Here is a 144,179-nt window from a genome sequence, read left to right as displayed (position 1 = left end):
TAGAAGTTAGCAAAGTAACACCAATGGACATTCACAAATTAAAGTAGTTCTTATTTACTTCAGACCATTCTCAACAAGATTTAACACCTACTTTTCAATAAACCAAGTTTGTAACTGAATCTAATTTGGTCTAGTTTGGTGAACAGACTATGGTGTTAGATTGATGTTGAGAGCAAGAGTATGATGCTCTGATTGTTGAAATAATAATTACTTTTGGAAGTAGAGTCCCCATACATGTATATAGTGAACATTGGAATGCATAAAATGCAAAGTGGGATTCATGTCTCAACACACTAAATTTCCTGGTGTTAATTGCTCAAGAGGTCCTGAATCCCTTGATGCATCCATTTTTTTTATACCAGCTAAAGCTCCCATGTGAAACGTGAGTACACTTTAAAGTTAGGCTGCTCTTGTTGTTCTGGATGTGTAAAGTTTTTTATTTTTTATTTTAATTCCATGTTTTAAGAACTAACCCAGCATTCTTAATTGTTCTGGATGCGTGAAGTTGACCCTGTTGCCATCCTACCATCATTTTTTATCTAGATGCCAACACCCACAAGTTCAGCATTTTCTCTATTTTAAGTGGTTGGGAGCCTCCTGTTCCACTCCCTGACTACAGTGCTTCTCAGCTCTCTAATGCTTGTTATAAAAATTAACTTCAAGTAGAGTTTTAACTGCATTAAATTCTGGTTTGCTAGTATTCAATACTTTCTGAATAATTTTTTTTTTTTTTGCTTATTCACTTTGCGACTGTTATTTATGCAGGTAACCTGCCGTTTACTTGGAGTAATTCTCGAGGAAAGTAGTCCAGAGGAGATTCAGGTGGTGTAACTCTCTGTTTAGTGAACTCTGTTCTTGTAAAAGCAATCTGGAAAAGGATTGATGTTGTTTTCCATGCTCATGGCAGAAACAAGCAACCGTTAGGTCCCCTGTGCTGGAAGTACTGTTGGAAATCACGAAGTTTTGTGATCTATATCTCATGGAAACAGTTTTGGATGATGAAAGCGAAGTGCGTGGGTCCTGTTAACTATTTCATTGTGACAGTTACCCTTAATTTTTCTGAGAATGTGTTGTGCCATGTGATGTGCTTAATAGTGCCAGCATGCAAGTATTCAAGTGCTTAACCATATATACTCATTGCGCTCTTACCCTTGTACTTTTCTGCATGGTTTAGCATGTTCAGCATTTTTAAACTTAAATTTACAGTGCTGATACAATAACGTGGGATTAATATTTTCTCAAATCTAGAATATTAAAAAAGAAACATAGTATTTACTAATGTTAGTGGCTAACATTACTTATCAAAAGAAGAAATTGTGGCTGATGCATTTTTTGCTTGCTTCCTGTGTGCTTGGGGTTCATGTTCATGTCGTATGTTTATATTTCAAGGATTCTACAGTGTTATATTGCCATATTCTTTATCTCCTAGGCTGACTTTTGGTCTGCAAATTTGTCCCATCTATGGATATACAAGTATGGTCATGTTGACATACAAGAATCTAAGACCTAATTTTTTTCTTATAAAAAATAATCTAAGAACTAATATTTGGTTAATGTTTTGTAATAAGGTCTCTAAAACTGATATTCTAGTATCGGCATGGTTGGGGTTCTGTTATGCTAGTGGCAGTTAACTTCTAGTGGCTTAAAATAAAGTTCATTCTGCTGACTGCTCTATTCCAGTGTTTTCTTGCTTCTATATTATAGTTTATTATCTCTTATAGGAAAAATTTAGTTTATGATTTAGACATTAAATAATTCCGTTGTCATTTGTGCAATGAACTTTTGTCTACAGCGAAAGGTTCTTCTGGCTTTAGAAGATGCTGGGATTTTCACATCTGGTGGTTTGGTCAAAGACAAGGTAAATAAATGTGGTTTTTCTTAGCATTAATATATGACCATTATCTATTGACAATCTTAGTTTAATGCTGTGGACTTCCTGGGTATGCATTTACTATCCATACATATGTCCATGCTGACTACACACCATGTATCTATGTACCAACGTACCAACGTATGTGCCCAATCTGTCTACCATGATAACAAGAATATGTCTTCAGCCTTCTGTGAAGTAGTGGGACACACCTTACAAATAGAATAACAAACTGCCACTCACTGGACAAGTTTGGCTCCTTTATTTTATTTTGAATGACCTTGGCTGAAAGCAGAATCTAGGAAAATTATGAAGAGAAGGAAACCCGATGCTCCAAGGCTGCTGATTGGTATCGATTGAGATTGATTATACTTGGTGAGAAAACCCTTGGCGTGATCCACTGGGAGAATTACTGTAGAAAAACAACAGTGAGCATAAATTTGGGCACAATCTTGTCTAGAAAGATTAGAACTCTGCTATATGATCTTGCGATTTGGTTTGTCAATTCTATTGGCTAAGATTACCTACAAGAGATTAGATGCGGCAATGATGTATCCTTGTTCTGGTTGTAGGAAGTTAGGAACAAAATTCAAGATCCCTAGCCAGCTAGGGGATTCTGGAATTTTTTTCCCTTTTCTGATCGACGAAAGAACGCTGGATATAAATGAAGAAATTATGCTTTCTGATTAGTATTCACCATTTCAGATTACATGTTTCTTCTTATTTTTACTTTTACTTAAAAAAAATATTTCTTGTTATTGTTATTATATTTCATACTTCTTTTAATGTCGTGATTCATGTGAAATGCATATGCAGGTTCTTTTCTGTAGTACAGAGATTGGCCGGTCATCTTTCGTACGGCAATTGGAACCCGACTGGCACATTGACTCAAATCCTGAAATCATTTTTCAGTTATCTGTATGTTATCTCCACTAGTCATCATTTTATAGTCGTTGATCTGCACTCATGTTCATAATGTGTTGGTGTCAATATACCTAGCCATCGAAATGTCTCTTCTAAATTTTATCGTCTCTGTTACAGAGATTCATCAAATATCAACTTCACATATCTCCTAACAGACCCGAACGGACTGCTCCGAATGTATTCAGCACCCCATCCTTGGAACAGTTCTTTGGATGTGTCTAACTCTGAAAACGGGAAAAAAGATAGTAATATAATTTGGAACTTTTGTTAGGTTGCCTTCTCTCTCTCTCCTATGGATTTTATTCATAACTTGGAGTTTCTGTTCGAATAAGCCCGATGTTCTTTGTATCCTCATACGGCTGGTATTCAGATGAAAACTTGTATTTCCTTCCCAATGTTTTTAAGGGAGAGAAGTCTTCGTTGCTTGTAATTCTTGTAAAAGATTTGGTCTACATCCGAACTTGGTCATCGGAAATTTCATCAAATGGAAGGTCTGTGTATTTTAGTACAAGAAACATAGGAGTTCCGGAGTTATGGTTTTGCAATGTTTTGTTCTTTTCTTTGTTTGTCAATTGTAACTTGGTTAGAGGCGGATTGGCTGGTTTTGGTTGATTTCTTGGGCGCATTGGAGGGGTTTCCGTGCTGGCTTTATTAATCTATTCCGATTAATTCCCCATAATAAATGCTGGCTCTATTTCTTAACCACTGATAAAAATAAAATAAAAAATAAACTCTGAACCACTGAGGGTTCGTATATTTTCAACTTCTCAATTCATCTTATCTAATCATTATAATTTTTTCAAATTTTCATACAAAATAAAATAAATAATTCAACTTTTTCAAATTCTAAAATAAAAATAATATTAAAAAAATATATTCTAACAATATTTTATTTAATTTTTAACTTTTATCTCAATTTATCTCATCTCATGTGCAAAACAAACGAGTCAGCTATAAGATTCTCCAATACCATTGTTATAATGATTCAGTTCTGCTTAGTTGTATCAATGATACAAGTCAAATTCTAGTTCTATTTCTCGAAAAAAAAAAAGATTTGATTGATGGAACTTGGTATGCTATTTATGAGATCGATAAGGATGAGATTGATATTCAAATATTTCTTTTTAGGACATTGATTTGACCCCATAAGTGAGACTACCTCCCCGTGGCATGTTGTCGCCGGAAGCATAATCTCGCATTTCTTCTATAAAATTTCCTATATAAAATTTCCTAATTATTTTTGAGAACTAGAAAGATATTCTTGAACTATAAGGAATTCAGTTCAGATGTAGGATACCTAGTTTTTACAACTCAATCATATACGATAGAATCATCAATAATTTGACATTTTCGAGTTGTGTATGTAACTCACTATAGGCTCGAGAAATAAAGAGAAATGTGTAGGAACGAGATATCTATCAACAAGAAGGAAAAAATGATTGAGTAGGGAAACTTCTGAAGATTTATCAATAGAATAATAATATCACTTCTTTTAAATTAATCATAATTATAGATCTGATGGATTTTAAGTTCATTTTTATAATTAGATTTATTAGGTATTCTCAAAATAAGGATGATATGATACTCTCGTACTATTACAATATGCCATATAGTTAAAATTTATTACATAAGCATCATTTTAATTGACACGACATCTTATGATAGGATGAGAATACCACACGTGATTCAAAAATACCTAATAGTTACTCTAACAAGATTGCGAGTGAAAAACAAAATTTATCTAGTATATAACTTTTATCAATTTATCATTAAAATATTTATTACACTACTAAAATAAAAGGAATGATAATAAGCTTACATTTTTCTTATAACTATTTTACAATTTTATTGCAAATAGTGTAGAGTTATATAAAAGAGTCGTGCTAGCATGCTACCCAGCTTTGACTGTTAGGCATGCCCGCTAACATAAAATTATTTTTTTATTTTTATCTTTTTTTTTTACATTTTTTTAATATATTTAAATATTTTTAAAAAATAAAAAAAATATCAATATATTAAAAATCATTTTCTTAATTATTAAGTAAAAAAATTTTAAAAATAAATAAATACATAAATGATCAAGATGAAAGACAAACTTAAGGGATATATTAACGTTTTTCTATATAAAATTGAGATTTTCTTCAAGGATGCTACTGCATACACCGAGAGAGTGTACTGAGAGAGTGCACCGATCGATGCATTTCTTCTTTTATTTGTTTTAATTATTAAAAAAAACAAAGAAAATGCACCTATCTGTACGCTCTGTCGGTACAATCCCCCTGTTTGTTTAGCATTATTCTTTCTTTATTAAAATAAATTTATATTAATATAAAAAATTATTTTTAATAAAGTGACGTAATTATATTAGTTGGTTAAAAAATATTTTATAAAAGAGTTGAGATTTGACCTGCAATAAATTAATCGTAGGAAAAATGATCATAGAGGATCATTTAACCCGTAATATAGTTGAGATTTAATGATTTTATATTACATATTATATTAGAATCATGGAGGACTATACAAGACATTTCACAATATATATTTTAAAATGAAGGTAATTTTGTAAAATTTTGTTATTTATATAAGATATTTTATAAAAATACTTCTCAGTTTAAAAATAATTGTGAAAAATATTATAAAAAACTTTAATAAACAGCAAACTATTATCATCAAAAACTAGATGTGAAACACGAACCACACCTCGAGCAATAGGAATGCCATAAATAATATGTTGACTTTCAGCATTGCTAACCAAACAACTGAGAACTTCAAAACATAGCAGAAAAAGTAAGGACTCAACAGGTCACCTTGTCGCTATCCTCCTCTATATGGATAAAATCTCTCTTAAGGCTCCCCATTCACCAAACTAGAGTAATAGAGAGGGAAAATACACTTCATTATAAGAGATATCCAGTTTCCATTGAATCCTAACTTCTCCATCACCATATGTTAAAAACCTCATTCAACTTGATTATATGCTTTGCTCATATCTGTTAGAAATATTAGATCAGAATACACAGCGGAAGCGATATTACTTCATAGAAAATATCTCAGATCTAGTGCGGTTGTTCCACGGATTCTCCAGTGTCGTTGTTCATCTACGATCTTCACATCGATAGTAGAGTGTGCTACGTGGTAATACCAGAGCAACACACACGTTCCACAGCCTAGATGTCGTAACTAGAGAGAACCATTTGAGAGATAGTTTGTTTGTCCAAGTGTATACTCTAAAGAGAGGGAGAGACTATGTAAATAGCCTCTCTAGTGTAACCTCCTGGCTGGCCATTGAGGGCCAGCCATCAAGCCTCATGAAGTGGCTTAAGAGCCACTTCATAACCCCCAAGAGGAGGTGAAGGGGTGCCCACTATGGGTGCCCCTTTCTTACATCTCTCACTCACACATAGTGGGCAAGACTCCAGGTCTGCATCCCTCAATACGTTCTCAATCTTGTTCATACTGACAAATAGGTCGTGCGACCATCGAGCACAGCTGTAAAAGAAAAATGGGAGCACTATACCAAATCTCTCCTAGAGAAGACCAGCATAGCAACATCCCTAAAAGTGTCTTGTTATGTCCCGACTCATTTGGTCACATCAGACTAAGCATCTCTAATCCCTCTCGAGTCCAAATGACTCAGAGCAATGCTCAATCTCCATAAAACATGATGTACTCACAACTATATTGCAACTCCCAAGAAGCAACATAACTTGCCGGCAATGAGTACACACCATTATCGATGTGTTACCAAATAGTCTTCCCTTCGCGCTCATGTCATTTAGTTTCAGTCTAGTCACTTTCCCAGCAATGCCTCTTTAAACCGCATCATTCATGGCCATAGATAACATGCCAAAGCAGCAGACACTAAAACATTAACCTCGTGACATAGTCAAAGGTCTCCTAAGGGCATAAATAAATTAAGGTCATCAATTATGACCTACAGGACTCACACGGTGAGGAAGTAGGGAACCATTCACTCACCTCTACTGTTGGTCGTAAAAGCACATGTAGTATGAAATACATGCTACGGTGGAGTTCTCTTTCCAAAGAAAGAGCGTATATCTATTCTCAATTCAACGTACAGATATTAGTCTAGTCGCTATCTCAGTGCCTAACCCGAGTTCCTCCATTTGCTCGCTATCCAAAGTGCCAAAGAGGATCTCGCATCTGGCTTAACCACAGGCTACATGGTATGTGGGTAACCATGCACGGTCCTTAGACCTCATCTTTGTGTCTTCCAACTTATCCTTCTCCGGACAAGTACCGAGTAACACATTGTCCCATATTTGCTCGCTACCTCTTTGTAGCGCCAAAGGCGATCGCTCGTGTAAGTAAGCCGATCTAAGCCTGTCAATATACATTTTTCACCATAACTCCTAAGTTTATGGTGAATGTGTGTGCATACCAAAGAATGCTTCCAATCACGCCACATGATCATAGAACACATCAGTATCATGTGCATGACGAGCAATATCGTGAGGTACAGAGAAATCACATGGTCAACAACAAATTATTAAACCACAACTCTCAAGTGGTATTTAATGACCATTTCTCTTCATGCGCATTCTAATGTATAGTAATTTTCCAAAACATACTCCTACCAAGAGACTCAACTTTTACATGTAAAAGTCCTTTGCACATTCATGAAGTCAGCGATGACTCATCGCGAATCTCATTTAGGTCAAACTCACAATATAAGCCGTAGATTCTAGTCAGCAAGTCTAACTGCGATTTTTAAGAATCTACAAAGTGACCACAAATGTTATTCAGCAAACTTAATTTGCGACTTCAATGTTTCATTTAAATCTTTTGCACTCAACAAAAGCATGTGAGATAACCATTATTTATTTTTCATTAAGGGTAAAGCGATTATGGCCTTTGCCTTCAAAGACAATTATAATAGTCTAATCATTACTTTTAATGACAATTGCATCACAAACTCACTTAACAAAGTAAGCCATATTTACCCCCTAACAAAAACTTAACCTCTAACTCCCATGAGCAAACCATAATGGAAACACCAAATAGTATAGGCAAAACTAGATTCTTTAATATTTTCCATCTCATTAATTGTCTATAGATTTTGAATAAGAGCTCATAGAAATTATTTTCCTCAAAAACAGTCTCACAAGACATGAAATCTGAGCTTCTTTTCACAAACTCATGTTCATCACCTCATAGTATGGAAAACCTCTTATTAGGCGACAATTAATTATCTAAGATAACTAGTTCGCAATATCTCTTATGATGACATTTTTCTAATATTGTCAACAGCGTTCAAAGAATCCCATTTTATTCAATAGGTCGTTTAATAACAAAAAAAGACTAGGTACATTGGATATCTTTGAATAGATGGTTTGTTGAGGCCGCATGTAAACAGCACCAGCAGCATTCATTCGCTTTCTGTACCAAAATAGTACTAGCAACAATCATGCGCTCAAGGTACTTCATGCCTAAACATCACAAAAGCCAACCATCTAATTCTCCTATGAGAATCAGCTATTTAACACCTTCAAGAAAAGTTTCAATAAATATGCGATCAATAGCTATCTAAATGCAACTCAATTAGTGCCAAGAGATGGATCTATACATCTATTAACTTTATTTTTCCTTTGTCAATTAGATCAACAACCCCAGGTTGGATCATATAAGAGAAGCGAATCTAAGATTCTATGTTAGGATTCCTACTATGTGAATTCAATACCTTTAGCGGAGCCATATTACAAATATTATCTTCTAGTCTCTAAACGACGAAAGAATATTGATATAAAGGTGCCACGCTATTTATGAGGATCCTTATATTCTATAACTTTTGGGAGTCACTATTACTAATGGTACACCTTAACTCAAACTCAAATGTATACTCCCACTAGTTATTGAATTACTCCCACTATTTTCAGCGATTTTATATAAAAAGAATTTTGAAAAGAATAAGGTTAAGGTAATGTGGAATGAAATGTGATGAAAACGTTCTTTCCAAAAATAAGTGTTACAAAAATCCACAATTCCCCACCCTCGCCGAAAATACGAATAATTTTCTTGACTCAACCAAAAAAAATGATCAAGCTTAGATCCTCTCGACTTTTAATAGAATTCACGTTTGCACAAAATAGTCACTCAGCCTTTCTCAAAAGCGAATGAACTCGATCTAAGGACGACAAATCAGAATTAAGGCTGCAACCCATATTACATCAACCCAAGTGTGATGTAACAACTGCTTTGCGCCATAATTCATTTATAACACCATTCTCAGCAAGTCAATAAACTGCGAGATAATTGTTTTCATTATATAACTTATATGATTGCGATTTCGAAAATTTTTTAACTAAAAAATATATTTTCATAAAAAAATTTAGATCGCATTTCTATGATGAAACAACATATTTATTATCAAAGTCCTTAGTGTGCATGTTTAGGAACTTTCACATAGAAAAATGTTCATATTGCCTTTTCTCTTTGACTCTACTAAACCAAGGAGAGGGATCTCATTAGCGAGAAAATTTTCAATTTCTCAAGTTTCACACCCATCATCCTATGCCTCTATGGCATATTTTAGTATGTCATTTCCCCACTCGAGAAATAATACCACTGAGTCAATGAGTGACCATCCAACTTCCAAACCTCTAAGAATTCTCATTAACACCACTACTTTCAATAAGTCTTAAATCAAATTCGGTATAGACTTCACAAATATCGCATTAAAAGCGCTAATAAAAACATCGTTTTGTGCAACAAATGCAGTGTGTGACGTTTTAGCTGCTAACTAGCGATATATTCTTATTTCTTGCATACTCAATATTTTTCATATTCTTCAATCCACTATAGGAGAGAAAAAAAGAAAAAATTTTACGAGAAATTATCTTAACCTAAAACCTATCTTGCATCAATGCAACCACGAGCAAAATTTTTAGTTTCGGTTTAGATAAGTCATACTTAATTATTCAGACTTTTGCCACAGTTACCATACAAACTTCCAAGGTGCTTGGTATTATTCTCATGGGGTGCTCCAAAGTTTATATATCTGCAAGAACCTATCTGTTCTCGCTAGGGAGAAATAAAACTTGAGCAAGATTACCAGTGCTAATACCACATAAAGGTGCACTAATAAAATCTTTAAAAAAATGAATGTGCCAATCAAGAATGTCCTCAACATGCTTGCACACTCAGATTTTAATATACTTACTCGCCAGACATACTAGCAAGTTTTAGAGAGTATGTTCTTATCTATGAGTAATCTAAATTGCCTTAAGATTATAATGCTCAACCTCAAAAAATAGGAGCAATTAATCTTTGCGTTACTAAAACAACATGCAATTTTTTCTATTACTCACAAGATTCTTAAAGGTAAAATAGTGATTTAGCTCTATATGATAGTTGATCCCATCAACTTCTATAAAAAATGTATTGCATGCGTCCCACGCGCACTTCCAATTTTATTCTAGACATTTTAGAGGTTTTACAATAATGATGGTATAAGACTATCTGACTCTCAAAATAATTTTCATTCATTTCCAACTACTGCTCATGGAGGAGATTAATGCGACGATTAAGTCGTATAAATAATCTCTAGGCTTTCTTCATGGCTATTTCAAATTTACTAAACTATGCGCATCTAATTGCTCACACATTTAAGAAATTTGTCGCGTTAATCTAAGTTAGAACAAAAATAATTAATACATGTAGCAAGATCGAAAATTTGCTAAGCTTCCTAATAATCTTTTGCGCCTCAATGTCTAATTATCAATTTCTAACTTAATTTTCGTGCAAATTTATATTGTATAGGAGATTAATTCCAAATCAATCTCAACCATACTCCCACTAGGATAAGTAATCTACCGAGTTAGTCTCATGTAAAAATAATTTATTCTTAGATCGAAGAAATCAATTTAAACCAATCATAAGTATGGACTAATTAAACTCGGGCTACTTAATCCTCTAGTTTATCACATTTTTTAAAAATTGAAGACTAATTCTTAAAAAAAGAGTCTAACAATACAAGTGATAAAATAAGCTCATACAATTACATGTAATCACAATACATGTACAAAAATTATCACATCATATTTAATTCAAATAATTATTATTCACCAAAAAATAATAATCTAGGCAATTTATAACTTAAAATAAAATGCCTATAAATGTGATAAAACATGACATCATAATATTATCGCATGCATGTATTCAATAAGCACATGCAAAAAAAATATTTCAGAAAAAAATAAATATTTTATGCTATAATTACATGCTGAACTACTAAATAAAATCAACACAATTTACCAATAATAAGTTTTAGCCTAATGGTTGAGCTTATAACCCTTGTGTGAGGTCTTGGGTTCAAAACACAAATCCAAATATTTTGTCAAAAACAAAAACTTGTGCCACTGGGTCGCACCCTCTTGGGCGCCCAGTTGCAGAGCAAGTCTGGCCTGCTGAGCTCACGGCCCAAATCGTTTGTTGCCTTGTTTTAAAGAAAACAGACTGGTGCATTTTAAAAACAACAACATAATATGGACCGAATTTAAAACAAATTTGTTTATAGCCAAAAACCATTTCAGCCCATGCAAATAAAATATAACAACAGCCGAGTGTTTTTAAAACAAGCCAAGCCCAAGCCTGCATACACGATTTTATAAACTGAGAAACCAAAAAAACAGCCCACCCGTTTTTTTCAGCCCAGACCAAAGTCCATCACAATGGAACTTCACTATTCATTTTCTTCCTCATATGTGAGCTACGGTTACAATACAATGTAACATAAAAAAAAAAAAAAATGAAACAGCAGCTTGTAACCGCCGCCGGTTGCAGTGGGTGTCCATTAATGGCGACTTTGAAGCTCCTGGCAGAGGCACCACTCCATAGCAGCGTATCTGAGGTGCTGCTTCTGCACAGCGCCACTGCGCAGCATGCTGTCTTCAGCCGCCGCAAGCAGCGCTGGGGAGACAACCCAGCTGGTGCGCGCAATGCCTTGTGCGGTGCAACATCCATCTGGTGCCCTGAAGCATGTCTCGCAGCACTGCACAGCACCAAAAAAAATGGAGTTTTCGTGCTCCTCTATGTGTAGCTCTGCATGGAGCAGAACTCACCGCGCCCTAGTGGGCGGCTTTGCTCAGCAGGATCGACCAGCCTTGTCACGGCAGCTTCTTGTGGTGCAACCACTCTTGTAGCACTGCACCTAGGCATGCACTTCGGTGGACGGCGTGCATCTGCTCTTGGTATGCAGTGCACAATCGCGCCGCTCCGCTTGGTCTGCGGCATCGGCACCTGGTGCCACCGTATCTCGGGTGCACGCCATGGCCCTCAGGCGCGCGCAGCACCAAGACACTCAGGCACCTCATGAGGTGCTCACTGTTGCCTTCTAGATGCAACACAGAGGTGCACCCATCACCTGTGATGGTAGCAGCACTGAGGTGCTTCATACGACACCCGTGCGGCAGCACCCAAACGGTGCGCTCTAGTGTCTTTTGCGGAGCTTATAGCACCGGGGTGCACAATACCCTCCAGTGTAACCCCCTGGCAGGCCAGCCATCAAGCCTCATGAAGTGGCTTAAGAGCCACTTCATAACCTCCAAAAGGAGGTGAATGAATGGGTGCTCACTATGGGTGCCCCTTTCTTACAATATCCAAATTAACAGCCATATAGGACTCTTTACCATTTAATTAACAATGGTATGGAAAACCTCATAGGCAACAATGATATTATCAGAGGAATAAAAACACTCTGTGTTGAGGAAATGATACAATGCACAATTTTTTTTTTTTTTTAAGTCTATTAGCCAAGATCTTAGATAAGATCTTATACAAGATATTATACAAACTAATAGGCCTAAAATCTGGACATTTTACATCTTTCTTCTTTGGAATCAATACAATGAATGTATGGTTGATAGAACCAAGAGTATATGTTCATTCAAACACTTCAGCAAAATAGAAATTACCTCAGGGCCCACAATATCCCAGTGGTGCTGGTGCTTATCTGTCCGGTCTAGGTGATTTCAAAGGATGCATTTGAAATAAAGCTTGGGTGACCTCCTCTGCTGTAAAAGGCTTGTCTAAATCATGATTCATAGCAACTGTAACTTTGGGCACAAGCACACTAGAACACTTGTTGCTAGCATTAGGATTTGAACTTTTGAAAAGATTCTATGAAAAACTTCCTTAACACAATGTAAGTCATGCTGAATAGAACCATATTCATCTTTCACCTAAATGATCAAATTTCATTTCCTCCTTTGGTTAGCATACAAATGGAAAAACTTAGTATTGTGATCCCCACCTTTAAGCTAATCTTGCTTTGCCCATTATTTCCATTTGAAATCAGCCTTTTTCTCACTCAATGTTAATTTCCTTTTGAATATGTGTTATTAGAGTAGGTGGTTTAGTGGCTTCCTTTAACAATAATGAGGACAACTCTTTTTGCAAAACATTCAACCCAGAACTCTCCAACATTGTTAGCTCTATCCCAAGTTCTAAGTGCTTCTTGACACAAATGTTGTCTCTGAATAATGACTTCCAGAAACCAGGGTTGTCCCATTCCAAGAAGAAGAAATCACAACTCTACAAACTTAACTTCCAGTTAGTTTCATATCGTCCCATTTTACTCTCATAATTCAAACTAGAATTTATGTCAGAAAAAGTAAAAAATAAAGGATTATGATCAGATGTAGAACTCAGAAGAACATGTATTGGTCGTTGCCCAATCATGGATATCCATGTTTGATTCGCCACTTCGTGATCTAAACATTCAGAAATAAAACCCTCCCCTCGATTTGTTAAGCCGTGACGTTCAGATAGAGGTCTCAAGCCAAACCCCAAATATCTAGGAGGAGGATAGACATACGACGCAAAAGTGGGCGTGAAGCATGTGGCGCAAAAGTGGGCGGGAAGCGTGTGATGCAAAAGTGGGCGTGAAGAAATGCAACGCAAAAGTGGGGGTGAAGACGTAGTGCAACGCAAAAAATGAGTGTGAAGACGTAGTGCATGGGAATGGCATGCATGGACTGGGTCATAGCAGTTGGAGAAATTTATGCTTGAGGTTATCCTTCTATTGCATTTTATTTCAATTAGTATGTGGAGTCAATTTCTGTTATTTCATCTGTTAGGCATCGGTTACTGGTGATAGTAGCCTTAGGTTGTTACTCAGTTTTTTGTATTCTCTGTTTTCAGTATTATGAACATGGTTTGCTATTTAAGCAACCGTGGGTTATCAATGAAAGCTAGTAAAAATTATTCTAGAAAACTATGGTACATTCTCACCCAAAGAGAATACTTTTGTGAGTGTTCAGATTACCATTACGCAGGACCTATTATTGGCCTCAAAGCCATGTTAATGGGAACCAACAAGGAGCATATTTGAACAAATGGAGTCGGGGCTCGGTGCAGTTCAGGAGGGACTACATCAAATGGAGTTTGGTATGAATGATAAACTTCACCATTTGGAGGATACTCTCAATCATCTCTCAAATGTTTTGCTCTCTAATCTTGAGTCCTCAAGCCATGGCAATCATCATCGAGAAAACCAAGATGGAGATCGGCAAGTCGTCTCGTCAAAATCAGCCAAGCTAGAATTTTCACGATTCTTTGGAGACAATCCAACAGAGTGGTTCAATTGGGTGGAACAGTTCTTTGAATACCAGGGCATTGCCAAAACCCAGAAAGTTCCCATGGCTACTTACCACCTTGAAGGGGAGGCCAACCAATGGTAGCAGTGGATTCGCAAGACATTACGGGAAGAAGGACATTTGACTTCATGGGAAATTTGAAAAGGAATTATGGGCTCGCTTCGGACCATCAGAGTGTGAAGACTTTGATGAAGCTCTTTCAAGGATAAGGTAGCTGAGGATACTAAAAGACTATCAGCGCGAGTTTGAGAAGCTCGGCAACAAGATGCGTGGATGGATGCAGAAGGCCTTGGTGCGGACATTCATGGGCAGCTTGAAGGCTGGGATTGCTAGTGGGATTCGGATGTTTAAATCACAATCCCTCAAAGAGGCCATTAACTTGGCACGAATGAGAGATGAACAGCTCGCACGACAGCGGAGGTTCATGCGACCACCACCTACAAGAGCTCTTCTAGCTCTTCCACAAACCACTCGTGTAGCTCCTGCTACCCCTGTGGCTCCAATCAAGTGTTTATCATGGGAGGAAATGCAAAGAAGAATAGCTCAAGGCCTCTATTTCAACTGTAATGAATGTTTCACAGTAGGACATAACATAGATGCTAACAACCCACAATTGTTACTCTTGGAAGGATATGCAGGAGTTGGCAACATGATATTGGAGGAAGTCATTGATCACCATACATTGGACGAAGACCAAGGTGGAGAAACGGGAGAGGTGCAGGAACCAAAAATTGAGCCCGAAATCACTTTACATGCATTAATGGGATGGACTGCTCCAAGAACCATGCGCATGACGGCTAAGCTGGCCTCTCACAAAGTTGCGGTATTGATCGACAGTGGGTCAACGCATAACTCCATCAGCGATAGATTGGCGAATATACTGAGATTACCAGTAGTGCCAACAAAAATATTTACCTTATGGGTGGCTAATGGAGAGCGATTGGAGTGTCAAGGGTGATTTGATAAAGTACTGGTAAATTTACAAGGCACTGAGTTTTACCTCACCCTCTTCTCTCTACCCTTAACAGGACTTGATTTAGTACTTGGCATTTAATGGTTGGAAATGCTGGGTTCTGTGGTTTGTAATTGGAAGCAATTAACCATGGAATTTATTTGGGCGAATCAAGACAGACGGCTGCAAGGAATGGGAGAGCAAACCATTCAAGAAGCTACCTTAAAAGAAATTCCCAAAAAATGTCGACAGGGTGATGCGCTGCTTGCAGTATGTTTTTTGACAGCCACGGAAACCACATCACCAAGTGCGGCATACGACAGGAAGCAGCAAGATATGAGAGGATTATTAAAGGAGTACGGGGACGTGTTCCAGGAGCCTTCATGCGTACCACCAATGTGTGAAGTGGATCATTGCATTACACTCAATGAGGGCATCGAGCCAATTAATGTACGCCCATATCGAGCCTCAACACATTTTAGATAATTGTTGGGTCAAACGGGGCAAGAAATTTGAAGAAGAACACTTGCTTCAATGGAAACATTTACCGGCAGAAGAGGCCACGTGGGAGACGCACTAGTCATTGCTTGATCAATTTCTAGATGTGGACCTTGAGGGCAAGAGTCCATCCGGTGGGGGAAGTATTGTTAAGCCGCGAAGTTCAGATAGTGGTCTCAAGCCAAACCCCAAATATCTGGGAGGAGGTTAAACGTGTGACGCAAAAGTGGGAGTAAAGTGTGCGACGCAAAAGTGGGCATGAAGACGTAGTGCAACGCAAAAAATGGGTGTGAAGACGTAGTGCATGGGGATGGCGTGCATGGAGGGTCATAGCAGTTGGAGAAATTTATGCTTAAGGTTATTTTTCTGTTGCATTTTATTTCAGTTAGTACGTGGAGTCAATTTATGTTATTTCATATGTTAGGTGTCGGTTACTAGTGATAGTGGCCTGAGGTTGTTCCTCTATTTTTGACATTCTCTGCTTTTAGTATTATGAACATGGTTTGCTATTTAAGCAGTTGTGGGTTATCAATGAAAGCTAGCAAAAATTATTCCAGAAAACTGTGGTACATTCGCACCCGAAGAGAAAAATTATTCAAAGCTAATGAAACAACAAGCAAGGGAAGATTTTCCTTTCCAACATGAGCTCCTTTTTTCTATGTCCTTTTTGCGACAGCATGGTCACTACTCGATTGAAAACATGCTTTAGCCGATTGAATCCCTTTACTCCTATCGCCTTCAGCATTTCTCATAGCCGCACCATCAACTATTTCATCAGAGGAAGCAATAACATTCGACTCTAAAGCATCCCCTTTACTCCTCCCATCACCTTCAGTAAATCCCATCATCAATCATCCTTGGTTGCCTCAGAGGAAGCAAGTAAATTTGGCTCTAACGTATCCCTATGAGTAATTGCATGACTACACAGTTTGAGTTTATTAGATACGGCAGTAGGACTTACACAAAAAATGCTTCCCCCCTCTTTCATCGTAACCGTCTCCTGCTATGGAACCTCTAATGGCTAAGGAATTGGAGAGGAAACTAGACTGACTCTACCAAGGGCCGATACACCAGCAATTGAGGGAGCACGAATTGAAGAACCATATTGATCCTTGGAGGAGATACCATGCAGTGTTGTTTTGGCAGATACGTGACAGCAGAGCATCCATGATCACTGATGAGGAAGAAATCACGAATGAAGTAATTAGGAAAGTCTGTTGTTAATACTTTTTAATGTATACGTTACACTGGATAGCTGTCCATACGTTAGTTGTTTTATTGCAATTAGTAGATACCTTGTATAGCTACACTTTGTATCTATTATAAAAGGAAATACAATGATACCTCTAATCTCCTCCTGTGAGATAGATTTTCTCAGAAAGTCTTCATGGTATCAGAGCTAACGGGGAGATAGAGAGAATTCTTGTTTCCTTGCAGCTATGGCTTCCAGTTCAGACTCTTCCATAAACAATACCATTATTGAATACCCTTACCCTATGACTCAAAATATAGCCAATTTTGTGTCACTTCGTCTTTCATCAACAAACTTCCTTCTATGGAAGACACAAATGCTAAATATCCTTGAAAGCTATGACTTGCGAGGTTTTGTGACTGGGGAAACACAAGCACCACCACAATTGATTGCCAATGGTAATTCAGAACAGCAAAATCCAGCATTAGTGAAATGGCGCAAGATAGATCGTCTTGTGAAGGGATGGCTCACAGCTACCCTCTCTGAAGAAGTTCTTGGAATTGTAGTTGGTCTAACAACTGCTGCCGAGGTCTGGCATGCTCTGGTACATGTCTTTGCACGTGCTTCTTCAGATCGGAGTCTTGCTCTTAAGCAAAGACTTACATCTGTCATTCGAGGAACAAATACCTTGAGTGTTTATCTGCGACGCTTCAAAACAATTTGTGATGAACTTGCTGCCATCGGAAAACCAGTTTCTGATCATAAAAAATCATGGTTGCTTCTCAATGGTCTCGAGAAGGAATATAAGGTGTTCACAGCAACAATGCTTTGACCTCCAGTTCCATCCTATCTTGAAGTTGTGACACTTCTAGAAAGCTACACAAAGCGTTACAAGTTGGACATATCTTCATCTGCTCCAATGGTTTTCTATGGACAAAAAGGCAACAAAAACAAACGAAGTCAAGGGAATTCAATTTCATTCAACTCCAAGGGCCGTAGCTTTCATCAAGGCAATCAAGGACAACAAAGAGGATATCAAGGCCAAAATTCTGCTTCCAAGTCTTCCAACGATCAATCTCGAGGATCAAGTTCCAACTACCCTCAACATCAAAATCAGACTGCACACAAGGATGATACAGTTATCTGTCAAATTTGCAACAAGAGGAACCATACAGCTATAAAATGCAGAAATCGTTTTAATCATTCTTTTACAGTTGACAGTCTTCCTCAAGGTTTTGCAACTCTCAAGATGGATGAATCACAAGAAACAACATAGTAAGAACCAACGTAGCATCCCGACACAGGTGCCACTGATCATATGACAAATGATGCAGGTAATCTTCATTCCATTAAAAACTATTTTGGTTCTGAGGGTGTTATGGTTGGAAGTGGATAAGTATTACCTATTACACATATAGGTGAAGCCATAGTTGGAACTCGTTCATCCAAAATCAACCTCAATGATGTTCTTGTGATTCTAGAACTCAAAAAAGACTTATTATCAATCAGTAAATTAACTGATGATTTACCTCTCACAATTGAGTTTGTTGGTTCTGGCTTTATGGTTAAGGATAGGATCACAAGGAGACTGAGAGCAACGGGGAAGAAGAAGAAGAATGGCCAATATTTTTTTGATGAAGACCACTCAGAACCTGCTGCTGCTGCATATTTCTCAAATAGATTTCGAAAAAAAAATAAACAATGTTGGCATTTGCGTTTAGGACATCCTAATGCAAATGTTTAGATTATCTTTGTCAGCAAAATTTCATTGTTTCTGATTCCAAGTCCAAAGAAAATGAAATTTGTACTAGCTGCCAAATAGGTAAAGCCACAAAATTACCTTTTCTACCTAGAGATAGCAGCATTAATGTTCCTTTCTATAAGGTGCACTGTGATCTTTGGGGGCCTGCTCCTACGCTGTCAAGAGAAAAGTTTCGATTTGATGCTGTGTTTGTTGATGAATACACTAGCTTTACTTGGTTGTTTCCTCTCAAACAGAAATCAGATTGGTTTGATTGCTTTCTTCAATTTCATCAATATGTTACATGCCAATACGATATGAAAATCTGTGCACTTCAAATAGATGAAGGTGGAGAATTCTCAAGTAATATTTTGACAAATCATTTAATAAAACATGGCATTCATCACCAATCTTCATGTCCCAAAACCCCAGAACAGAATGGGAAAGCTGAGAGAAAACATCGCAACATCACTGAGTTGGGCCTCTCCATGATGTTTCATGCCAACTTTCCTCAACCTTTTTTGCTTGATTGCTTCTCCACATCAGTCTTTTTACTCAATAGACTGCCAACTCAGAGTCTACATATGGATTCTCCCTATTATCGATTGCACAAACAACATCCTGATTACAGTGTGCTTCGAGTTCTTGGTTCAAGATGCTTCCCATATCTTGGTGCTTATAGACTGGATCCAAAGTCTCTAGCCTGTGTTTTCATTGGATATAGCACTAAGCACAAAATCTACAAGTGCCTTTATCCACCAACAGGTAAAATATATATCTCGAGACATGTGATTTTTGATGAATCTATGCTTCCTTTTTGCAAACCAGATCTGTTGTATGGCTCCACATCTACTAAGGGAGAATTCTCATCATTTGAAACAACTTCAACAATCCCATCTTCAGCATTTGCTCCTCCTCCAGTAAATCAAACCCTACTGCCTGCTCCTACCAGTGAGCCTCTTAATCAATGATGACAGCAGCCCATCCATGATCCTGTTATTCAGGAAATTTCTACACCAGAATCATCATCAGGTATTGCAATTCCACCAGCACCACATACTATGGTTACAAGGTCTAAAGCTAGAATCAGAAAACGAAATCCCAAATATGCAAATCTACATACACTTTCACTTTCACCAATACCAGACATTCCAAAGTCAATTATCTCAGCCAAAAAGCATCCTGGATGGACAACAACTATGCAAGAAAAGCTTACTGCTCTTGCTGAAAATAATACTTCGACTCTTGAACTAAGACATCGAGACATGAATAATGTGGTAGGTTTCAAATGGGTCTATAAAGCAAAATTGAAAGATGATGGTTCTTTGGAAAGGCTTAAAGCTCGGCTTGTGGCAAAAGGCTTCACTCAAATTGATGGGGTTGATTTTTCTAACATTTTCTCCTGTTATTCGAACAGCCACTATTAGAACAGTTCTTACAATAGCTGTTGTCAAAAGCTGGCCACTAAGACAACTTGATGTTAAAAATGTTTTCCTTCATGGAAAGCTGGATACTCATGTTTATATGCAACAACCTCCTGGTTATGTCAACCAAGATCATCCTACATATGTGTGCAAGTTAAATAGAGCTTTGTATGGGCTTAAACAATCATCGAGAGCTTGGTTTGATAGACTAAGTGATTTTCTAATTCAACTTGGTTTCTATTCAAGTAAAGCTGACCAAGCTTATTTATTTGTCATTCAAATAAGGGTGTACTCATCCTATTACTCTATGTTGATGATATGGTCGTACCAGGTGAAGACTTGGCTCAAATTGACTGGTTCATTCAACAGCTCAGTCAACAGTTCTCAATCAAAGACCTTGGCGAACTTCACCATTTTCTTGGCATTTAAGTGCATGGTATTAGATCAGATATGTTTCTCAGTTAGCATCGATATGCTCTAGAACTTTTAACAAAATTTGATATGATTGATTGCAAACCAATTGCAACTCCAATGCCTTCCAACGGACGACAGCTTGACTCCTGTACTGAAACATTTCATGATCCCATAAAGTATCAAAGCATTGTAGGAGGATTGCAGTACCTTTCCTTTACAAGACCAGACATGTCTTATTGTGTCAACTTTGCTTGTCAATTCATGCAATCACCTACAATAGCTCATTTCAAGCTTGTCAAACGTACATTGAGATATCTAAAGGGCACAATTAACTTTGGAATTTATATACATGCAAACAGCCCACTTGATCTCTATGGATTTTCTGACGCAAATTGGGCAGGCTGCCCATTAACAAAGAGATCAACTTCAAGATTCTGCACTTTTCTTGGAGGGAATTGCATATCTTGAAGTGCCAAGAAACAGAAAACAGTTGCGAGGTCGAGTGCTGAAGCAGAGTATCGATCAATGGCCTCCACTGCAGCAGAATTATCTTGGCTTTCCAATCTTCTACGAGACTTAGGAATTTTCTTTCCAAATGCCAGTTCACTACGCTGTGATAACCTCAGTGCTTTGTATATGACAGTCAATCCCATTTTACATGCTCGAACCAAACATATAGAGCTTGATTATCATTATGTTCGAGGAAGAGTTGCACTTGGTTCACTTCAAACACGGTTTGTCTCATCTGCAAATCAACTTGCTGATATCTTTACAAAACCACTTCCCAAGAAACAATTTCAAGATCTACACATCAAACTTGGCCTTCTAGCTGATCCTTAGCCATGTTTGAGGAGGAGTGACAGCAGAGCATCCATGATCACTGATGAGGAGGAAATCACGCATAGAGTAATTTAGGAAAGCATGTTGTTAATACTTTTTAATGTATATGTTACACTGGATAGCTGTCCATACGTTAGCTGTTTTATTGCAATTAGTAGATACCTTGTATAGCTACACTTTGTATCTATTATAAAGGAAATACAATGACACCTCTAATCTCATCCCGTGAGATAGAGTTTCTCAGAAAGTCTTCAATACGATCACTCTATTTCAGCAATAACACAAACGAGGCTACAAGGAAGATCATTCTTGATATTGCTGGGATTCACGAGTCTAACAGCTTTGAACATTATTTGGGAGTTCCAACTCTAATTGGTAGATCCCGGGTGAAGGCATTCAGATTTATTACTGATCGAGTTTGGTATAGAATTAGTAATTGGAAACACAAGTTCCTCTCCCAAGCAGGCAAGGAAGTTTTGTGGAAAGCAAGTATTGAAGTCATCCCAACCTATACCATGAGCACTTTCCTATTACCAAAAACTCTATGTTCACAGTTTAACAAAATCATGCAGAGGTTTTATTGGGCCATCAAGAGAGTGTTTCTAAAATTCATTGGATGAGTTGGAAGAATATGGTATCTTCTAAAACTTCGGGTGGATTGGGATATAGAAACTTGGGTTGTTTTAATAAAGCTCTATTGGCAAAACAATTATGGAGGCTTTTGAAGAATCCTCTCTCTCTTTCAGCTATGATTTTACGGGCAAAGTACTTTTTAGAATGAACTATTTTTTCCGCTGGTTTATCTCATAGATGTTCGTATCTATGGAGGAGTTTGTTATCAGCCAAGGATCTTTTTCTAGATGATTTGGTTTGGAGGGTTGGAAATGGGAAAAGTAAAGGTATTTAGAGGGACAAATGGTTGCCTAAAAAACATGCTTTTATGGTTCAGTCTCCTTCTCAGAAGCTTGCTGCCAGTGCCACAATGGCAACCCCCACACTAGAGATTGGGATTTTCAGTTGGTGCATGACATCTTTATAGTGGATGAGGCTGAGTTGATAATGAATATATACCCTAAGTCCTTTGCCGTCAGAAGATAAAAACATTTGGAGATGCACTTCTTCAGGTTACTTCATTGTGAAGAGTGCTTATGATATGGAAAAGGAAAGAGCTATGCGAAATATGTCCGGTTCTTCATCTTCTCAGACTATATATGGAAGCATTCTGGAGTAATATTTGGTCTTCTACTATATCTAACAATGTCAAAACTTTTATTTGGAAGGCATGTAACAACCTATTACCTAAAGGTTTGAATCTTTATAAACGAAAGGTGTAGGAGATCCCAAACTGTCCTGTTTGTCATTTAGAAGCCGAAACTACAGAACATATGTTGTGGTAGTGTTCTTCTGCACATGATAGGATGTGTGGGGTAGCTGCTGTATGGCCCTTGAAAATCCTCTTTGAAACACCTAAACTTTTAGCAGTTATGTATACACTTTCAGCAAGACTTTCTGAACAAGATATGACATTGATGATGTCATGTACAACATCAACTTGCAGAATTCCAGGATGTGCAACGCCAACATTGTGCTGTCCGGGCTCAATTAACACCACCTCTTAAATGGCAAATGCCATCTAGAAGCTTTGTTAAAGATAATTGGAATATAGCTATTTCAAAGGTGAGTGGTAAGATTGGTGCAGGATTGGTGGTTAGGGATGAAATGGGTGAATGTTTGGCTTGTAAGCAATCTTCTCGATTTTTTTGTTTTTATCCAGAGGATGCTGAAGCTTGGGGAGCCTTTTTCTGGCGATATGTTTTTGCAAGGATCTGGGATTTACACGTGTGGTTTTTGAAGGAGATGCTTCCCAAATTGTTGCTGTGGTTAACAATGAAATGGAGGATTTGAGTAGCTGTGGTCACATAATCTCAGAATTAGACGGTAGCTTGGTCTTTCACACATGTAAGAAGGAATGCTAATCAGGTGGCTCATCAATTGGCAAAGCGATCTATAATTTTATCTGATGATGAAATTGATTTTGAGGACTGTCCTCAATCTATTTATCCCTTTGAGGACTGTCCTCAGTCTATTTATCCTTTTACGTTATATAAGTTTTATTTCAAAAAAAAAAAAATTGTGAAAAGTAACGTGTGTTTATATTTTTTAAATATAATTTAAATTTTAAATTGATATAAAAGAAAGTAAAAAGAAAAAAAGGGTAGTGCTACTATGTCATCTAAGTTTGCCTACTCGGTGTGCCTTTATTGTAAATTATTTTTTTTTTAAACTTTTTATTTCAAACATTTTTTAAATCTGTTTAAAAAAAATCGGTACATTAATATATTAATAGCCAATTTCTAAACTATTAAATAAAAAAGTATTCAAAAATAAAATAAAATATATTAGCCATCAAATTGAAAGACAAACTAAGAAATATAGTATCATTTAAAAAAAAAAAAAAAAAAAAGACCACGGCGCCGTCACACATGCCATTTGAGAACTCGGTGCTCTTCTACTCTGCTTGAAGGCCGCGCAGCTCAGAGGCAAACAGTCTTTGCTGTGTCGTTTCAAATGGAGACAATCTGCTCAATAGACGCTGCGCTTGCCAGTGAAATCTCTCATCTTCTCACATCTCCTTCGCCTCCCCAAGTTCAGGCAACCTCTCTCTCTCCGTCTCTCTCAACAACTTCAACAGAAGAAAAGCTTAATTTGATTCATAAAACCTTGCTCTTTTACTGTTCCATGGTTTGTGTCCGGAGATAAGTGCAACTGATTTAAAAGAAACCGAGGGATGCTGAATAAAATAATCAGTTAGTGTTCCTCTGTCACTGTTGTTGTTACATCTGTTATTATTTTAATTAAATATCTGTTCTTCAGGAGTATTTCGATAACCTTATATCGACGAGAAAATGCCATGGTATCAAAGTGAAACCAAATGGAGAATTTGGAAAGGGTAAATCTTTATGTGTTTTTACTTCACTTGCACTTAGACAGTTAGCCTATGTAATGTGGCCGTTTGAATCAGTAATATACATGCTTGCACGTCTTGTAATTGAATTTGAAGTAGACGAGCATCTGGTCTGTCATTAGTTCAATTTCCATTACCAACTAGTTAAGGTGTATTATCGGTGAATTTGATGCTCTCGAGTTGTGAATAAAGACCCTATAAGGCTTCTGTCTATTATCAACACAATAAACGGTTGTTGTCTGATTCTGACAAAATATAAATTACCCTCTAACTCACAGTGCTCAATAATGAAGGTCTGTTCCTAAAGTTTATTGAGCTTTGCTCCTTAGAGACGACTAGAAAGTTGAAACTAGTGAGCTTTGTGAATGCATATTAGCCCAACAGTGCTTTTCATTCTGGAATGTTGGATATATCTTTTTTCCTTATAAATTTTATAAAAACGGAATCATTAACACAATGCAACAATAAAATGTCTTGGGAAGTTTCCTCAGCAAACTTTGAACAGCTTGCTTCCAATCTTTATCCTTCTTGTTGTAATGGCTATTTTTATCACATCGTCTGATGTACTGAAGGTGTCTATGCTGACTTGGACTTCAAGGAAGGGGAACTCGTTTTTAAAGACCAAATGCTTGTGGGTGCTCAACATTGTTCAAACAAGGTTGCGTATATTGAGTGCTCATTTACTAATTTTCGTCCATTTTTTGTCCCCTTAAGGTTAGCTCATCTTGTGTATTCCGTTTTGCATTGCAGATTGACTGTTTAGTGTGTAGCTTCTGTTTTTGTTTTATTGGATCGATAGAACTTCAAATTGGAAGGAGACTTTATTTGCAAGGTCTAGGTGTTTCTATGAATCATGGATCTGATATGGAGACCTTTAAACACATATCAAAAGATTGCAGCAAAACTGATTCCAACAATGGAGAATATGATTCCCTTTTGGAAAACCATGACAACTTGGGAAATTGTGCTTCTAGCAGTTCCAAACAGATATTCACTATCCCCAAAGATGTTGTAGAATCATTAATGAATGGTGAATTGATGTTGCCTTACTCCAAACAGTTCTCCTTGCCTCCACCTGTTCCATGTGCTGGTGGGTGTGGAGAAGCTTATTACTGCAGGTAACAGAATCCTTGCATGATGAAAAGTCTTTTCTTGGTGATCCATTTTTCTTTTACCACCAGCTGTTAAATAGGTTGTGTTTTAGCCATAACTACTTTAGATATAAGCACAAATGAATACCCGAAGAGCTTCTAATAATTTTATGAGAACTTCTCTTTTTCTGAAATCGAACTTGTTAGTTTTTTTTGTTTTTTACAAGTAAATCGCACTTGTTAGCTTTATAGTGATTCCTTGATGCTTAATTTTCCATTTATCAAAATCAACATTCGCCACACTTATTTTTTTCATTTATGTATTTATGCTATAAAAAAGACTATAAGAAAGATATGGGGCAGCACTTTTCAAGCACAGGAATCGAGTTTTTATATCATTTTCAAAACAGACCAGAAAAAGAAAATTTGGTACATGATAGGTGCCATGCTGTTACATGCACAACTTGCATGTTTGTTGAGGTATACAACATGGCAAAAGGGCACAAGGAGGGACATTCATGTTTCATAACTGGAGTACTGGTGCAAAGCTAAACAGTGAATAAACCTGATTTTACCTGTTGAAAAGGTAAATAAATGAATAAACCTGGTTTTGACCATATGAAACTATTCTGAGATTGCAGGTTTCCTATCTAAGTTTCCTTGGAACACGTGCTATTGTTCATTCTTCTCTGTAGCTGTCAAGTATGGATTAATAAATTTTGTTTTTCTTGTCAATATTTGTAGCAAATCATGTACAGAGGCCGATTGGGAACTGTCTCATTCCTTACTTTGCACTGGGGAGAGGTCAGAATCATCATGTCGGGAAGCACTTATAAAATTTATACAGCATGCTAACGGTAGGGCTCTAACATCCTTATTCATAAAAAAAAAAAAGGGCTCTAACATCCTAGGTTATACCGATGAATTATACAATTTTTTTTTATAGGTAAAAGTAAAGTTTTATTGATGTAAGAGGCAACGCCCAAGTACATTGGTAGTATACAACGAACATGCCTAATTACGCCTAAGCACTAGTGAGAGATACAAGCAAATCATGAAGATTGTCCTTATTACAAATAATGGCCGAAGCCCAAGAGAGTAAAGTGTTGTAAAAAAAATCGCTTCAGCTCATCCAAAGAATGCTCTATGTCTTCAAAGAATCTCTGGTTTCTCTCCAACCACAAATACCACATAATGCAATGAGGGATCATTCTCCACACAGCAGCGATGTGGGCATTTTCCCTAATTCTTGTCTAGCATCTTAGATTATCTCTAACTCTTCTAGGCATAACCCATGCCACCCTAGTCCGGTCAAAGATCTCATTCCATAAACACCGGGCCACCTCACAATGTAACAAAAAATTATCCACTGATTCTCCCATCTTTCTTGCACATAAAGCACTAATCTAAAATGATGAGACCACATTTTCTCAAATTATCCGAGGTGAGAATCCACCCAAGAGATGCAGTCTGTACAAAGAAAGCAATCCTAGGAGGTTCCTTGCACTTCCAAACAGCCTTCCAAGGAAAATTATGATCACCGAGAAGGAGCCTTGTAGAAGCGCACCGAGAATTTTTTATTTTCACTCAGATTCCAAATCATCCTATCCTCTATCTCATTGCCAATTGACATTGCATACAAGTCAAAGAAATCAGCAAACATATCCAACTCCCAATCTTGAGCCACTCTCGAGAAACTTACATTCCAATGGACATTGCCATTAGATAATACCAATAAATCAGCCACAACAGCCTCTTTGTCACAAGAAATTTGGTAGAGCATGGGAAACACTTGTGGTCTTGCATTAGAGCCCCTTCACCGCACTAGACATCATGCCAAAAATAAACGATATTACCTCTTCCAATTGCGAATCTGAAAAACTTGGAAAATCTTCCCCCTTCAGCTCTAATGTTTTTCCACAATCCCACACCATGTGTCCCCCTAACTCAATTAGAACACCAACCCCCCAAACACTCCCATACTTAGAATCTATGACTTCTCTCCATAAGCCCTCCCCTTCCCTATGACATCTCCACAACCATTTCCCCAAAAGTGCTTTATTGAAAACCCTCACATTATGCACCCCCAACCCACCGCAAGTTATCAGTGAGCAAACATTATCCCAACCAGCAAGATGGAACTTAGTGTCCTCCCCAATGCCTCCCCAAAGAAAGTTACGAAAAGTTTTCTCGATACGAGAGGCCACACTTATAGGTAGCGGAAATAGGGATAGAAAATAAGTAGGGAGGTTAGATAAAGCGCTCTTGATGAGAGTTAATCTTTTACCCTTGGACAAATATATCCATTTCTACCTGGCCAATCTTTTTGCAATTTTTTCTAACACCCCATCCCAAATGGATTTTGTCTTGAAAGCAACCCCGATAGAAGATCAAGGTATTTCAAGGGTAGGGAAGCAATCTTATAGCCCAAGATATTCGTCAAACCCTGAATATTGTTCACACCACCCACATGAACCATTTCAGACTTCGAGAGATTTACCTCCGGGCCTAAAACCGCTTCAAAGCAAAGTAATACAACCGTGCTGCATATGATCACGGTTCGGCTTACGAAAAAGTAGCGTGTCATCAGCAAATAGAAGGTGAGATGGATTAACACCTCCCACAGAAAATCCATCAAGGAAGCCTCCATTAACAGCCGCTCTCAAAATACAACTCAATGCTTCCATAATAATGACAAACAACAAAGGGGAGAGGTTATCTCCTTGTCTTAATCCTCTAGAGCTGTTAAAGAATCATTCTGGTGCTCCAATCACCAAAACCGAATAACAAACTGTAGTTATACAATGCCTAATCCAAGAAATCCATATATCCTCAAAACCACACCTCCCAAGTAAACAACACAGAAAATTTCAATTAACATGGTCATAAGCCTTCTCCATGTCTAGCTTGCACAAGAGCCCGGGTTTACCCTCCTTGATTTTACAATCTAGACAATCAATACCGAATCCAAAATTTGCCTCCTCCTCACAAACGCATTTTGAGATTTTGATATAATACTACTCATAACAGTACTCATTCGATTGGCAAGAACCTTTGAGATAATCTTATACGCCACATTAATGAGACAAATAGGCCAAAAATCTTTCACCTCCATTGCCCCAACTTTCTTAGGGATAAGAGCAATAAAAGACGCATTAATGATTTTTTCAAATTTACCAAAGGTGTATAGCTCTTGAAAAACCTGCATAATATCCTCCCCCACCACATCCCAACAATCATGATAAAAGGCCATCAAGAACCCATCTGGACCTGGGGCTTTATCCTTAGCCATCCCATGAATCACCCGAAAAACCTCCTCTACTTCAAAAGGTTTTTGCAACCACATAGAGTTTAACTAATCAATAGTCCCAAAGGCATACCATCAAGTTTGGGTCTCCAAGGGGATTTTTTCAGCAAGAATGTATTTGTAAAAATTGAAAATGTGGTTCTTAATAGCATCATAATCAAAGCAAACCTGGCCCTCAACCCGAAGCACCTTGATAGCATTATTCCTACGATGAGAATTAGCCACCCGGTGGAAAAATTTAGTGCACCAGTCCCTTTCCTTCAATCAAAGTGCACGTGACTTTTGTCTCCACTAAATTTTCTCAATAAGTAGCACCTTCTCCAGCTCTGAAGTGATAACTAATTTCCTGCAAGAGTTCTCGGAAAGAGGAGCGCTCACCTCCCTTTCCTCCAAATCTTTTAATTCCTCCATAATGGGCCGCTTTTTACTATTAATGTGCCCAAAGATTTCAACATTCCACCTCTTCAAATCCCTCTTCAATGCTTTCAATTTCCCAGCCAATATAAAGCTTGGTGAACCCTCTAAAGAATACGAAGAGCACCACAACCTGACTTTCTCCACAAAACCCTCAACTTTCAGCCACATAATTTCAAACTTAAAGTATCTTTTACCCTCGTGAATGCCTCCAATTTGAAAGCCCTAGTCAGTGATGAATCCCCAGTAAGACTGGAGTATTGAATTCCTCCTCCCTTCTGTCTAGTTTGATCGAAAGCCAGCACTAGAAGCAATGACAACGAAAGCGAGGGTGATAGTCAGTAAAGAAGAGCTACTCGAGTAAAAGAAGAGAGGAAATGAGTGAAAAGTAATGATAGGGATAGGAAGATGACTATCTAAAGCCAATAGTCCAGTAGCTCCTTGTATGTACTGGTCCGAGCAAACTCAATCCAATCTCCTGTAGCAAAGTATGTTGGAAAGTTTCCAAAATTTGCCTAGTCAACTCTGCTGTATTCTAGGAGATATTGGGTGTAAATGTGTGAATATTCTAGGAGATTTAGTTTCCTTAGAAGTTAGCATTTAATTTATTCTTTCCTACTTTATTCTTTCTTTTTTCTCTTCAGCTGTAATCTATATATACTGCCTTGTACCTATATTTCGAATTTTAATGAGAATAACTCCTACAAATTACTCTCTCATTCTAGATGGTATCAGAGAGCAAGGTTCCTTTTATGATTCATCTAAAAACCCTATTCCCTTTGGCGGCTCAAATCAGCCCCTAATATCTTGTTTTTTCTTCCTTCTTCTTTGCCTTTCTCTTCTATTGCTGTCAAGCCTTTTACCATGGCTGATACTTCAAACGAGGCCAAATCCAAAAGCAAACTAGAACCAAAACCTACCCATTCTGAACCCTACTCTGTCCAAATCACAAACATACGACTAAATGAGGCAAACTTCCTACGCTGGTCACAATCAATCAGGATGTATATTCGAGGGAGAGGGAAGATAGGGTACTTGACTGGTGAAACCAAGGAGCCCGAGAAAACAGACCCATCCTATGTTGTATGGGATGCAGAAAATTCCATGGTGATGGCATGGCTTGTGAATGCTATGGATGAAGAAATTAGTGCCAACTACATGTGCTATTCGACTACAAAGGAGCTCTAGGACAATGTTAGTCAGATGTATTCTGACCTTGGAAATTACTCTCAGATATATGAATTGCAGCAGAAAATCAGCAATACTCACCAAGGAGAAGGCAGTGTGACCAGGTATTTCAATGTTCTTAAGGGACTTTGGCAAGATTTAGACTTATTCAATGATTATGAATGGAAAATGTTAGTCAGATGTATTCTGACCTTGGAAATTACTCTCAGATATATGAATTGCAGCAGAAAATCAGCAATACTCACCAAGGAGAAGGCAGTGTGACCAGGTATTTCAATGTTCTTAAGGGACTTTGGCAGGATTTAGACTTATTCAATGTAGACCTATCTCTTCTGGTGGTTTGGGCATTAGAAATTTGAGAATCTTTAATCGGGCATTACTTGAGAAATGGTTGTGGAGATACCATAAAGAACCTGAGGCTTTATGGAAACTGGTGATCGAGAGTAAATATGGAGAATTATGGGGGGATGGTGTACTAATGAAGTGAGTGGGCATATGGTGTGGGTTTGTGGAAGCATATAAGAAGAGGATGGGGGGTCTTTTCCAGGCACATAAGATTTTGTCTTGGAAATGGGACTAGGATCAAATTTTGGTATGACAGTTGGAGTGGCAATGGGGTTTTAAAGGATCTATTTCCTATTCTTTTTAGGGTGGCAAGTGATAATGATGTCTCTGTGGCGGAAGTTATGGTAATAGTGGAGGAACAAATTCAATGGAACATTAATTTTAGCCTGGCGGCACATGATTGGGAAGTTGATAATTTTGCAACCCTTTTCAGCTTCTTATATTCTCTCAAACGCAGCAACCATCAAGCTGATAGGTTGTGGTGGATACACACGGGAAAAGGTGTATTCTCGGTTCGCTCGTGTTATAAATCTTTATCACAAGAACATCCAACCCAATTCCCTTGGAAAAGGATTTGGAGACACAAGGCGCCCCTCAAAGCAGCGTTTTTTGTGTGGACCGCTTCTTTGGGTAAGATCCTCACAACAGATAATTTGAGAAGACGAGGGGTGATCATCGCTGATTGGTGCTGCATGTGCAAGAACGATGGTGAATCGGTGGATCATCTTCTACTTCATTGTGATATAGCTCGAGGGATTTGGAATGAAGTATTCAGAAGATTAGGCCTGGGGTGGGTTATGCCCGAGTCTGTAGTGGAGATGTTGGCTAGTTGGACAGATTTACGAGGTAACAAACAGATCAAGGCTATATGGAAGATGTTGCCTATTTGTGTCATGTGGTGTTTATGGCAGGAGCGTAACGAACGGACTTTTGAAGACAAAGAGAGATCAATAGAGGAACTAAAAGCTTTCTTGTTTAGAACTCTTTGTACTTGGGCCAATTCCGTTAACTTTAATGGCCAAGATTTCCATGCTCTCCTTATTTCCAATGTTCCTACTTAGCTAGGACATTCTTTGTACTGAACATGGCTTTTGCCTATTCTTTTATTAATATACTTACAATTATCAAAAAAAAATGAATGGAAAAATTCTGATGATTGCAATCATAATAAGAAAATGGTAGAGAATGCCAGAATTTTTAAATTCTTGGCTGGACTTAATGATGAATTTGATGAAGTTAGGGGAAGTATTCTAGGGTGACAGCCATTACCTCCACTTGGAGAGGTATTTTCTGAGGTGCGAAGAGAAGATTGTCGTCGGAATGTCATGATGAAAAAAAAGGAGGATGAAACTATGGAGAACTCTACTTTAGTTGCTGCCAACCCTGCTCCTTATTGTACTACTAGCACAGATCTGTCCACTGCCAATATTTCTGCACAGCAGTCCTATTCTAACCAAAGGAGGTTTGAAGATAAGCCTCGGGTATGGTGTGATTATTGCAATAAACCACACCACACTAAAGAGACTTGCTGGAAACTCCATGGGAAGCCTGCAAACTGGAAGAGCAGCAAATCTGGAACCTCTGGCAGCAACTATATAGCCCTTAGAGTCAATGAAGCAAAGGCTAATTTCCTAAGTGTTGAGCAGGTGGATCATCTTCTTCAATTGCTGAAATCCACTCCTACATCCGGTCCTCCTACTGGTTCCTTGGCCCAAATAGGTGATACCCCTAGTACCTACTCTTGTGGCTTAACTCTTGCACCATGGATTATTGATTCTGGTGCATCCGACCATATGACTAGTACTTCACAATTTTTTCAATCTTATTACCCTTGTCCTGGTAATAAAAAAGTCAGAATTGCAGATGGAAGTTTCTCATCCATTGCAGGAACAGGTTCTGTCCAAATCTCTGACAAAATTGAACTAAAATATGTCCTTCATGTTCCTAAACTTGCTTGTAATTTGTTGTCTGTTAGTAAACTCTCACGGGATTCTAACTGCAGTGTCATATTCTTTGATTCCCATTGTGAATTTCAAGACCAACTCTCGGGGAGGATGATTGGCAGTGCTAGGATGATTGATGGACTCTATTATTTTGATGAGACCCTATTCAACATTAAACAAGCTCAGGGTTTGAGTAGTAGTAGTACTAGTTCAATGCCTGTACGAGAACAAATTATACTTTGGCACCTTAGACTTGGACATCCTAGTTTTCTCTATCTAAAACATTTGTTTCCCAGCTTATTTAAAATTGTTGATTGCAACTCTCTTCATTATGATACTTGTCATTTATCTAAGAGTCATTGGAACACTTATCAATCAAAAGGTTATTGTGCTTCAAAACCTTTTTATTTAATTCATAGTGATGTTTGGGGTCCCTCCAAAATCACTACTGCATCTAGAAAAAAATAGTTTGTGACATTTATTGACGATCATACACGGTTGTGTTGGGTGTATTTGATGAGTGATAAATCTAAAGTTGAAAAATTATTCAAGGATTTTTATCATATGGTTGAAAATCAGTTCCAAACACAAATCAGTATTTTTAAAAGTGATAATGGTATTGAATACTTTAACAAAAGCTAATGAACTTTTTTGTCAGCAAAAGGTGTTCAACATCAATCTACTTGTCGTGACACCCCACAACAAAATGGTATTGCGGAGAGGAAAAATCGTCATTTATTAGAGGTTGCACGTGCCCTCATGTTTTCTATGCATGTTCCTAAATATTTATGGGGTGATGCTATTTTGACTGCTTGTTATCTCATTAGTAGGATGCCTACTCGTGTTTTAAAATACATCACTCCTTTAGCCTGCCTAAAGGACCTTTTCCCTACTTATCGAGTAACATCAGATTTACAACTAAAAATTTTTGGGTGCACTGTTTTTGTTCATATACCAACCCATCTTCGGTCCAAACTTGACCCTAGGGTAAAAAAATGTGTTTTCCTCGGATATGCTCCTAATAAGAGAGGGTACAAATGTTTTAACCCTATTACAAAGAAAACTCACATCAGTATGGATGTCTTTTTCCTTGAAAAACAGCATTACTTTAGCCATAACTATCTTCAGGGGGAGAAAGAGAAAAGTGAAGATGAGTTCTGGCAAACTTCTAATCTTTTTCCTAATGTTTTCATTGACATTGACATGAACATCCATACTCCTTTAAAAGGTCAGGAAATAGAAAATTTATCTAGTGAAAATAATGGAATTCCTAGTCTACCTGTACAAGGCATAAATGATTCACAATCAGTGGGAGAAATACTACCAGATATTACCTCATCTAAACTTCATGTTTATACTAGAAGAAGAGATCGTCAAAATAATAAGAATCCTTCTTCCAATCCGGAGCAAAGCCAATCATCATCACCTTTACAAGTTGGTCCTTCCAATACACCAGGTAACTCTTCCACTCCTGCTCTTTTTAAAGACAATTCTGCTGATCTAGACTTACTTATAGCCCTTAGGAAAGGAGTTAGAACCTGCACCACACATCCTATTGCCAAACATCTATCCTATCATAGACTTTCTGACACTCATAAGGCCTTTACATCCAATATTTCTCACTTGTTTATTCCAAGAACCATTCAGGAAGCCTTGGATCACCCTGAATGGAGATTGGCTGTTAAAGAAGAGATGAATGCACTAATTGCTAATGGCACTTGGGAAATTGGTGAGCTACCAAAGGGGAAGAAGATTGTGGGCTGTAAATGGGTATTTACAGTCAAATTCAGGGCTGATGGTAGTATAGAGAGGTACAAAGCAAGACTTGTGGCAAAGGGGTTCACTCAAACATTTGGAATTGACTACCAGGAAACTTTTGCTCCTGTAGCCAAGATGAACTCAATCCGTGTGTTACTATCCCTAGCAGTCCATTCAAACTGGCCCTTATATCAATTAGATGTGAAGAATGCCTTCTTAAATGGAGACCTGGAGGAGGAAATTTTTATGGATCTACCACCAGGATTTGAAGGCAAAGAAGGCAAGGGGAAGGTGTGCAGATTAAGGAAGTCTTTATATGGACTTAAGCAATCTCCTTGAGCTTGGTTTGAACGCTTTGGGAAGGTAATAAAGAGTCACGGCTACTGCCAAGGTCAAGCTGACCACACTATGTTCTATGGACACACTGATGGAGGCAAAGTAGTTGTACTTATTGTCTATGTTGATGATATTATTCTAACAGGGGATGACAGTAATGAAATTTACAGATTAAAGAAGATTCTTGCTAAGGAGTTTGAAATCAAAGACTTAGGTAACTTGAAATATTTTCTTGGCATGGAGTTTGCAAGGTCAAAGAAAGGTATATTTGTTTCCCAACGAAAATATGTTCTTGATTTACTTGGAGAAATAGGTTTTCTAGGTTGTAAAGCTGCAAAAACACCTATAGAGCCTAATCTAAGACTCCAACCAGCTAAACCTGAAGAAGTAATCAATAGAGAACAATACCAAAGATTGGTAGGGAAACTCTTGTATCTCTCTCACACACGCCTGACATAGCTTTTGCAACAAGTGTGGTAAGCCAGTTTATGCACTCACCAAGACCTGAACATTTTGATGTTGTATACAAAATCCTAAGGTACCTAAGGGGGACTCCAGGTAAAGGCTTATTGTTTGGAGGTCATGGGAGTTTACAAGTTGAAATATACACTGATGCAGATTGGGCTGGAACTGTCACTGATAGAAGATCAACTTCTGGCTATTGTACATTTGTTGGAGGAAATTTAGTAACATGGCGCAGCAAGAACAAAATGTGGTGGCAAGGAGTAGTGCAGAGGCTGAGTTTAGGGTTGTTGCTCATGGAATTTGTGAAGCACTATGGATTAAAAGATTTCTAGAAGAGTTGAAAGTTACTAGTTCATTACCAATGAAACTGTATTGTGATAATAAAGCTGCAATAGCTATTGCTCACAACCCAGTTTTTCATGAGAAAACAAAACATGTGGAGGTGGACAAGCATTTCATCAAGGAAAAAATAGATAGTCGGGTAATCTATTTGCCCTATATTTCTACAGCTGAGCAAGTCGCAGATATACTTACAAAAGGACTGCCTAAGAAACAGTTTGAAAACTTAATTGGCAAGCTGGCTATGGAAGACATCTTCAAACCGGCTTGATGGGGAGTGTTGGAAAGTTTCCAAAATCTGCCTAGTCAACTCTGCTGTATTCTAGGAGATATTGGGTGTAAATGTGTGAATATTCTAGGAGATTTAGTTTCTTTAGAAGTTAGCATTTAATTTATTCTTTCCTACTTTATTCTTTCCTTTTTCTCTTCAGCTATAATCTATATATACTGCCTTGTACCTATATTTCGAATTTTAATGAGAATAACTCCTACAAATTACTCTCTCATTCTAGAGAGTAATGTGCCTCCCATGAAAGAGACACCAAAAATCTGTCCAAATGAGACCAAAACTAATTATTAGAGGAAGTGTGCACGCCACGAACAAGGGTAAATCCACCAGATCCATATCGAAGATAAATTCAGAAAACTCATTCATTGTCTGGCTATACCGGACTTCTCCTGATCTTTCACTAGGGAACTAAGTGATATTAAAGTCACCACCAATACACCACGGTTCCACAAACCGCCCAAACCCGCAAACTCCTCCCATAAAACCTTCCTATGTGTGTCCACATTTGGCCTATGCACACCTGTGAAAGTCCAACAAAAACCTTCCTCCACATTTTTAAACGAACATACTACCATATAATTTCCAGCACACTCCTCAATAGACTCAACCACCCTCGAGTGCCACATAATAAGGATACCCCCGGATGCTCCTTCAGAAGCAAGGTGCACCCATCTCACAAATGGATTGCCCCAAATACTATTGATGATGCTACGACCCATAAATTCCATCTTGGTTTCCTGCAAACAAACAATATCGAACTTCCAATGGTGTAAAAGATTCATCACCCGCAAATGCTTATTGGGATCATTAAGACCTCAAATGTTCCAAGAAAGAATTCTAGGATTTATGGGGAGAACCAACCTTTCCCTTGGATCTTCCTTTGCTAGTACTCCCCTCTCGTCCGTCATAATTGATTGAACAAGTGAAATGATTCAGCTCCCTCTTTTGCCTAGAAGCAAATTTAGGGGATTGAAAACGACCGCCTCAATAGCCATAAGTAATGCCTTGAATTGCTCCTCGAACCTATCACAAGAAATCCCCACACAATCCTAAATATCCTTCACTTTCTAAGTCACCCAATCCATTAGTGAGCCTCCCTTTGTAAGCAAGGGAGATGAGGTGCATAACGGCTCTGGATCCACCTCGGCCTCCTTATACACCAACTAATGAGTATAATTCACGTCCTTTGACTCAGACAAGAAATAAAGAGGCATTGACTTCTCCTCACCAATTTCCATACCACTCTCTACCCAACTACCGCCCCTTGAACTAGCTGCCCGAAGACTTTCGCCAGAGAGAAAACCACTTGAGCCTCTTCCCTGCTATCCATCGGCCCTGTCTGTGTATGCTATGCCAAATATCCCACTTCTACAGGTGAGAAAATGTTGAGATCCATCTCTAGATCAGCTGTCAACAACTCCACGACCACCTTTTTAGCTACCAACTACCGTCGATGATTCCTAGGCCACTTGCGATCCCGATGGGTTGATTGGCTTGTGAACTATGGTCCTTGGCACCTCGACTCCTCCGTCACTGTCGATGAACTTGGTACCACCGTTGCCTTCTCGCAAGTCCGATGGACCTTGGCACCTTCTCCGGCAAGGTTGATTGACTAACGCCAGTAGAAGGCCTAGCCTTTCCACCCTCCTTAACTCTCCACACAGGCTAGGTTTCAGCCCTAAGCTTTTCTTTCTTTTGCCCTACTTCCTGAAGCCCAACTGAACGGCCTATTTGATTTGGACCTAGCCCAGCCTCTTTTAGGCCTGGTTTGGATATCAAAGTCCTCCCAACTCATCCTATCTCATCTCATTTCATCACATCTCATCTCAATATCCAAACACCATAGGCACAAATACAAACACTTTTCAATTTCAAATCTTCAACTTTTTCATCTAATCATTACCTAATTATTACAACTTTCTCAAACTTCCAAAGAAAATACAAAAAACAATTCAACTTTTTCAAATCCCAAAAACTATTTCACTACTATTCACAGATCATCTCATCTCACTATCCAAACGAGGCCTTAATTGCCCTATCGGACGGCCCATTTGCTTAGAGCCTAGCCCAAACTCCTTTAATTGCCCGCCTGTTACAACAAACTTCTTTAATTGCCCTCAAACCTCATAGCTCAGGCCCATCTTATAGTCCTCCTCAACGCACCGTAGTAGTGCATCAACCTTTTCTTGCATAGCCGATAACTGCATTTTCACGTCCAGCAAGATACTGTGCACATCCTCCTTTGCCAGACCCATGACAAGCCTGCCTCCTCCACCTATCCACTGTGCACTTGCTGTCCCAGAGGGTAGGTGGAGCCTTTCCACCCTTGTCGGCACCATCTGCTGCACCAGAGCCGTGTGTCGGCACCGTCTGCTGCACCAAAACCTCCCTATATGAATAACTCTATGGGTGGTTCACCGCCACCAATGGCCTCCACACTACCCCTCTCCTCTACCTTGAAACTCTTGCCCTCCCTCCATAACGGCCTCCCACAGTGCATCGGCCATTCTCTTCCAGCCCTTAACTCCCAACTCTTCAGGTATGAAAATGAAACTTCGTTGGCCACCACCACCATACTCCAATAGAGCAATGTAACGGTTATGAACATTTGAACACCTATGCGCGATGAAGCTTATGGTACCCTCCCTTGATGCTGTGTAAAAAACCTTATTTTCTCCCATCACACAATCCTCCAATGTTTTGGCAAAACAGTAGGAATTCCCAACCTCATCTCCTTCACCACCCTCCTACTCCTCTCAGTAATGAACAAGAACTTCCCATCCTTCAACAAGGCAAATGCCTTTGATTCTATCACCATAATCCCCCCAATCTCACTTAAAAACACTCAACTCAGCAGTAATATAACCATTGCAACCCAAATAACCTCATCAGTAACAAGTTGTACGGAGAGAAAAACCAATCCTTAGGGAGTGAATTTGATAATTATACACTTTTCAGTATTTATTTTGTTTCTGCTCTCTCTAAAAGATTTATCTTCTTTTTTCCCCAGAAACAAACGATATTTTTCTCGTTGCTGCAAAGGTATATTAGTAATTTTATCAAGTATTGCCTTTGATCTTCCTGGTTATCTTCCCGAATCGTATTTTTGTATGAGCATTGCGTAGAATTAACCTAGCTACTTCATCTGTGCGTGCCACTTCCCAAGAAGTCGGAATATAACCTTATATCTCAGATCTTATTCTCAGGTTATCTCTTCCACCATACTAAGGTATAGGAAACTGAAAGCAACTCGTCTCAAAGAAAACGATAAGTGTGCCACACCTAATGTTTCGGACCATTCTGATATATCTTTACTGTTGGAGGCATGGAAGCCAATTTCAATGGGACACAAGAGAAGGTAGTTGTGAATCATGTTTCCTTTCTAATATTTTACCCTGAAAGAAAGATATTTAGGACAACACAGTGCATGTAGACATCAGTGAAGAATGTATTTAAATATCAGAGAATTATAATCCCCCTTCGAGATTCATGATGTTTGCCCTAGGAATTTGTAGTTTCTATAGTATATACAATATACCATTGGATGCATGGCTCCTATTGCATGTTAGTTCAATATTACTTTCATCTTTGTGTGGAACTGAACCTTTTTTTTCTTTGTGTGGACCTGAGAGGCTCCAGGACATGAATTAAGAGTTGTATAATAAGATTGTGGTAGAGTATCTCAATTCCACTTGCAGACTCTTGCTTTCTAATCACTCACATTAAATCAGATTACATAAAGAGATTGAAGTATTCTTTTGAGGAAAAAAACTTACACATTGTCAAGGAGTTTTTTGAAAGTAACTTTGGATATTTATTGAGGTAACAGATGTAGAACTTTCTTGCTCTGCAATCATTATAGGATTTGCTTGATCTTTTTGTGATATCCAATTCACAACAAAGATGCTTGTAATGCTTGGCAAAAAGTTAGATGTCTTATGAATATTTATATTTGATTTGTTACAGCATAGCCTGATGTTTTGGTCAGAGATCTTATTGTTCTAAACATTAATTTCTGTTTTCTTTGGCATGGCCCTTTTGGTATCTCTCCTTTTTTCTATTGTTAAGACTGCATAGGAAGATACTTTGTTATTTGAAGTATATTGCTAGAATCACTCAGATCTGTGTATAGGTGGTGGGACTGCGTTGCATTGCCAGATGATGTTGATTCTTCTGATGAATCTGCTTTCAGGATGCAGATAAGAGAGCTGGCATTCACGGTAAAACTTACTCGCATAACTTGGTGTATGTTACGTGTGAACATTCTCAATTTATGTTTAAGTGATTTGGTTGCATCCATAGACAGTAATCACCTAGGGCATCAAATGGAGTGACAATAAAGGAAAACAATAACTCAATATATTGAATCAGCACAACCTTCAATAATTTGAATTTCAAAAAACAAACAAATAAATAAATAATAAAGGAGTAATCTTGAAAATACCTGTAGTTGCACAATCAGTCTATCCATAACTAGATCACATATCTCAATTGGTCCTCGTGTATAGGTTTTCATGACATACCTTCAGGTCAGAACGACTCAAAATATCCTCTACGAAGCTCTTCCAAAAATGCTCCTGTCTTTGGATAACTACCCTGCATGTCAGAAACTTTGTTACTCGATCAGAATCTGCCCACCAAGGTCATAAAGTCCCTTAGTTCAATATCTTTCTCTCCCACCTCAATATATGTGCATTTCTAGGTCCTACCCTAGATGCCTCTGAAGATCCAGTATATTGGACCATTTTAATTTGAGTTTGGTTGAGGAAGTAGCTTTCTAGATCAGATGGATAGGGAACTTTGAGTCTAGAATTGTTCAGGTCGCTTGGGCGTTTGGATTCACAAAATTTTCAGAAGCTTCTTCATTTATTTTTGCCTTTCAATCTAAAGATCTAAAGTTTAGAAAAAAAATTCAATCTCTCTTAAAGAAAAGAAAATCATCTAATCATTTACCTTAGCTTTTATGACAAATGAAAAAACAAACACAAAAACCTAAAGAAGTTTGCAAAACCCAATACAAAGCACATCAAAACAAATTTTCATCCAAAATACTTTTCAATTCTCTCTCTCCGTTTTGACAAAACCAAATACAAAAGACGTCTCAAAAAGTTTTTCAAAAATTCTTAAAAATTAGAGAACTTTTCATGCACCAAACGATTTAAACTTTGGATTAAATCATACTAACCACTGGTTCATAAATACTTAGAGCACTTGTGATCTGAAAATATTAATAGTTATCTTACTTTAGAAGTGGCATTGCATAGCATCATTCCTATGAAATGGAATCTTTATGACTAAGTCCTATCACTTTGTCCAAAAGGTAAACTTTATTGAGAACACAAGCTTAATGCACTGATTAGGCTTTGTTTCATGAACACACCATATAATAGTGGGGAACTCTTTCCAGTGGAGTTCCAAATAGTAAATGCTCATCTTTGATTAGAAATTATAATGCAGACCTATTATGCTGCTATGTTGAATCCTAAATATTCAAATTGTATCTTGTATCCTTTCAGTCACTGCAACTTCTCAAGGCAGCCATATTTGACAAGGAATGTGAGCCATGTATCCTTTTAAATGTAGAGTCTATATACTTTTGCTTTTCATTGTACCTATGCTTATCTATCAATGTTCAGCCAGCTCCCTTTTAGATAACAAGGCAGAAAACCCTGACCCAACATTCATTATTTGTGACACTCACAAGTTGAAGGCCTTAACTCTACCAAGTGTTTTCCCTGGAGACCTATGGGCACATTATTGGCATGTTTGAGCTGAATAATCTGTAAGAGTCATGCTCTCTCAAGGCTGTTTCTCTCATTATTCCAGCCACTTACATGCAGTGCTTCGAAATGATGCAGCGTGCCACTGTGTGACACTATTTAAATTAATTTATGTTTCAGTGATTTGGTTGTAGCATCCCCAGTGGAAGATTACTTTTTATACATCGATGATCTTCCTTATACTGAAAAGGTTAGAATTATGACCTTGTAGCTACTTTTTGTTCTTTATTTCTCTTTTTAATGAAACATAAAATTGTAATGTCATTACCTTATCACTGATGACAGCAAGAAGCAGAGCAAGTTACACAACCATTTCTTGATGCTCTTGGAGATGACTATTCAGTTTGTTGCCAGGGTAAGATGATATTAAATGCAGAATCTGTCAATATGTTCAAACAAGTTCGTTACTTTCTCTTGCTTGTTATCCTTCTTATTTTTATTTTCCGTTTTATCATTTGTTTGTAACTTTGTATTCTTATTCTCTAAGAACCATAGCAAGATAATATGCTTCTGCAAAAGGTGTTGAACTAATCTATTCTGGCTTCTAAATGTTATTTGGCAGATTGCTTCAGAATTGGTTTTTCATTAACTCCCAGATTTTGATCATAGTATCATATTTACTTCAACATTAAGCAATTAGAAAAATTATAGGCTTTGATATGTCCTCTGAAAAAAGTGTCTTACACAGACAGGAACAGAACAATGCATTGAACTGCATTCCTTGTCAAAATTAAAAATCCATTAGCATTACATGGAATTGATACCTACTTTACTGCATTGGGTTTTCTGCAATCTATATAAGCTTATAGTTGAGGTTTATGATTCCCCTAAGATGATGTTTTCTATCCTATAGGAATTTTTATATCTAAGTCAAATAAGATTAGTTAAAGCTACTCAGATATTGTAATATCGTGGTGCTTGTAAATATCTGCATCTTACATAGAATTTTTTTTTCTTTGTTTTTTTTTAGGGAACCGGGGGGGGGGGTTGGTTTAAATGTGCTGACTAACATAATTTTATTTACCTTAGGCACCGGCTTTTTTCCTTTGCAAAGTTGTATGAACCATTCCTGTTGTCCTAATGCGAAAGCATTTAAACGAGAAGAGGTATGTAAACCAGAGGTTACTTTTTTGTAGCTTATGAGAGTTCGCAAATTTTGGTGCTTTTTTTCTTTCAATTTTCTGGTTGTAGCTTTTGGAGATATGCCTGTTTTAGATATAAATTTATACAGAAAAATGAAGTTTGTTTTGTCTCTAAGTTCTAACTGTCCAGCTAACATGCTGTCATGTGGGGGCCAATGAATTAACATCTTAAACTTCCGAGAATTCTTTATTTTATTCATTGGTTATTAGCATCCATGTTCTGTCTGTCTCTTTTCTCCTAGAATTGTTCAATCTGATCCTGTATACAATGGTAGTACACACCTCAGCAACCTCCAAACAACCTGTATTTTTTTGGTATTACTCTTGTTTTTTATGCTGAATTTCATCTAGGTCAGATGTTGCAGGATTATGATCCAGGCAGGTTCAGGTTAAGCTCCCAGGATTAGCACGAACATTTGTGTTTAGACAAGTCTATCACAGGCACAAATGCCTAACAAAAAAAAGGAAGACCTTCTCCAACCTATTTAAGACCAGCAAAGATATATGGCCATCATGTTAATGTTTTTTCTATGTATTTTCTAAAATTCATATTTTATTTCACCTAGCTGGTTTCTGACAAGTTGAATTAGTGGAAGGCATCTTTAATTATGTTGGGACCTAGTCAGCTATAAATACTTCAATAGCACAAGTTAGACTTGATTGAGCAACATGTTAACAGCCCTCCCTTCCTTTTTTAACCATCAAGGTGGGAGCAATCTAGTTTATAGACAACACATGCTTAAATCATGCCATAGCATCTCCGTTTATGTGACACTCATGGGCTGGGCATTAGTATGTGTAGAATTAAGAAACCACCTAGGAGTATGTGTGATTATTGCATGTTTACAGTTATAGACTTGGGGTATACCTTTTTTTTATCGGTAAAATAAGATTTGGGGTCTTTTATTTTAAGCATTCATGTGGTAGATGGAGTCATGAGTTGTTTCGTTGATCAAGAAATGTTAAAGTCCACTGTGTAAGAATAGTCATGCTAGAAATTGACTTCATGCGCAAATGTACATTGGTAGCATATGAACAAATCAAACACGGTTCAGCAAAGTCCATGGTAGTTTATACTTGGCAAGAAAGTTCAGTTTCCCTTCATGATTTTGTGCCTCTGTCATTCATGTTTGTTCTCCATTGCAGGATAGAGATGGTCAAGCAACATTAATTGCACTTGGTCCCATCAGCAAAGGAGAAGAGGTAATTCATTTAAGCAACCTGGGCTGTTTTAGTTTTCACTCCTGCAATCAATTTAAAGTTACCTGAAATGGAAACCCCCATCTGTATATTTTTGTGCAAGAACTATTTAACATTTTGGAGCATTTTCAGGTTACCATTTCATATGTAGATGAGGACCTTCCATTTGAAGAGAGGCAGGCATTGCTTGCTGACTATGGTTTCAAATGCAAGTGCCCCAAGTGTTTACAAGAAGAGACATGATCAAGCATTGCCAAATTTCAATCCTAGGATTCAGTCTTGACACTTGTACTGGAAACAATATTAATGACACTGCATTAAGCTGTCAAGAAGATTATTCTCTGATAATACATATGAAACCATATTTTTGTCAAGAAGATTAGGGTAGTTCATAGGTTTTTTGTGGCATCTTAACTTGTTTCTTCACTAATTTTGTCTTCTTTTATAAGGTGCAACTTTGGAATTGAAAAATAGCTTGGAGACAATACAGTGAGACTATATTTTTGTTATGACTAATGCTACATACAGTTATGGAATGCGCAAGCGCCGTGCAGTCGCTTTGAAAAAGAGTGGGGTCTACTATTTAAAAATTAATTGTTTTTCATATGAGTCTCATATTTATTCATTTTTTTCAAAGTGATTGCGTGATGTTTGCGCACTCACGACTGCAAGTATCATTTCTCTTTTGTTATCTTGCTTTTTTGTATTGTTAGTTGTTTCGAAAACTGGTTTATATTTTGTTGCTGCTCATGTTTAGTTTATATTGGCATATTTATTTTTATTTTTTAAAGAATAGGGACAATACCTCTAATTTTATTAATAACCCTCACTTTTGGAGGAGGAATTCCTTTTACAAGAAAAACTTGGGGGTTACAAAAATTTCAAAACCAAGCTTTAAGAAAAACTCTTATCTATATATTATGCTAAATACAATCAAAATCTACACTTAAAGAACTAAGTTAAAATCCACAACCATCTAATTACATTGCCTAAATTGAGGTAATCTAAAAACCTCCATTCTATACCCCAAAACCAATGATGGCAATTGAATGGTCAAATAATAAGTGGTCGAAACACCTATTGCAACTTTTTTCAAGTTGATCATCAACAAAATTACCCATTTCATATGAATGTTGAATAGAAAAAGATAAAACTTGTTGGGAAGTAAGAATGTCCTAATGTTATAAAACTGCCATGGTTGGAGAATGTAACACACGCTGCCGCTGATGGTGGAGACAAAAGTGGACGGCACATGGGAGAGGAGGAGAAGAGAGGAATCGGTGGAACCCTAGCTTGAAGACAATTTACCTAAGTGAACTGAAGTGATCAATTGGGGAACCAAAGCAGTTCGACCTTCTGGAAGGAAGAAGTACAAGTCGCGGGCTGGGCTTGAGAGGCTTGAGTTGGTCTCCAATTATTTACTTTGGTCTTATGTTTAATTTATTTGTTGGGTCTGGGTGTAATGGGTCGTAGCCCATACTCTTTTATTTAGTCCATGTCTTTAGTCTTTATTTCCATGCGGTCTGAGTTAGTCTGTAAAGCCCAATAGGGCTCAGTAATTTCCCTTTAATTCCGAGTACCTGAAACCTATTGAGATATCAGAAAGTTTAATAAAATAAATCCTATTTTATCACCTATTTTCTCTGGAGGCGCCTACCCTTGAATGAGGCATTTCATATGGTTACTGTTCCATTTCTTACACTATTTTCAATAGTGTTATAAGGGGTATCTAGAGACACTTTCCCGATTCTCAAACATTACAAGAAAATGGCTGAAGGCACAAGAATAAACCAGTTACAAGATGGTTTAAATGCTGTGAAAAAAATAAATGAAGTGCTGAAAATTGAAGTAACGACTATCAAGAGGCAGCTTGATGCTGTTGTACAGTAGCTCACAGCCTTGAACTCAGAACTTCAGAAACATAACAGCGATAGAGCATCATCTTCAAACGTTCACAACAGAGAGGATGGTGGTCCACAACAAAGAGAGATCCATACCCACCCCATCAGGCTTGATTTTCCTGTCTTCTATGGTGAAGAGCCTGTAGGTTGGATTTATAAGATTAATCAACCTTTTAGTTTTCATAATACAATGCCCCAACACCGTTTAAGGCTGGCATCCTTCCACGTGGAGGGTAAAGCCCTAACTTGGTTCCAAGATTTAGAAGAATCTGTACACCTTATTGACTGGGACTCTTTCATTAAACCCATTTTAGTAAGATTTGGCCCTAATGCTTATGATGATCCTATGGAGACACTCACTAAGCTAAGACAAAGTAGCACTGTTGAAGAATATAAGGCCAGTTTTGAGACCCTATCTAATCGGCTTAAGGGATTGTCCGATACTTACAAACTGAGCTGCTTCCTAAGTGGCCTTCAGGATGGCATCCATTTACCGATCCGAATGTTTAACCCTCAAAACTTAACCTCAGCCTATAGTTTGGCCAAGATACAAGAGGAAACCATTAACTTAACCAGAAAAAACTAGAGATTTAGCCCAAGCTACTCCCCTAACCTAGGTATACTTAAAAAACCCAACCTGCCACCCTTCCACCAATCCAAACAGCCAATAGAAACCAACAAAAACTTTTCCAAACCATCCCTTCCCAAACAGAGAATTAGCCAGCAACAAATGAAGGAGAGGAGGGAAAAAGGGTTTTGTTATTATTACGATTCCAAGTGGAACCTGGACCATAAGTGTGAGAGGCCCAAATTGTACATGCTAGAAGATGTGATGCTGGAAGGTGATATTGAAGTGTTGTGTGATGATGAATAGTGTGCTAATACAACAAAACCTACAATAACCGAATTAATAGTAACTCAGGGAGGTCCTGAAATTTCACTCCATGCACTGACAGGTTCTCACAACCCGAGAACCATGCAGCTGAAAGGTAAAATTGGTGCTCAATGGGTGACCATTTTGGTGGACACAGGATCTACTCATAGTTTCTTAGATCCATCAATTATAAAAAGGACCCAACTTCCACTAAATCTCAAGGAAAAGGTAGAAGTGAGAGTTACAAATGGGCAGCTGATTCCCAGTGAGGGGAAATGCAATGGTGTGAGGGTCCTAATCCAAGGCACTGTCTTCAAAGTGGATGTGCATGTCCTTGTACTAGCTGGATGCGACATGGTGATGGGAATTAATTGGCTGAGGGAATTGGGATCCATCTTGTGGAAGTTTCAGAAGCTTGTGATGAAGTTTCATTTTCAAGGGAGAGCGATTTCAATTTAAGGGCTGGCATTAGCAAGAATGATTGAAAATGGGTCTTTAAAAAAATTGAATGGGTTTGAAAAGAAGGGAGTGTTCTTGCAAGTGATTGAAGAGGTAGTGGGCACAAAAAATGTAACTCTAGAAGAAGTTCTAGATTCCTTACAACCACTGTTAAAACAGTTTAAGGATGTATTTTTTGAACCTAAAGGCCTTCCCCCATCACGAAATCACGACCATGCCATAAATTTAATTCCCAGGGCAAAACTCATTTCTTTAAGTCCTTATCGCTATCACTATTTTCAAAAAGAAGAGATTGAGAAAATGGTACGAGATTTGCTGTCCACTAGGGTTATTAAGCCTAGCCACAACCCCTACTCATCCTCGGTGTTGCTGGTTAGGAAGGCCGACGGCACTTGGAGGCTTTATGTGGACTATCGGGGCCTTAATAATGTGACCATCAAGGATAGATACCCTATCCTTGTAGTTAAGGAGCTTATAGATGAATTACAAGGGGCCACGATTTTTCAAAGCTGGACTTGAGGTCAGGTTACCATCAAATCCGAGTTAAACCTGAGGATGTGCCAAAAACAGCGTTTAGGACACATGAATGGCACTAAGAATTTTTAGTTATGCCCTTTGGGCCGACTAATGCCCCATCTACCTTCCAAAGCTTAATGAAAGAGGTATTTCTCGCCCATTTGAGAAAATTTATACTTATTTTTTTTTATGATATACTTGTATACAGCAAAACTGTCAAGGAACATGAGGAGCACCTCCGAACCACTCTTAGGCTGCTAAAGCAACACCAGTTATATGCCAAGCAATTAAAGTGCCACTTTGGTTACAAGGAAATAGCCTATTTAGGCCATTTAATCTCTGCTGAAGATGTCCAGACAGATCCCTCTAAGCTACAAGATATGAAAGAGTGGCTCTTACCTAAGTCCCTTAAGGCTCTAAGGGGATTTTTGGGATTAACAGGGTATTACCGTAGATTTATATAAGGATATGGTGGGATTGCTTCTCCCCTTACTTAGATGTTGAAGAAGATGGTTTTACATGGAGCAAGAAAGCTAAGCTAGCCTTTCAAAGGCTTAAGGAGGTTGTTACACAGCCCCCCATGTTGGCCCTTTCAGATTTTTCAAGGCCATTCACTATTAAATGCGATGCCTTGGGAAATACCATTGGGGTCTTTCTTATGTAGCAAGGCAAACTCCTAGCATTTTTCAGTCAAACTTTGAAGGGGAGACAGCACTTATGATGTTGACCTATGAGAAGTAGTTGTTCGCCCTAGTCTTCGCTGTGATTAAATGGAGGTCTTACTTGCTTGGGCAGGCGTTTGTGGTGCGTACTGACCAACAAAGCCTCAAACACCTTTTAGAACAAAAGGTGGGAACACCAATGCAACAACGGTGGATTACGAAGTTGCTTGGGTACAATTTTGTTGTGGAGTACAAGAAGGGATCGAAAAATAAGGTTGCCGATGCGTTGTCAAGGAAATCTATGGAGGAAAATGGGGAATTAATGCTGATCACGTATCCCAATGTACAGTGGATCGAAGAATTAAAGGTTGCCAGTGAGTCTAATGCACAAGTACAAAGCCTCATTAAACTCTACAATGAAGAAAGCTAAGTGCTAAATATGCAACGAGGGAAGGACTCCTGCTGTACAAGAACAAGTTATACATTCCCCAAAATGCAGATTTCAAAAACAAGCTGTTAAGAGTTGTCACACAGCAGCCCGTGGGGAGGCCATTCAGGGTATGATAAGACAATGCACTAAATAAGGAGGGATTTCTATTGGGAGGGTTTGAAAAGAGATGTCAAGGCCTTCATCAGAAACTGTGATATATGCCAGCGAGTCAAGGTTGACAATACCCTTCCAAGTGGACTATTACAGCCACTACCCATACTGACAAAGTCATGGACACACATCACCATAGATTTTGTGGAAGGGCCGCCTAGTTCACAAGGGTTCAATGCATTGTGGGTCGTGGTCAACTAGTTGACCAAATACAGTCACTTCATTCCCTTGAAACACCCCTATACAACTAAAGATGTTGCTAAATTATTTTTTAAGCATGTCTTTAAATTGCATGGGCTACCACAGTCAATTGTATCTGAAGTATGCTAGAGTCGTGTTGAAGTATATTGGTTGTGGATTTGTAGTGTTTTTGTTGAGTTTTATTTGTATTTTTTTAGTTGGAATTGCTTGATGGTAACGGATTTTGGTTGGAGTTGTGCTGGAGCTTTTTCTATGATTGTGGTTGTTTCAAACTTTCAATGCTTTATTAGCTTTTCAATCAACTATTTTAGCATTTTGGAGTTTTATTGGCTGTTTAGTTATTTGTAATTCGTTAAAGCTAAATATTAATAGTTATAAATACGTATGTTAAAAAACCCCTGCAAAAAACAAAAAACTATCTTGTATGCCAAAAATCTGATATGCATCCTTCAGGATGATTAGAAGGCCCAAGATTGATTGAAGTGGTTAAAAGGCGTAAAGAAAGTCGTGGCCCAATGAAGGCCCAAATCCAACATCCGCTTTTACAAAGTCGGAGATGGAGTGGGACTCCAAAAATTTCAGTGCACAGCCCAAAGCCCATGATGCTGCATGCCAAGGTAGCAGAAGAGTAATACTACATATACTTATAATTTTACTTATAATATTTATTTTGTTAATTTTCTTTTAAAATTAATATTTTGAATTAATATTCATTTTGTTAGTTTTCTTTTGAAATTAATATTTTAAAATTTAAAATTTATAATTTATAATTTTCAACGTATCAATAGACAAGTGGGAAGTAAGTTTTTTTGTAAGTATATTTAGCATTTTCCATTAGCGAAATATTACGTCCAGAGAGTCCAGCTTTGTACATAAATGCTCCACACTCCATGCTTCTACTAATAACACACGACCAACGACCATGTATGAAAAGGGCTATGTATACTAATATAACCATCAAAACTCTTACTGCTATTAAAAATTTTAAATAATGTCAACATTCTCAATCTCTTCTTCGAGCGCATCCACATCTACATTCTCATTGTCACCCTCATACTACATGCCAAAGCCAAAGCCAAATCAAACCTCTCATATCAGATGTCAATTAAAGAAACAAAAAGAGGAAAAAGGAGTAAAGTCTAAATATGAAATTAAGATAATATAATGTCTGAGAAAGTTTGCAATGATCAAATGACAAACCAGCAAATAACCATTCCGACGGATTGGAGGTGGTGGGGGAAGTTGAAATGGAAGCACACCCATGATCTCATTTGCAGGTCCTTTCCCAATTCCTGTAGCTGCAGGTTCATTTACCTCAAGTCTGTCCAATTCAATCTCAACCTCTTCGTCTTCTACATGAGCAGCCATGCTGGTCGATGGTACAAGCGCTGAATCCAAAGCCTTCATCTGCATTGTTAATTATACCAAGGATTACAATGCAAGAACAATAATGACGGTAAATTAACACACACAAACATGCACAGAGGATTAACCCCAAAATAGGTATGGGGTGACGAGAGAAATCCATACACTTAGGTTTGGATTAAAAAAATCATAAGATTATAGAAACTTTTCATTGATTTATTTTTCTTTGCAAAAAAGGACGAGAGGGGGATGATGACACCCGCTACCCACGACCCCAGCAGAGTAATCCTGTAAAAATCTATTTGTAAGCCTATGTAATGGCAGACTAAACACACCACTGATTTGGAAGTCTGGCACATAAGCTAGCATAAAACCACAGTGAGTGGTTTGTTAATACATCGGCTTATTTGTAAAGGTCGATTTTCAAAAAGAGAGATCAAACTTGATATTCACACCCATGCAATATCTGGAGGTAAAAGTCCAAAACTTAGACACTGCTCATCACTCTTTTTTTTTTTTTGCCGGTGGCTTCACCAATCAAAGGTCCCGCATGAAGATGAAAGAGATGTACCTTATCTGCATTGAGGATGCTTGTAAGAACAGTCTTTCCTCGCTTATTCTTGCCTTCCTTTGCTAGGCTCTTAGCACTGTCAGTTCCATTATGCAATGCCTCAACTTCATTACTTTCATTTGACTGGACAGGTTGCAGATTCCACCTAGAAAGCTTCTTGAATCTGATTGTGTCGTCCAGATGTCCTAATCTTGTTGAATCAGCTGGTTCGACACGTGAGGCTCAATACGAAAAGATAATGGTACAATGATCAGTAATCACCATTGAAAAGTTTCAGGCTGGAAAAAAATAGTAGAGAGATTTTAAAACACTTTGGACATATATGTAGGGGAAAAAAACTGGACAACTTGGTCACCATTTAATATGAGAAGTCAATATAAAATGTTTTGTTATGTAGTTTCCACGAAATATTTTACGTCATTTTCCTCCGTTTAGGGAAGTAGACACTAGTATGATAAGTTGAAAATTGTCGACAGATATCAAGTATTGGATGGACATGAGATGTCAGATATGCTAACTCTACAACTTAACAAAGGATTAACAAAAGGGCAAGCATCAACCAGGCTAATGAGCTTCAGCATGCCAAGTTCCTGATCTTTGGAAAGATAAGTGCTACCACAGGCAGTGTGATATCTTAAGTTCTATCTTGAAAATCAATCCATTTCAATGGGAAACAAAATTCTCTAGTAATACCAATGAGATACTAGAGAGATATGACGTATTGGCATCATATGTTGTGGCATTTCCAACCAGTTTCTGAAATTCCTGTCAAACTTTAGAAAAAAACTATTATCATCACATACTATTGTTCATGAAACTTCTATTTGCACAAGAATAATAGGGAGCTTTCCCTCTTAATACTTATAAAAAAACATAATCGGGAGTTTCCTATAACTGAGAGGATGCTTCTCTCACTTATGGCTTCTGGAGAGCACTTGTTGAATCACACTTCACCATTTTGACCAACGCCAAGAACACCTCCAAAATACTCCATATTTCTTTTAAGCCAAGAAAGTGCTGAACAAATACACATACACAAGGTCAATCTACATTTTGCAAAAGTAGTCCAAAATTCTAATATCACCGAACACTAAAACCAAGGCCTGAAAACTAAAAGTTTCACAGCAATAAAGTAGCACAGGAAAACATCATCCGCATAGAGTAAATTAAATCCTGTGAATTTTAATTACTCCACAAACTATATGCGTGAAAAAAATATTAATTAAAATACACCTTGTTTTGCTCCTTCAGAAGGATCCCAATTAACACAGCCTTTTCTTGCCGGAAGAAGCATCATTCTGCAAATCATTGTGTGGATTGGTTACAGGAAAACCATTAGTTTCTCCATCACTCACGATATTTATGGAATCCTCTTCGTTGGCACCATTTCTAGTAATATCTGACCCAAGCTGATCTCCCAACTTTTGAAGTCGCACTTGTGACCTACAAATTAAAAAAAAAAAAAATCAATTAAATTACAGGACTATAAAACTACAATGCTTCTTAAGATCACAGAATAAGACAAACTTTAAATGCTTTAATGCACCAAACAGATAAGAACCGAGGAAATTGCAAATTTTTTTTTATAAGAAAGAACCGAGGAAATAACATAAAACATATACTTGCCTCTTCAGTTCATCTTGTATCCGTGAATGACGATTATGTACCTTCACAAACTTCTTCATTCTTGAGGTGATCCTGAATTTTTAATAGCAGCCCCACCCAAAAAACATTACAAAAATAGAGAGAGAGAGAGAGAGAGTATGAGAGGGATTGTGAATTGGAAAGGAACAAAGTCATTGCATCTGAGATTACCTTTTACATTCCTCTTTCTCTTTGTATAATTGAGCCTCAAGCTCCTGAATTCTAGAAGACAGACTATCTGCTTCCTGGACCCCCTCTTCTAGATAGACCTTTAAACAACATACATTGTATGTCAAACACCACACCCCCATTGTGAATTAAATAAACAAAATATAACACTAGTATAATTTTTATTTTTGACAACTGAAATAAAATTTTATCGAATCAAGTAAACAGGCATTGCCCAACCATACCAAGAGTATATGAAAGAGAACACCTAGTTCCAAGTTAGGAGCCAGAAAATGATACAAAAAAGTCAAAAAGGTTAGACCCATTGAGTACAATAACAGAAACCCAAAGAAATAAGGTGTGAGAAAAGAAGCTTCTAAGCTCATCTAAATAGCGCTCCCAATCATCAAAGCACTGGCCATTCTTAGGAAGAGGGACACATGTCTGTATGTCCACAGCCTGCCATGAATGGATGTGGGGTCAAATCTTGTCACTTCCTCAGCCCAGACAATTTTAACCAGAGGGCAACGTATAGATTCTTCCAATCTAAAACATAATATCCATAAATATATCATTCGTCCTTCTTTATATCAGTGGTCTTCCTTCACAAGTAACTGAATATGAACAGCTCTAGAACATCAGAAGTTGTAATAGACTATGACAACTAGATTTCAGTGACCAAATTAACTTCCAATGAAAAGAAATGAAATAACAAATCATCGCACACATATGGTGTAACATCATCACACAATAAACACGGGCATTTGTACAAGTTGTCCATGTGTCTGCGTGCGCTGTGTGTGCACATGCGCGTGCGCTGTGTGTGCACACGTGTGTGCGTGTCTGTGTACAGTTGACCAATAAGTAACCGCAACAAGGATGAAACTGACCCCTAGCTGAATTTTGTGATGTTCAAGCATGTTAATATCCGACTGCATTTTCTTTAACTGCACATAATTCCCACAAAACAGAAAAGAAAATTGTTAGTTGAGTAAGAAGATTCTAAACAAATTCAGGATGAAGCTATTAGAAGAAATTTTCAAACCTGATCCTTGAGATCATCCCTGGAATCAGTGGATGCAATTTTTCCTTCTTTAACTCTATCTTCAGTTCGCTCAAAGATTCTCAAACTTCCAGAAAAATCACCTTTGCCATTGAAGTGTTGTTTTTTCATACGTTTTCTAGAACAAGTATTTTGAAATCATATACATGCGCTTTACATGAAAAAGAAAGGATAGTAAAATGAAAATTCCGTAGTATCTTATCAAGAATCAATATGGTTCACTCCAAAATAATAGAGCACATCGGTTCAATCCGAAAGATACCCACATGGTCCAATCTGAAAGCATTTATATGTATATGCTTTGAGCCCAATATAATAGTCCAAGTTGGGTTTCAAGATGAATTGATATTCGATTGCTTATGTCAGCATTGAAGCCAATACCTATATAATTCTTGATTTTTTTTTTTTAAGAGAATATAATTCTTGAAATTTTTGGTCATGTGCTTTTGGGTATATATTGATTCAACTGTGTACTTTAACTTGATTATGGCTATCAAATATTAGATGTGTATATTGAGCAAAGCACAAGAGAATTATATAAAATGTTATGTTTAAATCTTATATAATATTAGCATAATACTCTATTAAATTGAGCTAATATGCTAAATACATCACCATCTTGCTTTTTAAACCTTTTTATTACATTTATAGATTTTTTTTGTTATTATACATCATCTTTACAAATGTGTGCATTACTTCAATCAAGAAGGCCCTTTTGCTTTGTGCATTTGCGCTAGACAGCATTTGTGGTTAAAGTGTGGTTAGTGGTTTCACCAACACTTATGTGCAAGAGAATAGGAATCCGTGTTTATGTTAGCATTGTATATCTATTCATCTTCTCTTTTTTTTTTTATAACTAAAATAAAATTTATTAAACCACCAAGTGTCAATTACAAAGATAGAAAAGCCCTAATTATGTAGGGACATTAGAAACTAAGAAGTCATGAAGGTCCATACCATTAAAATCCACAGCAATGGCCCAAATACAAAGAGTCTTAAAAAATAACTGTTTTAACTCCACCAAGGATCTCTCTCTGTCTTCAAAAGTCCTCCCATTGCGCTCTTGCCATAAACACCACATAATACAGATGGGGATTATCTTCCAGACCGCTCTAATCTGTCTAACACCTCGAATTGAGGTCCAGCAAGCCAATACATCCAAAACAGTTTCCGGCATAACTCATGCTAAGTCCATTCTTTTAAACACCTCATCCCAAAGATTCTTGACTACCTCGCAGTGTAGAAGTAAATGATTCACCGACTCACCCCTACTTTTACACATATAACATCAATCGGCAATGATTATCCTTCTTTTTCTCAGATTATCCGTGGTGAGAATCTTGCCCAAAGATGCTGTCCACACAAAGAAAGAAGCTTTGGAGGGAGTCTTATGACGCCATAGCCTTCTCCATGGAAACTGTATCTCAGGAATTATTGTGAGAACCTTATAGAAGGAACGAACAGTGAAAACTCCTTTCCTTTTAGGACTCCACCACAAATCATCTTCATGCTGGATATTAGGGTGGCAAGAGTACAAGAGACGATAGAAATCTACTAAACTCCCCATCTCCCAATCCTGTGCCGCTCAATTGAAGTTGATGTTCCAGTAGATGCTCCTACCTGAGACTTCCATAATCTCCGCCACTGTGGCCTCTTTGGCACTTGCAATCAAGAAAAGAGTAGGAAATAGGTCTTGTAGCACACTGTTACTACACCAAGCATCCTTTCAAAATCTGATCTTGGAACCTGTCCCCAATTGCAATTTAGTGTGTCGATGGAAAACCTCTCATCCTCTTCTAATATGTTTCCATAGCCCCATTCCATAGGCCCCTCTAACTTCTCTAGTACACCAACCCTCTCCTGAATCACCATATTTGTTCTCGATCACAGTCTTCCATAAAGCATCTTGTTCCTTGGTATATCGCCACAATCATTTGCCAAGTAACGCCCTATTGAATAATCTCAAGTTTCTAATCCCCAAACCACCATTAGATATAGGACGGCACACCATCTCCCACTTGACTAAATGGAATTTAAATTCATCTCTTAGCCCCCCAACAGAAAATCCCTTTGAAGCTTCTCAAGTCGACCCGCCACACTTGTCGATAAAGGAAATAACGATAAAAAGTAGGTGGGTAGATTAGAAAGTGTACTTTTAATTAACGTAATCCGGCCCCCTTTCAACAAGTACATTCTCTTCCACCCTGCCAATCTCCTTTCTACTTTTTCAATTACAAGATCCCAAATCGAGCGTGCCCTCGGTGCTATACCCAGTGGTAATCCCAGATAAGTCATAGGAAGAGACGCCATCTTACAACCCAGTATGCTAGCCAACTCCCTTATATTCTGAACTTCTCCTATCGGCACCAACTCGAATTTATCATAATTCACTTTTAAACCAGACACTGCTTCAAAACAGAGCAACAATGCCTTCACAGCCCTCAACTGGCCTTGCTCAGGCTTGCACAAAATAAGCATATCGTCTACAAACAGCAAATGAGAAATAGTAGTAATAATCCTACTTGGCAAACCAATTTGAAAACCACTAACAAACCCATTAGTCACTAAAGCCGAGGTCATTCTGCTTAGAGCCTCCATGACAATTACGAAAGTAAAGGAGATAACGGATCCCCTTGTCTCAAACCACGAGAGCTCAGGAAGAAACCCTTTGGACTGCCATTGATCAACACAGAGAAACATACCGTGGAAATACACCAACTGATCCAAGACCTCCACCTTTCTCCAAAACCACACCTTCCCAGTAAATATAGAAAAAAATCCCAATTAACATGATCATACGCCTTTTCCATATCTAGCTTACACATAATCCCTGGGTTGCCAGCCTTCAATCTACTGTCCAAGCATTCATTGACAATTAAAGCCGCATCAAGGATCTGTCTACCCTTAACAAAAGCATTTTGAGGTTTAGTAACGATCTTTTCCAATACCCCACTTAGTCGATTGGCAAGCACTTTTGCAATAATCTTATACACACCATTCACTAAACTAATGGGCCTAAAATCTGAGATCTCAATGGCCCCTACTTTTTTAGGGATTAATGCAAGAAAAGTGGTATTGAGACTTTTTTCAAATTTTCCTACCATGAAGAACTCCTGAAATACCTTCAATAGATCATCTTTAATCACCACCCAACATTCTTGGAAAAATCCCATAGAAAAACCATCCGGACCGGGAGCCTTATCTTTTGCCATCTTTCTTACTACATCATAGACCTCTTCCTATTCAAAAGCCCTCTCCATTCTAACAACATCCCCTGGCTCAATAGTGTCAAAAATCAGTCCATCCACAGTAGGCCTCCACTCCACCTGCTCGGAGAGAAGCTTTTCAAAGAACTCGATCACGTGGTCTTGAATAACCTCTTCTTCTCTGCACTCGACCCCCTCAATTTTCAGCACTTCAATATTATTATTTCTTCTATGAGAGTTTGCAATTCTATGGAAGAACTTCGTGCTCCGATCCCCTTCCTTTAACCAAAGAGCTCTTGATTTTTGGCGCCATGATATTTCTTTCTGCAGTATTATCCTCTCAAGATCTGCGACCAGCAAAGATTTCTATACTTGTTCTTCCTCAGTAAGTGGCCTCCCTACTTGTAGTCTTTCTAAATCATGTATTTCCATCCACTTAGTGTTTTTGTTCTCCTCTACATTGCCAAAAGACTGTAAATTCCACTCCTTTAAGTCTCTTTTTAAGACTTTTAGTTTATTCGCAAAAATGAAACTGGGTGTACCTTCAAAGTGATACGAAATCCACCATTGTTTAACTCTTTCTACAAAACCTTCTGACTTCAACCACATGTTCTCGAACTTAAAATAACTTCTACCCCTACGAAGACCTCCACAATCCAGCAAAATAAGCCAATAATCTGAGACTAGGTGTCCCAAACGCTTTTGCCATACATCCGGAAAATGACTCTCCCACTCAGGGGAAATTAAGAAACGATCCAAGCGGGATCAAGTTTGATTGTTGGACCATGTGGCTGGACCCCCCGCAAGCGGAAGGTCTATCAAGTTCAAGTCAAAAATACACTGAGAACTCCAAACTTGCTGGCCTCAGTCTTCTACTTCCAAAACTTTCACTCTGGAAACGAACCACATTGAAATCCCCCCCAATACACCAAGGGAGCTCCCACCAGCTATGTACCCCTGCAAGCTCATTCCACGATAAACTTATTTCGGCATCTAAGTTAGGCCCATACACACCTACAAATGCCCACAAGAAACAATCTGACACACATTTAAAAGAACATGCGACCATATACCTCCCTATATAATCCTCCACTTTCTCCACCACCCGTCTATCCCACATCACCACAACTCCTCCCGATGCCCCTGAAGATGCCAAGTATATCCAGTCTACATAAATACTGCTCCATAAACTCCGAATAGTCTTCCTACTGATCATCTTCAGCTTCGTCTCCTGCAGACATACAATGTCTGCTTTCCATTCCCGGAGTAGATTCCGAATCCGAAGACGCTTCGTTAACTCGTTTAGACCTCAGACATTCCAAGATATAATATTGGGTTTCATTGGGGAACAATCAGCCTCTTCCCTTTTGCCCTATTCCTGCTAGAGCTACCCTCCGAGTTCATCGACCACATTAATCTTTTTAATTCCCGACTTTTCTTTGATTCCCCCTTCTTTTTTTGGTGATGTCCAGCTTCCATAATAGTTAGCAACGCTATGAACTGCTTTTCATACCCATCACAATCAATTCCCACAACATGTTGAATTTCTTTTACTTTATAAATTACCCAATCTGAGGCTTGATATGGGAAATAGTAGTTTAATGGGATGGGATTCCCCATTTTATTGTTCTGGAAGTTCTGGAACTCACTCCCCACCGAAAAATCCTCCAACCCGCAAGCTTCAGTGATGAAGAGTTCGTCTTCCACAGAATGCATCAGATCATCCGAATCCTCCTCTACCTCAGCCAACTCAAACTCCTCCAAAGGTTTCGGAGACACTATCTGGGTCTCCTTTGGCAGAGAACGCTACGCTTCAAAACCCACAAGTTGCGCACAGAGTTGGGTCTCCTTTGGCAGAGAGCACTGCGCTTTGAAACCCACGAGTTGAGCACAGAGTATCGACGGCACCTCGTCGGCAACCTCCACAGCCTCTGTCGGTGTGGTCTATGTGCTCGCCTCCTGACCACTCCCCGTCGGCACACTGTCCGGCACGAATCCGAGACTTAGAAGCTCGGATGGAATTATCGGGCTAGGGCACGGGTTCTCAAGACCCTTGGGCGATACGGGTTTGAGGACCTCAAGCTGAGACAACCCGGGTCCTTGTCCGCACCTTTGGGCCTTGGGCTGGGACGGCCCAGCCCCACACGAGTTCCCCATGGGCCGAGATGGCCTCCCCACCTTTTTCCAAACCCAGCCCTTACCCCTTTTCATTTTCTGTTGAGCCCCTTTCTTACTCGGCCCACTACCCATGACTTGCATTTTAGCTTTTAAATCAACCGCATGATCAGATTCCTTAAACAGACTGACAAAAGCCATTATCGCAGCCATGTCTCTCTGCAAGGAACGCAATTGCCCTTGCATTTCCAGCAACTTCCTACGCACCTCCCACTTTTCCTGACACGCCACAGAGCCCCTGCCATGGAGTTGGTTTGACGCACCATCACAACCCACACTCATCCTTCCAACTTTCGGTATCGACGAGGAGAGGACCTCCTTATACGACGGTGCATGGTGCCTCGGAGCCCCTCTTCCATTGCCTGGCTGACCTCCACCATGCAAACCAGCCACTTTGGTGCCCTCTTTCTCCTGTTCTAATAGCACCTCCCTCATCTTCCTCCAACCCCAACCATTTTCTCCTTCCGGTATACATAAAACATTCCTCCTCCCCCTCTGGTTATATTCTGAAATTTCAAGATATCTCCCTCTCCTATTTGCACATCGTTGAGCAATAATACTACTAAAGCCATCTCGCGTTGCCGAATACACCTCCTTCTTTCCCTTGCCTAGACTCTCGTCTAACACCTCCCCAAGCCACTGAGTAGCAGAATGTCCCAACATCACCGTATGCTCTGTTTTCTATCTTCTCTCAGTAACTCTCAAACCACCACCACCAAGTTTTGACAAAATAAAGCACTTGGACTCAATCCACACTTCTATAGAACGACCCATCACAAATATCACAACTTCAGAAAGTATTCAACGTAACATTGACGCTGAAGAAAATGTTACAGGAAGACAAACAAGAAGAAAAATGCATGTGTACAGAGAGAAAATATTTAGGAAAGAGAATATATCACCAAACAGCATCCAGAAAGTCACTATTATTCATCTTCTCTTAGTGGAGTCTTCTCCAAATTGTGGGTTGGTTTGGCTTGTGTAATGCCAAGAAGAATGGTGGAACCTTGCTACACTTGGAGAGGGTTAGATTGCAGTCAACAAATTGCAGTGTTGTGGAAAATGTTTCCTACTTGCTTCATATGGTGTATTTGATAAGAACTTTCAAGACCACGAATGGACATTTAAGTTTTCATATATTTTTTTTAAGGAAATAAATACATCTATTACCCCTGGGAATAACTGTTCCTCGCAATTTTTTTTCAGAATGATGATTCCTCATTTTGTAGAATGGCTTTCCCTATGAAACAGCTATTCCTCAACAAAAACCCAAACCAAACTATGGAAGAGCCAAGAATAGATATTCCATTCTAGGGGTCTATTCCACAAACCAAACATACCTTAAAAGGCCATCTTCAATTTAGTCTCTAATAGTCTTTCAAATGTCCGGACATCTCTTCTCACCAAATAAACCACATAGGGCATGTAGGACCACATCAAAATCAATTTGATGCCAGCTGACCCAACACACACACAACACACACACACACAGATATATATGTTTTTGAGGAGTTCACAGTAACTCACCTCATCCGTTCAATTGATATGGTAGAGCTATACTCTGCAAATTCAATTTCAGCCAGAGTAAGTTTAACAAGCTGAAGGTAAAAGATAAAACTAAAAATATATTTATAACTTAATAGTAAATTCATAACCAAAAGCGGCAATGATTACACAAAAAAAAAAAACTGTAGAGCTCTACCGTCTCTTTTATGATAATAAAACAAATAAAAAATGAAAACCATCTCTGACATGTAGACAAATGCTAAATAATGAGAAATCTTTTTATAGGTAATAACAAATATTAAAACTCTAGAAAATGAGGAAAGTGAGTTTGAAAAACATTATGTCTGACCACAAAGGGTTTGTCGGCCTCTTGCATCTCTCACTGGCGTATACCTTCGTGGTGGAGAGTGCGTCCTGTCAAGCTTATTCCTTAAGTCACTACCATGATATTCCCGTCGAGCTGCAATAACATAGAAAAGAGTTTTCAAACAGCAAACTAAGTCAATATGAATTAATTTCTAACTGAAAAGCAGGTAGAAGACAATGAGTTCATAATGAGGCTAAGCTTACCACCTGAAACACCATGAGAAACATAATAATGAACATTACAAGCGTCTTTGTGCCAGTCTCAAAATGAATAGATGTAATAAAAACCATTTTGAGCTTATAACATTGAGAAAATCTTCACATCACTATATGAAATCTGATAAAGGAGAACTGATATCTCCATCTTCTTCTTGAGCTATAAGATACATAATACAAGCAGATACTAAGCTGTCCATTACAAGGAACATCATGAGAAACACACTAATGAACAGTATAATTGCCTCCATGACAGTCCCAAAAGAGCCAAAGAAATCCATGTTTAAATCCAATGAGAACACACATCATTGAAATATCCTTCACACTTCAGCGTAGAATCCAATAAAGATGAGGTGGCATCCTTGTCTTTGTCACAACTAAGATTATAACACAATATGAAGAGTAGAGACTTCTTCAAACTGCCATTTGATGATACAATAATAATCTATCAAAGAGGAGTAGAATTAGGATTCTGATATTATCTCCAACTAACTTGCATTTTTGCTTCTCAAGGAATCCCATCACAGTGTCATTCAAGCAGAACTAACAGATCAACAAGGTCCAATAAGCTTGTTGAAAAAGTAGTATCATAAGTTGCTGCAATTGCATTTGAACCTTTAACCAAACCTCCCTTTGTGGTTAACATGGAAGAAGATATATCATGGTCTGTTAAGAAAACTTTGATGGTCTGTAGATGCATTATGGCAATGATAAAGCTCTCCAAGTAAACACCACAATCGGCTTTAAGATAAAACAACCAACCAACATAATCCGTTCTGAAGAAGAAAGCCACTAACCCTGTCAATTGCCATTAACATTCCATCTTTCATGAAACGCCCCAAACTACAATTAGTACCAAGTGTCGCTCAACAAGACATTTTGATATATTATTGTCACATAACGTCACTTGCATGGCGTAAGCCCTCTTGCTCCGGCTTATACATAGGCAATTGGTAAATATAGGTATCAACATACAAATGCCCATAAAAATTTGGACAGGAAAGCAAAAAACTATATTGATAGGGAATACAACCCAACTTTTACATATGACTGTACCTGTATATACATACACACATAATCTATTCATATATATAACGTGTACACAATAAGTGCAAATACTATTGGAATGCTGGCTTAAAGTTCATAAGCAACTATTCCACAAACCAGGGTTTCTCAGTTGTGCATTCTTCTAACATGTGTTCCACTCAATAATATATTATATTATAAACCAATTACTATACCTTTCTGTATAAAAATAAAAAATAAAAAATAAAAAAATTGATTGGCACTCTATGGGGATGCATAACGGTAATACCATATTTGAGTTGCAGTGCAATAGCAAGTTCTTTTTTCATATATCAAGGAATATATATATTCCAGTATAGGAACCAGAGAATCCCCGGAGCTCCGAGTCGCCGTGCGCAAACGAGCAACTCTGGCGCGTGCAGCGGCCCTTCTGGTACAAAACGCACAGCTTCGTCTTGAATAGTTTCCTCTCGACCATGGCGGAAAAATGTAGATACTCTCTCTAAAGCCCGAAATCAGAGAATCACTTTGCGAGAGAAGCGAGAATGAAAACAAAGTATTAAACCAATGAGAGGTTTACTAATTAAGAAAAGTCCCTGGCGCGGCCATGGATAAGAATGAAATGAGAATTCCTGCAAGGGAAGGTAGCCCTACACTGTCAGAGCCTAGCCGGGTACCTAACGAGGAATCTAGGTGATGAGATAAGCTTTGAATCGCCGACAGAAGGCAACAAGACCCAAAGACAGCAGACTTCGGTGAGTTCAGTCCTTCGTTTAGCTTTACTGGGCCGAACCCCAACCAACCTTAAATTCTTTTTTTTTTTCTTAATTTAGTAAGGTCCGTTTGACAGTTAAGACTGATTAGATTAAAATATTATTTTAAAATTTAAAAAAATTAAATTATTTATTATATTTTATATAAATATTTAAAAAAAATTATAATAATAAAATAAAATAAAATAAAATTATTTCAACGTCGGATTAATCCTAAAATCATGTTTTGCTTCTCATTTATTATTTCTTAAAATTTAGACAAAAATTTCGAAAGAATCTGTACACCCATCCGTGAAGAGTGATAATCACTTATAATTTTTTTTATAATTTTTTTATATAATTATATTTTAAATTGCAATTGCTCTGATACTAAAAACGTAAATCTCAGGTAATAAATAATTAGTAATAATATTAATAAGAATAAGATTAATTAGAATAAGAATAATAGGCGATAAAACCGGCCATATGCATAATAGCAGGCAGTATAACCGACCATATGTATGAGGAAGTAAATAATATAGAAAATATATACAAAATAAACTTCTTCATTAAAACATAATACTTACAAGGAGGTTAATTTTCAAATGAATAGGAAGCAAAAGACATGAAGTGAGAAAGAAATGAAGATTTACAAAATAAGGAGGACATAAATGAAGTGGTTTGAGAAAGAGAGGAAGAGGTGTGGTTTGAGCGAGAGAGAAAGAGGTTTCAGATGGAAAATTCTGAATGTCCTTCTTCCTTCACAAACCCCTTTATATAGATACTAAAACAATATAACAAAGTAATTCTAATTATACATGAACAGTATCAGCCGATACTAAAAATAAACTAACACAATACAGGACACGTGAACTGATATGTATAAAGTCATTTGTTGTCTTTCTGAACAATAATCTAACATGAAAATAATTTTCTGGAATCACATAATCTGGGGATCATAATTTACTAATTTAAGATCAAACGGATCTTGAGATTCCATATAGGGTGAGTAATTTTGAGAATGAGAGGCGGCTGAGTTACCCTGAGAATGAGAGACTTGTTGAGAAGGAGAGGTCTGATGGGCTGGTGATAATGCTGGTTGGTGTAATAGAGATAATCTGGCGAGATGTTGTTCTTATTCTTCATCGTCACTATCTGAAACTTGTGACATTGTTTTAACTAATTTTTTCAAATCCTTCTTGTTGATAATGGATGCTAATTGCGCTTAAAATCTGCTTCATTAGACTAGAATTTCTGGAGTCTTGGTAACGTTTGAAAACATTTTTAGGATATGATCATAATTGTATTTTTCCACCATTTGACAGAAACTTGGCGAGCTAGAAACATAATGGTTTTGAGAGAAGGATGATGTTTGATAACATATTCTCATTTCATAATCCAATTTAATTTTGTTTTAAGGAAGAAAAGAAAGAGTGGTGAACAATGGTTTAATGCTGGTAGACTGTCATCTTGTGAAGTAAAAATTCGAAGACTTTCTTGGAGGGGAAGAGGAATGAGAAGAGATTCGGGTTCATAACATTCCCACCATAGTAAAAACCATTTTGGAAGTGTTTTGATCTCTTGTAATTTGTCAAAATGAAGGAACCACGAATGACGAAAATTTTTATTTTGTTTTATGAATATTTTTGTCTATGCTTGCCGATAATCATAATAAGGCGGATCATAATGATGAGAAAACTTTCTTGTTAAATAAGGATTTTTTTCCCATTGTTCTAAATTAAGAACCTGTTTAATGGTAATTTTGTGAAAAGCAATAATAGGAGATGCAGATGGAGAATGTTGAGTTTGAAAAGAACAAGAAATTTTAGAGATAATAATTGAGTCGGTATCTACTAATATGAATTCATAAAAATGCTGGGTTTTCTTAATATTTTGCGGAACATAATGCCAGTCTGGTAAAAGAAAAACATCAAGTAATTTTTTGGGGTCAAACAGGTGTTGAATTTCATATTCGATTGGGAAGACTGGGTGCAAATGGGATTTGATAATAATGAGAGATGAAAAAGGATGAGATAGTAATAAAGGATTAATAATTTGGGAAGGAGAAGAGGAAGAAGAGGAAACAATTTTGGAATAAGTTGGTAATTTTGGAGAATCTAATGGTGAGAATGAATTATAGAATGGTCTAATGTTTTGTGGTAATGACTACAATACCGTATATGGCCTTGGAGTTGCAGAAGAACAAAATGAAAGATAGGAAAGAGATGGTGGTCGTAAGTATGAAGATTTGGACTTTACTTTTAACTTTGAAGTTGACATGATTTTTCCTGTAAGAATTATCGAGATAGAAAATCAGAAAAATAATTAGATTCTCCTTTAATATGTTCAATATCAAAATAAAAAATACTTAATATAGTTTGTCATCTGGCAAATATTTATTTAGCAACTAGGTTTTTCATATCTTTAATCAAAACTTCCTCGGCTGATTTACAATCTATTCTAAGTAAAAACTTTTGGTTCAACAAATTATCTTGAAATTTAGAAATACATAATACAATAGTTAAAATTTCTTTTTTAATAGTATTGTAATTCTTTTGGGCAGGACTCCAACATTCTGAATGTAATCGAACAATCTGTTCCAGATTAGTTAATAATTTTTGTTTCATAATTTCACCATATCCAAGATTAGAGACATTTGTTTCAACGATTTTAAAAGTATGAGGAGATGGGAGTCCTAAGCATAGTAATCTCTTAACATGAGCCCTAATTTGTTTTATAATATTTGTATGTTTTTCTATCCAAGGAAATGGATTTTTTTTAATCTTTTAAATAATGGTTTACATAATAGCCTGAAAGATTGATAAAAGTCTGCAACATAATTTAAGCTTCCTAAAAATCTTTGTAATTGTTGCTTATCTTTTATTTCATTTAGAAATTTATCAGCAAATTTTATTGCTCTGTTAATTGGTGTAATAGTTCGTTGATAAATTTCATGTACAAGAAATCTAATTTTATTTTGAAATAATTTTATTTTAGGTGATGAAACGACTAATCCATTTTGTTTGATGATTTGAACGAAAGTATTTAAATGTTTCCAATATTGTTCAATAGATGAAAAAAATATTAATACATCATCTATATAAACTATCGAAAAATGAGTAAAATGGGTAAATATCTCATTCATAATATTTTGAAATTCATTATGAACATTTTTTAATCCAAAGAGCATAATGTTCCATTCAAAATATCCAAATGGAACTATGAATGTTGTTTTATAACGGTCTTTTTTAGTAATTTGGATTTGTTAAAATCCACTTTTCATATCAAAATTTGAAAATACTGTAACATGATATAGTCGAGATAATAAATCTTTTTTATTATGAATTGAGTATCTAATCCATTGTAATACTTTATTTAAAGTTTTATAATTGATGACTAGACGAGAAATTGCTCTTTCTAATTCTATCTATCTTTTAACATTAAAGGCAGCACAACTCCATGGTGATTTACTTTTCCTTATTAATCCTTTTGTTCTTAAATCATTAATTTCATTTTTGCAGTATTCTAATAATTCATTATTCATTTGAATAGGTATAGTCTTAGTTGGAATATCTTTATCAAATAATCCTTTTCCATAGAGTAATTCAACTATATGTTGTTTTCTGTTCCATAAGGCATTAGGCAAGTTGGATCATACTTCATTTTCAATTATAATTTTAAAATTATCAATTTTTTGGGATATAACGGGTCTTTTAATTGTTTTTGAATTCTTTTATATTTTAATTCTTGTTTTAAAACTTATGTGGTTTTTTTTTCTTCTAATTCTATTTTTTGTTAAAAAATTAATTTCTCTAGTTAATAAAATTTCCTTTAAATAGTTAATTTCTTTTGATACTAGGGGAAATAAGAATTTAAATTGAATTTCTTGTTCAAGTATTTTAGTAAAATTTCCTTATTCTGTTACAGAGAAATTATAAAGTAGGGCAAGGAATGGATTTCTCAATATTACTTTAGTATTAATATTTTTTACTAAAATAAATATTGTTTTAAAACAAATTTCATTATTACAAATATGTGCATTAGCTAATTTATAATTTATGTTTAGTTTTGTTCTCTTAGCTTAAGATAATGTTTTTTTTGTTTTTTTTAAATATTTAGAAGGTATTAAACCTTATTGTATACTATTTAATTCTGCTCCTGTATCTAATATGGCAATTCTAGTGAAAAACAATTATTGATTAATTGAAACTGTTATTTTAGCATACAATTTTTGAAATTTTATCTTATCAATGGTATTAATGAAATTATATGTTTCATCTTTTATAACTAATGTTGAACACTCTCCTTGTTTTTTATTATGTTCTTTATCATAAAAGTTATTTCCGTTTTTCTCTATTTTTAATAATATAATTTCTTATAATAATTGTTCATTTGAAATTTCTAATTTAAGATTTAATGTTTTCAAATTTATAATCTCTTATTTTATCTCATTAATTTCTTGTTGTATATTTTATATCGTAATTTTTTGTTTATCTGTTTTAAACCTTCTTATTATTTCTGAAAAATTATAAGGCGTTGAGAGTGACGTTACGATAGTGTTTTGATTATTAAAAGTATCTTTTAACTTTTTTAAATAATCTTTTCTTTCATGGGGTTACTAATTCTGTATATTAATTCTAATATAATATTTTCTTGTTTTGAAAGTATATTAATGGTTTTATCACAAATACAATTATCCTTATCTAGACAATTGTAAATCTGTACTTCATCTTCTTCAAATTCATTATTAGAAGATTTCTCTGAAAAACTTTATTCTTTTAATTGATAGATTTATTCTTCTTTTGAAGAATTATCTTCCTCTTCACTTGAATGTATTATAAAAATGTCTAATAATTTTTCTTTTAATCCTTCAGATATATCTAGTTCAGTAACCTGTTGTTTGACTTTACAATTTGATTTATAATGTCTAATTTTTTTGCATTTATAACAAACAATTTATTTTTTTTCTTTTTATTAGTCTTTTTAGGGCTTTTTAGTGGTTTATTATATGTTTGTTTATATTTTATCTTTTTATAGGATTTTATGTATTTTCATTTTTTGTTAGAATAATTTTTATAAATTGTTTTTCCTTTTTTGTGTCTTTTTTAAGGGGCTAATAATGGAGTATAACCAAATTATTCACAAAAGGTACCTAACACTTTTTTAGCGAATTTTTTTTTTCTCCATTTACTTTTTTAATCTAAAATCATTGCATATAGTTAAATAGTTCTATTAATTTTACTTATTATATCACCATATGTGAGATTATGAAAGTCAATAGTACCATCTGATTTTGATAATGATTCTCGTACCTTTTGGGCGAAATAATATAAAAGTCCGACTATGAATTTTTCCTTCTAGTATGGCTGTTGGTAGTCATTTCTGATCATAACTTTAGTTAGAAATACATATTTATACCAACGAAAATCAGACAATTAAGGGCATTTTAAATTAATTAATAAATCACTAATTCTTTCTTTGAATTGAATAGGATCACCAACAAAGTGTGTAGTTAATGCATATATTAAAGTATTTACAACATCTTCTAAACGTAAATCGTTTTCTGTTTTAATCATTTGTATGTTTTCATCAAATTTATAAGCAGTTAATATTTGTGACCTTTATTCATATGAAAGGTAGTGATCTCACCAGCCTTTTAATTGGACAGTAAACCCTGTGACAATAATATGTTCTACTTGATGATCAGTTTTTTTTTTATTTTTATAGACGTTAGCAACCATAATCATTTCTTGGAAATCATTTAATATTTTATACTCAGATAATCCATCTATATTTTATTCATATAATACATCTGGTGTGAATGTAAATCTTACTATATGTTCTCTCTCTTCAAATTGTATATCCGGTGGAAGTAGGTATCGGATACCAATTATGAGTAATGGAAACATGGTATTCAGAATCTCTAACTGAAAAGCTATTAACATGATCTCTACTAATCTTATTTATTTGTAAATCTAGATTTTTAAATTGGTTTTCAATATTACTAATTTCAAAGTCAGATAATGCATGTGAGTGTCTATCTTGCTTAATACATTAATATGATGTTGTTTTGAGGTAGATGCAGTATTACTAATAGTTTATTTTTCTAATTTACTAGAAATTTATTCCAATAAATCATTTTTGTTTTTAGAAAAAATAGTTTTTAAATGAGATGAAATTTCATGGGGAACAAATAAATGAGTTTCTTTTACTTTTTTAATAGTGAGCTTTATAGGAGATATTTGGGTTTTAATTCTTTTTAATTGTTTATTCATGATTTTTAGATATAAATTGGTATAATTATTTTGTTGGATTATATTATCAAAACTTTTATCAGTATTTGTAATATTATGTTTTTTTATTGGTGAAGTCAAAATTTGAGTATTTCTCTGATTTAACTTGATGACTTTAAAATGGGATATTCTTCATAAATAATTTGATTATTTTCTCTTTTAATCCATTGATTAGTAGTCTTGTTTATAATAGACAATTGATTTGATTTATATATCTCAAACCATGTAAAGAAAGATATATTAATCTGTATTTTCTCTAAATACTCGTAATATTTTTTTTGAATATAATCTCTTTCTATTTTTGTAAAAGTTGAGAAAAATACTAATATTTTGTGACTATTTTCTTCTTTCATATAATATTGTTTGAGATATTATTTGTTAATTTTAAATTTTTCTTTATTCAGAGTATATATTTGAGCATAATCTCCAACTACTTGTGAATATGTTGGAGAATAAGGTTATTTTTTCAAGATTATGAGAGATTGATGCTTTATCAGAATGACTAATAGTATATACTGGTGTATCAATAATATTTTCGGGAATAATTCCTCGAATCTGTTTGTCAAGATTCTGGGTTCTAGTGTCAAAAGATCTGGTGTCAAAATCTTGAGATTTATTCCGAGAGATTGATGTAAGAGCAGATCCGGATGTATGATAACTAGAGGGTGCTGAAAAAGAATAATGTAAAAAATATATTCTAAAGGGTTGAAAAGCTATTTGGATTATTCCGTCCGCTTTTTGTTCTATATATTCAAGATCGTCATTAAAATGATTTTCTATTTTAGGTAATGAAGTAATATTCTCTAATTTTTATTTATTAAGAAGAGTAATTTGATTCCAATTGATTTGTTTATAGATTTGTACATTAGAGTTTTGTGTACTAGATTGTAATAATAATATATATAATTTTGGATTGGAAATAAGTGTTTGTGGCTTTAATGTTGTTTTTATTAATTTATAATGGATCCTATAAACTACTGTTAAAGGATGTGATCATTTCATCATCTGATAACCGTTTGTTTTAATATTGAATGTGAAAGCATGTAAAATATTAGCATCGAATAATGAAAGATAATAATTGGGATAACAATTAAAATAAACTGATCTTTCGAACATACTTGATTCTACCATTCCAAGTAAAGAATCAAAAAAATTATAATGTCTTCCGTCTCTTAAATAGAGTAATATTGAGGTGTTTAATCCACTTCTAGTGAGTAATTTTATAGCTACACTAGTCCAATATGTATGAAAGAATATTTCTGATTTTTGTGATATTTAATTGCTTCTTTTGTTAATAGTTGTAACGGTTCATAATTATTATTTAAACTAATAGTTTTTTTATTGTTTTAATTATATAATTTGTAAGAAATGATAATTTAGAAGAAAAAGTAGAATGTTTGTATATTTGATTTCTTGGAATATTTGGAATTGTCCAATCTTGTAGATTTCTTCGTATATCTATTATACTATAATCTTCCTAGTTGATGTTATCAGGTTCTATGGGGATACTAGTAGTGGACTCATTAGATTTGAATAAAGAATTCATTGAGACATGTTTTTAAATAAATATTTTCTATATCTAAAAAGAAATATGTAAATTAAGAAATTGAAGGAACACTACTGGGACTACCCTTAAAGCTTTCCAGCATGAATGGGCTGACCATCGGTTTTTCATGACTTGCCAATGCAAGCTTCCTAATATACTTTATTTTCTTTTGTTATGGGTTATTTTTGTAAAAATCTGTATCAGTTATATCTTTATTATTATTTTATTTATTATTTATTTTTTTTATAAAGCAAGAATCTTTAAATGATTTCTTATACTTTTAATTTCGTTTCTTAAAAAGTTGTAGTCAGTTTCATAATATTTTATTGCCACTTGTGTATTTTGATATACATGATATTTAGTTATCATTAGTGTATAATCTTTGTAGGTCTCTCACTTCTCCTCCATCTTTGTATCTAGCAACTAATTTTTTTTTTATTTTTTTATACATAATGATTAAGTAAAAGTATTTTTAAATGAATATATAATTTTTTTTAAAAAAATAATCTAAATAATTTAAAAAATTAATGAAGGTAAAAGTAAAATTAATATAAACTAATCGGTAGAAGATTTCGGTCTGTGGACAGTGGAAGTAGTTGATTGTGAATTGATGTTTGTACAATGCACTAGCGGTAGTAACCTCAAATATTAAAATAATTTAATGTATAAGAGTAAAATTATTATTTATTTATATTTATTATTTATTATAAAATTTAAATTATATTAAAAATTTAAATTAATTAGATAAATTTTTTTTCTTAAAAATATTCAGTAAAATTTTATTATTTATTTAATGATAAAAAATTAGTATTTTATAAATTAAAGTTGATTTTACGTGTATGATATAATATTATTATCTTAAAAATATTCGGTAAAACTTTATATTTTATTTAATGATGAAAAATTAGTATTTTATAAATTAAAGTTAATTTTAAGTGTATGATAGAATATTTATATTTTAATTATCTATTTTATGTTAGTTTAAATCAATATTTAAACTTCTACCGTTAGATTAAATCTGAAAATTGAAGATGAATGGTTAGAATTTAAAACCAAAAAACCAATATTTTCTCCCACTTTTCCTTTATCTCTCTCATTCCCCCCGCACGTTTGCCTAGTTTATGTATGATATGTTATTTATATTTAAATTATTTAAATTTTAAATTAGTTTAAATCAGTGTTTTAATAAGAGAAATTATTTATATATAAATTTTAACAAGAGAAATTATTTATTATAATGATAAATATTACAGTCTTATAACTGTATCTCTAAATTTTAACAAGAGAAATTATTTATATAATTTTAAAATGTGTAAAATCTGCACAATATCTTTAAAAAATTTGATATATTTGAGATCCATTTTAAAGAATCTACTTTTTACATAATAGTGATAAATATTTTAATGATTTTATTTTATTTTTATATATAATAGTGATAAATATTATAGTAATTTTATTTTTTATTTATATATAATAGTGATAAATATTATAATAATTTTCTTTTGTGATAAATATTATAGTAATTTTTTTTCCTCACTTTATTTCTCTCTCATTTGGCCCGATTCTTTCCCCACGCCCCATCCTCCTTTAGCCCACCCCGGTGTCGCCGTGCGCCAACAAGCCTCACCGCCACCACCGGCGAGTCCCCTTCACACTTGCGACCAACCCAACTATCACAGATCTCCCCCATGCGCAACTCTCTCTCTTTCCTACGGTACCCCAATCGAAATGGATTTTACCCATTTCTGTCCAGTTTCGCCGCCGTACGTGGCCACTCAGACCATCGCACCTCCACCACCTCAAACCGGCGACCACCTCTGGTAGACCCAACGACCACAAACCTCAATTCCCTCTCCGTCGCACACTGGCATTCACACGCACAAACCAATTTAGTACTGTTCACGGTTACTATTTATTACTGTTCACGTTATAGGTACTTTTAAGTATCAATTCTGCTAGGGGCAGTCGACATTTGCAAACGGCGCACATTCAACGCTTAGAATAATAAATTTTAATTGTCACGTCAATAAAAAAAAATAACAACTCAATACAAGAAAAAGTAGAAGCAAGAGAAAATTAGCCAATGGAGAGCCGCACTCCAAGGGTGTGAACCACCGAGGTCGTCCGATCTGATTATCAATTCCTTTGACTGCTCAAAGTACTCTTTCAAGCTCCTACGCTCCACCCCCGAATCCTCGGACGTCGCTGCTGCAGAGGCTACCACCTCAAGTTCATCTTTACCCATATCCAGCCTTCTCTTGTCTGAGAAATCACTTCTCGCTGAAGTAGAAGGCGTTTGTTCGATGGAAACAACAAGTCTCCAAGAAGAAGTCGAAGATGCTGCCAGCATCTATAATGGTAGAAACCCTGTACTGGAAAGCACTAACTCTCAGCGGCACACCTACAACAATTATGGCTGCCAACCTCAGGAAGTATAAACTTGGGTTTTTAGAATCCGTCAACATGAGAGTGAACTTGTACGCCGGAGATGCTGCCAAAGAAGATTCTCCAAGGGACAAGAAACCCACTCCGGTAGATGCAGTAAAAGCTTCAGGGAGACAGTAGGAGAAGGCATAGTCATATTTTGAAGACACTTGACCGGAGAGCTGGTCACGGGCTAAGCCCACTATACCATCGGTTCTTCCAAACAATCCCTGGTTGTCTTGTCCACAACCATAAACGAAAAGGGGCAATGTCTGAGATGGAGCTAAACAACGTTGTTTTCTTTTTCCACGTTAGCGGCGTTTGCATCCCGCTTGCATCCCGCGTTTGCATCCAGCGTTTTTCTTTAAGTATAAAGAAGATACACGCCACACATCTTATTGTGAGATAAAAATTTTATCACTCTACCTAAATATATTCATCTTAAATAACAATTATATAAAAAATTAAGAAATGATGCTCTTACCACTCTTTTACATTTATTTTATAACTCTATGTGAAATTGAGGATGGTTTTGTAAATTTGGATTTTTTAATGAAATAACACAATTATATTGATAGATTATAAAATGAATTAGAAAGTAGTTGTAAAAAAATTATAAATGTATCATTATTTAAATATTTATAAAAAATTTTATGTACAGTCACTTTTACGCACTCATTAACGCATTCCATTAATGTGATTGTTATATCATTTTTTTTCTTAATATAAAATAAATATTTTAATTAATTAAATCAACAAAGTGCCTAAGAAATATACAAAAATAATTATACAGCAGAATTCAAAAATTATATTTCTATCATTTTCTGTAATAATATCACATAGTCCTAGGCTTTGTCCCTTCCTCGGATCTCTCTCCCAACAGTACTTATTCGAGGCTCCACTCTTCCCCCTAGTAAAAGGCACCGTTATTTAAACCCATGCGCCCCTTTTTTTCTAATTTTTCTAAATTTAAACCCATTTGCTCCTGATTTTATGATTCGTCCGACTCACCTGGTTTCTGTACCAAACTCGGTCGGGTCGCTCCGCTTATTCGGCTTCGCCTCTGGCAGTGCTAGACTCTCTGTCCGTCGTGCCCAAAACGCCCACACTCTCGCAAGCCTCGTACACTTCTCAGCCTCGCGACAATCCAAAATTACCTTCTCTGCCTCATCCCTCGACCGTCGGAAACCACCCCACTCGTCCCATCCAGCGATGGACCCCCACGCCGCGTCCGCCAACGCCAAAGGCGAGGACTTTGTCCACATCGAGAACCCTGGCGCCAATGAGAACTTGAGTGAAAGCATCGTTAATATCGAGGAGGAGCCGCCATCGGGAGACGACGACGATTCGACGAGTTACGAGGATGAGTCCTTGGATCAGACGAAGGCAGTGCTTCCCGAGGAGCTCTCGAGAAGCGTGGTGTCCCTCACGTGCGATTCCGTCGCCAAGGGTGGTGTCTGCGACGTGTACTTGGTTGGCACCGCTCACGTGTCTCAGGTAATTCCTTTCTTGCTTATTACTTGGCTGGATTTTGTCTCTGTGTTACGGGTCCTTCAATTCGCAATACAGAGCCACAGAACACAAGCAACAAGAACAACACGCAGAGACTCAGAAACACAGAACAAGAATTGAGAAAGAAACCCAAGAATCCAAATCTTGATTATTGGAAGAGGCTTTCGAGGAACCTTCCAACCTCCAGAAAAGAAAACTTCTATTATCAACATGTCTGAACAAGTGTCCTCTAGGACCTCTTCAATCGTTTCAGCTTTTATACTTTCTAAGCTGCAAAGTAAAACACAGTCGTTTTATTACACAAAACGCATACAAACGCATCGTATAAACCTCTTCCCGCACAGGCTCCTACTAAGCTCGAAACGCATCGCTTCATTTGGGCTACCTTACTTGCTGTATAGGGGTGTGCAAGAGGAAAGAAATGTCGAAACTTGGGTGAGTCTATCCACTACTGTAATGATCACTGTAAAACCACTAGAAGGAGTAGAACTTCAATAAAATCCATGGAAATATTTAAACCATGGAGAGGTTGGAATAGGCAGTGGCTGCAAAAGTCCAGCTGGATGGACAGTTTCATCCTTACATGTCTGACACACCTCACATTCTCTGACTAATTTCTTTTTGTCTTTGTGCATCCCTTCCCAATAAAAGTCCATCTTGGCTCTGTGCAGTGTTTTGTAATAACCCACAAGCCCAGCTTGTGGACTATCATGTACATGATGAACACCATACTCTTGAATGGTGAATTCTGAACCACTACAAGCTTTCTCTTTCTCAATAACAAACCCTGCTGTAATGCATAATGTTTTGGACCCTCCAGGCCCTCTTAAAGCTTAGAATAAATGTTACTGATTGTAGGAGAAAGTTGATAACTTTGCTTCAACTCTTCAATTCAAACAGGAGTTGGAAAAGTGATTAAGGCCAAAGTAGCTGCTTCTGCCTCTTTATTTTACTTCCCTCTTTTATAATCAATAGTGAAATAATACCCCATTAATTTGGACAACCACTTTTGTTGAGCTTCTGTGCCAACCCTCTACCCTAACAAATACTTAAGGGCCTGTGATTAGTCTTCACTTTAAAAACTCCTCCTAGCTAATAAGGTCTCCATTTACTCACTGCAGAAACAAAAGCTAGTAACTCTTTCTCATAACTAGATAACAACAATGCTTTCCCCTTGAAAGCCTTGTTGTAGAAGGCAATAGGCTGGCCCTCTTGCATGATAACAACCCCCAATCCCACGCCAGAAGCATTATACTCAACTGTGAAGCTCTTGGAGAAGTCAGGTAATCTGAGAACAGGAGGTGTAGTAATAACATTCTTAAGTTGTTGGGAAGGCCCGAGATGCTTCTGCAGTCCAATTAAAAGAATTTTTCTTTAGCAACACTATCAATGGAGCAACAATTATTCCATAATTTCTTATGAACTTCCTGTAATAGCCTGTGAGGCCTAAGAAACCTCTCAGTGCTTCGAAGAAAGTGGGAATGGGCCACTTTATCATGGAAACAATCTTAGAAGGACCAGCCTCGACACCACAATCAGAAATGACTTGACCCAAATAATCAACTTCTTCCATTGCAAATTTACATTTTGACATCTTTACATACGAGTTGTGCTCTGCTTTAATACCCCCAAAACTGATTTGAGATGTCCCAAATGCTCCACCAAATTTCATATGTAAATCAGCATGTCAACCCCTGAAAAGTAGCTGGGGCATTAGTAAGGCCAAAAGGCATTACTAAGAACTCATAGTGGCTCTCATGAGTTCTAAAAACTGTTTTCTCATTGTTCCCTTTCTTGACTTGAATCTGGTGATAACCCGACCTCAAATCCAGCTTGGAAAAAACCTTGGCCCCAAATAATTTATCAAGCAATTCACCAATGACTGGTATGAGAAGCTTGTCCCTGATGGTTACTTGATTTAATGCACAGTAATCTACGCATATTCTCCATGAACCATTTGATTTTTTTATAAGAAGCACTAGTGAAGAGAAAGGACTTTGACTGGGCCTCACTACAGATTTTAACAAATCTTGGACAATATTCTCTATTTCAGTCTTCTGGTAGTGTGGGTATCTATAAGGCCTCACTAAGACTGGGGCAGTTCCATCCTTTAGTGGAATATGATGATCAAAAGATCTTCTTGGAGGCAACCCAACATGTTTTGCAAACACCTCCTTAAACTCCTCAATCAATTCTGCTACTTCTTTTACCTGACTTCCAGGTTTTTGCTCTTGTTCCCCAACCACCAATTGTAAAAACCATCCCTGTTGTCTTACCAAAGAAGACTTCAAACTGCTTTCCCCATTTTGCACCTTCAAACTATCAAACCTTAGTCCATGCAAAGAGACTCCTAGTTAATGGGACCCAAGGTTTTTAATCATTGAACCCCCAACACAATGTCACTGCCACCTAAGGTTAGAACATGAAAATGAATTCTGAACCAATCAATTCTTCACATTTGCCCTTACTCAACAATCTATCACCATTGGCCACTCTTACTTGTAAATTTAAATCATCCTGAACCTTTAACTTTGCTTCCTGCACCACTATTGTATCTAGGAAGTTATGTGTACTCCTTGAATCCACTAAAATTTCAACTGCACAACTCCCTATCCTTCCAAGTAATCTCATAGCATTATTATTTGAGCACTCTAAGATTGCATAAATGGTTATTTCTAGCCCTTCATCCTCAGCTACTGTCTCTTCCCCCATCACATGAATCTCTTCACTGAACTCCTCAATTTCTACCTTCTTATTAACAGGGTCATATACTTGCAACAAGTAGACTTTTGGATTCTTACTCGTGCAGGATTCCATTTTTCATCATAATCGTAGCATGGGTCTTTCTTTCTTTTTTCATCCATTTGGGAAGAGAAAATTTTCTTGGTAGAGTAGGTTTCTGCATCCTACTCCCTTCCACAGCTGAGCCAGTGTTTACTGCACTGCTCCTCCATGGCCTCTTAGGCCTCGTTTGTTTTCGCAAATGTGATGAAATGAGTTGAGATTAAAGATAAAAATTGAATAAAATATTGTTATAATATATTTTTTTAATATTATTTTTATTTTGAGATTTGAAAAAGTTGAATTGTTTATTTTATTTTGTGTGGAAATTTGAAAAAGTTATAATGATAAGATGAGATGAGTTGAGAGGAGTTGTAAAAAACAAATGATGCCTTAGCAGCTGATAGGTATTCTTCTTGGGTTTTTGCCGATTCAAAAGCTGCATTGAAGTTAATAGGATAGAGCATTCTTACTAGTAATCGAATCTCATCCTTTAGGCCACCTTAAAAAGCAGCTCAATTTATGCCTCTTGGACAATCCTTTAAGCCTATTGGACAAAGCCTCAAATTGAGCTTTATACAATACAACCATAGATGAGGATTGCTTGAGGTGTGTCAAAGCCTCCATTGGGTCATCATAAGCTGTTGGCCCAAATCTTACTTGCAATACCTTCGCAAAGGAATCCCACCAATTAAAAACACCACAATCTATGGCATCTTGATACCATGAGAGCCTCACCCTCCATAAGATATGATGACTTAAGAAGCTTCTGACTTGAAGGTGTCTGATGAAAATCAAAGTATCGGGTGGCTTTGAAAATCCACCATCTGGGTTATTCCCATCGAAATGGGGAAAATCTATCCTCATGCCACGACGTATAGAGACCCTTTCTTCATTCATACCCAATATAACATCATGAAAACGATCCCCAGGTGAGGCTACTTGTCTTGACGATTTTCTACCAGAGTTTTGATCATATCAGTGAGCATGTCTAACCTGTTAGTAATGCCATGTATAGCATTTTGGTGTTCATCCAATTGTCTTTGCAGAGCCTCCTGATGTAATTTCACCGTAGCAGAACGTGTGCCTTCTGCCATTGTAGGATTGCCTTCAAACTGATACCAATTGTTACGGGTACCCTTCAATTCACAACACAAAGCCGTAGAACACAAGTAAGAAGAACAACATGCAGAAACTCAAAAAACACAGAACAAGAAATTAGAAAGAAACCCAAGAATCCAAATCTTGATTCTTGGAAGAGGCTTTCAAGGAACGTCCAACCTCCAGAGAAGAAAACTTCAATTATCAACAAGTCTAAACGAGAGTCCTCTACAATTGTTTCAGCTTTTGTACTTTCTAAGCTACAAGGTAAAACACAGTCATTTTATTGCATTGTAAAAATGCATCGTATAAATCTCTTCCCGCGCAGCTCCTACTACGCTTGAAACGCACCGTTTCATTTAATCCCCAAAATGCCCCGTTTCAACTTTCATTCTGTTAATACCGTTTCTTGCCACAAAACGCACAGCTTCATTTAACCCTCCCAAAATGCAGTGCATCACTTAAAATATCACCCCCAACGCACCGTTTTGCTTGTTTCAGTTAAAAACCATTGCCCATCTCGACACCATGACAACAAAACTTGAAATCCCTTACACTCTGTTTAGCAGGCAAGAGAATTCTTAATTGGTTAATGTTTGGCTGTCAAGAAAATTCTAGATGCCATCTTACATTGGATTAAACTTCCAATGATTGGATCAACATATCTATGAAATTTCATTAACTTTTTACATTGCTTTCTTTTCCATTAAGATTGCTTTTGTTAAGAGTTTGATTGTCTACAGTGATGTATGAGAGTGATGTATAATCAAACGTGTGTGGGTGGGTGGGTGTGTGTGTAATGTTATGTTTATTCATTCATACGTATTCATTTAAAGTGTCCGAGAAGAAATAACATCCTCTAGGTTTATGCGTGCGAATGATACAAAAACGTTGTAAGCTAAAGACGAAGCTATGGATAAGGGGTCTCTTCCTTTAAATGTACTCAAAAGGACTAGATTGTGTATTAGTGAAACAGATAATTACAATTATCTTGTACTGACCTTACCCTACTGTGGAAGAGTCAAAAGGTTATTTTACATTCAATTGTAGTAGAAATTTGCTTGTAAAAATTACTGAGGGGTGGGTTATCCATGGCGCTGTTCTTATGAATATAAAGAATCAATAGATATGCTGAGTTTTCCATGTGCGTTGCAGGAATCATGCAGAGAAGTACAAGCTGTAATCAGTTTTTTCCATGTGCGTTGCAGGAATCATGCAGAGAAGTACAAGCTGTAATCAGTTTTTTGAAACCACAGGTTCTCTCTCTATCAGAACTCGTTAAAATCATTTGATTGATGGATGGTTCATTTTGCAGGTCGACTTCCTGCATTAGTATTGTTTTGTAGACGTAAACATCTGGAATATTTGATTTGAAGTTTGTGTACATTAACAAATATGTGTTTCTTGACTACAGGTTGTTTTCTTAGAACTATGCTCAAGCCGTGTTGCAGTGCTTGCCCCTCAGAATATAAAGGTCAGTGTATTGGATGCTCTGTAGATTTCTGGTGTGGTTTTTAAATTTTTTTTCCTAATTATAGATTTGACCTGCACTCACTCTCTATCTCTCACCCTGCCCCTTCCCTCCCCCCTCCCCCCCCCATGTGCCAATCCACTGCTAAGCTCTGAGTAATGGTCTTTATATTGCTTTTGTAGTTCTTTTTTCAGCACACTCTAGTGTGGTGTGTTTGTTGTTTTTATACGGACACACGTGTGCACATTCTAACGCATGTGTGCTTGCTAGGAAATTATCGTATTTGGGCTCTTTGCCTTTGTTATTGGGTTGCGTAATTATTAAATCATTAAATTTTTCGACTATTTTTGTTTGGCTTGAGGCTACTTGCTTATTAAAAAAAAAAAACTCAAGAGACAACCCCGTATTTCTCTGATGGCTGGTTATAATTTGTTGAACACGCTTTTTTGGCTATCCAGTTTCTTCAATTTTAGCGTCCAAGATTCTACATGTTTGTATGCTCATTGTTAGTTCTACAGGTACCGACCATGGGAGAAATGTTAGACATGTGGAAGAAAAAGCATAACATCTTTGGAATACTTTACAGCTGGTTTCTTGCCAAGGCATGCTTCTATTTCTTAATTTGCATCTCGATCATCACAACAATAATAAAAGAGAATGCATCTCAGTCACACCGTGTTCTGCTCGCTTGCATCTCAGTCACAGTGTTCTACTCACTTCCTCATTTTTTTTTTATAAGTAATCAAAGATATATTAATAAAGATAGGCGAAGCCTAAGTACATAAGATGGTATACAAGAGATAAGACCTATCTAGGTCGAAGTAAGGGAAACTAGAAAGTCATGAAAAGTCAGGCTATTAAAATCTAAAGTAATGGCCCATAGAAATAAAGTACTGAAAAAAAACCGTTCTAAGTTCCTCTGGAGACCGCTCTTTGTTTTCAAAAGTCCGATTGTTGCGCTCTCATATACACCACATGATACAGATCAGGATCATATTCCACACCGCCTTGATTTGTTGAACTCCTCTCGGAAGTGTCCAGCTGGCCAATAGAGCTACTACCGTTGCAGGCTTAACAATGGCTAACTCTATCCAGCTACATACTTCAACCCATAAAGCTCTAGTAGTCTCGTAATGTAGCAAAAGGTGATTCATTGTCTCGCCAGATCTCTTGCACAACAACACTAGTCTAGAATAACTAAACGGGCGCTTCTTCAGATTGTCGGTAGTTAGAATCTTTCCCAACGCTGCTGTCCAAGTAAAGAAGATCACTTTCGGAGGCGCCTTATTTCTCTAGATTCTCCTCTATGGGAACGGGGTGTTGGCGACTTGGGAAAGGGACTTATAAAAGGATCAAACTGAGAAAATGCATTCACCCGTAGGAGTCCACCACAACCTATCGACTTGCTATCCATTCGGCTTCACAGAATATAGAAAGCTGAAAAAGCCTCAAAGGTGTCCACCACAACCTATCGACTTGCTATCCATTCGGCTTCACAAAATATAGAAAGCTGAAAAAGCCTCAAAGGTGTCCACTTCCCAGTCTTACGCCGCTCTACTAAATGTGACGTTCCACTGCACTTGGTCCCCTGTTAGAAGTATAAGGCCTTCTATTGAAGCTTCTTGGTTGCATGCCAACTGAAAAATAGTTGGAAATGTATCCTCTAGGACCTCATTCCCACGCCATATGTCATTCCAAAACTTAATGCGAGAACCCCTCCCGAACACCAATTTAGAATGGCTACTAAAGTCCCCCCACCCCTTCCTGATGTGTTTCTAAACTCCCACACCTCTAGCCCCGTACACCTCTTCAGTACACCATCCCCCCCACATGCTTCCATATTTACAGTCAATCACCAGCTTCCATAAGGCTTTTGTCTCGTTATTATACCTCCATAACCACTTTCCAAGTAGGGCCCGATTGAAAGTTCTCAGATTTTTTATACCCAAACCATCAGACGAGAGTGTTGTACACACTTTATCCCAGCTGACCAGGTGAAATTTGAATTCATTCCCTAGCCCACCTCATAAGAAATCATGGTACAGTTTATCAATTCGAGCTGCTACCCTGGTAGGCAACTGAAACAAAGGTAGAAAGTATGTAGGTAAGTTAGAAAGTGTACTCTTGATAAGAGTCAAACGGCCACCTTTCGACAAGTACAATCTTTTCCACCCTGCCAATTTCCTTCCTATCTTCTCTATGACTGAATCCCATATGGATGAGGCCCTTGCTGCTGCCCCCAATGACAATCCTAGATAGGTAATAGGAAGAGAGGCTATCTTGCATCCAAGAATACTAGCTAGCTGCCTAGTATTACTCACGTTCCCCACTGGCACTAACTTTTACTTGTCAAAATTTACTTTCAAGCCTGACGCTACTTCAAAGCATAGTAACAAAGCCTTCAATGCCCTCAACTAGTTTTGATCTGCCTCACAGAATATGAGTGTATCATCTGCAAAAAGTAAATGAGACAAAGTAATAATACCCCTATTGGGATCACCAATCGGAAATCCAGTCACAAATCCGTGCGTAACCGCCGCCGATGTGATCCTACTCAAGCCTCCATAATGATTTCCTTGTTTTAGACCTCGAGAGCTACTGAAGAAGCTGGTAGGACAACCATTAATCAATACTGAGTATTTGGCTGTGGAAATGCACCACCTAATCCAATTACGCCACCTAGGCCCAAAGCCACATCTCCCCAACAAATATAGGAAGAAATCCCAATTGACATAGTCATATGCCTTTTCCATATCTAATTTACAAATAATATCTGTGGAGCCAGTCTTTAATCTGCTATCCAGGCCTCGTTCGCTATAAGGATTGAATCCAAAATTTGTCACCCCTTAACAAATGCATTTTTTGGTTTCGAAATAATCTTGCCTAAAACCGCCTCCAGTCTATTAGCAAGATCATTGGATATAATTTTATACACTCCATTCACAAGGCTAATGGGTCGAACATCCTTAACCTCCACCACTTAAACTTTCCAACCAAGGATACTTCTTGAAACACATTCATAATGTCCACTTTTACCACCTCCCAGCAAGATTGGAAAAAACCCAATAGTGTAAAAAACAAGACCATCCAGCTTTGGTCTCCATTCCACACGCTCTGTTAACAGTTGATCATAGAAGTCCACCACATGGTCACGAATTACGGGGGCCTCCTTACATTCCATACCATTAATGTTCAGCATATCAATGGTATTGGTTCTTTTATAAGAGTTAGCAACTCTATGGAAAAACTCAGTACTCCGGTCCCTTTCTTTCAGCCACAAAGCTCTCGACTTCTGGTGCTAAGAAATTTTCTCGAAGGATGGTGTTCTTTCTAATTCTGCAACCAATTATGACTTGCGCAGTAGCTCATCTGGTAAAAGGGCTCTAGCCTCCAATATCTGTTCAAACTGTTGTAACTCCTCCACCATGGATTTTTTTCGCTCCCCAATATCTCCAAAGGATTGTGAATTCCAAAGTTTAAGGTCATTTTTCAAAACTTTTAGCTTACAAGTTAGGATTTATGAGGGATTACCATGGAACTGATAAGAAGACCACCATTGCCTAACCCTATCCACAAAACCTTCACTTTTCAACCGCATGTTTTCAAACTTAAAGTATCGATGCCTGCTTCGAACACCACCACAATCCAACAGTATAGGAAAATGGTCCGAGCAAAAAGACATGACAGCCTTTTTTGGCACACTTCCGGATAGTGCACCTCCCATTCCGGTGAAATTAGGAATTTGTCTAGCCATGACCGTGTCTGATTATTCGACCAAGTGAATGAATCCCCTAGTAGAGAAATATCCAACATGGTTAAATCAAAGATGCAATTTGAGAACTCTGTCATTGTTGGGCGCAGCCAACTCTCTTCCGATCGTTCTCTAGGAAATCTGATTACATTAAAATCTCCTCCTATACACCAAGGAAGCTCCCACTAGCTATGTAACCCAGCGAGTTTCTCCCATAAGAAACATCTATCATTGTCTACATTTGGACCGTATAAACCTGCTAAAGCCCACACAAAGTTATCTGTCACGCTATTAAAAGAGCATGCCACTGTATACTCCCCCACAAACTCCTCCATTTTCTCAACAACTCTTTTATCCCACTATGATTCCACCCGAAGCTCCATTCAAAGCTAGATAAGCCCAATCCGCTTAAGTGCAACTCCAAATGCTTCAAATTAAACTTCGAGAAACACTTTTCAATTTAGTTTCTTGTAAACATACTATATCCACCCTCCATTCTCGCAACAAGTTTTTTATGCGAAGCCGCTTCTTCGCCTCATTTAACCCGCAGACGTTCCAAGACACAATTTTTGGCTTCATAAAGGATAAGCAAGCCCTTTCCCTTTGGATTTTTCACGGCTTGAGCTTCCTTCATAATTCAAAGACCAAGTTAGGCGCTTGAATTCCCGCTGTTTTTTCGACCCTGATTTTTTAGATTGTGTATGATCCTCCCCAATTGCAGTAAGTAAAGCCATAAACTGCTTTTCATAGCCCCCACATTCCATGCCTATCCAGTGATGCAAATCCTTCACCTTTTGAAACACCCAATCCGAAACATTCGACTCATCTAGTAGCACACAGTTTAACGGTATCGGTTCCCCATCACTGGAAGCCCACTGTAGGTTAGGAGTCACCCTTTATTCCTCCCCAAATAAATTCTTGCCCTCCCATGCAACTACAACATTACTAATAGGAGATTGAGTCTTAGGGACCATCATTACCTCACTTTGAGAAAGCCAATCATCAATCACCTCTGCCCTTGCCCCCTCAGCCCCAGGATGAGCTTCAAAACTAAGACTTCCTGCCACTATACTATCTAGATGAACCTTGGGATGGCCATGGGCCTCCGTCTGGGGAGGAGACTCTCCCACCATGCAAATCGGCACCTTCTGGCTGGCTGAAGCCACATTAGCGTCGCACAATGGCAAAGACTCCTCCACTATCGGCAGTTTTTAGCTTACCATAATCCCCCCCATCTCAAGCATCTCTTCATAGGAAGAGACCTTACAGCTCTGAGCCTCAGCTACAGGCAAAAGCATCATCGGCGTTTTTGTAGCCGTCGCTTTACCGGCAATTGTCGGGGAGTCCTAAAACGGACCTCGAGACCTATCGAGCGCTTTCCCGAGACCGGAATCCGGCACCGTAGCCACCATCAAAGGTGTCACTGCCTTTGTCGGGGCCACCTGGCTCTTCGCCAGCGATGGTGGCTGAGGCCCACTCTTCGACGAGCCTGAGGCAGACGATACACGTCTCCTCCAAACAGGCCTCTTTAGTTTCGGTTGAAACCAAGGCCCAACTTCCCTGTTTCTTCCTAAGGCCTGCACATTAATTCTGGGCCCATTCAGCTGGCCCATAAGCCCTACCATAGCCCTTTTCCCTAGGCCCGCTCCCACTCCCACCTCTACCTCTCTTTCAACGCACCGTTTTATGTCATTTAAGTTTGCCTTCAAATCTTCTATTTGTTTCTGCATCTCTATCACGACCTGTAGAAGGCTTTCCTTATTAAGATCGACAATATCTCTGTTAGCCCCCTCCAAGCTCTGACCCACTACCTCAACTGAGGCCACTCCGTCTCCAAATTGCAGTAGCACCTCTCCTCTCCATCTTACAAGTTGATGGGAAGGGTTTGAAACCCTTGAAGATTTTTTACAGCATCTAGATACGATGTCGGGGGATGAGCTTCCGACGTCATAACCATCATAGGGCCAACTGCGAAGCTGATCTCCCTCAACACCTCCACTAGTTTTCTCCACCCCCTCCCATCCCTCCCTTCAGGAATGAGGATACTGTTTCTCCGCCCCCCCATTCTAAACTCCACCAACGACATGAATGCCCCTTGAGAGTTAACGCACCTTTGAGCTATGAGGCCCATGTCCTCATCTCTATGAGCTGAATAAAACTCTCTCCTTCCCGTCTTCAAGCAGTCTTCCAGAGCTTTGGTGAACCACCGTGCTGTGGCTAACTCCAGATGAAGACTTCTCACCAACTTCCACCCCGTCTCTGTGATAGTCACCCATTGCCTTCTCTAGCAACCTCAAAAATCCTATGATCGATAGCAACAGCATTCGGCATGCTTGAATGCGATCTCAAACTTGCAATGAATCACTCACTCAACCTCCCATGAACAGCATCACCAGCCAGAAACGAAAAAAAACAGAAAGTGTACAGAGAGAAAGAGTCAAGACTTAAATGCTCCATACTTCCTCATTAAACATTTCATAATTTCTTAAATAGGATGTTTTACATTCTATGCTCTAAACTGTTTTCATTTTTTTCCCAGTAGATTGCTAGTAAGCTCGAGGTTTTTCCTGGTTCAGAGTTTCGTGTGGCGTATGAAGAAGCAATGAAATATGGGGGCAGGGTGATTCTGGGGGACCTTCCGGTGCAGGTAAGGTATTTTTGCTTTGAGTGTTTGTTAGTGGAATTGGTCCATGGATCATCTTTCTGCTTCAGCCCACCCTATTACCACACCTGCCGCTATTCTTTTCTGTTTTCTTCTTCCTCTCTCTTTCTCTTGTTTTGGTGTTTATCATATCAACCCTAAGGTCCAAAACCCACGTAAACCCAACCCATTCTACCCCTCACTACTGAATTCCTGTTCTACCGTGGTACATTTCACCCTTAAGGTGAATATTTATATATTCCTTACAACTGTTTCCATGGATGAATACCTGATTTTGTTTCTGAGTATGTTGCTAGTCATATTTTATTTCCAAGAATGTAACAATTCTCTTTGTGAAAAAGAAACACGTCATAAAATCCCTGAAAGCTAGGGCATGAGATTTAATCCTTTTAAAAGAATCTGGTGCGCTTTCTGGTTATTACATGCTTTGCTTTCTGTTTGAGTAGCTTGTTGCAGGCCCGCCCAAGGGCCATATCAAGCATCTCTCTCTCTCCATAAATGTCTAGTCAAGAAATTTATTATGAAGTCGAAAATTGTCGGTGGATTACTTCTATTCTTGCTTTTGCAAAATTTATGGCACTTCTATAATTTTATTTTCAAATGAACATTGAAGTCATTTACAACTTGTACACTCCCCAGTTTTTTTGTAAGTTCTTCAATGATCTGCCGTTAGCTACCTAAATCTTTTATTCATCCTCTTTGGAATCAACCTTATTGTGTGGATGAGTTTGCTTGTGCGTTGAGTGTTATTTATTTATTTATTTTTTGGCTTTGGGGATTAGTTTCTTTGCATATATGCTGGCTGTTTTGAAATTATTATTATTATTTTTTTGTAATTAATAAGAATTTTATTATCACGAATAGGCATAGCCCAAGTACACATAAAGTATACCAAACAAAATATCTACTACACTCTAGAATTGAAATCAAAATTTGAATTGATTATTTATTTTATTGATTCTTTTGCGACAGGTATTTGAATATTCAGCAGTAAGACTTGTCTATCTTTAATCTAATGCACTTTCATGTCAAAGCTTGATGGGGAACTCCCACCCTCCTTTTTTTTATCAAGTTAAGGACTAATTTTGTATGACTGAAACTGGCTGAAGCAGATTACAGTACGAAGGACTTGGGCAAAAATGCCATTGTGGCATAAGATAAAACTACTCTACTCCTTGTTTTTTCAAGCAGTATTTTTACCAAGCTCTGAAGATCTAAATAGAATGGTGAGCTCTCCTATCTTCATTTTTTATTGACATTAGTAGTTTTCGTATATTCATATTTATCGTAATTCGCAGAAGTAGCAAATGATATCTACCCATATGCATCTAGAAAAGGGGCATTCATTTTATGTTTCTAAGTTTAGTTAATTGTTATTTGTTTTTTCTTATCTTCAGTTAAAGGAAATGGATGATGTTGACATGCTGACTCTTGTTATTCAAGAAATGAGCAAGGAGTTCCCCACTTTAATGGAGACCCTTGTACATGAGCGAGATAAGTTAGTATCTTTTACCTTCATTTAGGCTATAAAAAATAGTCGTTTATGTCAAAAGATGATATCATGATATAAATTGCTTTGTCCTAGTTAAACATTACAAGTGAGATGGAATAAAGAATTTAAATCTATGGTGAAATAATTTTGAGATATCGTAAAGGTTTAGCTTTTAAAATAGTCTCTGACGTCTGCTTTCTGGAAATATTAGTCCCTATATACTCTATTTTTGAAATCTTTACTCATTGTGCTTTAAACTTTGATCAAATCAGTTGTTTCATTGGTAATACGTTTAAGAAAAATTCTTCTCATTAGCCACTACTCACCACCCCACACCCTATGAAAAATACTCCCATATCCTATGAAAAACACTTCCACACCCTATGAAAAAGCTATAGGTGTGGAGTGTGAGAGTGAATAGTAGTTGATGTATAGTAAATCCCAATATATTAATACTTTGTTGAAATGTCATGTCAGCACCAATCACTAGATGTCATGTACCTTTAAGAAAATTAAAAAAATATATGAGAAAAAAACATAGATAGCCTGGCTTGATCTAGGTGTGACTACTTGGATGCATCTAGGCACTGCCTAGGACACTTGGGTGCCAATCTAGGCGTCAACCAGAGTTGCACTAGACAACCCAAGCGTTCCTGGGTCTGTCTAGGTTTTTATTTTTCATATTTATTTTTTAAATGACACGCGGCACTCAGTGATTGGTGCTAATACGACATTTTAACAGATTATTAATGGATTACTAATGGAAGGACTGATTTAGTGTGAATGAGTCTAGTTCGAGCGAGTAGTGGGTGGTCAAGCCTCATTTATTTAATTTTTATTCAAACACAAGTTGACCTCGAGCTTTTCATTGAGTTGGATTTTATGTTCGTGAACAAATCATTTAATATTCGAGTGAGCTCGAGCTTGTTCATGAGCTGCTCCATTTAGATAAATAGATTATTTATATTTTTTTTTTGTTACTTTATCTACAGTTTTTTTTTTTTTTTGGATAAGTAACTTTATCTACATATTTTGACAAACAAACTTTAACTTTTTGCTAATATCTTTATGATGTTTATATATATGTATATAAATAATTATATTCATGAAGTTCAGGTAACGCTTTTAGTATTAGGAACATGATCTCCTCTTATCTTTTTCAATCTTTAAAATATTCTCATTATAAATGTAGAGATAAGACTATGCAAAATAATAGATACAAAGTTATTCAAGTTTACACGAGCTTATACAAGTAAAGTCGAGTTATTCAAGTTTAATACTCTTAATTACTTTTTTTCCAGTGATGGTCCATTTAAGGCATTGGTAATGGGTGGCTTCGATATGCCTGATACTTCAGAATTTTTATTTTTTATTCTATAATTTTCTGCATGAAGTGGCTGCTTTCAAGATTGGAACCACACACTTGTGCTTGTAGCCCAGTACTTTAATTCTTTCATAATAAAGAAAAGGTTGTAGTCTCCCAACTTTTTGTTTTGAGAGATTCTCTTTAATGAAAAGAATTGGGCCTCATTTGGTAACACAGATGAGATGAGATAAGAAATTTGTGAATAATAGTGAGATAATTTGTGAGTAGTAGTGAAATGGTTTGAGTTAAGATTTTTATGAGATTTTGGGAAATGAGAGAAAAAGTTGAATGAGAAAAGTATAAAGTTAAAAGAGGGTTAGAATATAATTTTTTTAATATAATTTTTTTTTTGGAATTTGAAAAAGGTGAATTGTTTTTGTTTTATTTGAAAGTTTGGAAAATTTGTATGAAAATTTGAAATTGAAAAATGTTTGTATTTGAATGGTGTTTGGATGTTAAAATGAGATGAGATGAGAGATGGTTTCAAAGGTTTGTGAAACCAAACCAGAGTCTTGCTACCTCGGACATATTCTCAATTTATTCATATATTAATGAAACTGTGATTAGTGGTTTCAGTTTAACCGATCATACAAAACTCTAGGTTGTGAACATTTGAGACTTTCCACTCAAAAGTAGCAAAAACCATGTTATACATGAAGAAATTCATGGTTCTGCATTTGTTTTTTTATGGTAATTAATATTTAACAATTTCTCTAAGGGCAACTTCTTTTTTCTTTTGGGGGCAAACGTTATGTGTTTCAAGGTACATGTCGTCCAGATTACTAAGAATTGCTAGTCAGAACAGCTTAGTCGTAGCAGTTGTTGGGAAGGGACATCTGCAAGGAATAAAAAAGAATTGGAAGCAGCCTATTGGGGTTGGTCTTTTTTCCCCCCAAGAATTTCTTTCTTATGATATGCCCTTTAAAACCAGTCCATTAGCGTTTCATATCGGTATTCTATAGAGAGGCCAGTTATTTTGGCATGCCATGTCTTATTTTAAATGGGAAATAGTGCTTCGTTGTATTGAAGTAGCTTTTCCATTATCTAACCTCAAAGCTTTGAGAGTCTATCCAATTTTTTCTTGCAGGTGAAGGATCTTTTGACAATGCCACCACAAAAACCAGCTATTTCAACTCTGAATATCCTCACATCTCTTGGTGTTGCAGTTGCTGGGGTCGCCATTTTGTCTGGCATCTATCTTGCTAACAAGAAATAGCTCCACCGGAGTGTGTTACTTGGCGACGTGGTTGGAAGTGGGAAATTACCGGGGCGAGGTGTGGAAGGCTAGTTTGTAGCTAACGATTCTTAATTACTGAGAAATCACAATGAACACAACTACATAATCAAAGTTCTCTGTACTTCGTTGAGCTGATCTCACTTTCTTCATGTGAAACTTTGGCAAAGGAAAGTCGTGTCGATGGGAAGGCGAGGAAATTCTTAAAATCTCTGAAATTCATTCTATGCAACATGACGAATAAGAAACATAATATTCATATACCTCAACGAGGGATCTCTGTACAGATGTAATTGATTCAAGGTGCTTGGTTTTGGTTGCTTATTCAGGTTTTGTTCTCTAGAAATCTTTAGTGCTTTTACATACCAAATGGTTTTAGTTCGTCTTCTTACTAATTTGTTATTTTTCCATCAATAAGAAGCATTAAATCAAATTGAATATTATTTCGGGCTTACAGTAGTTATCTTCTTTTGATGAACAATACAAAGGATGAAAAGGCATGGAAAGCAACCATTGATCAAATGTTTTGATGAACACAATCCAAATATTTCAGTACAATGTAAAATATGCATGGAAATGACAGATTATATAGAAGAGAAGTAAGTCACTAATCCAACCTCCTTTCCTGGGTTTTCCATAATTGCCAAAATTAGGCAGTGGGAAGGACCTTATTTACGATATCCCGACTGAGAGCAGCAATCTGGGAATCAAGGGCCTTCAGGGTCTCTTCCTTCTGCAGCTCCAAACTGACCAAAGCCTCCTGCAATTCCGCCTCCACTTTCTTCCTGCCCTCGGCCAGCTTCTGCTCCACCTCTGCCTGCGTCTCCTTCTTCATCTTGTTGAGGGCTGCCGATATCTCGGCCCTGGCGGCCTTCATGACGGCCGCGGCTTGCTCCTCCAGCTGCTTCACCTCTCCCGATGTGTCCTTCACGCTGTTCAGCTTCTCTCTAATGGCTGCGTCTCTGTCATCCATGAATTTTCCCAGAGGAGAGAAGTAGAGCTTGTCGAGGGCGAACTGTAGGAACAAGAACTCGGCCACGATGATGGGGAGGGTGAGGTTGAAGTCGAAGAGAGCGGCCTTTTCAATCTCGACGGCAAGGGAGGGAGGGGCAAGGGCGAGGGAGGTGGCGGCCACGAGGGAGAGGGATTTGAGAGTGGAGGAGGAGAGGGTGAAGAATTTGGAGGGCTTGATTGTGAGGTTGGGAAGTGGGAGTTGGGGAATGGAGAGTTTGGGTTTGGTGGTGGAAGAGGAGAGAGAGGCAGAGGCTATGACGAAGGGTTTGGAGGAGGACATGAGCATGTTGGCCATGGCTGCTGCTTGCTGACAGTGGTAGTGAATGTCTGTCAATGGAGTTTTGCTGTGTTTGGAGGATGTGTGTGAGAATCAGATATTGGTTGTGAGAGATTGAGACTGGGAACGGCTATATCTCATTCTTCGCCACACAAAAAGCAGATAAATAGAGTTTAGTTTTTCCTATGGCCCCAAAACAATTAAAAGACATCCGATAATAATAATAAAAAAAAACAAACAAACTCATCAATGAATGGAATGTTTTTCCTGATGTATTGATTTATTTAAATTCTTTGTATTTGATTAAAGAAAAATAAATAAAAGTTCTCTAATTGATTTTTCCTAAACTAAAATTGAAAATTGAAAAAAATTTAAAGAATCCGTATATGTAACAATCAGAACGTGGCCTCTGGCCAAGTTTCCAAAATGGAAGTCTTGGATTTGAAACTCTCCCTCCTCAAAAGTCTATATATATATATATATATATATATATATATATATATATATATATATATATATAAATCAAAGACATTAAAATCTGAGTGAGATTTTATACAATCATATTTTAAAGAATATTTTTATAAATAATATTATTTTTATAAATAATATTATTATAACCAAAGTCCATCAAATCGTGGATATTCTTACAATTAATAAAGGAAAAAAAACAGTAAAATAAGAGTGATTGGGAAGGGAAAGTGCTGAGACAGGCAAGGGGTTTGTTAATCAGATTCCGGGAACAACAACCAGATTAGAAACTCTATTCTACAAAATGCACTTTATTTGGAGAAAAAAAAGCCACATTGACAACAAAGCAGCGAGCATGAAACAGAGAGAGAGAGTGACAAAAACATCGCTATGGTTTTGGACCTAAGAAAATCCTACGAAATGCAGAGCATGTACTTATAGGAAGTGCCAAGTGTATGCATAAATTAGGGTTTGAGACAGTAGTTGCGTTTTGGATTTTGGTATGGGGGCTGGACCTGCTCCAAATTAGAGCGTTTCAAGCCCACAAACCCAACCCATTCAAGCCCATTGGCCCAGCTAAACATTTTTTCACACTGCCGTTGGTAAAATTTCTAAATGCTAGTGTACCTTGTCGTGTTGGGAAAGATTTCTTCTTCTTCTTTATTTTTTTTAATTAAATTGCAAACAAATTTCATTACATCAAAATCAATGAATACGCACACAATGAAAAAATCTTCAAACTAGATTTGGTGTAAAGTTTGATTTTACACCCTCCAATAGCAATAGCAATAGCAATAGCAATAGCAAGTGGACAGGTAAGAGATTTATGCTGAACGTGGTAGTACTTATTTGAGAAAATCGTCCTCCCGCTGTCTCCCTAGTCCCTATAAGATAATAACACTGCACTGTTTCAATGGAATAATTTTCCTCACTTTCATTGATGTGTAAATCAGAGTTATATACACAGCTTTACAATTCTATTTTAAGAAATACATAGCAGTTAAGGCTACAGATATGCAGTGCATGATTTTAGGAATAACAGCATTATTTACAACGTGATTTCAGACTAAGAATATCCTAAGAATCTCCTGTGTTGACTTGTCCATGATTTGTGCAATCTTCCTTAATACGCCCCCGCAAGATTGAGCTTCCATCGGCAAGACCAATCTTGTGACATAGAAATTCTGTACGTTGCTTTGATAAAGCCTTTGTCAATAAATCAGCCAGTTGATCATGGGTATGAACATGGTGAACCCTTAGTGTGCCACGTTGAACTAAGTCACGCACAAAATGAAGATCAATTTGAAGATGTTTGATACGTGAATGCTGAACAACATTGAAGCTAAGATGGGTGGCTCCAAGGTTGTCACATAGGAGTAGAGGTGATCCTTTAAGTGGAAAGCCAAGTTCAGTAAAAAGGCCAAGAAGCCACATGGTCTCGGAGGCTGCATTGGCGAGGGCTCGGTATTCAGCTTCTGTCGTGGATCGTGCAACCGCTTTTTGTTTCTTGGAACTCCATGAGATAGGATTAGATCCGAGGAATGTAATATAGCTGAAGTGGAGGTCCTATCATCAAGATTGCCAGCCCAGTCCGCGTCTGAGTAGGTTGTTAAAGCAGGTACAGCAGCTCTATTAAGTTGTATCCCATGAAAAATTGTTTGCTTTAAATAACGTAGGATCCTTTTAGTTGCTGTCCAGTGAGTGCTGGTTGGTCTATGCATGAACTGAGAGAGCTTGTTGACAGCAAACGAAATATCTGGGCGTGTCAAAGATAGGTACTGAAAGTTGCCAATGACCCTACGAAATTCTGAACTGTCCACAGGAGCTGTTCCATCAACAAGTTGAAGGGGAATACTAGTGGAAAGAGGAGTGGAGACATCCTTTGCTCCAAGCATGTTGGTGGTTGTTAAAAGATCACGAACATATTTATGTTGTGATAAATATAGACCCTGCCGAGTAGGTATAACTTCAACTCCTAGAAAGAAGTGAAGTGTACCCATATCTTTAAGAGAGAATCTGTCACCAAGTTGCTTAATTGTGGAGTCCACAAATGTAGAACTATTTCCTGTGATGACAAAATCATCAACATAGACCAAGAAATAGCAAGTGATGCTGTCTTTTGTGTAGATGAACAAAGAGGTATCAGCTTTTGAGTTTTGGAACCCGAGCTCAAGAAGAGAATTTTTCAAGGCAGTGTAACAAGCCCTAGGGGCTTGTTTGAGCCCATAGATGAACTTCCGTAATCTGCACACATAATCAGCCTTGGACAGATCCTTAAAACCAGGGGGTTGCATCATATAGACAGTTTCAGTTAAGTCCCCATGTAGAAACGCATTATTAACATCTAATTGCCTCAACTCCCACCCATTCATAACAGCAATGGCCAAAACAGAGCGAATAGTCGCAGGTTTGACTACGGGGCTAAATGTTTCTTTGTAATCAAGCCCGGGGCGTTGATTGTAGCCCTTTGCCACAAAACGAGCCTTGAATTTATCAACAGATCCATCAGATTTTCGTTTCACTCGAAACACCCATTTACAACCCACAGGCTGACAGTTTGGAGGAGGAGGGACTAAATCCCAAGTGCCATGCTTCATAACTGCGGTGAGCTCATTGGACATAGCAGTACGCCACTGAGGGTGAGAAGTGGCTTGACTCACACACGTTGGTTCAATGGTCTGTGGGAGGGGATGTTTGGTTACGGCATGGATTTGTTTAGGTTTAAAAATTTTATTCATGGACCGGGTTGTCATTGGGTGTAGACGCTGACCTAGGTTTTGATTGGTGGGAAAATTTGGGTTTGTCGGGGATTGGGTGGTTTCGGTCTGACCTAAATTGGGAAAAACAGGGGAGTTTGAAGGGATATACAATGGTAAAGTACAAAGAGAGGCATGCTCATGTATAGACAAAGCATTTGAAGAATCATGCCCTAGATGATGAGATGAGGATGCAGAGTGAGGAAGATCACCGAGATTACCTGAGGATGCTGCGGCGACGGCAAGAACCCCTTCCGGAGGCACTGGTGTGGACGTTGCTTGCTGATGCGATGATGGCAGACCTGGAGGTGTCGGGGCATGGGGAAAGAGCTGAACGTGAGGTTGGGTATGCGGTGAGAGGTACGGGTTTGGGCATCTGGGCGTGTTGGAGGAGTCGACTGAAGGTGCTTTTTGATTTTCATCAAATAACACGTGTTGGGAGATGTACAGTTTATTGCTGTTGAGATCCAAACATTTGTATGCGTTCTGTGTTTGTGAATATCCGAGAAAGACACACGAGATTGATTTTGGCTGCATTTTATGGGTGTTATAGGGCCGGGTAAAAGGATAGCACAGACACCCAAATTGTCTCAACTTGAGATAATTGGGTTTTTGACCAAAAGAACTTCATACGGTGATTTATTTTGAAGAAGAGATGTGGGTTGTCGATTAATCAAATATGAGGCTGTTTGAAATGCATGTGGCCAATATGTGAGAGATAAAGATGCATCATGAAGTAAGGTAAGGCCAGTTTCAACAAGATGTCTATGCCTTCGTTCAGAAACACCATTTTGTTGTGGTGTGTATGGTGCAGTGGTGTAGTGACTAATGCCATGAAGTGACAAAAAAGATTTGAGAGCAAGAAATTCACCACCATTATCAGAGTATAAACTTTTGATTTTGGTTTGGAAGCGTGTTTCAACAAAATTTTTGAAATGCGGAAAAATACTAGACACACCAGATTTGGTAGCCATAGGATAGAACCACATATATTTAGTGTAGTGATCAACAAAAAGAAGATAGTAACGGAATCCATCAATTCCAGTGTAATGAGCAGGGCCCCAAACATCAGTGTAAATGAGTTCAAGAGGAGCATGACTGTGAAGACTAGTGGATCGAAAAGGTTGTTGATGTGCTTTATTGATAGAACAAGAACTACATAATGAAGACAATTTATTTGTTGTAACAGGAAGTGAAAACTTAGTAACAAGATTTTGAACGATTTTGAGGGAGGGATGTCCAAGACGCTTGTGCCATCCATCAATCGACGTCCGTTCATGCACATTAGCAACCATTTTTTGAGACGTAGCCACAAGTGATTCCGGAAGGATGTAAACGCCGTTTTCACATGCACCTCTTATTAGGGTCTCTCCCGTGATCTTGTCCTTCACAAAAAAATGAAAAGGGTGAAACTCAATAAAAACATTATTGTGTTTGGTGAGATGATGGACAAAAATTAAATTTTTGCGAAGATGTGGAACACAAAGAGTATCATGTAAAATAAAAGTTCGATTAGGTGATTGTAAGGCCAAGGAACCAGTGTGTGAGATTGCCAAACCTGAACCATCACCAAGTATAACTTCATCAGTGCCGTCATATTCAGAATGAATAGATAAATTAGCAAGATCACCAGTGATATTATGGGAGGCTGCTGAATCAATGAGCCATTTTTTTTCTTTTGGCAGTGAAGTCGCAGTACAGTTTACAGTGGCATCGGTAGACTGTAATTGAGGACACGACTTGGCTTTGTGTCCAAATTGGTCACAGAGTTGGCACTTAGGCTGATAACGCCTATTGGGATTGTTGGGCTTACCAGACCCATTGTGGAAGCGGCGTCCATCACGGGATCCATTCTGCATGTGAGTTGGATTCTGGCCTTGGGTCCGTTGAGGCCCATTAGGCTTATAAAAGCCTTTTGCTGAAGCGCCCCCTTGCGAGTCGGACTTCATCCTGTTCGTGTAGTTGGCAGCAACTACAAGCTGCTAGGTTGCAGCCTCCAGACGCTGCAGATAACTCTCATGTCCCACCAAGAGATCGTGCAGTTCTTCAAACGCCAATGGAGTCTCCCTTGTCTGGATTGGCGCTGCGATCTCCCGAAACTCAGGCCCGAGTCCATTCAAGACATAAAGGGTGAGATCATCATCCGAAATCGAGTGATCGATGATGGTGATCTCATTGGCTAGGGCCTTCACAGCGTGTAAATAGTCTGTAATCGACCGATTCCCACGTTGAATCAAGGTGAGTTCCTCCTTGAGTTGCATAGCCCTAGTTCTAGACCGGCTAGCATACATTGTGGTGAGTTTCTTCCAAGCCTCATGAGAGGTTTTGGCAGTAGAAATAAGGGGAGTAATTGTGGGAGATGTAGAGGCTAAAATTGCACTGAGAATGAGCTTATCCTGTCGAACCCAATGGGTTTTGTGTAAGGAGACAGTGGATCCGTGTGCAGGGGAGGGGCAAATGGAGGTGCCATTGACATAGTCAAGGAGATCGTAGCCAATGAGAAGGGCTTCGAATTGGGCACGCCATTGAGGAAACGTGGAGGGTGTTAATTTTTCATTGATTTGTGCAGTGATATTGAGGGCAATAAGAGGTGTCTCAGTGGATGAGATGGGTTGAGAGTTGGGATTAATGGGTGGAGTTTGATTTGTGGAGGAAGACATGGTGGAGATTGGGATCGGTTGCTCGTTAGAGAGAGGCTCTTCTGATACCATATAAGATAATAACACTGCACTGTTTCAATGGAATAATTTTCCTCACTTTCATTGATGTGTAAATCAGAGTTATATACACAGCTTTACAATTCTATTTTAAGAAATACATAGCAGTTAAGGCTACAGATATGCAGTGCATGATTTTAGGAATAACAGCATTATTTACAACGTGATTTCAGACTAAGAATATCCTAAGAATCTCCTGTGTTGACTTGTCCATGATTTGTGCAATCTTCCTTAATAGTCCCTTCAGTCACTCTTCCTCTCTCTCATCTCATTTCAAGCCCCTCGCCTCAAAATCGAAACCCTTTTGTTGCCCCAAGCCCATCCCTTTCATCGTCGCGAAGCTCTCTCTCTCTCTCTCTCTCTCTCTCAATAGGTCGACAAATCTTCGTCACGAACTCGAGTCCACCTCTTCTTCCTTAATAATGCCTTTCCCGAGAGTGATCTTGTTGAGCTAGCTTCTCTGTATACTTCATTTGCCAAAAGGGAACTGCATCAAGGTGACCTTTCCAGATAGTTAAGAGATTTGTTTCATTGCTGCTCCATTTTTGCACAAGAATAGACGACTATGCCCACACGTCAATAGCTACTACACAACTCCATAAAACATGGCAAATGGATTCCTACTCTCTTTCACATATGAGGCATAAATGATTTTCAATTATTCTCTTATGTGTTAGGTTTTACCTTGTCGAAAGACAGACATTAATAACTTTCCATATAAATGTTTTCACCACACCTTGGACATTAAGATTCTATAGTATTTTCCATCCCTTATTGTCACTTGTCTGTCTTGATGATTCACCACTATCATTTCTTTTTTTTTTTTTCATCTCTAGATGGCATTCACTCCTCACACTAAAAACATCAGATTTGGTGCCCCAGATTAGCTTATCTATGCTCCCACTTTGACTAATTGGGATTTTACATATCATATATGCTTCCTCTTTGTTGAAAGATCCCTTTATTATTTCTTTATTCCAGCTTCTTCTATCTACATCAATAAGTTCCTTCACTCTTGAACCTTTATCAAAATTCTTCACTTGAGACTGAATATAGAAAGCTAATGGCTTTGGAAACCATCTCTCTCATATTTTGATTTCCTGTTCATTCTCAACCCTTCAAATCAATCCTGCTTTCAACAAATTCCAAGCACTCCATATATTTCTCCAGATCATAGATGGACCCTGACCCCATCTTGCTCCAATTTCTCCAATGTATTTTGTACTCATTATGTTTGTGCTCGCACCAAAACCTAGTCATTATAGATGAAATTTCTGTACGAAGCCTCTTTGGTAATTTAAAAACACTCATATGACAGGTGGAGATTGCTTAAGTGACAACCTTTAGGAGAATTTCCTTCCCTGTTTGGGATAGAAATTGATTCTTCTAATTATTTATCTTTTGCCATACTCTGTCCTTAATAGTTTTAAAGGTATTATATTATACTTTGCTTTCCCCACCATTGTAGGCAATCCCAAATAATTTTCATAGCAGCTACTATCTCTTGCTCCTACTGCCCTTAGTATCTCTTTTTTCTGTTTTTCCTTTGTATTTGAGCTGAAAAATATCGATGTTATTTACTTGTTTTAGATATTGCCCTGATGCCTGTTCATACATATCTAATAATTTACTCAGTCTTCTCCATTCATCCAAGCTAGACCTTCCAAATATAATACTGTTATCTGCAAAAAGTAGATGTGTAGGTTTTGTTCCTCATCTAGGCACTTGCATATCCTTTATCTCCCCTTTGTTCTCAACTTTATTTATCAAAGTGCCAAGACCTTCAGCACACGGTAGAAATACCCAACCAATTATCATTATTCAAAATGAGATAGATATAGTATGTGGATCTCATCACAACATTAAATTTTGGAGTTAACATTTAAGGGCAATATTTAATGTACTGGAGCCCACATACTATTTCTATCTTTCTTCGAGCTTTATAAAGTTGATTAGTTCAGACAATTATAGAAAAAATTGAGACTTCTAAGAGAATGTATAGGAAATAAGGTAAGATGGAGAATTTGTAAATAGTAATAAAATAGGTTGAGTTATGATATTTTATTAAGTTTTGAAAAGTGAGAGAGAAAAAATTAAATAAAAATATTATAAAATAAAAATATTATTAAAATATAATTTTTTTAATATTATATTTATTTTGAGATTTGAAAAAATTATCTTTTTTTTTTACGTTTTATTTAAAAATTTTAAAAAATTATAATAATTAAATGAATAAGTTAAATATTTAAAATTAAAAAATAATTATATTTAAGTGATATTTATAAATAAAATAAAATAATATGGAATGATAAAACCTTTTCCAAACAACTCCCAATTTTCTGACCCACATATTTTTTATAATTTCAAAATAGATAGACATGACATGTGGACTCATTGCATTAAATGCTTCTAATAAAAAATTTGGATCCAAATATTACATGCAGTAGAGTATATATACCGTGTCAATTCTTCTCTTAAATGATAGAAAATGTTCAATGAAAAAATTGCAAGAAATCCTAATTCTTGTAAAAAGCCCGATCCTAGATCTTGAGCATGTGATTGGCTCGTTTGGTTACACATATAAAATAAAATTAGATGAAAGTTAAATAAAATATTCATTAACGTTGTATTTCGCACACTTTTGATTTAGGTTTCAACAGCTTAGGTCTTCCGAGCTGGATCTCGATCGGTGCTGTATGGAGCCTCCAGTAGTGGTTTGATGTGGCTGTACGGTGTCGGTGCGTTCATCCATGACAACGAATAGTATTTAAATGTGGATAAAATAAGAAGAGATAAACACGCAGATTTACGTCATTCAGCACTAGGCTTACGTCCACGAGGCTTAGAGAGGGGAGATTCTACTATAATAAACTCATTTATAGTTTCTCATAGTCCCTCATTTCTCAATGCACAATTGAAGCTGTAGCTCTATTGGTTGGAGAAGAAGTCCTTTCTGAAACTCTCAGGTTGAAGAAGAACCCAAAAGTTGAAAGAAAATTAAGCGTCCCCCCAAAAAAAGTCCCAGTCCCTTTTATTTGACACTCTGCTTGTGTGTCCCTCAACAGTGATGAGGGATGTCTGTTTTTGCGTGTCTGACACCCTTTTATTGGCTTTAAATCACTTTCCTATTTTTTTCTTCTGACATCTTACACCTTGTCTTCCCTTACTTTATGTCAAATCCCTAATTTTTCTCTCCTGATATTACTTTCTCATCTCCGATACTGCACTTCTCATGCCTTTATCCCATTTCTTTCACTCATTCTCTCATTTCTCCTAGTGGGTTGCCCCTAATGGGCTGAGTCCAGGAAATTCCATGAGTTCGAGAAAAAATTCCCTCACAGTTATCCCGCCAATTCCTATTGAACCTGCCTGATGAGAATTATTTAGCCTGTTTTCCATTCGTCTTGCCTCATTTTGCTGGATCGTCAGTTTTTTTGCTTGCCAGTCTTTTGGTGGGGTTCTACCCCGCGAACCTTCCTCTTGTCGCTTTGTCCTACTGATTTATTTTAACCTTCTTTTTCTTTTATATTTCCCTTAGCTATTTCCTTTAGTTGCATTTCTTTTCACTCCTATATCCTTTAGCTCCTATTTCCTTAGTCATCTTTCCTTTCGCTACTATTTCTTTTAGTTGCCTTTTCCTTCGCTCCCATTTCCTTAGCTGGCTTTCGATTTCGCTCATATTTCCTTTTGTTATCTCTCATTTCACTCCTATTCCTTTTAACTCCATTTCTTTCGCTTCTATTGGTTTACCCCATCGGGCCTTTTTTATTCCCCTTTGCTTTCCTCTTCATTTGCTTCTTCCTGCATTCTCAGAATGTTAGTTTCTGTTTGTAAATATTCATTTGATGGAGATTCTGTTGATGAAAATTTCGTTGTTGAGGAATCTGTTGCTGATGGTGATTTCATTGATGTAGAGTACATTGGTGGAAATTCTATCTTCGAGTGGTCAGGGGCCGATCCGCACTCCTCCGTGAGAGGGATAAGGCAATCTTTTAGATCTACCTTTCCCTTTTTGCCTCGCTGGAAGGTAAAATGTTGATGGCAATGTAGATTCTGTTAGTGGAGATTTCGTTGATGACGTCCATGTTTTTCTCTTCATTATTCGGGTGGCCCATAGACTCGGCCCGCTCTCGTTCGGGGAAAGGTCGGAATGCCTTGTGCCAAACCGCCTATTTCTCCCGCGAGGAGGTAATTTGGATAGCGATGTGGCTAGTCCGTTCTTTCACCCTGATGGGGGTCGGGGTAAGTATTCAAGCAGCCTTAGGATTGAACCCACTCTCCTTCGCGGGAGGAACAAGATGGCTGCTGGCTCATCTCATCCTTTTGTTCCCTGCGGTAGGTGAGTTATTCGAACAGTTTGTTCTGGACTCGCTTCCGCTCGTTGACCCTGCATGAAATGGTAAGTTTGGATTAGGTTGACGCTGATCCCACATTTCGTCGTAGCTGGGGTCTGGGTAAGTTATTCGAGTTAGGGGTGGGCAGTGGGGCCTCGCCCCCGCTACCCCGCCCCCGCTACCCCGCCCCTCATCTAGGGGCCGTAGCAGGGGTGGGTGACGGGGAGGGCCTAACCCCGCCGCGCATTTCCCCTGCCCAGCCCCCGTCCCCATTTATATATATATATATATTATATACATATATATAAACATAAATATCTATTTATATTTTACAAATTATATATATATAAATATATATTACAATTTATTAGACTTGTTTACAAAATATACATTGACAAATTTAAAAACTACATAGTTTAAAAAGTAATACAATACAATTTACATAAAATATGCACTAACAAATTTAAAAATTACATAGTTTTTAAATTATAGTCATATTTATAAAATTTAAATTTATAATTTAGATCTAAAAATGTATTTTTAATTATTTTTGCACTTATAAATAATTTTTAAATAAAATAAATATAGTATTTTTTTTAAGTGAAAAGAGGCGGGGCAAATTGGGAATCCGCCCTGCACCTCACCCACTGGGGCGGAGTACCTCGCCCCTGCATCCCGGGGCCGGCGTGCGGGGAAGGGGAAGGGGTGCCCCCGCCCCGTAGGGGGCAGGTAGCACCCCTAATTCGAGTAGCCGCGAGACTGATCCTGCTCTCCACTGTGGGAGGGATAAGACAACCTTAAGTTCTACCTTTGCTCATGGTATCTCGCAAGGAGGTAAGTCGTTCGGACAATTTACTACTGAAGCCACTCCCCCCCGTTGACACTGACAAGGAAGGTAAGCATTTTCATTCGGGTAGCTGAGGACTTACCCGCACTCCTCCGCATAAAGGATAAGAAAACCTTTAGGCCTACCTTCCTTTATATTGCATGGTCGAGGGGCCACTAAGGTCAACTGCAGTGGTCGAGGTCCACCCCTCAGACGGCAGAGGATGCTGGCAGTCCAAATGGTAACTATCGGCAGGACCAAGGGGCTAACGATGGTCTACAGTAAGCTCGCTACATGCTTGGATTACATGGCCAAAGGCCATTGCTGCCCGCCATGCGTTGGGGCGAGCTGGAGGTGCTCAAGCTGGGACATAATTTTTCGGCAAAACACATGGCAGTGGGGGGCAGTTGCCCGCTGCCTACTAGAGCCACAGGAAGTGGGGTTGCCTTTGGGGCGCACAGGGGAGCATGCACCCGTTGCCCACTACGCATGGTGTTCCTCGTAGGGGAACTTCGTGGCTGAGGTAAAAACTCTGGTGACCCTCACGGTGGTTGTCAGTCTCCGCAATTGGGCCCATGGACAGTGGGTCATAGGCTCCTTAGGTGTACGGGGGCATACATCCGCGCACCGACGTGAGGAAGACCTTCATGGCTAGAGGTCGGCGCGATGGAGATAGAGACTGCCGACGGGTTAGTAGGTCTCGCGGCGGGATGCCGTGAGGCTCTTGGGTGCAAGCAGGTCAATAGGTCTTAGTAAGTCTCACGTGCACCCCTTGCATACTGTGCATGGACTGTGCACTTAAGTGCACAGTGCCTGCACTTTGTGTATGTATATGCACCCAGTGTACTCTTAAGCTCAAGTGGCCAAAGAGTTTGGGACCCCAGCCCTACACGCAGGATATATCTAAAAAATATTTAAATGCAATGTATTTTTAATCACCTTTTTCCTGCAGTGGTGCTTTTCATAAAAATAAAAGTGGAAAGGTTGAAGATACTTATCTGGAAAATTTTCATCTGCTCTTTCAAATATGAGTTCCTTGTTTTCTTTGCGAAGCATTTGCACTTTGTCAGTCAACTTCGTCACCCATTCTTCCATGGTTTTCAGCTTGCCTCCATGGCTTTCTCTATATCACTTCTGAGCTGTCCGGAACAAGTTGTCGCAAGCATACGAAATACACGTAAGATCTATAACGATACTACAGACGGCGTCACTGTTAACGTCGTGATTCGCACGTCTTTGCGCTAGGTTCCAGCAACTTAGGTCTTTTGAGCTGGGCTTCAATCGGTGCTGTGTGGAGCCCTCGACAGTGGTCTGGTGCGGCTGTACGGTGTTAGTGTGTTCATCCGTAGCGATGAACAGTACTTAAATGCAGAGAAAATAAGAAGAGATGAACACGCAGATTTACATAGTTCAGCACTAAACCTACATCTACGGGGGCCTAGAGAGGGGAGCTTCCACTATAATAAACTTATTTGCAGTTTCTCATTGCATCTTATTTCTCAATGTATAATGGAAGTTGTAGTTCTATTGGCTGGAGAAGAATTTCTCTTTGGAGTTCTCATGTTGCATAAGAAGTCGAAGAAGAACCCAAAAGTCGAAAGAAAATTAAGCGTCCCCTAAAAAAAAGTCTCAATCTCTAATATCTGACCCTCTACTTACATGTCACTCGGTAGTGGTGAGAGATGTCTATTTTTGCGTGTCTGACCCCCTCTCCTTGGCTTTAAGTCACTTATCTACTTTTCTCTCCTGACACTTGATACTTTTCATTTTCTTGCTTTATGTTAATTACTCATTTTTCTCTCCTAATATTACTTTTTCATCTATGATGATGTGCTTCCAATACCTTTGTCCCTCTCTTTCACTCATTTTGTCATTTCTCCTCTAGTTGGTTCCCCCCAAATGGATTGAGTTCAGAAAATTCTATGGGTTGGGTGAAAAATTCTCTCATAATATTGTTTGAAATACAAATTTTTAATATAATTTTTATTTTTAGATTTGAAAAAAATTAAATTATTTTTTATATTTTATTTAAAAGTTTAAAAAAATTATAATGATAATATGAGATGAAAAAATTTATGAAAAGAAACCATAATTGAATCTTATGTTCTAATTTTAAAAGTAGAGAGTTGGGACAATATTTTTTTAGACTTCATTACATTAATATTAAAGAAAAATAAAAAGGGAAAAACTTATAGACGGATGAATTTAAAACCTTATTTTTACACTGGCCAATCGCATCATCCAAGAGAAGGGACGCTGCAGCTCAAAGCGCTCGATCCCTCTAATCTATTTCCTGTACTGATGAGCCTCCAACCGGACTACAACCCAATCGGCATGTCATTTCAAATAAGCAAATGATGTAATTTTTAAAGGGCAGTGCTAAAGCTCCTGCTAGGGCTCCCGCGGGGGCTGTAGCAAGTATTTATTATTTATTTGTATTTTTTTAAGTTATTTTTTATATAAATTTTTTAATATTTTTTAATATTTTTAAAGTATAAAATAAATTTAAAATATTATTAAAAATATATTTTTAATCAAAAAATAAAAATAAAATTATTAAAAAATACTTCATTAATCACGAAGTAAAATAAAAATTATAAAAATATAATTTTTATTTTACTTCGTGATTAAGAAAATATTGTTTAATAATATTATGAATTTTTTTTTTTATAAATGATGATGCTAAAGCCACCGCTGGAGCTTCCATTGGCTCTAATATAGTATTTTTTCATGTATTTTTTTAAATTATTTTTATATAGATGTTTTTAATACTTTTAAATATTTTAAAAAATTAAAATAAATTTAAAACATCATTAAAAAATACTTTCTTAATCAAAAAGTAAAAAAATAAATTATTAAAAAATACTTTCTTAATCACGAAATAAAATAAAAAATATTTTAATATTTTACTTCATAATTAAGAAAGTATTTTTTAATAATTTAATAATTTTTTTATTTTTTTAAAATATTTAAAATTATTAAAAAAATCTATATAAAACAAAAAATAAAAACATATAAAAAAATATAGAGCCCCCAACGAGCCCCACCAAGAGCTCTAGCTTTATTCATTTTTAAATATTATATCATGTACTGGTTTTTCTCTTTCCATTTTGAACCTGGCAAAAACCCATGCTTTGAAGTTTTGAATTTGAACCTGGCAAAAACCCATGCTTTGAACCTGGCAAAAACCCATGCTTTAAGGTTTTGAATTTGAACTTATGGCAGCGTGAAAAGATCACTTCGAATTCTGTAACTTTGCAGCTAAACTTTTCTTCTTTCTATTTTTTTATAGCATTTTTTTTATCAACTCCTAGAGAGAAGGTACCGTTGAGAAGACAAAAAAAAAAAAGAGAGAGAGAGAAATAAGTTTTGAATTTTCCGGGTAACGTTACCTCTTGGATTTGACATGATTACAGATTCTTTCTTTCTTTTTTTCTGGATTGTCTCAATGTAAACAATACTTCTGAAATTGAAAAACGAGATTCTTGTTTTCATTCTTTTTCTATTGTTTTTGGGTTTATTGGTCTATTGTCACTTGGTTGAGCGGCTCCATTTTATCTAGTATTTTGCAGAAAATGAAAGACAGCAAACTGATTTTAATGGCAGAGTTTGATCAGCTTGGTTCCGTTTTTGAGAAAATGAAGGAGCGCAAGCTGATTTAATGGTTTGATCTTAATGTTTGAGTTTGAAAAAGTTGCGTTTCAAGATCGCTGACAAAGACAAGGGAGAGAAGAAGATTTTCAATAAAATTGTGTGTAACATACGGATCCTCAAATTATGACATAAAATAGTTTTAATCTATTTAGTTTTTATCATAAATACTTTAATTCGGATTACTATTATTATTTTAGAGAATAAATATAGTTAAATTATTAGTTTAAATTTTTACTAAGTTTTGAATATTCCAAATCTATTGATCGAGTTTAAATTTTTATTAAAGTCACTTCTTTAAAAGTCAGTATTTATATATCACGTATGTCGTGATATTTGCAAGCACGTCATTCATCATGTTTGATTCTGCATATTATAGTGATGAATGTATTTTACATCTCACGTTGCATAAAACACATGAGGTTTTTTTTATACTCAAGTAGAAGATAAGATCAGAACAGTTAATAAGATGATCATTTAGATGTATGGTACCAATGCAATTTAAGGATGAATGTGCAAGCTACAGAGCTAAGCATGACCTATCATAGTATGCTAGAATATTATTAGCAACTCCTCTTGCGACAGTGGGATGTGAGGTCGGTGCACTACCTTGTACACATGGTTAAGTGTGCGGGCCAGTAAAATAAGTAGATAAGTAAGATAATTCAAGACAAGTTATTCATGTCATAGCATACGTATGAACAATCATGATTTTAAATTCTCAGCATGAAATATTTTATGAAAAACCTTATATTACTTATGTTTACGTTGCGATGAGTTTCTTACTAAGTCTTCGATTTATTTTAGTTATTTTTATATTTTTAAACCACCCCAGGTGAGCGTGATGATGGGTACCAGCAGGCGGGCTAGATTTAGATGGAGCAGACTTGTTAGAATAAATTTATTTTTATGACAGACAATGTATTTAGTTATTGAATTTTTTTATTTAATATTGTTGGGGACATGTTTTATTAAATAATTCTTTTATGAAATAAGTATTTATTTTATTAAAAAAATGAGATCTCTTACCGAGAAATTTTATTTTATGAAAACACATGACATCTCTATCCTACAAGAAGGGGTAATACATAGTATCATTTCAAAATAATATTTTTTTAACAATTTTATGAAGAATAATGATACCCTTACTCTTTATTTACTATTATTTTATTATCCAATTATTATTATTATTTTTTATTATTTGAATCTGGATTAAAATTTCAAGAACATGACATTCTTGTATAATCTAGAAAAAAATAAATGTAATCAATTAATATAATTATGTAATTTAATTAAAAATAAATTAAATTTTATAAAAATTGACTCAGAAAAAAATAAGGTCAAATTTTATAATTTTATAAAATTTAAATTAATTAATTATATTAATTAATTGAATTTATTTTCTTTTAAACTATGCAAGATTTGTAATCCAAATTTGAAAAGAAAAAACAAATATTAAGTAGAAGAGTAGTAGTAAAAGAGGTACGGTGTATCAATTACTCTTTTATGAAAGCCCAACTCATCCTATCGCAGAAGGATTGTAAAGTTGTGGATATCATCACCCAAACAATAATAATGTAACGTAAGCTACCTGCACATGCAGGTATGTCAAATTCAAAGCAAGTAGTTGAAGACTTGAAGTAGTGATAGCTGAGATTGCTCATCCGACATCTGTGTGCCCATTGACCCAATCAATGGGAGCTGGTTCTGCCCTCACCAACAAATTTCAAACACACATAGCAACCCGACCATGCATGTGACCCGTGACCTTAATCACACAGTTACAGATGTCACTCACATTAAACTCTGTCTGGTAGGAGGAACTACCCTGCATTAATAAGTTTTGTGTCCCAATTAGCCACTGGATCACGTCCTTCAAGGCTGGACGGTTCTACTCGAGAATTTGTCGTCATTTGGTTTTTAAAATATTTTGATATAAAATATTCTTAAATATTTTAAAAAAATAATTTACAATATTATTAAAAAATAATTTTTAATTATTAAATAACAAATATATAAAAATCCACTGTCGGGACATATCATTTGGACAAGCATTTTCACTCGAGAAAATATTAAAGAAACCATCAATCTGCAAGATAGCAGCCGTTGGCCAAATAAAATAAAAGATAAATTACCTAATCTAATTTTAATTAATAATATTAATAATATTTATAAATCATCTCCTCTGTTATCAAACTGATAAACAGCGAACTTTAACCACTTTATATATTCAAATTATCACACTTCTTAAAAAAACGGTAACTTTGACCACTTTATCTTCAAATTATCACTTTCTTTTAATAATTCAATAATGATTTGTCACCGACCACCATGGAAGGAGGAAGAAAAAGGTTTCTGTACAAAGTCTTGTTCGTGTATACACGAAACAGCACGCAGAAGCAGAACAGAACCAGGTTTGATTGAGGCAGAAAATGACACACAATTTCGAGATCTTAGAATTTAGAATTATTATATTCGTAACTGTTTTTCTCTCTAAATACTGGAAACGGGCACCAGAACGAGGTCCAGTTTATTCGCAAAACAACTACGATGAAAAGACACAACAAACAAACAAACAATTTGAAACTTACGTAGACAAGACATTTTACCCTATTAACTATTAACCACTGCACAGTTCTTTCTAATCTCACCGACACTCCCAGTCTTAACGTCGACCCGACCCATTTTCTCCATGGACTTGGCAAATTCAGCGAAGAAATTGTCTAGCCTTCCTTGAAGCAGTTGGGTGATGTAAGACTTTGTAGTAGCGTTGGAAGTTAAAGCAGCATCAGATTGGAATAGACCCCTTCTCTTTAGCAGGAGAGTGTAGTAGCTAAGGTCAAAAGTCTTGCGGCTTCCGGGGTCCATCTCAATAATTGTGGTATTATCATTAGGATTTGTGCACTTCCTTGCCTTGAGATTTGCAGCATATTCACTGTCCAGAGCAGGGTCCTGATCGCCCACCCCAGTGAAATTATACAGTCGGTTAGAGATGGATGAACAATGAGAGACGCCAATGGTGTGAGCACCTGATCATGAAGTAATTGACTGAAATATATTAATGTTGCCATTGAATTGAGTAAAGGTGCTTGGAAATGAGGAGGTTTGGATTACCAGAGAGCAAGACCAAATCTTTCAAATCAAGACCCTGGTTTCCAAATAGTCTTTGGAGGTTTGTGAAGTTGCTCGTTGGAGGTGGGATGTTGTTCTCTGCTTCTGATAACAAAGAGATTGTCCCGTCTCTTCGACCAGTTGGAACTGTCCAAGATGGTCCTCCCTGCATGTGAGAAACAATATTTGTATAATAACACAAAAAAAGTAAAACTTGATCCATTTTCTTACTCATTAAAGGAAAGATCAAATTGGGCTTGTTTTTAATTATGTTTTGGGTCTTACTATGGCCACGACAGAATCTCTTGCAACCAAAGCAATTGTATCTGCACAAGAGACTATGCCAGGACATTCAGCTTCAAGAAGGCTCTTCACTCTGTCGATGAAGTCAAAACCTCTGAGTGTTTGATTTGGACGACCTTCCTTCTCAGCTTGGTTGCTCGACGTTGAGTTCAGAAGCACGGATCCATCACAGCCCTAGAAAAGTCATAAAACATGAACTTTTTATGCCATCAAAACGAAGAATACAGAAGAAGAAGAAGAAGAACAAGCTCAGGAGAGAAGCATAGTGGAATGAAAAAGTTAACGAGAAAAGAGAGGACACAAACCCTGACAAAGCAGTCGTGGAAGTGCATTCTTATGAGGGCAGCAGCCAGTGATGGAGCATTATGGATATGCTTGTTAACAAAATCTTGGATAATCTTCTCGGCTTTTGGGCAGCTCTTAGAGTAAAAACCCAACTGCAGTTGAGCTTGTGTAGAACCCAAAAATCCTAAAACACCTATGATTATAATCGCAAAATAACGTATCCCTCCCATTTCAAGTACTCTGAGTTACTGTTTATATGCTTCTTTGTAGGAAGCAACTCCAGTGCGTCTACAAATGATTCTGGAAACATGAGGGGTAGATTTATAACCTTACTTTAGCTGCAGATTATAAGAAGCAATGAGGAAGAAAAGTAGACCCACGTATACGTAGCTAGCAAGCTAACCAACATGTGCTAGTAGGCCGTAATACCGTATCTTGCTGTATCATACAATATCTGAGCTTGAACATTAAAAATAAGATTAGTTAGAGCTGTCCCCCCACACGACAATTAAGTGAATAAATACCCACAAATTAGGTCCTTCCGTTCATGTGTCACAATGCATGATCGCCCTCATTTGACATTTCATTACAGAACATATTCCTTTTCCATGGTAATTAAATGGAAAATCATAAGCACCGATCCTTTAGGCATAGAACATAGTATATGCAACATTGAGTTGAATCGGAAAAAATGGCATTGATCAGTGATAAATTTAATTAAGCTGTATGTGGGGCCTAACATATATATATATATATATATATATATGCAGTACTGTACATCATGGATTTGGTGGATATAGCTAGCTGCTGATCTTTTGGCCAGAAAATGTGAAGAGGAAGACAATATTTATGCAGAATGAGATCATTTGCCACCTGCTCTTACGATGGAATTTTTGTCATATTGCTGAAGCAAGCACTTTCCTCGTCCATTATTGGGTACCTGCTGTCACCCATGGTATTAGTCTAATAACATTAAGACATAATCAAAGTGTGACACGTCCAGAATAAAGTAACTCAAGAATTTGTGATTGGCTTCTATTATATATATACATATATATGATTAATGCTAGTATGTTATTGATTTTGACATCTTATTTTGACTGTTTATGTATTTAATTTTTTTTAAATTTTTTTACTTAATAATTAAGAAAGTAATTTTTAATATATTGATATATATTTTTATTTTTTAAAAATATATAAATATTTTTAAAAAATGTAAAAAAAAAAAAAAGAAGATAAAAAAAAAAAAAATTTTGTGCTAGCCGGCATGACTAGCAGTCAAAGTTGATCAGCGGCACTCACATATATACTAGAATTAAAATATGAAAAAGACTAAAAAAGGAAGGGGACTATTTGGATAATCCCATTTGATGATCTGCTCTCTCCTTTTGCTTTCGTGCATGGTAAGGAGGAATAAAAGAAGGGGGAGCTAGCGAGCTGGCCGGGTGAAATGGTTCTTAACTTGTTTAATGGAACGCACGCATGACTTTTTGGGAAGGCTATCTGCAACGCTTAATTTTGCATAAACAAAACTGCAATGAGCCTAGCTGTAACAAATTGTGTATTGATAAATAACGTCCATGGCCGCGAGAACTAGTTTTATAAATCTACAAAGAAGGCTAGCTAGCTAGGAGAGTTATAGCTAGCTAGCCATGCACGGCCTAAGACGTTGGATATATAGATTCTTTACTTATTTTTGACTGTATCAATGAGTAGTTCAAGACATGAAACCAAATTTAATTAATACAATAGCCGAACCTTATATGAAGATCAACCAGATTCTAGGGTTACGTACCAAACTTCGAAGCATGGATTAGCATATAATTAATTCCCAATATTAATCAAAAGAAGTTCCCGTGGGATTGCTTTTCAACTAGTAGGGTCCAGCTTCGCAATTCCAGCTGCAGTCCAGAAAGGAAAAGAGAGACAGAAGAATAAATAAGAAAAGAAAAGAATCACAAAAAGCAAAAACCATTGTGCTAACAAATAATGGTTCTTTCAAAGTGGCTTTATTCATTGTCGGTGATCTGTCATTTAATCGTTTAAGTAATTAACTGTTGGGAATACATTTTGAAATACTTTGTAAATTAGAGAATATGTAAAATAATAAGAATAAATTAGAAAGAGAGAATCCGGTAAAAAAGTACGTTATGATGGATGCTTTCTTTAGAGTAGATTCTGCCACTTCTAATTATAAACATGCACTAGCCTTCTTGATAGTCTACTCCCAAGATACAATAATATCGGTTCCCGTTAATCATCCCGTCGGTGTACACAAAAGGAGAACCTTGAACCCGATATAAAATAGTCAAAACCTAAATAAAGAAAGACAAAAGGAAGGAGAAAATGTTTCTCTAATTTTTGTAGAGAATTTGAAGATCATGAATTTGTGGGTGAGGTTTCCTATTTATTGAGAATGAAAGTGCACTTGTGAAAAGTCACAATTAAAATGAAATGACACTTATAAAAAGTCATAACTTATTTAAATGAAATGATACTTGTAAAAAGTCATATCATATATAAATGAGATGGTATATGTAACATTTGGGCTCTAAGCCCAGTTCTTTGAAGTCAACCCGGTTGCATGAAGCCCGGCCCATGAGCACTTGTTGAGAGGCTTGAACGACATCGTTTTGGTGAGTGTTAATTCCCTTTTCTGCTGCACTGTTTTTCTTCCCCACGGTTTCTTCCCACTACACTGCATTTCCGCATATCGCTGAAACCGTGCACATCAACCCATAACCCTTGCAGTTGTTTTATCTCTTACCACGCTCAAGAAACGGACTCCCACATTTATGCAGACATTTTAATCGGTTCCTCTCAATTTCTCTATCCCTTCACCGTGCGTTCGACTCAAGGTGTTAGAGCTTCAACTTGTGACTCCACTGCAGTTTTGTTCAGCATCTTGAACAACCGTTGGTAACTTCTTCCTTCAATCCGGCATCTCTCTCTTTCTTCTTCTTCATTTTTCTTCCGGTTTTACTCGCCCAGGCCTCTCTCCTTTTTGGGTTTGCTCTGTTTTGATTACACACACAAACCACTCTGTTTTAACTTGCCGTATGCACACACTCAAACTTCTCAAGCCTTCCTTGCGCAGGTCACTTCCTCTTTCACTAGAGATTGCTGTGAATTTTTCTAGGCATAGACTACACTGGGTTGTGTTGATTTGAAGTTTTCGTAACTCTATTAGGTAAGTTACTTCCGAAGCATTTGGTAGGGTTTGGATATTGTGGTTGATTGTGAAATGCAGTAATGTTGCTGAATTGTTTGTGGTGTGGGTAAGATTTTTGCACTATTGCAGTGACTTTTGGCAATTTGTTAAAGTTATAAATTTATATTGTGTTGATGTTTTATATGTTGGATTGTGGTGGAGTGTGATGGAATTCTTGAAGTTGAGGAGTATGATTTTTTGGATGGCTTTGTGAGACTGTTTTTGACTATTAATTGAGACTATTTGGTGTAAATTTATGGGTATTTTGAGCTAGTGGCATTGGATATTTTTATGCAAGTCTTGATTTGTTGAATGACTAAAATATTGATGCTGGCACTGAAAATTTTATTTGAAGGTTGGAGGTGAAGTATGGTTTGGGTTATGTTTTAATCATTGGAGTTGCTGTTATTGGTTTTGGAAATATTTATGGTTGGTTGGGTGTTAATAAAAGGTGGCTGTTTTGGGTTTTAAATGCGAATGGTTTGAGGAGAGAGCTGTTCGGGTTTAATTGTTATGATAGTTATTGAGTTAAGAAGAGACTGTTTTGATTTATTACTCAATAAATAGTAGCTTACTATATTGGTTATTAAATGTTGGGTATATGTTTTGTTTAGGTGGTGTTACTACTAGAGTTCCGACTCAATGTGTTGATAATACGAGGAATTCAGGTAAGCGGGGTTCATATACTAGTTTTGCATAAAAGAAATGAAATGAGGTTGACTTTGAAAATAAGCATGTTTGTTTTTGAAAAGAAATGATCTGAAAACAACCTCAGATGTTTATTCTACATATGCATAAATTCAATATAAGAGAAAGTATTTTCTGTCATGACTGGTGTAGACATGATCTAGTTTTGTGCATTTTGTTTCTGAACTATGCAAAAGAGCGAATATGAAAATCTAAAAGTTTTGTTATGAGTAAACTAAAATATTTTGATTCTGTTTATGTTGAACATGTGAAGTGATCTAAAGCTATTCAATGTTTCTGTTTTGATATGATGTGTTATCTGAAAACATTGGCATGAAGTTCTGATTCTGTATCTAAATGTGATATGTTCCGAGAACGTTCCGTTCTGTTTCTGTTAAGGCCCAGCCACGGGTATAATGGTGGTTTATAACCCTACCACGTGGTGAAACATGAAATACGATCCAGCCACGGGTATAATGGTGGTTTATAACTCTACCACGAGGTGAAACATGGAATACGGTTCAGCCACCAGTATAATGGTGGTTTATAACCCTACCACGGGGGTGAAACATGGTATACAGCCCAGTCACGAGTATAATAGTGGTTTATAACCCTACTACGGGGATGAAACATGGTATTTGTCCCGATGTGATGCTATGAGATGATATGATTATAATGTTTTCAGTTTGGATATGCCAATGGATTTTCTTTTTTGGAAATAAGTTTATCTTTCCGGAAACTTCGCTCTAATGTTTTTGGTACCAAGTTTTGTTATTGCATTTTGAAAGTAAAATATGTTGTTTCTATAGTCTGAAGAAAATGTTTTGTTCTGCTTATCAAATGTTATAAATGCTCACGTTTACATGCTAGTATATGATCTCTGCTTGCTGAGTTGTTGATAACTCACCCCTTAATTTTCATAATATTTCAAATGACATTGATGGTTTAGCTGAGGATCGATATTAGAGTTTATGGACAAGATTAACAGTGAATTGTTGTTGGGTATCTTGCGGTATTAGTGCTGATGTTGAATGTTATTTAATTATTAAGTTGACTTCAATGGATTTAGACGGTTTATGAAGACTTATGTCAATTTTATCTTATTCTAGTTTGTTATTTGAGACATGAATAAAAGTTGATATTTTATTTAGGTTGTTGGATTGAAGATTGGATAAATGAGTTTATATGGTTTATTAATTTGAAGTATTTATGTTTGATTTGAAGTTTTGGAAGTATATATTCTTGAATTTGGAAGTACATTGGCTTTGTTGGAGTTGATTATCAAGTTATATGAGTTAACTCTCCGGACCCTTGGGGTCGGGGCATTACATTATATGTAAAAAATTACATCACATAAATGAAATGGTACTTGTGAAAACACAACTTATATAAATGAAAGAGTATTTATGAAAAGTCACAACTAAAATAAAGTAACACTTTTCAGAACTTCTCAAATATTAGAGAATATATTGAAAATATTTTTAATTCACCAAAAGACACAATCCTTTGTTTGGTTGGGAAGCAGTTAAGTCTCATATTCTTGAAAGACATATATAGATTCAAGTACTATTACACATTTTCATTTAAATCTAGACAACTAAACTGATACATTATTTTTATTTTACATCAGATATTTTAATCATTTCTAAATTTAAAAATCAACATTAACTACTAATAAAGGGCACCCTGAGGCAGGGTGGTTTGGAAGGAAGAAATGCGCGCAATTTTATTTGCTGCTTCTTCATTTGCTTTTTTTAAACGGCCAGAATCAAAAACTTTGAAAGATCTGACAGTCTCTCGTGCATAAAACATCATGTTGGTACTTACTAAAGAAAAAAACTTTTCCCCATACTGCTATCATGTGATGATGATCAGTGCGCTTTAATTGCCTTGCAGTACTTGTATAATGACCTAAGCCCAATCATAAGTAACTATTTTGGGAAAGAAAAATCTCCGCACTTATTATCCATACTTGTGGGTGGAAAGATTCAAATGCAAGATTTCTTCTTTGTATCATCGTGCGCGCTTACAAGTATATATATATATATATATATATATATATAATTGGAATTATATATATACATATATTGGATCAAAACCTTTAAATAGCTTGGAACCATATTATTTAAACTCAAAGAAAAAAAATATTATATACTACACTCTTCTTTTACTTATATTGTATTGATATAACACTATCAATTAATTTGTAAATTTATTATTTGAAATAATAACGAACGATGAACAAAAATAAATCAATGCCATGTCAATACAGTATGAAGAGAGTGAAATGGAAATGGAAATGGAAATGCAGTGTATAGCATCATGACTCTTCCATTCTAAATATGTTGCCACGATAACGCACATTCCAAAGAATTTAAAACATAAAAGGCGCGCGGGGCATGAGGCAAACTAATGTAATTTGTCTCCAAGGAATAAGGCTTAAAGTGGCTTTAGTATCCCTAAATGGCACATATATGATAAAAGTCGCATATCTATACAGCTATATATATATATATATATATAAAGTCCCTCCATATAAATGATATTGTTCGGGGAAAGTACAGGCGCATTTGGAAGCAAGTGAAGTCTATCATGACAAACCACCCAAATTATGGAACTTCAATGAACTAAAATTAAACTGCATGCAAATTCTGTTCCCTATTTTCCTGATTAGCACGTAGACGACTCTCATCTGCTAACCTGAAATTCAACATTACAAGCTTTTGCCTCAGGCACAGGGCCACGTCAATAATTAAGGGACGTTGCATTAGATTGGCATACGTCAATGATTTGACTTAATATTTAAAATATTTAATTAAATAAGATAGTGTATAGAATCAGCATTCAAACTTAAGATCTCTGTTTAAATACTATATGAAATCACTATTTCTTCGAAAATTAGTTTAAGTTGATGGGAATAATAAAATTTTATTATTTATATTATATTCTTAACATTCTTTTTCAACGAGTGGCTCATCATGTAAAATATTTAATTAAATGAGATAGAAGAGTCAGCATTCGAACTTAAGATCTCTGTTTAAGTATTATATAAAATCACAATTTCTTCAAAAATTAGTTTAAGTTGACGGGAAGAATAAAATTTTATTATTTGTATTATATTCTTAATACTCTTTTTCAATGAGTGACTCATTATGTGAAATATTTAATTAAATAAGCTAGAATATACATTTAAAATTCAAACTATTAAGTTGGTTTAATAATTTTCTTCAGAATATTTGAAGCTTAATTACCTTTGAACCCTTTACACTACAAGTTTTCTACGTTGTGTCGTTATGTTGGGACCAGGAACTGGGTATCTTTGTTAAGGCATCTGACAAAAGTATACAGCCAGCACACGCCCCCACAATCTGATATGTAAACCTCCCAGAATGGTCCAGATAGGTGAAATTTGATGTTGGAAAGAAGTGTACGTCCTGGTGATATTTATTGTTCAAATTAATTCATAGCTAATTTGTATATAGCTCTGATGCCATTTCATCAGGGACAACTTTCCTACGTATATAAAAACTTGTTAGCATGAATCACGATCGATCGGATGCTTTTCGATCGGTTGAATAACAGAGAACAATTATATTGATATTCAAATTATTCTTGAAAAATTATGTGAGAAAGTAATGCAGTCTTAACATTGTTTTTTTCTAATCCTTTTAATCCAACACTAATTCTATTACCCCTTAAAGTGATCTACTTGGTCCACGTACTTACGTGGAAAGGAAGGCCAAGGAAGAAAAGAGCTGAATTATCAATAGAAGGTAGAAATATTGTGTACTGCTTGGTGGAAAGTGTAAGGGTCCAGAGATTGAGCAACATCGATGAGATTGTGTGCAGCAGTAGTTAACAATGTTGAAGGTTCGTGGAAGAGTCACATGCAGCAACAGAAATAAGGATGAAAAGTTAGTTTTGTTAGTTAAAGGTTGGGAAATACGACAGGTGGTATTGAGTGAGTATTTTTGTTGTCGTTTTGGGATTAATGAAGTGTAATGGAACGATGTTGTGTTAGTGTAGTCTGTTATGGTGTTAGTGTAGAAGGCACAAAACGGTGCCGTTCTATTAATTGTCAGCTATAAAAGCAGAAACAAAGAAGTAAAAGGAATGAAATGATTCAACAGAATTTCCCTCGTGTTTTCTCTCTACTCTCCTCTCTCCATTCCCTTTTGTAATTCTCTCTCTTATTCTTGGTAACTCACTCAAAAATAGGGCTTATTACAATTGATATCAGCAGTCATGGCAGAAGGAACGTGATCCTATGCACAAGTAGTGGATTCTTTGAATAATCTTAGACAGCAACAAGATCGACATCAGAAGCAGCTTGAGGATACCATTGTTGTTCTGATACAGCAACAGGAAATTGCAAGAATCAATAGGGAGAATCAGGATAAAAGGTTTGCCGAAGTAATACAGCAGATTTCGAGATTATCAGTTAATGGATCAATCTCACATGAAGAAATGCATGAAGACAGTGAAGAAAGACCTTGTCGTGAACAAGTTGCTAGAAGAATTTTTAAAAACATCAAAGTGGAATTTCCAAGATTTTCTGGTGGAAATCCTGCAGCGTGGGTGTATAAGGCTAACCAATACTTTTTGTACCATCAAGTATCTCCAGGACAAAGAATTTTTTTTGCTTCCTTTTACATGGAGGAGGAAGCCCTAGTTTGGTTTCAGAATTCCATTGAAGCAGGTTTATTTTGTTCTTGGGATTAATTTACTCAAGCATTGCAAGTAAGGTTTGAATTATCTATTTATGATGATCCAATGGAGGCTCTCACAAGATTGAAGCAAGTGAGTACAGTAGTAGCCTATAAGATAGATTTTGATTTGATTTCTATTAGACTCAAAGGAATTTCTGAGAAGAATAAGCTTAGTTGCTTTATAAGTGGCTTGAAGCAGTTGGGTGATGTAAGACTTTGTAGTAGCGTCGGAAGTTAAAGCAGCATCAGATTGGAATAGACCTCTTCTCTTTAGCAGGAGAGTGTAGTAGCTAAGGTCAAAAGTCCTGTGGCTTCCAGGGTCCATCTCAATAATTGTGGTATTATCATTAGGATTTGTGCACTTCCTTGCCTTGAGATTTGCAGCAATTCACTGTCCAGAGCAGGGTCCTGATCTCCCACCCCAGTGAAATTATACAGTCGGTTAGAGATGGATGAACAATGAGAGACGCCAATGGTGTGAGCACCTGATCATGAAGTAATTGACTGAAATATGTTAATGTTGCCATTGAATTGAGTAAAGGTGCTTGGAAATGAGGAGGTTTGGATTACCAGAGAGCAAGACCAAATCTTTCAAATCAAGGCCCTGGTTTCCAAATAGTCTTTGGAGGTTTGTGAAGTTGCTAGTTGGAGGTGGGGTGTTGTTCACTGCTTCTGATGACAAAGAGATTGTCCCGTCTCTTCGACCAGTTGGAACTGTCCAAGATGGTCCTCCCTGCATGTGAGAAACAATATTTGTATAATAACACAAAAACAATTAAAACTTGATCCATTTTCTTACTCATTAAAGGAAAGATCAAATTGGGCTTGTTTTTAATTATGTTTTGGGTCTTACTATGGCCACGATAGAATCTCTTGCAACCAAAGCAATTGTATCTGCACAAGAGACTATGTCAGGACATTCAGCTTCAAGAAGGCTCTTCACTCTGTCGATGAAGTCAAAACCTCTGAGTGTTTGATTTGGACGACCTTCCTTCTCAGCTTGGTTGCTCGACGTTGAGTTCAGAAGCACGGATCCATCACAGCCCTAGAAAAGTCATAAAACATGAACTTTTTATGCCATCAAAACGAATAATACAGAAGAAGAAGGAAAAGAACAAGCTCAGGAGAGAAGCATAGTGGAATGAAAAAGTTAGCGATAAAAGAGAGGACACAAACCCTGACAAAGCAGTCGTGGAAGTGCATTCTTATGAGGGCAGCAGCCAGTGATGGAGCATTATGGATATGCTTGTTAACAAAATCTTGGATAATCTTCTCGGCTTTTGGGCAGCTCTTAGAGTAAAAACCCAACTGCAGTTGAGCTTGTGTAGAACCCAAAAATCCTAAAACACCTATGATTATAATCGCAAAATAACGTATCCCTCCCATTTCAAGTACTCTGAGTTACTGTTTATATGCTTCTTTGTAGGAAGCAACTCCAGTGCGTCTACAAATGATTCTGGAAACATGAGGGGTAGATTTATAACCTTACTTTAGCTGCAGATTATAAGAAGCAATGAGGAAGAAAAGTAGACCCACGTATACGTAGCTAGCAAGCTAACCAACATGTGCTAGTAGGCCGTAATACCGTATCTTGCTGTATCATACAATATCTGAACTTGAACATTAAAAATAAGATTAGTTAGAGCTGTCCCCCCACACGACAATAAAGTGAATAAATACCCACAAATTAGGTCCTTCCGTTCATGTGTCACAATGCATGATCGCCCTCATTTGACATTTCATTACAGAACATGTTCCTTTTCCATGGTAATTAAATGGAAAATCAACATAGTATATGCAACATTGAGTTGAATTGGAAAGAATGGCATTGATCAGTGATAAATTTAATTAAGCTGTATGTGGGGTCTAACATATGCAGTGTACATCATGGATTTGGTGGATATAGCTAGCTCTGATCTTTTGGCCAGAAAATGTGAATAGGAAGACAATATTTTGAGCAGAATGAGATCATTTACCACCTGCTCTTACGATGGAATTTTTGTCATATTGCTGAATCAAGTACTTTCCTCGTCCATTATTGGGTACCTGCTGTCACCCATTGTATTGGTGTAATAACATCAAGACAATCAAAGTGTGACACGTCAAGAATAAAGTAACTCAAGAGTTTGTGAATGGCTTCTATTATATATATATATATATATATATTTATATATTCCATATTTTAATTCTAGTATATATGTGAGTGCGTTGGTAATAAGAATTCGCTCTGTCACATATATACTAGAATTAAAATATGGAATATATATATATAGAACGAGGGAAAAAAATGCAGTATACAATGAAGTGTTCAATTTATAAAATTTACTAGAAAAATTATTTTCATCAGCTACTATATATTCACCACTCCATACTTTACATTCTATAAAAAATACTCACTCTATGAAAAACACCCACACTCTTTATGAAAAAATTATAAATGTGAAGTGTGAAAATGAGTAGTAGTTGATGCATAGCATTCCTGGTTAAATGCATATGATCTTATTTAGATAATCCCATTTGATCTGCTCTCTCCTTTTGCTTTCGTGCATGGTAAGGAGGAACAAAAGAAGGGGGAGCGAACTGGCCGGATGAAATGGTTCTTAGCTAGCCATGCACGGCGTAAGTTGGATATATAGGTTCTTTACTTATTTCTGACTATATCAATAATGAGTAGTTCATGACATGAAACTAAATTTATTTTTGACTGACCTATAGGCAACTTATAGGTCGACTTCTATACCTCACCCTCACTAGACCAGATATAAGCTACCATATTCAAGTCCTTAGTCAATTTATGGACAAACCGACTACCACCCACCTCACTGCAGCTCATAAAGTCTTGAGATACCTTAAAAATGCTCCTGGTCAAGGTATCATTCTGTCATCTACTTCATCAGTACATTTGCAAGGTTATTGTGACTCGGATTGGGCTTCTTGCCTTGATACACGAAAATCAGTAACTGGTTATTGCTTCTTCTTAGGGAATTCACTCATTTCTTGGCGTTCAAAGAAACAAAATGTTGTGTCACGATCATCTGCTGAGGCAGAATATCGTGCAATGGCAACTCTTTCTACTGAATTCACATGGCTAAGGCAGCTGCTTTCTGATCTCCTTATTCCTCATCCTCAAGCTGTTGAGATGTTTTGTGAAAATTAAGCTGCCCTCTACATAGCAGCCAATCCAGTTTTTCATGAAAGGACAAAACACATTGAAGTGGATTGTCACTTAATAAGAGATAAAATCCTAGAAGGCAGCATCAAAACTGCCCATGTCTCCACCCACTCACAGTTAGCTGACATATTCACAAAATCCCTCCCATCCTATACCCTTTATTTTCATTTATCCAAGATGGGAGTAGTGAACATCTACTCTCCACCTTGCGAGGGGTATTAGAGCAGCATGCACAAGATGGCATCACTACCACAAAGCCACAGGATCATCCAAGCTCAGCTGACCACGACAATGTCAATGGACCTGATCTGCATTCTCATCCAGCACCAAGTGCACCTACTACTTGTGTAAATGTTGCTATCAATTTACTAGAAAGTCCCTTCTTTAGATGAATTGTAATGTACTTTTATGTATTTTCAGAGTTTGTTATATAGCTGTACAGATTCTTTTATTCCTTAGTTAGTTAGAGTTGTTTTTCCTTTTCTGTACAAAAAGGCAGCAGCACCTTGTATATAATATAGAAAATTAACGAAATGAATTAATACTTTTCAGCAGATTCTCTCCTCTGCTGCTGCTTCTTTCCATTCCTTTTGTTATTTTTACATGGTATCAAGAGCCTCAGGTTGAGAATTTTTTTTTTTCTTCTATGGCTGCTGAAAATCCCAAATCCCCCTTTCTCGACTTCAACAATATTCTCAACCCCTACAGATTGGACCATGGAGATAACCCTTCCCTTTCCCTGGTCCCTGACCTCCTCATTGCAGAAAATTATACCACTTGGTCCAGAGCCATGTGCAGGGCTCTTCGTGCCAAGAACAAGCTTGGGTTTATCAATGGCACCTTGCTTAAACCCACAGCTACTACTGACCCTCCTCATGATGCTTGGGAACGCTGCAATGATTTAGTGGTTTCTTGGCTCCACAATTAAATCAACCCAACTCTCAAATCCAGCATTGCCTCAGTGGATAATGCATAACAAATATGGGATGAGCTAAAAGATCGTTTCACCCAACAGAATGGTCATCGTATCTTTCAGCTCAAAAAGGCCTTGGCAGGTTTGCAACAAGAGAATGATCCTATTCATGTCTATTTTGGTAAGCTTAAAACCTTATGGGATGAACTTACCATGTATGACCCCTTGCCTGACTGTACATGTGGTCAACTTGCTGTTTTACTTGATAGATATCAAAGGGATTGTGTTATATAATTCCTCATGGGTCTCAATGACTCCTACAAAGCTAACCGTGACCAAATAATGCTCTTGGACCCCTTGCCTCCCATTAATAAAATTTTCTCCATGATCTAGCAGCAAGAAATGCAACATCTCATGCTGTCTGGGCTCCCCTCTCCTGACTCAATGGCCCTTGCTGTCAAACAATCCTATACCTCAAAATCACCTCAACCATTAAGGCGTGATAGGCCATTTTGCACTCACTGCAAAATTCAAGGCCATGTTCTAGACACCTGCTTCAAAGTAGGACCAAACCCCCAACTTGTTCACACTGTCATATGACAGGACACATAGCAGATAAATGCTATAAATTACATGGCTACCCACCAGGGCACAAGTTGCATGGAAAGGTTAAGCCACTTGGTTTCTCTTCTGCCAACATGACTTCACTCGAGCAAGAGGACCCCTCAAATGCCAACTTGACTTTTACTAAGGACCAATATCTGCAGCTTCTATCTCTATTGTAGTCAAAGGAAGTTCCCAATTGCTAATCACTTAGTCAACAATGTCCAGACAGATTGTAATCATCCTCCCACCATGAATGGTACTCCTTTGTGTCTTACTTCTTTTACTCCAACACTTCACTATTCCACACAATCACCTTGGATCAATGACACTGGTGCTACAGATCATATGGTCTGCAGCACCTCATTTTTTTCAACCATTATTTCTCAAGTTTCCTGTGGGTCACACAGTACTTGTCACCCAGCATCACTACCAGTTGCTTTCTGATCCAGTGTCTCCCACAACTCTACTTGATCATTTTTCCAATTCCTTACACAAAACAATTTCTGTTTCTACTATTTCCACAAGTGTTGATCATATTTCTGATGTTTGGCATTGTAGAATTGGTCATACACCCATTTCAAAGTTAAATGTAGTTAATGACTCTTCAATCAGAAGCCACATTTTCACTATTTCTGATACAAATCCTTGTCATGTTTGTCCCCTTGCAAAGCATCATAGGCTTCCATTTCCAACTAGCACTCATAAAAGCAACCATGCTTTTGAACTTATTCACTGTGATATATGGGGACCTAACTCAGTTGAAGCTTATGATGGTTCCAAATATTTTTTAACCATTGTGGATGACTTTTCTAGATGTACTTGGATATATCTCCTTAAAGCCAAATCTAATACCAGATCATGCATTGAAGCTTTCTCTAATTTATTAGAAACACAGTTTCACACCAAAATCCAAGTCCTTAGAAGTGACAATAGTCTTGAATTTCAAATGAGGAAATTTTTCAATAAGAAAGGTATCATCCATCACAGAACATGTGTGGAAACACCTCAACAAAATGGGGTTGTCGAGAGAAAGCATCAGCATCTCTTAAACATAGCTCGAGCCCTTAAGATTCAATCTAACCTTCCCAATCAATATTGGATTGACTGCATTCTTACTGCAGCTTATATCATCAATCGGGTTCCAAGTCCTCTTCTCCCCAATAAAACTCCTTTTGAACTTCTTTTCAATTCACCACCTACATATTCTCACATGAAAATATTGGGATGCTTATGTTTTGCCTCTACTCTCTCTCAAAATAGAACAAAGTTCGATCCTCGAGGCAGGCAGTGTGTTTTTCTTGGTTACCCTTTTGGGGTAAAAGGTTACAAGTTACTTGATCTTACTACCAAAACAGTTTTCCTTTCTAGAGATGTTATCTTTTATGAAAATATTTTTCCTTTTCATAATTCATCTCATTCCTCAACTAACCATCATCAGCTTGTTCCTCCTTTTTCCCCTCCCATTTTACATACCACTCCCTTTTCAAATCCATCATCTTCAAACATTCCCACCATGGCATCACTACCAGCACCATCTTCCTCTTTTGAACCAATAATTTCTGCACCATTCTCTCCCTTACAATCACCACCAGCACCATCTTCCTCTTCTGAACCAATAATTTCTGCACCATTCTCTCCCTTACAATCACCTTCACCCTCTCTACCTCATCCTCCACCTAGGAGGTCCACTAGAACAAGGAAAGCACCTGAGTATCTTAAAGACTTTCACTGCCAACAGGCTGCTTCCATCTCACCTGCACAATTTGTGGACATGACATCCTCTTCACCAGGTATACCATTTCCCTTATCAGCTTCTATCTCATATGCTCATTTATCATCGATTTTCTCTTTATTTTCTGCCACAATCTCATCCACCCATGATCCCCATTCATATAAACAAGCTGCCAAAGACCCTGATTGGTGTAAAGCAATGGAAACTGAACTTGAGGCATTGGAGCTTAATCTCACATGGATCCTCACTGATTTGCCCCCTGGCAAAGTCCCCATTGATTGCAAATATGTCTACAAAACCAAGTTTCATTCCAATGGTACTGTCGAGAGAAAGAAGGCAAGGTTAGTTGTCAAAGGATTCACCCAACAAGAAGGGGTGGACTACCATGAGACATTTTCACCAGTGGTCAAGATAGTCACCATTAGAACCATTCTTGCCTTAGCTGCAATCAATGGTTGACATCTTCAACAATTCGATGTCAACAATGCATTCCTCTATGGTGAACTTAAGGAGGAAATTTACATGAAAAGGCCACCCAGATATCAAAGAGGCAAGCCAGGCCAAGTATGCAAATTGCTTAAACGTCTTTATGGACTTAAGCAAGTCTCATGGCAATGGTATGATAAATTCTCGACATCCTTAATTCAGTTTGGTTTTAAACAATCCAAGGCTGACTATAGCCTTTTCACTTACATCAATGGAGCCAATTTCACAGCCTTGCTTGTTTATGTAGATGACATAATAGTTGCAAGTAATTCCCTTGATTCCATTTCTGTTCTCAAAAGTTTTTTGAACCACAAATTCAGAATTAAAGACCTTGGATCCTTAAGATATTTTCTTGGCATTGAGGTTGCTAGATCTTCAACTGGCATTCATCTTTGTCAAAGAAAATATACTCTGGATATTCTTGCCGATTCTGGCCACTTAGCTTCTAAGCCCTTAAAAATTCCAATGGACCAAAATCATAAGTTAAGCAAAACCATTGGTACTCTCTTAGCTGATCCCACCTCCTATAGGCAACTTATAGGTCGACTTCTATACCTCACCCTCACTAGACCAGATATAAGCTACCCTATTCAAGTCCTTAGTCAATTTATGGACAAACCCACTACCACCCACCTCATTGCAGCTCATAAAGTCTTGAGATACCTTAAAAATGCTCCTGGTCAAGGTATCATTATGTCATCTACTTCATCAGTACATTTGCAAGGATATTGTGACTCGGATTGGGCTTCTTGCCTTGATACACAAAAATCAGTAACTGGTTATTGCATCTTCTTAGGGAATTCACTCATTTCTTGGCATTCAAAGAAACAAAATGTTGTCACGATTATCTGCTGAGGCAGAATATCGTGCAATGGCAACTCTTTCTACTGAATTCACATGGCTAAGGCAGCTGCTTTCTGATCTCCTTATTCCTCATCCTCAAGCTGTTGAGATGTTTTGTGATAATCAAGCTGCCCTCTACATAGCAGCCAATCCAGTTTTTCATAAAAGGACAAAACACATTGAAGTTGATTGTCACTTAATAAGAGATAAAATCCTAGAAGGCAGCATCAAAACTGCCCATGTCTCCACCTACTCACAGTTAGTTGACATATTCACAAAATCCCTCCCATCCTATACCCTTTATTCTCATTTATCAAAGATGGGAGTAGTGAACATCTACTCTCCACCTTGCGGGGGGTATTAGAGCAGCATGCACAAGATGGCATCACTACCACAAAGCCACAGGATCATCCAAGCTCAGCTGACCACGACAATGTCAATGGACCTGATCTGCATTCTCATCCAGCACCAAGTGCACCTACTGCTTGTGTAAATGTTGCTGTCAATTTACTAGAAAGTCCATTCTTTAGATGAATTGTAATGTAGTTTTATGTATTTTCAGAATTTGTTATACAGCTGTACAGATTCTTTTATTCCTTAGTTAGTTAGAGTTGTTTTTCCTTTTCTGTACAAAAAGGTAGCAGCACCTTGTATATAATATAGAAAATTAACGAAATGAAGTAATACTTTTCAGCAGATTCTCTCCTCTGCTGCTGCTTCTTTCCATTCCTTTTGTTATTCTTACAAAATTTAATTAATACATTAACCGAACCTTATACGAAGATCAACTAGATTCTAGGGGTACGTACGTACCACACTTCAAAGCATGGATTAGTAGATTTTAATAAAATCATTTTATAGCATATAATTAATTCCCAATATTTATCAAAAGAAGTTCCCGTGGGGATTGCTTTTCAACTAGTGGGGTCCAGCTTTACAATTCCAGCTGCAGGCCAGAAAGGAAAAGAGACACAGTAGAACAAAGAAGAAAAGAAAAGAATCACACAAAAAGCAAAAACCATTGTGCTAACAAATATTGGTTCTTCAAATTAAAGTGGCTTTATTCATTGTCGGTCTTTCATTTAGTACTTTATATTAATCTTTTTAAGTAATCAACTAAAGGGCATCCAGAGGTTAGGGTGGTTTGGAAGGAAGAACTGCAATTTTATTTGCTTCTTCGTTTGCTTTTTAAACGGCCAGAATCACAAAAACTTTGAAAGATCTGACAGTCTCTCGTGCATTATAACATCATGTCCGAGCGCTATCATGTGAGTCATGCGCTCAAGGGGTTGTGTTTGGATGTTAAATTGAATTTAATGAAATGGAATTCTTTATGAATAGTAGTGAGTTGAGTAGTAAATAAAATTATGTAGAATCCATCTAAATTGAGTTTAAATTGTTTTTGAGTGTTAAGATGAATTTAATACTTTTTATGAGAAATTGAAAAAGATTGTGGGTCTCATGTATAAAAATATTTTAAGTTGAAAAAGGTTGTGAGTCCAATGTCTAAGAAGGTTTTGAGTTTGAATGAGTTTAGTAATTTAAGAATTGAATGTTTAGATATTAGACTCAACTTAAAATTAGAACCAAACGAAGCCTAATTGCCTTGCAGTTATATGATGACCTAAGCCCAATCATAAGTAACTAATTTGGGAAAAAAAATCACTTATTATCCAAACTTGTGGGGGGTAAAGACAAACTCATGAGTCTCATGCTATTTATTATTGCCAGTATAAATATTTTGACCAGCATGATCTTATAAGTGATAAATGGAGTAGGACCTACTTAATACGTCTATCTATCTCTCACTTGAGACTCTCAAATTAGAACAAAAACTTAAGGCCGGGGTCTTGATCCGACCAAAGCTTTAAAATTGCCATATTTCTTCTCAAAAGAAATAGATAAGAAAAAAAAAAGATTAAAATGCAAGAATTATTCATTGTATTATCATGCGCGCTTACAAGTGTATATATATATATATATATATATATATATATATTGGGATTATATACATATATAGTTGGATCAAAACCTTTAAATGCCTTAGAACTATATTTCACTCGAAGAAAAAACATTATATACTATAATCTTATCCTACTTATATTCTATTGTATTAGTGAGGTAATACTGTCAATCAATTTGTAAATTTATTATTTGAAATAATAACGATCGATAAACAAAAATAATTCGATGCCATGTCAATACAGTATAAAGATAGTGAAATGGAAATGCAGTGTATAGCATCATGACTCTTCCATTCTAAATATGTTGCCACGACAACGCACATTCCAAATTAAGCATTTAAAACATAAAAGGAGGGGCAGGCAAACTAATGTTTGTCTCCAAGGAATAAGGCTTAAAGTGGCTTTTAGTATTCATGTATGGCATATATATGATAAAAGTCGCATATACAGCTATATATATATATATATATATATATATATATATATAAAGTCCCTCCATAATGATATTGTTCGGAGAAAGTACAGGTGCACTAGGAAGCAATTAGATGAAGTCTATCATGACAAGCCACCCTAATTATGGAACTTCAACTTCAATGAACTAAAATTACACTGCATGCAATTCTGTTCCCTATTTTCCTGAGTTCGTAGAATCTCATCTGCTAACCTGGAATTTCAACACTATAAGCTTTTGCCTCAGGCACAGGGCCACGTCAATAAGGGACGTTGCATTAGATGGGTCTCAATACGAGAAATATTTAATTAAATAAAATAGAGTACAGAGTCGGAATTCGAACTCAGAACTTTTATTTAAAGACTATGTAAAATTACTATTTATCCGAAAAGTTTAAGTTGATGGGAAAAATAAAATTTTATTATTTATATTATATTCTTAACACTCCCTCTCAATGAGTGGGCTCATCATATAGAATATTTAATTAAATAAGATAGAGTATAGAGTCAGAATTTGAATTATTAATTTAGTTTAATAATTTTCTTCAGATTATTTGAAGCTTAATTACGTTGAACCCTTTACAGTGTAAGTAAAGTTTACACACAAGTTTTCTTTCAGTTCTCATGTTGTTATGTTGGCATCAGGAACTGGGTACCTATGTTAAGGCATCTGACAAAAGTATACAGCCAACACACACCCCTCCACCCCCGCATCCTCACAATCTGATATGTAAACCTCCCAGAACGATCCAGTAGAGTACGTACTGATATGTGAAATTTAAGTGGACGTCCTGGTGATATTTATTGTTCAAATTTCATAGCTAATTTGTGTGTGTATATATATATATATATATAGCTCCTGATGCCATTTCATCAGGGACAACTTTTCCTACATGAAAATTTGTTAGCATGAATCATGCACGATCGCCGGATGCTATTCGGTTGAATAGCAGAGAACCATTGTATTGATATTCAAATGCTTGAAAAATTATGTGAGAAAGTAATGCAGCCTTAACATTGTTTTTTTCTAATCCTTTTAATCCAACACAAACGTCTCTATTACCCTTTACATGAGTCTACTTGGTCCACGTACGTACCGCGTGGAAAGGAAGGCCATGGAAGAAAAGAGCTGAATTATCACTAGAAGATAGAAATATTGTGTACTGCTTAATTCGTGGAAAGTCTTTGCAAGATGTGTTCTGCTTGGGAGGCTGTAAATTATTAATGAGTAATAATTTAACACCAATAGCTCTAGATTTCATGATGGCCAAAAGTCGATTTAAGCATTGAAAGGGTTAAAGGTTCGCACCTATAATATAATTAGGAGACGTAAAGTTGATACGGTGATCCTTCACTCATAGTCAAGTAATCAAATTTTCCAACAAATTGCAATGGAGAGAGAGGTATATTTTTATCTTGTATTATTATTATTATTATTATTAATTCCGCACCTACAGTCCGACTTAGAATAATGTGACTGATTTTGCAACGTTTAATTGAGACAAAATATTCCTGTGTTTTGGTTTCTGTTTTACATGCATAGGCCATTAGGGCTAGTTATTTTGGGCCAATGACAGTGGCCTGCAACGCTCAGCCCTGCCTGGGAACGTGAAAAACAAAATTGAAAAAAAAAACACCAGAAGCTCGGGGGCTAGAACAGTGGCCTATATGTTTGGCCCAGCCCGACAATGTAATTAAAAAAAGTTGTGTTGCTGCGGGTCAGCCTGCTGTGCCTACCAACCCAAAACGTAATGCAAACAAAAAGAAAGGGTGTCAAGTGGGCTACGGGCTAGCACAGTGGGCCTGAATTTCGCCCAGCCTGAACAGTAAACCATAAAACAGAAAGAATGTTGAACGGAATACTAAGCCCGACCCAGATATTGAACTGGGTCGCGCACTGGGTTGACCGACGGGATCTAATTCAGATTTGGATCTGGTCAGATTATGTTATTATTTTTTTTCTAAAAACAAAAAAGAAAAATCAGAAAAATAATATTTTCTCTCTCTTTCAATCTCAAAGTATATCTTCCTTTGTTTAATAAATATATCAATTACTTGGACTTGAATTATGGCCATTAGTTATTAAATTCTGAATTAATGTTTCTTATGAATTTTATTTTATGGTAGGCCATATAAATGTATGAATTATAGCTATTAGTTATAAAATTTCTAATTATTGTTTCCTATTAATTTTATTGTATTGAAAGCCATATAGATATATGAATTTTTTAGACTTTTTTTTTTTTTTTAACCAATGGATCATTCAGTACAATAATTAAAGTCCTTACAAGATATTGTTTCTATCAAGCCATACAGCTTGTGATATAAAAGGACAAGATCCTCACCACATTTCAATATCCTCAACATTTCATGCATTCCTTGCTAATTGGTGTGCTGCCACATTGCCTAGCCTATTAACATGTAAAATTTGAACTTGTTGAAAGCCCGTCAACATGCGACAAATGTTTTGAAGGAGAAAAGCAAAATCCGTTAAATACTAAGTTTGGAAGTTTAAAGCATTTACAAGAATTAAATAATCAGTTTCCAACATCATTTTTGAACACCCCCATTTAGTACAAAATTGTAAATGTAACGCCCCGGTCCCGCAAGGGTCGGAGATTTACTTTCTATCACTTAAACTCACATTTCAACAATATAAATATAGACTCTAAATTTCCAATATCATATAGAAATTTCGATTTAAACTAATTTGCTCAATATATTTTCCAAAATGTCAAGTCATCATAACACAATAAAATTTCTTGATAAAAATCGCCAATACTCATAAAAACTTTCTATGCTCAATCTACTATACTTAAATCATCTCACCCAATGTATCATAATCTTGTTTCTCAGCTGAACCATCAAAATATCTGAAAAATATTGTGGAGATAATGGGTAAGTTGTTAACAATTCAGCAAGCAGAGAACATATACTTGCATGTAAACATGAGCATTTATAAAATTTGGTATGCAGAACAAAATATTTATGTTCAGAATGCAGAAACAACATATTTACTTTCAGAATGCATAAACAGAAATTGGTAAAAAATATTAGAGCGAAATTTTCATAAAAAAACTTGTTCCCAGAAACAAAATCCTTAGTCATATCCAAACTGAAACATTATATTCATATAATTTCATAGCATCACATCGGGACAAATACCATATTTAACCCCCGTGGTAGAGTTATAAACTACCATTATACTTGTGGCTAGGTCATATATCATGTTTTACTCTCGTGGTAGAGTTATAAATTATCATTATACTCGTGGCTGAGCTGTATACCATGTTTCACCCCTGTGGTAGAGTTATAAACCATCATTATACCCGTGACTGGGCCGTATACCATCTTTCACCATCGTGGTAGAGTTATAAACCATCATTATACTTGTGGTTGGGTCGTATACCATGTTTCACCCCCGTAATAGGGTTATAAACTACTATTATACCCGTGGCAGAGCCTTAACAAAAACAGAACGGAGCATCATTGGAATCAGATCACATCCAAATACAGAATCAGAACTTCATGTCAAGGTTTTCAGATGACACATCATATCAAAACAAAATACTGAATAGCTTCAGATCATTTCACATATTTGAAATAAACAGAATTAAAATATCTTCATTTATTCATAGCAAAAACTTTTAGATTTTCATATTCGCTCTTTTTGCATAGTTCAGAAACAGAATGTACAAAATTAGCTCATGTCTACACCAGTCATGACAGAAAATACCTTCTTTTATATATAATTTATGCATATGCAGAACAAACATCTGAGGCCATTTTCAGATTTCTTTTTAAAAACAAATATGTATATTTTCAAAGTCAACCTCATTTCATTTCTTTTATGCAAAACTAATATATGAACTCCGCTTACCTGAACTTTTTAGCTTATCATAATTTCTCCACAGTAATACTGAATGAAAATCAATCGTCACCTACAAAATTGTCATGTAACTCCCATAAATTTTCAATCGAACACGTATTTCAATACTCAAACCTGCAATGTCTATTTTAATTCCTCAAAAGCATAAACTTCTCATAACCTTAAAATATAACATCACTTTCTAAAATCATTAATGTTCATTTAATAACTCAGACTAAAACATTAAACTCCAAATAATTTATTATAAAAGTTCAAATATACAATATAAAATTGGATAAGATAATTATATTAAAAATATAATAATACTAATACCATATTGCAAATCTTCATTATTATTTTTATAAAATTATGTATTTTCTTAAGTAAAATTAAACAAAGACCATTTGTTAAAAACATAACCAATTTAAACCAAGCCCAAAATAACTAGAATAATTTCTGAAAAACTGAAATCTGGCCCATAATATTTTTAAAACACAAACCATCAGAAATAAGTCCAACACCTGTGGGCCTTAATGGCAAACTTGTAATACCGTAAATCATGTTTTTGTTTGTTTTGTTTTCCTTCTTCTTCTTGTGGTAGCTTTACATAAACCAGACTTTCACCATTTTAGTAGTGCTACGAAGGCTCACCGGAAGAGAGAAAGTTGTGACACATGAGGAGCTGGGTGGTGGTGATTGTGACGGAGCACTGAGAGAGAGGGAGGGAGTAACACGGTGAGAGTAAAATGTGAGGGAGATAGAGAGTAAACTGAGAGAGAGCGACACGGTGATGTTACCGGTGGCTTACCGAGAGGGACACGGCGGACTTGGAGCAGCATGTAGTGCCCGTTGAAGTTTTCTGTACTGGAATAATGACGTGGAGGGGTTGGCACCGTGCAGTGGCTTCGAACAAAAAGAGCACTGGGCTGTTGTTGCTCTATTTTCGGGGGCTAAAACAAAGGTCTATGTGTGATGGGTGTGGGGATGCCGTGGGTGTGAAGGAATGGTGGCTAGATGCAGCGCTGGGTTTCACTGTGCCGTGGCTGGTGGCACCTTACGTAACAGGTCTTGCTCTGTTTTGAGCTAGAAAAACAGGGGTGTTTGTGGACGTGCCATAATGATTCGCGGTAGTTGCTTCCTGGACGTGCACTTGGGCTGCGACATGGTTGTACTCGGGTTGGGTAGGGTGGTTGCTTCATGGATGGGAAGGGCTTCGTTACACGGTTTGCATGGGAGAAAAAAACAATTTTGTGTTTCATGGCAGTGAGACCAACAGAGAAAGGCTTGGGCAGTGACTAGATCATGGGGTGGTGAGAACTTACAGAGAAAAAGAGGAGCGAGAGAGAAAGTTTAGAGGATGACAGATCATCTAGTAGTGAATCGAATGAGTGGCGTTGTGGGTGAGTGAGAGTCTGAGTATGTGATTGAAAAGAAAAGAAAAAGAAAAGCAAACCGCAGAGACATGGGAAAAAAATGGATTTGAGGTGGAGGGATTTTCGGAAGTGAAGAAGCTGGAGGAAAGCAAAGAAGAAAAAAAAAGAAACCGTTTGCAAGAAAACTGCAGTCTGAGAAGTACCAAAACGACATCGTCCTGGGCTTGGCCTCCCTTCTGGTTTGGGCTTAGGATCTGGGTATTACATTCTCCTCCCCTTAAAAAATAATTTCGTCCTCGAAATTTGTTAGTACCACAAGCAAAGCCTAAACATTTATCCGTTACAACCATTTCATGCCTACCCCAATTGTCCATCATTTTGTCGAACCTAATATTTCAAATTCTAACTCGCCAATATTTTGTCGATCATATTCTCTCATATTTCCTCTAGCCATACACGTTCGCACACACTGTAATTTCAAGTCTAAAATATAAATCTCAATAATGCTATTAAAGACCAAAATAATAATTTCGAACTCTCCACATAATCCATGAACCTCATACAAATAATGAAATAAACTCTCAAACTATAAGATCAGCAAAACCACGCTTTTGCTATGCACTCTAACAACTTGTAGCCATAAACACATTTTAACTCACTCACGTGCCGCTAAAATTAGCTTAACCCCACATTTAACCAGTCCCTACATTTTTAACTCACGAGAGTCAAATTAAAAAATTATACCAACATGATTGTAGCTTCTAAAACATCAATATCACAAGTCTAAGCCTCAAGTTCTTAAGTAAAACTCTTTGCAAGAAGTCAACTTGAAGTCTAAACCTTAAATCTTGTTAGAATCATTTTCTACAGTCCACAGAATTATGCCTACTAAAATTAAAATCTCGAATGTCTTAAAAAATCGTTTTCCTAAAATATGCAAAAAATCTAAAATCTCAGATTTTGTGGGACATATTTCATTGATCTGCAAGTGCTAACATATCATCCAAAAATCATATCCGAGTGTCCGCAAAATTCTAAGACCTTAAATCTCATCAAAGTCACATTTTAAAAAAATATGCAGCATCTCTAAACCTCATATTTCGAAAAAAAAAAAAAAAAAAAACTCAATCCATAAAATCTGCAGAATCTCAAACTTTAAATATCATCACACTTCTCATTAAAGTCTATAGAATCTCACACCTTGAATTTCATCACACTCATTTATACTCTTGAACACTTTTTTTCATTTTCAGTCGCGTTCAAATTCGAAATGTTTCATAACTGATGACGAGATGGGATCTGGAAAACTTGCATTTTAATAAACGTTTCAAAATATAGAGGTGATATAAACATATGCAAATGGTTTTAACCACAAAACAAATACAAAACGAATGTGTATAAAATATTTTGAATTTATAAAAACACCTATATATATAAAAAATGTACACGCAACCGCAGTAACAATATATTTCTAAAATTTAAACCTTCAATTTTATCCAAGTCAATTTGTAAAGTCCGCAGCATGAGTCTACATAATTTAAAATCTCAATCATTATGGAATCAGTTCTAAAAATCTACAAAATTCAACACCTCAAATTCCCTAAGTCATATTTTCTAAAGCTTGAAGATTCGAATACCTCTAATACCAACAAGATTTTTCCTTGCAGTCCACAAAATTCTAAACATCAAAACTGAAAATTATTTCATAAAGTCTTTGATAACCCAAAACCCCATATACTATAGTCTATAGAACTTCAAACCTATCTTTCAGTCAAACTTATGTCAACTACAAAATCTAAACCTTAAATCATATCCAAGTCATGTCCTACACCCTACAAAATAAGCTTATCGGATCTAAAACCTGAAATATTATAAAACTCATTTCTTAGAATTTGCAAAATCGAAATTCTCAAATTTCTATACCTCCAATCTGAAATTACTTCTTAAAACCAACAGATATTTAAACCTCATATATTTTATAGTCTGCAGAACCTCAAACCTGGCTCTGATTTACCTATCACCCCTAGTATTTTTGGAAAAAGATTGGAGGCATTCCATCAGGACCCAGAGCTTTTGAAGGGTGCATTTTGTTAATCGCAGCTTCCATTTCATCTACCACATAAGGTCAAGTTAAATCCTTATTCATTTGATCAGTAACTTTACACTCCATCCCTGATAAAATATCATCCACAACAACTTGATCTGCAGCTGTAAAAAGATTCTGAAAATACCCCACAATCAAGTCATCCATTTGCCCTCCACTCTTCCGAACACTCCTACCGTCTTGCAATTGTAAAGTTCTGTTCTTCCTTCTTCTTGTTGTAGCCTTTGTATGAAAATATCTTGAATTGCTATCCCTTTCTTTTAGCCACAAAACTCAGGATCTTTGTTTCAACGTGACCTCATCCCTTTCCAGTCACTTTTGAACATCCTCACGTGCACTTTTATGAAGTAACATAGATTGACAAGTTGGGTAAGTTTCTTGATTATTTTCCAGTCTCATTTTGGCACTAGCAAGCTTTTTTTGAACATGGTTAAAAGAACTTCTATTTCATCTTTTCAACTTAGCTGCGCACTGCAAAATACAACCCATCACTTGGTTAATAGAAGCAGACCCCGCTCCACCCCTCCACACCCTTTCAATAATGGTAGCACACTTCTTATCGCCCACCCACATAGCCTCAAACCTAAAATGTTTGTCCCCACCCCTTCTAACTAATCCCCCATTAGTATCCAACCAAATTGGGATATGATCTGAATAAGAGGCTGCTCCATATTGAACCTTCAAATTCAGGAAAGCATCACACCGTCCCAAATTTTCAATAAATCGATCCAACCTCTCGTTAATAACACCTTCACCTTTACGTCTGTTACACCATGTAAACGGGATTCCAGGAAAATCGAAGTCTCTTAGGTGCCATTCCTCTAGGACAGATCTGAAATTGCTCATCAACCTCTCATTCCTCAATCGCCCCCCCAATTTTCTCATCATGATTTAGAATTTCATTAAAATCTCCAAAAACCAACCAAGGACACTCAACACAGTGTCACAAGGATTTTATCAAACTCCACACTTCCTTCCTTCTACCCAAATCTGGATGTCCATAAACACCCGTAAGAAGGCACTATCCCCCGTCCACATTGGTATTTTGAATTTCAGAGTGAATATGATGTATTGAAAAATTAATAATAGACAAATACAATTCATCTTTCCAAAGCAAAGCTAAATCACCACTACAGCCCAAACTATCAGCTACAAAACAATTTGAATAACCAAGCTTAAACTTACAATAGTCTCATTGCCGAGAGGTTAAATGGGTCTCTTGTAAGAAAAGCACATAAGGATCTTCCTTCACAAGCAAGTCACGAAAAGTACGAATACCTCGTGGGTTACCAAGCCAACGAGGATTCCAATTTAAAATTTTCATGGTGTCCGGCGGGGTTATGCAACAGCCACTGCCGATATCTCTTGGGTTGGATTTGAAACATGTACATTCTTACTCATGCTCCCTTCATCTTCCTTAACAGAAACATGCTTCCTCTTACGCCCACGAACAGCTTCATCCTTATGAGAAAACCGCACGATCCGTTTGGAGCTATACTTCTCTTCTGCAAGTTCCTCAATGCTGCTCCTCGTTGCATTCAGCTGGACAAATAGCACCCGTGCGCTAAAGTGCGAGTTTGGCTTCCTCTCATGTGGGCTTTTGGGTAACACAGCCTCTTTAGAACATAAATGGCCAGGGCCCAAGCCCATAACAGGTCCCTTAGCAATCGGAACCTCAAACAGATTTCCTTAATCCTCATTCGAATTTCTCAAGTCCCCCACTTTCTCAGTAACTGTTGTGACTACTATTCCCAACCGTTGTTGACCAAGTCTCTCTTAACCATCACTAGATAAAAGACTACTCTGATCATCTCAAGACTCCGAATTTAACGGCTTCTCCACATTTTCAGCACCCATTTCTCTCTCCCCAACTTGCGCATGTTCTGCTAAGGGGCTGTTTCCACCTAGAGAATGACTCTGAATCGTCCCAACAATTATAGAATTTTTCACCGGCGTGGCAACTATTTCCTGTGCGGATTTAACCACCATAGACGCCGGTGGCTCTTCATTTCACCACCCTCCATCACCTTGAACCTTAGAACTTGCCTTCCACTTGTGTTTAATTGATGAAAACCCTGCTCGAAGCCAAGCTCCATAAGGCATCTGTTGATCTGTTCAACCTCATAAGTGACTGAATTAAAATCCTGACATTCACGATATGAATGACCTAATAAACCACGTTGGTAGCAAGAATCAGGAAGCCTTTCATAAACCAATCAAACCCAATAATAATTTTCACCCCCCAATTTTAGTTTTGAAATGTCTAAGAGAACCCGTACTCTCATGAACTCACCCCACTCAACTTTCCCCTTATCCAAATCAACCTCCAGAAATTCTCCAATCAAACTACCAATTAACTTACCCATATAAGAATTTTGAGCCATCAATGAGAGATTATAAATCCTTACCCAAAAGGGGCATTAATAATTTTTAGACCATGAATTAGCAACACCTTCAAATTCCTTCAGTAGCACCAGCTGTCTGTCAAACGTCTAGGGCCCCTCATGCATGACCTTCACTTTATCCCTCATATCCTCAAACTCAACCAAACTAAATACAGAACTTAGATCACAATTTTTGACACCTTTCACTGTTCTCCACACTTTCTTCATTGTTTGTTTAAAAGCTTCATGGTTATAATGCTTTCTGGTTAACAATTGCATAATCAAACAATTCTCCCTCGAGAAAGGACTTCCTCAACTTGACTAATCTCCACCACCACTTTTTCATATTCATTCTCAGTAAGAGACAGACTAGCATATATCTTTTATAACGCCTTAGCCATGCTTCCACTAGAGCTCGTACCAAGATGAGAGAAAGACCTCTACTTTGGGTGTAGAGAGAGGGAATCGATAGTTATTTAGTAGTAATTTCATTCTATCAATATATTTTTAATTTTAATTTGAATTTTTTAATTTAAAATTTTTACTATTTTCTATTGCTAATATTTTACCATTAAAACAAACCATTACAAAATCTACTACTTAAAAGTACTTATAAAGCATCTTCATTGGATTATTCAAATGCAAATCCAATGAAGAGTTCTGCTAAGAGACCTAAAAAATAGTTTACATTAGATTACGTAACTTCAAAAGGATATGATTTTTAGTTACAGTAATTTGGGACTGGTGGTTATTTGACGGTCACTGTAGCATGACCAAATACAATAAAAAATATTTTCTCCCTTGCAAGCTCTCTCTCTTCCCTCGATTTTGGCTTCTATTAGTCTCTTCTTTTTAATTTTTTTATTTCTTCCCATTTGTTCTTTCTTTCAAGTAGCACTTGTATTTCGTTGTCCTTTTTTTTCCCTGTTGCATTAATGACAGTAATTGTTAAGCCCAATTTTTCCCCTGTAGTATTAAGCTAGAGTAATTGTTGTATACTGAATGATTGTATTAATTTTCTAATTAATGTTTGTATCATGAATGATTGTATACTCTAAGTCTCATATTGTATAATATTAATATGATACAAATTTAACATTCACATTTCATAAACAGGAAGTACCTCAAAACCAGAAGTAACCGATAGTACTAAAATAAAAAAATCTTCCTGCAAACAATACCCAAATCGCGAAACACACGGCAAAATCAAAAGTTCTAAGCCATCGAAACAGAGTGTTCATCAAAACCCATGTAAAGCAAAACACACGGCAAAATCAAAATCACTAATCAGTTTGTAAAAAATACCCAAATCGCGATTTTCTTGTGACAGATTTGTGGAGGAATGCGCAACCTTTTAGACGACGATTCACTGGCAAGGAAAGAGGTTGAACAGATGAATGGTCCTTGCAAAGCAAAAAGCACAGTGATTCAATCACTTGGTGAAGAGGAAATGGGAGAAAATAGAAAGTGAAGAGGGAGAGGAAAGCCTACACAGATAAGAGGGAGAGAAGAGCAGGAAAGAGAGATTACCATTTGGGCTGGAAGACGAGGGCGTGGATGATTGACGAAGAGAAGAGGGCGTGGACGATCGAAGCAGTAGCAAGTCTCTGTCTCTTGAATTTCGGACATTTCAGTACGAAGAGAAGGAAAACGAGAGAAATCGGACAAGAAAGAGAAAGAACGAGGGAAAGAGAGGGGAGGTAGATGAAATAATAAAATAAATATTTCAATGGTGAACATTGACTCGTCAAGTATAGAGAGGAGCTAAGATTTACTGTAGCTCAAATGTTGAACTTTAAAGTTTTAGCTAGTCCAATGTAAAAGCTTTTTGATAGATATAGTCAAATTATAGACTTGCATTGGCATTTGGTTAGACCTTTGCCAATGCTCTTAGCCATGCTTCCATTAGAGCTCGTACCAAGATGAGAGAAAAACCTCTACTCTGGGTGTAGAGAGAGGGAATCGATAGTTATTTAGTAGTAATTTCATTCTGTCAATATATTTTTAATTTGAATTTGAATTTTTGAATTTAAAATTTTTACTATTTCCTATTGCTAATATTTTACCATTAAAACAAACCATTACAAAATCTACTACTTAAAAGTACTTATAAAGCATCCTCATTGGATTATGCAAATGCAAATCCAATGAAGAGTTCAGCTAATAGATTTAAAAAAAATTTTATATTAGATTATGCAACTTCAAAAGGATATGACTTTTAGTTACAATAATTTGGGATGGTGGTTATATTCGGTGGTCATTGTAGTTTGACCAAAGGGAATAAAAAATATTTTCTTCCTTGCAAGCTCTCTCTTTTCCCAAGGTTTTGGCTTTTACTAGACTCTTTTTTTATTTTATTTTTTCATTTCTTCTCACGTGTTCTTTCTTTCTAGTAGTACTTGTGTTTCGTTTTCCTTTTTTTTTTTTTTTTTTTCCTTTTTTTCCCTTTTGCATTTTTGGTAGTAATTGTTAAACCCAATTTTTTCCATGTAGTATTAAGCTAGAACATTAATTAATTGTTTTATATTGTACGATTGTATTAATTTTTCAATTAATGTTTGTATCATGAATAATTGTATACTTAAAATCTCATATTATATAATATTAATATTTTTATATAGCTCTTGAAAAAGAATATATTATTAAATTTATAATATATTATTATTATTTTTTATTAAAAAATAAATAATCTAATATGAAAATAAGTATCGAGTAGAATAGTCAAATTTAAAATCTGGTATTATACAAATTTTACGTTTACTGCCCTAACATGAGAGAACAATAAATCCGGCGACACCATCAGCGGCGACAGAAATTAATTTTGTTCTATTCCCTTTCGAGTTCTGCGACTGTCCTGGTGGCGCAATAGTTGGAGGGTCCGGCGGAAGTGGATCGGGGTTGAGTACGGCAAGATTGCTGTTGAAGTCGCTGATTTTAAAGATTTCGACGCCGTTCAAGATTGCATCCTGGTATGAAGTCTTCCACCTTCGCGGTTCAGCTCCTATTGCGACGTAGAGATTCACTTTCTTCTCGGTTCCTTCGCGCATCGAAACGGCGTAGTCTTTATACACGGGCACACCATTTTCCCCACTCCACAAAATCACGTCGGCTGCTTCGTCGGCAGTTTGATTTGCTATGAAAATACGGAACCTTCTGTCTGACGTTTGAATAATTTCGGGTTGAAACTCGCAGAAGTGCAGCCTAATGAGGTAATCAAACCCAGAATCTACGGGGAATTGCCAGGTGAGATTGTAGCTCAGGTTGAGAGTTGAGTTATTCCCCAGACTTCGGGCAGTCCGAAAGACATCTTCTGGAGCAGTGTACCGGGGTATGACGGAGTTCTTCAGTTTGATAGTTGCGTTGACAGGTATGAATGACATTCTATGTTCTTTTAAGTAACTGGTGTCGTCTTGCCATTCCCGGAACATTCCGGTGTCATCAGCGGGTGAGATGGTTCGCACTCCAACGTTTAATCTGTATTCCATCTCAAGAGAAGTGCTGTTAACGACGCGGTACAGGTTCTGCCGGCCGATCAAAACAAACCCTGGATCGTCAACCGGAGTGAAATAGAGATTAGTAGGCATCGACAAGACTTCAATCCCGTTGATAAAAGCATAGGAATTAGAAACGTTTGGAGATGGAGTGAAAATTATGTTCAACCTCTGATCTTCTTCGATATTGACACAGTATTCTCTGGATATGGTAGGTCCAGAATCGGCATCTGCGTTAAGTGAAGCGTTGAAGTTGCTAAGAAGGGTAATACCACCAACTTTGACTGAGAAGAGGGCGTTAGCGCGGCTAAAGTTAGAGTAGGAAGCGGGGTGAAAGTGTAGTCGAACGAATTTTTGGCCCGCAGTGACGGGGAATGAGTAGGTGAACGGGGCTAGAGATAGCCGTGCATCGGTAAAAGGTACTCGGGGGACAGTCAGCGCTTGTTTAACAGCGCTAGCGGTAAGAGATGACTGAATTTGTGATTGTTCGTGAGTGAGAAATTTTGAATTCACGTCTCCAATCCAGATCCGAGCTTCTGATGCTGTAGAATTGTTAGAGGAGCCACAGTTGAGGAGAATGTGTTCGACCGGTGCGTAAGTATACGGGGAGTCACCGGCGACGGTGGTGGTCATGTGGTGCAGCAAGATGACAAGGCAGAGAGGGGCAAAACGTGGTACGAGTGGGATCCTCATTGTGGCAGTATGAAGACGCAGACGATAGAATATTCACGTTATTTATTATTTTATTATTTATTAATTTTTTATTATTATTAACAAATATTCTCAATACTTATAAATATTTTCTCTGTCCAAACGTATCAGAAGAGCGAAGTTTTTTTCACCGGACAGAAAGTTTGACTCCCCGAGTCTCTTTTCTTTTCTTTATTTTTTTTATTTTTTTATTTTTTTTTAAAAAAAGAAAAGAGATGAAAGAGACTCAGCACTGAAGTAAATACGAGGACAAAGACTCCACGGTTGGTTTGATTACGTAAAATTAAATTATGAGATCATTTTTAATAGATTTTTTATTCTATCTTTTAAAATATATTATAAAAATATATATATTTTTTATTTTATATATTAATTTTTATAATATATTATCTATTAACTTATTATTTTTTTTATATTATTTAAATATTATTTTTATATTTTTTTAAATATTTCATTTCTACCAATAAATTTATAATATCCATATATTTTTTTATATTTACAATTTCTTTTATATACAATCCTATACATATAAAACAAAAATATATAAGCCAAATAAAAATTAAAATATGAAAAAATTAATTTAAAAATATTTTCAAGATATTTTTTAGAAAAAAATAAAATATATGTGTTTTAAATGGTGAACAATAAAAAGAATTTGCTTACGTGATAAAAATCAAAATAAAAGAAAATGAGGGAGTAAATGAAATATCAGTAATAAAAAAAATTTATAGGATGAACAGTATACGCTATATGTAGCGGGTTACTATAGCTAATTGTATTTTACAATTAATTTTAC

The 144,179-nt window shown here is 36.9% G+C and overlaps 8 protein-coding genes and 1 pseudogene across 12 annotated transcripts in view; 3 read left to right on the top strand and 6 right to left on the bottom strand.

Moving 5' to 3' along the window:
• The window catches only part of LOC109002877 (peroxisome biogenesis protein 22-like), an 8,490-nt gene extending 5,141 nt beyond the window's left edge, over window positions 1–3,349 (top strand). For both annotated transcript variants that reach the window (XM_018980794.2, XM_018980793.2), the window contains exons 4-8: window positions 766–822; window positions 908–1,009; window positions 1,793–1,858; window positions 2,687–2,788; window positions 2,912–3,349. In XM_018980794.2, coding sequence (XP_018836339.1) covers window positions 766–822; window positions 908–1,009; window positions 1,793–1,858; window positions 2,687–2,788; window positions 2,912–3,016 — 432 coding nt within the window. In that variant the 3' untranslated portion in view covers window positions 3,017–3,349. The remainder of the gene's footprint in view (window positions 1–765; window positions 823–907; window positions 1,010–1,792; window positions 1,859–2,686; window positions 2,789–2,911) is intronic.
• Window positions 3,350–23,932: 20,583 nt separating this feature from the next.
• LOC109002870 (histone-lysine N-methyltransferase ATXR2-like) lies at window positions 23,933–44,585 on the top strand. 2 transcript variants are annotated; one of them, XM_018980786.2, is made up of 15 exons: window positions 23,933–24,122; window positions 24,345–24,420; window positions 25,008–25,093; window positions 25,186–25,553; window positions 26,271–26,383; window positions 38,921–38,952; window positions 39,117–39,268; window positions 40,043–40,130; window positions 41,427–41,475; window positions 41,638–41,692; window positions 41,811–41,880; window positions 41,976–42,045; window positions 42,720–42,796; window positions 43,979–44,035; window positions 44,165–44,584. In XM_018980786.2, exons 1-15 carry the CDS (start codon window positions 24,039–24,041, stop codon window positions 44,273–44,275), a joined length of 1,488 nt encoding a protein of 495 aa, XP_018836331.1. In that variant the 5' UTR covers window positions 23,933–24,038; the 3' UTR covers window positions 44,276–44,584. The 2 variants fall into 2 exon arrangements, with proteins under 2 accessions (XP_018836331.1, XP_035549131.1); XM_035693238.1 differs by lacking the exons at window positions 23,933–24,122; window positions 24,345–24,420 and adding an exon at window positions 24,158–24,277 and having other exon boundaries at window positions 44,165–44,585.
• Window positions 44,586–50,116: 5,531 nt separating this feature from the next.
• LOC108990785 (zinc finger CCCH domain-containing protein 13-like) lies at window positions 50,117–63,313 on the bottom strand. The gene is made up of 15 exons (XM_035690071.1): window positions 62,880–63,313; window positions 62,075–62,324; window positions 61,831–61,903; window positions 61,633–61,686; window positions 61,515–61,517; window positions 61,294–61,462; window positions 60,966–60,999; window positions 54,040–54,175; window positions 53,885–53,941; window positions 52,998–53,095; window positions 52,809–52,880; window positions 52,448–52,625; window positions 51,183–51,404; window positions 50,447–50,653; window positions 50,117–50,302 (listed from the first exon to the last, which is right to left on the bottom strand). The coding sequence occupies exons 1-15, from the start codon at window positions 63,028–63,030 to the stop codon at window positions 50,231–50,233; spliced, it is 1,776 nt and encodes a 591-aa protein (XP_035545964.1). The 5' UTR covers window positions 63,031–63,313; the 3' UTR covers window positions 50,117–50,230.
• An 11,090-nt stretch (window positions 63,314–74,403) lies between these two features.
• On the top strand, window positions 74,404–91,545 carry LOC109020390 (traB domain-containing protein-like). 3 transcript variants are annotated; one of them, XM_035689170.1, is made up of 10 exons: window positions 74,406–75,064; window positions 80,117–80,150; window positions 80,204–80,217; window positions 80,376–80,435; window positions 80,951–81,034; window positions 86,726–86,830; window positions 87,958–88,071; window positions 88,243–88,343; window positions 90,467–90,578; window positions 90,791–91,545. In XM_035689170.1, the coding sequence occupies exons 1-10, from the start codon at window positions 74,561–74,563 to the stop codon at window positions 90,917–90,919; spliced, it is 1,257 nt and encodes a 418-aa protein (XP_035545063.1). In that variant the 5' UTR covers window positions 74,406–74,560; the 3' UTR covers window positions 90,920–91,545. The 3 variants fall into 3 exon arrangements, with proteins under 3 accessions (XP_035545064.1, XP_035545063.1, XP_035545061.1); XM_035689168.1 differs by lacking the exon at window positions 80,117–80,150 and having other exon boundaries at window positions 80,170–80,217; XM_035689171.1 differs by lacking the exons at window positions 80,117–80,150; window positions 90,467–90,578 and having other exon boundaries at window positions 74,404–75,064; window positions 80,170–80,217.
• LOC109020391 (ATP synthase subunit b', chloroplastic) lies at window positions 91,361–92,398 on the bottom strand. Its single transcript, XM_019002841.2, has one exon. The coding sequence runs from the start codon at window positions 92,244–92,246 to the stop codon at window positions 91,587–91,589; it is 660 nt and encodes a 219-aa protein (XP_018858386.1). The 5' UTR covers window positions 92,247–92,398; the 3' UTR covers window positions 91,361–91,586.
• Window positions 92,399–97,434: 5,036 nt separating this feature from the next.
• On the bottom strand, window positions 97,435–98,163 carry LOC118348442. Its single transcript, XM_035690067.1, has one exon. The coding sequence runs from the start codon at window positions 98,161–98,163 to the stop codon at window positions 97,435–97,437; it is 729 nt and encodes a 242-aa protein (XP_035545960.1).
• An 11,240-nt stretch (window positions 98,164–109,403) lies between these two features.
• Window positions 109,404–111,000, bottom strand: LOC109020700 (peroxidase 3-like). The gene is made up of 4 exons (XM_019003221.2): window positions 110,700–111,000; window positions 110,377–110,568; window positions 110,095–110,257; window positions 109,404–110,009 (listed from the first exon to the last, which is right to left on the bottom strand). Exons 1-4 carry the CDS (start codon window positions 110,907–110,909, stop codon window positions 109,594–109,596), a joined length of 981 nt encoding a protein of 326 aa, XP_018858766.1. The 5' UTR covers window positions 110,910–111,000; the 3' UTR covers window positions 109,404–109,593.
• Window positions 111,001–119,288: 8,288 nt separating this feature from the next.
• Window positions 119,289–120,781, bottom strand: LOC109020701 (annotated as a pseudogene).
• A 21,165-nt stretch (window positions 120,782–141,946) lies between these two features.
• Window positions 141,947–143,349, bottom strand: LOC109019409 (receptor-like protein kinase FERONIA). Its single transcript, XM_035683258.1, has 2 exons — window positions 142,842–143,349; window positions 141,947–142,725 (listed from the first exon to the last, which is right to left on the bottom strand). Exons 1-2 carry the CDS (start codon window positions 142,900–142,902, stop codon window positions 141,947–141,949), a joined length of 840 nt encoding a protein of 279 aa, XP_035539151.1. The 5' UTR covers window positions 142,903–143,349.
• Between the last annotated feature and the right edge of the window lie 830 nt (window positions 143,350–144,179).

The sequence above is a fragment of the Juglans regia genome, chromosome 1 (genome assembly GCF_001411555.2).
Source record: "Juglans regia cultivar Chandler chromosome 1, Walnut 2.0, whole genome shotgun sequence".
In the NCBI taxonomy this organism is placed as follows: Eukaryota; Viridiplantae; Streptophyta; class Magnoliopsida; order Fagales; family Juglandaceae; genus Juglans; species Juglans regia.
The sequence above is the reverse complement of the archived record's forward strand: the minus strand, read 5'-3'. Positions and strand labels throughout refer to the sequence as shown.

What these genes read in the sequence shown, in the direction of transcription:
- LOC109002870 (XM_018980786.2), top strand. Translation starts at nt 24,039, where the DNA reads ATGGAGACAATCTGCTCAATAGACGCTGCGCTTGCCAGTGAAATCTCT. An exon ending in CTCAACATTGTTCAAACAAG is followed by an intron (nt 25,094 to 25,185) that starts GTTGCGTATATT and finishes TTTGCATTGCAG; the next exon opens with ATTGACTGTTTAGTGTGTAG. An exon ending in TCAATGGGACACAAGAGAAG is followed by an intron (nt 39,269 to 40,042) that starts GTAGTTGTGAAT and finishes ATCTGTGTATAG; the next exon opens with GTGGTGGGACTGCGTTGCAT.
- LOC108990785 (XM_035690071.1), bottom strand. Translation starts at nt 63,030, where the DNA reads ATGGTCGAGAGGAAACTATTCAAGACGAAGCTGTGCGTTTTGTACCAG. An exon ending in ATATCAATTGAACGGATGAG is followed by an intron (nt 54,176 to 60,965) that starts GTGAGTTACTGT and finishes TACTTGTTCTAG; the next exon opens with AAAACGTATGAAAAAACAAC. An exon ending in GAGAAAGAGGAATGTAAAAG is followed by an intron (nt 52,881 to 52,997) that starts GTAATCTCAGAT and finishes TTAAAAATTCAG; the next exon opens with GATCACCTCAAGAATGAAGA.
- LOC109020390 (XM_035689168.1), top strand. Translation starts at nt 74,561, where the DNA reads ATGATTCGTCCGACTCACCTGGTTTCTGTACCAAACTCGGTCGGGTCG. An exon ending in ACAGCTGGTTTCTTGCCAAG is followed by an intron (nt 81,035 to 86,725) that starts GCATGCTTCTAT and finishes TTTTCCCAGTAG; the next exon opens with ATTGCTAGTAAGCTCGAGGT. An exon ending in TGGGGGACCTTCCGGTGCAG is followed by an intron (nt 86,831 to 87,957) that starts GTAAGGTATTTT and finishes TGGCTGAAGCAG; the next exon opens with ATTACAGTACGAAGGACTTG.
- LOC109020391 (XM_019002841.2), bottom strand. Translation starts at nt 92,246, where the DNA reads ATGGCCAACATGCTCATGTCCTCCTCCAAACCCTTCGTCATAGCCTCT.
- LOC118348442 (XM_035690067.1), bottom strand. Translation starts at nt 98,163, where the DNA reads ATGGTATCAGAAGAGCCTCTCTCTAACGAGCAACCGATCCCAATCTCC.
- LOC109020700 (XM_019003221.2), bottom strand. Translation starts at nt 110,909, where the DNA reads ATGGGAGGGATACGTTATTTTGCGATTATAATCATAGGTGTTTTAGGA. An exon ending in TCCACGACTGCTTTGTCAGG is followed by an intron (nt 110,569 to 110,699) that starts GTTTGTGTCCTC and finishes TGACTTTTCTAG; the next exon opens with GGCTGTGATGGATCCGTGCT. An exon ending in AGATTTGGTCTTGCTCTCTG is followed by an intron (nt 110,010 to 110,094) that starts GTAATCCAAACC and finishes CTTCATGATCAG; the next exon opens with GTGCTCACACCATTGGCGTC.
- LOC109019409 (XM_035683258.1), bottom strand. Translation starts at nt 142,902, where the DNA reads ATGCCGATTCTGGACCTACCATATCCAGAGAATACTGTGTCAATATCG. An exon ending in AATATCGAAGAAGATCAGAG is followed by an intron (nt 142,726 to 142,841) that starts GTTGAACATAAT and finishes TTGACGATCCAG; the next exon opens with GGTTTGTTTTGATCGGCCGG.